Genomic DNA, 125,793 nt, shown 5'->3' with positions numbered 1-125,793 from the left:
AGGAGTGATTCCTAGAGAGTGCACAGTCAGGAATAACCCCTGAGCATTGCCAGGTGTGGCCCAGAAAATAAAATAAAATAAATAATAAATAAATAAAATGAAAGGAGGAAGTATATACGTTCATATACACACACAGAGGCTTTAAGATGGTCACTAAGGGCTGGGGCAGGAGGGCCACAGGGGAAAAGTGAGAAGCATTTTCCCAGAGCTCCGGGACTGCATAGAATGAGGGTTTGGGGGACTGGGGAGAGTGTTAGGGTGTCTCTGGGCTCAAGCTGCCACCATCCTCCTCCTAACCCATCATTTCTCCCTGATCTCCCTGATCTCCCTGGGGGCCTGGGCTATTGGGCATCATGATGGCCACCCAGATGCCATCTCCCTGCCGCCTTCTCCTCTGCTTGTTATTTCTGTTACTGCAGTGATGTCTGCAAGCCACATGCTCATTGTGCCTTCAGGATCATATTTAGTATGTGGGGTGGTGCCAGAGATCAAACACACAGTCTTGAGCCTGCACGGCAGGTGCTCTATCACTGAGTCACACCCCCAGACCCCATATCTTGTTCCTTTTCTTTTTAAGAATTTTTTGCAGGGCTCAGTGGACCACATGGGGTACCAGGGTTCAAACCCTCGTGGGAGATTGGATGAAATGTAATACAGAAGGCAACCTATCTTGGCTGGAACGATAGTACAGCAGATAGGGTGTTGGCCTTACACATGGCTGACCCAGGTTCGATTCCCAGAATCCCATATGATCCCCTGAGCACTGCCAGGAGTAATTCCTGAGTGCAGAGCCAGGAGTAACCCCTGTGCATCGCCAGGTGTGACCCCACTCCAAAGCAGTCCCAGGTGTGACCCAAAAAGCAAGAAAAAAGAGAAGGCAACCAATCTTGATTAACAATATAAACACAGAAGGCTCAACCTGTAATAACATTTTAGTAATCTCCTATACAAGGTCTTAATGGCTTCAAGTTGAGATACAACAATTTTAACTAACTTTCTTCTTCCTTTCTTTTCTTTTTGGTCACAGTGCTCAGGGGTTACTCCACTACTCCTGGCAGGGCTTGGGGGATCATATGGGATGCTAGGGATTGAACCCGGGTCGACCATGTGTGAGGCAAACACCCTCCCCACTGTACTACCGCTCCGACCCACCAACTTTCTTCTAAGGAAACATTTTTTGATCATTCTCTTAGCAAATTATTGATAACAAGCAATACTAAACAAATAATTTAGGGCCCTCTTTAGGGAAGGTTTAAGGGGTGGTTGGGAGAATTGGAGACAAATGTTGGACAGAAGATGTAATCGTGGTGGATTTGGTGTTGGTATATTGAATGTCTATAACAAATTATCATGAACAACTTTGTAAACTGTAGTGTTTATATAAAGTATAAAGGGGAAATTGGAAAAAATAATACAAAACACCAAACACCCCCAAGACAACTCCCTTACCTGCTTACAATCCCTCCAGCACACCCACCTATTTTTTTTAGAGACCCCTGGTTCCCCCATGCAATCTTGACGCTTGGATAAGACAGGAAGGTGCTGACCAGCCTCCTCATCCAGGTCCAAATACGTTCCCGGAAGTCAGAGCTATTGAGTCTGATCCGAGTGGCGCAGGGAGGCCTCCCAGCCAGCTTCTTTATTATTAATATTATTTTTTTTTATTTTATGCTTTTTAATTGAGACACCGTGAGAACAGTTACAGGGCTTTCAGGATCAAGTCTCAGTCATACAATGATCAAACACCTATCCCTTCACCAGTGCACATGATCCACCACCAAGAACCCCAGACACCCTCCCTCTCCCCCTCTGCCTGTGTGGCAGATGATTTTCAATTAACTCTCTCATTGCTATGATAACATTCAATTTTTGACTGAAAACTCACTATCATTATTTGGAGTTTTCCCCCCAACAGTCAGACCTGTCAGAATGGCATCATTAGATCGTATGTTTTCTATTGTTGATAACAATGAGCATATGAGGTTACACGGTCGTGAAATTGGCCGTCCAGTTTTGGGATTCTGGTATTAAGACCAGAAGTATTTCTGCCAGCAGCCACTGCCGAGATATGTTCGTGTGCCTCTGGGATCATGGCTGTTCAGGAGCAGGGGAGCTGTTCCTAGGAGGCCGCTGGGGTCTCATTAGGGCAGGAAGCAGGATCGGTTCTGCCCCCCCCCCGCCCGCCGCCCCATTGTGAGATTCCCCATGCCTCCCATCATTGCAAGCTCCTACCTCTCTGTATGGTTGGGACTAAACAGTGGTGGTCACCACGCTGCCGAGAGGGGAAAAGGATGAGGACAAAAACCCTTTCTCTTCCAGGGCTGCATGGGACCGTAGTTTAGTTCAAAGTCCACGAGTGGACCAGCCAGCTTTTAGGTCACTTCCCAGTCTGGGCCAAAGGGGAGGGAAGCAGTCCCAGGTGGAGGCGAAGAGAGTCCTAGGTCAGTAAGTGCTCTCTGTCACATGGGGCCATCTAGGGCCTGATGGTACTGCCCATTAGGAAACCACATCAGGGTTCAAAGGGCAGAGGACAAGCCCAGCTTGTATGTAGCCCTGAGTGTGTCTGCGGCTCTCCTTGGGCCCTGAGCATCTCCGAGGTGATCCCTTTAAAACAACAAATGGAGGGGCCTGAGAGATAATATAGTGGGTCAGGAAACTGCCTTGCACGCAGTCGATCTGGGTTCAATCCCCAGTATCCCATATGGTCCCCTGTGCCCCACCAGGAATGATCCATGAGTGCAGAGCCAGGAGGAAGCCTGAGCATCACTGGGTGAGGCCCCAAAACCAATAATAAAGAAAAAAAGGCAAGGGGCCAGAGTCATATTATAGTGGGCAGGACACTTGCCTTGTAGCACCTGACCTGGGTTTGATCCAGGCATGTCCTATAGTCCCCCAAGCCCACCAGAAGTGACCCCTGAGTGAAGAGCCAGGAGTCAGCCCTGAGCATCGCCAGGTGTGGCCCAAAAAACAAAGAAAGGGACCAGAGACCAAGGACAGGGACAGGCACTTGCCCTGAATGCTATCAAGCCTGGTTTGATCCCTGTACCTCTCAGGGGTCCCCATAGCACCACCAAGAGTGACCCCTCAGCACAGACCTGGGAGGATCCCCTAAAAACCCCCAAACTAAAAATAAGTAGATGAATAAATAAAAATACAGCCTCAGGATGGGACCATTCTCACCCTAATTTCACAGACCAGAAAACAGAGGCAGGGGCTGGAGTGATAGCACAGCCGGTAGGGCATTTGTCTTGCACGAAGCCGACCTGGGTTTGATTCTTAGCATCCCATATGGTCCCCTGAGCATGCATAAGCCAGGAGTAATTCCTGTGCATGGCCAGTGTGACCCAAAAAGTAGAAAAAAAGAAAAGGAAAAAAGAAAGAAAACAGAGGCACAGAGAAGTTAAGGGTCTGACTCGAGGACACACAGCTAAAAAATGGTGAACCCTGCCGGCCAGGTCTCATACTCCCTACAGAACCACTGTCGGATAAAAAGCAAGATTTTCCCCACTCCTATAATTTGTGGGGGCCATGGCTGCCTCTCTGGGGTCCCACACGGGCAGAGCTTACCTGCTGGGCTGGCCAGTACCCCAAGGAGCAGCAGGGCAAGGAGCAGCCCCATCGTGGTTCACGCGGAGAGCAGGAAGCAGGTCAGAGGCCTCACAGCCTTTTATTCCAGGGCTGTGGTTGGGCTGGAGCCGCAAGAAGCAGAGCAAACAGACCGAGAGATAGGGCCCCACCTGCCCATGGGCCCCAGAGACCTGGCAGAGAGCCAGGAGCAAGGGGGGCCATGGAGGAGGGGAAACTGAGGCCCCGGAGGCTGCTAGAGGCAGCCAGAGGTAGACAGATGAGCAAGATGTTGCTGTTATTATAGGGTTGATGGGGGGTGTTTTTTTTTTCTTTTTTGGTTACACCTGGCAATGCTCAGGGATTACTCCTGGCTTTGCACTCAGGAATTACTCCTGGTGGTGCTCAGGGGATCCTATGGGATGCCGGGGATCGAACCTGGGTCAGCTGTGTGCAAGGCAAGACTATTCCCACTGGACTAGTGCGCCGGCCCAGCTGTTATTATGATTCGATTTGACTATTGTCTTTTTCCATACTAGTGCTGCTCAGGGAATCTGGTGTGGTGGGGGTGTGGGGGTAGAAATGGGGTCAGCCATGCCCAAGGCAAGCGCCTTAAACCCTGAACTATCCCTCTGTCCCCCCCACCACCCCCAGTTTTTGTCCTTTGTCTTGGGGCCACATGCAGCCACTCTGGGGGAACATAGGGCGCCAGAGAATGAACCCAGGGCCAAGTGCACACCTCCGCCCTTTCAAGCCATACCCCAGGCCCTATTGTAAGTCCCATTAGTATCACTGCTCCCATTACTGTGCTATTGTAACCACCATCCTGATTTAGAGTTGTCTGTGTTGAGATATTGGGTCCCCAGATCCTCCTAACACAAGCCATTTTCATCAACCCCCAGTATTCCAACTCAGTCATCAACAGAGGTCATGCAGCAGTGACAGCCTAGTGTGAGATCAGCATGCTGCCCCCTCCCCCCATCCAGTTCTTTCAACTCCTCAGTAGAACATGGGGGACACTGGGAAGACAGATATACCGTGGGGGGCGCACAAACAGTCTCAGGGTAGCAGGTTTTGACCCACCAAATCTGAAAGTATCTCTGTATCTTAACTAAAACTGCTGATCTCAAGGTCCAAATTAAACACACACACACACACACACACACACACACACACACACACACACACACACACACAAAAAGGGCCTGGAAGGTCATAGGTGCTTGCCTTGCATACAGCCGACCTGGGTTTGATCCCCAGAACCACATATGGTTTTCTGGGCCCACCAGGAATGATTCCGGAGTGCAGAGCCAGAAATAAACCCTGAGCACCGCCAGCTGTGCCCCCTGCTCCCTCCCTCAAATAAAAAAAATGCAAAAACTAAACCCAGGGCCTTAAGGTGCAACCGTGTCCACGGGCTGCTGGGAATTGTGGCTCAATTACCAGGGACCAAGAGACCTTGCTTGGAGCAGCACCTCCTCACCATCCCCTATCACTCGGCCTCTCCCGCCTGGACATGGCAGAAATGTCCCCAGTTTGGGAGAGCTCAAGACCCAGGTCACTCACCCAGGGCTCTCAGACTCCCGGGTGCCCAGGGATGCCCAATGCTGATAAAGAATTGGAAGGGCAGGCCCAGGGGACAGGCTAGGACATTTCCCCACCCTTAATTAGAAGCCCACTCTCAAGCTCCATCAGAGGTGTGACCAAATGCAAACCCAAGCAAATAAGGAGAGACACCCCCTTCTGTGTGCTCCAAAGCTAGCCAGCTTGTCTGCCACTTGTCTGGGGACCTAACCAGAGTTTCCTCTTTCCCTTCCCAGCTGCATTCATGATTCGGGACAGACCTTCCCACCAACATTCGTCTTACAGAAGCCTAGTGCTGGCCTTAAGGGTGCTACTCCCAAAGATGGAAACTAGAAACAGCGGGGGGGGGGGGTGTTGGGGGCAGTTTTTCCTGCTGGGAAGCTGCAGCAGTGGGAAATTGGAGGAGCCCCCGCCCCGAGTTCTCAAGGACCCAGGTGCCTGGATACCTGAGAAGAGGAAAGGTGGGAGAGCAGTTCCCTGGCGCCCCAAAGCCTGGAGTTGGAGGAGGGAGTGGTTCTTCTTTGTGACTAGAAAAGCCCAAACCCCAAAGGTTTGCTGATAACAGGCTGGGTAAACAGGCCAGCTGCCTAGCTTTCTAGATAAAGAATTGGAAGGGCAGGCCTAGGGGACAGGGTAGGACATTTCCCCATCTTTAATTAGAAGCCCACAACACTCAAGCTCCATCAGAGGTGTGATTAAATGCAAACCCAAGCAAATAAGGAGAGACACCCCCTTTTTGCATGCTCCGAAGCTAGCCAGCTGGTCTGTCCCTAGACTGCCACTTGTCTCGGGACCTAACCAGAGTTTCCTCTTTCCCTTCTCAGCTGCATTCATGATTCAGGACAGACGTTCCCACCAACATCCGTCTTACAAACAGTGTCGAAAAACAGACCTTCCGGCACATCCATATGGGTGCCATATACCCCGGAAATAAGAAGGTTTGCTGTGTCAAAAGTTTTCTCTGCCTGGGTCATTGCGACAGCACTTGTGAAAGGGCTTACAGCCCACTCGCTTAGTTTGTAGCTGCCAGTGGCTTTATTTGTGCTAATGGAAAGGTGAAAAGAGGATGGGGTGTAGGCACGATACCAAAGGCCCGACACTGAAGATAGTATCGTCCCTTGAGAGTGAGGCCTCTGGGCTGTAGCATGGGACAGCAGAGAAGGCATTTGCCTTGCATGTGGCCAGCCTGGGTTTGATCCCCAGCATCCCGTATGGTCCTCTGAGCACTGCCAGGAATGATTCCTGAGTGCAGAGCCAGGAGTTACCCCTGAGCATCACCGAGTGAGGCCCCAAAACAAAACCAAGCAAACAAAGAATGTAGACTAGAGCAATTAGGACAGAAGGTAGGACATTTGTCTTCCACATGGCCAACCCAGCTTCCATCGCTGTACCACATATGGTCCCCTGAGCTTCCAGAACCAAGAGTAAGCCCAGAACACTGGGAGCATGGCCCAAAACCAAAACAAATAACAACAACAACAACAACAACAAATAGGTGGAGTTTTCTCAAGCCAGAGAAGTAATAGAGGGCATGAGGTGTTTGCCTTGCCTGTGGTCCACCCACGTGCCGTCACGGCTACTGCATGGTCCCACATGGAGCCTCTGAGTTGGGGCAATGCTTGAGAACTGAGCACAGGCTTGACATGTGGGAAGCCCGGGTTCCATACCTGGCACCACACGATCCCCTCCGGGAGTGATGTCTGAGCACTGCCACTTGTTCTCTGCCAAAGAGATACACCATCTGGGGCTGGAGCCATCAGACAGAGGGCAGGGCACTTGCCTTACATGCGGCCAACCTGAGTTCGATCCCCGGCACCCCCTAGGGCTCTTTGCTCCTGCCAGGAGCAATTCCTAAGTGCAGAGCCAAGAGTCACCCCTGAGCATCGCCAGAGTGGCCCTGAAACAAGGATTTTCTTTCCTGCTTCTTCACTCTGAGCAGGACCTGATGTTCTTGGGGTGGGGATGGGGGGCTGAAGGACTCCCTAAGCAGATACTAGACCTGGAGATTCCTTGCTGGGAGGCTCACGGGCCATGCAGTGCCTGCAATGGAACTCGGTACCTCGTGCTCACCAAGCGTATTCTCCAGCCCCAACTTCTGGGAATTTGTCTTTAAAAATATTTATTTCTGGGGGCTGGAGCAATAGCACAGTGGTTAGGGCATTTGTCTTGCATGCAGCTGACCCGGGTTCAATTCCCAGCATCCCATATGGTCCCCTGAGCACCGCCAGGAGTGATTCCTGAGTGCAGAGCCAGGAGTAAGCCTGAGCATCGCTGGGTGTGACCCAAAAAGCAAATATATATATATATATATATATATATATATATATATATATATATTTACAAAGTTGCTCATGACCATTGGTTACAGACATTCAATATGCCAACACCAGCCCCACCGCCATCGCACCTTCCCGCCACAACCATGTTGGGAATTTGAATTGACTGTGAGAATGTCCCTGAGCTGCAGCTGAACTTGGAGCTTCCTGCCCCTCTCTCGCTGCCAAGCTCCCTCTGCCTCCCTGGGACAGAGTCTGTCTCCCGGGAGTGGGAAGGTGGCCCAGGACAGCTGGGCACACAGACACTCCCATCCCAGAACCTGAGAGACTCTCCAAGACCAAGAAGGCCAGACTGTGTGACTTTTATTTGGGGGCCATCCCTGGCAGTGCTCAGGAGCTGCTCCCACTCTAGGAAGCTGCTCACAACAGTGCTCAGGGGACCGTGCTATGCCAGGGATAGAACCCCAAGGGCTCACACACGCAAGGCAGGGCTCTCTCACTGAGCCACAACTGCGTGTTCTCCGGCCGGGAGCTATAACAGCAGGTGAGGCATTTTCCATGCATGAGGCCAACTCTAGTTCCATCCCTGGCACTGCCCGTGGTCCCCTGAGCACTGTCAGGAATGATTGCTGAACAGAGGCCTGTTCCGTAAGCCTAGCCATGCATGACTCCAATTCCCCACCCCTCTTTGGGGCTGGAGCGATAGCACCACGGGTAGGGCATTTACCTTGCACGCGGCTGACCCGGGTTCGATTCCCAGCATCCCATATGGTCCCCTGAGCACCGCCTGAGTGCAGAGCCAGGTATAACCCCTGTGCATCAACAGGTGTGACCAAAAAAAAAAAAATCCCCCACCCCCACTTCCAGCCCCCCGCAAATAAAAAAGAACAAACCAAGTGTATGACTATATGTTCTTTCAAACCGCTGAGTTTCTGGGCTGGTATGGCAGTGGGACCTGCGTGACTGGTGGGCCTGGGAGGTGTCTCAGTGCTGAGGGAGGCCCAGGTTTGACCCCAAAATCAGACACTCAAAAAAAAAAAGTGACAGGGGCTTTCTCTTCTGGCCTTTGTTTATCTTTTTCATGCCCAGTGGCTGTGGCTGTGGGCGGCTGAAAGCAATAGGAATCAACTGTCAACAACCCAAGGGCAGGATTTTCACCCCTGAGGTGCCAGGACAGCGGAGGGCCCCCCCAGCACCCTCCTCTCCCCAGAGTTCCCGGGGACCCGCCGGCTACACAAGACTCTGCCCTGAGCTAGATTCTTAGAAGGACACCACCAGTCACTTCGGCGAACACCCACAGATGTGAAGTCATCTGTCACAGCCCCGTTTCCAAATAAGGCCACATTCGCTTGCTCACTGCGCTTGGCGTCCACGCCTCCCCTTCTCCCATTTCTGGGGACCAGGCAGGGCCGGGCAGGACACACTTCAATGGAATTCTTTTTATTTTTAATTTTTGGATCACACCCAGCTGTGCTCGAGACATACTCTGCCTCTGCACTCGGGGATCACTGTGAGCAGGCTTGGGGGTCTAGATGGGAGCTTGGGATCGAACCCAGGTCTGCACCAGGCCAGCGCCCTCCCCACTGTGCTATCTCTCTGGCCCCAGGACAGGAATTCTTTCATCTATTAGGCAGCCCTTTAGTTCCTAAATTTCATTTCCACTTTTTTTTTTTTTTTTTTTTTTTCTTTTTGGGTCACCCCCGGTGATGCACAGGCGTTACTCCTGTCCTGGCTCATACACTCAGGAATTACTCCTGGCGGTGCTTGGGGGACCATATGGGATGCTGGGAATCGAACCTGGGTCAGTGCATGCGAGGCAAACGCCCTACCCGCTGTGCTATCACTCCAGCCCCTCGTTCCCACTCTTTTTTTGTGTGTGTGCTTTTTGGGTCACACCGAGCGATGCTCAGGGGTTACTCCTGGCTTTGCACTCAGGAATTGCTCCTGGCAGTGCTTGGGGGACCATATGGGATGCCGGGGATCGAACCAGGGTCGGCCGCGTGCAAGGCAAACGCCCTACACGCTGTGCTATTGCTCCAGCCCCCCTCGTTCCCACTCTTACAGTGACAGAGCCCAAGCTGAGGGACAAACTATCTTAGACCCCCATCTCTTCTGCATGAGCTCTAGTTCTCACCTCCCAAGACCCCCACTTCTCCCCATTCTCACCTCCAGCATCCCCCAGTGCTGCCCTTCCCCCACCCACCAAAGCCAGAGACAGAGGCGGCCTGGGGGAGGGGAAGGATGGAAAGGGGCTGGGGGCTTCTAATTCCTAGTCCACCCTCTGCCCCCCACCCTAAAACCAACCCCAAATCCTGACCCCCATCATCACAGGCAGGCCCTCCCTAGCCTCCTTCATTTCTTTTCATTGCTGTAACAAATGACCACACATTTATGGGCTTAAAGCAACAGAAATATGGTTTTGCTTTTTTATTGGGGGGTGGGAGTGGAGGTGGGGGGCCCTGTTGGTGCTGAGGGCTTACTTCTTGCTCAGCACTCAGGGATCACTACTGATGGGACCCAGGGGACCCTAAGGGATGCTGGGGATGAACCTGGGACAGCTGTGTGCCTCGTCTACTGTACTGCCTCTCAGGCCAGGAAATGTATTCTCATACAGCGCGAGAGTTTAGAAATCTGGGGCCGGAGCGATAGTACAGCGGGTAAGACTTTTGCCTTGCACGTGGCCGACCCAGGTTCGATCCCGGCATCCCATATAGCTGCCCCAGCACCGCTAGGAGTAATTCCTGAGTGCAGAGCCAGGAGTAACCCCTGTGCATTGCTGGGTGTGACTCAAAAAGCAAAAAAAAAAAAAAAAAGAATTTAGAAATCTACATGAATCTTGATAGGCCAATTCAAGGTGCTGGCTGGGCAATGCCCCCCACGGAGACTCAAGGGGCACACGGTCCCCTGACAGTAGTTCCTGACTTCTTTGCTCTCTCTCTGCCTTGGAGCTGACAGTGAAGCCGCTTCTCTCCGCTAGGGCCCCCCCCAGATGCTGGGGCTCTGCCCATCCCCACACAGTGTGGGCCTGACTGTACAGGGTATGGGGGACACACCGTAACAAAGGTGAAGCCTCTGGAGTGCCAGTCCTGTGCTCTGCCGCCTGAGCCCCAGCCCTAGCATTTGTTGAGGGACCCCCAAGGCCAAGGAAAAGGCGTTGGCAGAGAGAAGTTTGGCCAGACTGGGAAGGGGCTCTGCCCACTGGGTGTGCAGGAGCTGTGGGGGTGTCCTAGGGGGCCCAGGCTGGGTCTCCCACAATAGGTACACATATATAGTCACTCACGGACACACACACACACACACACACGCACACACGCACATATGTACATGCGTATATCTGCACACATGGATACACACACATGCATATACACATCACACAAGCACACATGCAAGCACACACATGCACACACACATAGGCGCACACACATGTGCACACAAGTACATGCATGCATGGACACACGCACACACGCACAGATGCAAGCATGCACACATGTGTACACACATGCAAATACGTGCATGCACACAGACACACATGCAAACACACACACAGACACATGCACACATATGCACACAAACACGCACACAGATGCCTGAACATGAACAGACACAGGCACTCACACATGCACACACAGACACACATCCCCTCCCCCCCCACACACTTGCTCACCACTGCCTCTGTAACTTCACTTTCCTCTAAGTCAGCTGACTTCCTTTGTCAATCTCTCTGTCTATCTCTCCCCTATCTGTTCCTGAATCTCTGTTGTCTCCCCGCCTCCCATCTCCCTCTTGACCTCTGTGCCACCTCCGTGCCCTTCTGTTTCTCACTGTCCCCCTTTGCTCTTCTCTCTGTCTCTCTCCCAGTCTGCTCTCTCTTCCTGTCAGCCCCCTTCTCTCTCTCTCTCTCCTCCCCACTTCTCTCCCTGACTCTGTCTCTGTGAGAATCTCTCCTCTCCTCAGGAACCCCTGAAACCTGGGGGGCCTCACCCAGGACCCGGCAGGAAGAGTTGTCAGGCTCAGGGCCCAGGTGAGTCATGGCAGGAAGTGGACATTCCTGCCCCCAGGCCCTGTTCCCAGCCTGTCCCTCCCCGCACACGTCACTGAACCTCCCTGAACCTTTCTGGCATGTGTCACAGGAGGAACTGAAAGAACGACTCAGAAAGACACACAGAGAGAAACAGTGATTTGGCACAGCCGAGCCGGCTCTGATCTCTCTCCCTCCTTCTGAAAATAAAGGAAGAAACAGAGGCTGTGCTGGCCAGAAGTCGCAGCTCCTGGGTGACACAGTTGCCCTCAAATCAACCCAGAAGTCCTCCCCTGCCCCAGACCCATTTCACAGCTGAGAATAGGAAGGACAGGGCCATGTCACCAGGGCTAAGCGGATCACAAGCCCAGCAGGGCTCTACACCCCATCTGTTACCCCTCAGGATGCCCCCCTTGGCAGTGCTAGCTGTGGCCTGGCCTCAGTCCTAGCCTGGGACAGACTCCCCCATCCCCCGCTCCCCCAGAGGGAACAGCCACTCAAGGGCAGAACTTTAATCTTATGTTGACCCAGCCAGGCTGGGCAGGCACCATGGGTGTGTCCCCTTAGCTCTCCAACTCCAGTGTGGGGAGAGGCCCTGGTTAGACCCACTGTTCAGCCGAGGGAGGTTAACTCATGAGACCCTAGCCACACAGCCAGTGAGCACTGGGATGTGAGTCCATGAACCCTCCGGTCTGGTGCCAGACCCTCTCCCGCCCCCTTTCTCTTTCTTCCCTTCCTCCTGCCCCTACCTTTGGCTGCTGCTAAGATCAGTAGGGGGTCAGCCAGAGAGACTACAGCAGGTAAATCATGCTTGTTTAATCCCCAACACCACATAGAATCCTCTGAGCACTGCCAGGCATGATCCATGACACAGTCAGCCCTGAGCACAGAGCTAGGAGTCAGCCCTGAGCACTGCCAGGTGTGGCCCCCAAGCAAACAAAGTGCTAATTTTTTTTTTTTTTTTTGCTTTTTGGGTCACACCTGGCGATGCACAGGGGTTATTCCTGGCTCTGCACTCAGGAATTACCCCTGGCGGTGCTCAGGGGACCATATGGGATGCTGGGAATCGAACCTGGGTTGGCCACGTGCAAGGCAAACGCCCTACCCGCTGTGCTATCACGCCAGCCCCCAAAGTGCTAATTTTTTAAAAAGGTTAAGGGGAGGGGCGGAGCCAAAGTCCAGCAGGTGGGGTGTTTGCCTTGAACGTGGCCGACCCAGATTCGATCCCCAGCATCCCATATGATCTCCTGAGTAACGCCAGGAGTAATTCCTGAGTGCAGAGCCTGGAATAACCCCTGAGCATCTCCAGGTGTGACCAAAAAAGAAAAAAAAAAAGTTAAGGGGGTCACACCACATATAGTCGGTTGAGGTGTGTGGCAAGATTGTGGCAGTGGGATGTTTGAGGGGTTCATACAGACAGCAGAGCCACCAGGATCCAACTCATGGTCTCACGCCTGCAATGCTGGGGTGCTTGCCACCAGCCCCGGGCCCGGCCTCCTCAGTCTCGTACGAAGAGCCCAGCTGTGGACCATGCAAAGCTGGGTGTGTGAGGGGGGGCTCCCACACGCAAAGTCTACACTCCAGTCCTGTGAGTCATTCCCAGGCCTCTTTTTTGAAAAGAAGAGCCACACCCAGCAGTGCTGAGGGCATCTCGGGGCCACTTGGAAGTGCTAAGGGCTGACTCCTGGCTCTGACAGTGCTCAGAGATCATCAGGGCCACTGGGCAGGGTTCGGGAGGCCGGGTAATGTTGGGGCTCTGAACCCAGAGTTTCCGCGTAGCATGGAGGTGCTCTCCCACTTGAACCATCTCCTCGAAGCATGCTCTGAAGCGTGAGGCTGTACAGTCAGGGTGTCCCCCCCACCAGGGATTCTGACAGCGGGGTGCCACATACCAGGCCACCTTCCCCTGCCCGCCCCAGCCACAGCCAGACCACCCAGCCCCGGGGCAACTGGCATGCCATCTTGGCAGGTCATCTTGTCCCATGATGCTCGCACGACAGGATCGCCTGAGGACACAGTTCTCAGCTGTGCCCAGTCCTCACGCAGCACAGGGCAGGGCTGCCTTTTCAAAGTGGAATTCTAGAGGCTGGAGTGATAGCACAACGGTTGGGGCGTTTTCCTTGCACACGGTAGACCCGGGTTCGATTCTCAGCATCCCATATGTTGTTCCCCCGAGCACTGCCAAGAGTAATTCCTGAGTGTATGAGTCAGAAGTAACCCCTCCTGTGCATCGCTGGGTGTGACCCCCCCCACAAAAAGTGGAATTTTAGGGCCAGACATGGCTCAGAAGACTGGAGCCCCAATTTCATGCCTGGCACTGCATTCCACCACCCAGCACTGCCAGGAATGGCTCCTGAGCACTGCTAGAAGTGACTTAAAAAGAAAAAAGTAAAAAATAATGTAGAACCAGAGAGACTTTAGAACAGCGGGAGCTGGGTGGGGGGCGGCGCTTGCCTTGTATGTGACTAACCTGGATTCAATCCCTAGCATTTCAAATGATCCCCTAAGCACCACTAGGAGTGATTCTTGAGCACAGAGCCAGGAGTAACCACTGAGCTTCACTGGGTGTAACAAAAAAAAAAAAAAGGTCCAAGAATATAGCACAACCCTGTCCATTGTATAATTGAAGTTCCGGAGTGGATCCTAGTCATCCCCTCACAATATAAAAGGGATTTTTTTTTGAGGGTGGGTGGCCACACACAGCAGTGTTCAGGGGTTACTCCTGGCTCTGCACTCAGGAATCACTCCTGGCTGTGCTCGGGGGACCATATGGGATGCTGGAGGTCGAACCCAAGTTGGCCATTTGCAAGGCAAGTGCCCTACCTGTTGTACCATTAATCTGGACCCCCATAAAAGAAATATTTCTTTGAGTCATTCTTCCTTTTTTTTTTTTTTTGTCCTAGCTCTGCACGCAGTATTGAATCCAGGTTAGCCGAGTGCAAGTAAAGCACCCTAGCTGCTGTGCTATCACTCAGGTCCTCTCTTTGAGACATTTTTTTCCTTCTTTTTTGCCTTTTGGGTCACACCCAGTGATGCTTAGGGGTTACTCCTAGCTCTGCGCTCAGGAATTACTCCTGACGGTGCTTGGGGAACCACATGGGATGCCGGGAATTGAACCCAGGTCAGTTGTGTGAAAGGCAAACACCCTACCTGCTGTACTATCACTCCAGCCCCTGTGGTACTTTTTTTTTCTGTTTTTTTTTAGGTCACACCTAGAGATCAGGAGTTACTCCTGGCTCTGCACTCAGGAATTTCTTCTGGCATTGCTCGGGGATCGAACCCATGTCAGCCGCATGCAAAGCAAACTCCCTACCTGCTGTACTATCACTCTGACCCCTCTTTGGGACTTTCTTATTGCAAAGTTATTCGCTTCAATGACTTATCCCACCTACTGACCCTCCCTCTCCTAACTAAACCATTTGGGGAGAGTGACCAAAGTCTTCCTGTAATTGTACCCATCTAAAACTGAGCACCCCTCCCCTGTCTCCGTTCACATCCTTCAATCAGGTTTCGTTGTCCTCAAGTTTTTTTTTTTAATTTTTAAAATTTTGTTGGAGGGGTTCTTTGGAGCCACACCCAGCAGTACTCAGGGCTTACTCCTGGCTCTGGACTCAGGGATCCCTCCTGACAGGCTCTAGGAACCAGATGGGGTGCCAGGAATTGAACCTGGGTTGGCCGTGTGCTAGGCAAATACCCTATGGCTCAGTTCTGTTATCTTCAATTGAAATATCACTGCCTGACAGCCAGAGATTAGATAACCCCATATCTGAACGACAACTCCCTATTGTCACAGGGTCAGCTGAGGCCCCAGCCCTTGGACCTGTGCTCAGCTCAAAAGGAGGTCCAAGTAGGTCCTTGGTCAGTTGGCAGGTAGACCTACAGCCTCCTCAAGTTCAGTCAGCCACCTGGCCCCTCTACTGATTGGTTCGAAGCCTCAACTGCTCCATATTTTGAATTTTATTTTACGCAAAAAACAAACCTTACAGAACTTTGCAAACACAGGGAGAAGGAGACAGAATGACATATGTTTCCTTGATATAATTAATACAAATATTCTGCTATTTTGCCTTTTCCCTTCAATATGTATATTTGGTTGGGAGGCATACCCAGCAGGGCTAGGAAGCTACTCCTGGCTCAGTGCTCAAGATTTGCTCCCCAGTGATAGGGTCAGGGGGAGCATATGGTACCAGAAAAAGAACATTGAGCATCTTGCATGCACCAGTATGATGGGTTCTCTCCTCACCACCCCCCAGAGTATTTGAAAGTAAATGTCACCATCGAATTTCATATTTCATTGAACATCTACATATTTCATTGAACATCTGTTAAAAAAAATAACCATTTCCCTCACAGAACCACAGAACCACCGCCTTAATAGCAATCTCTACTTTGCTTTGTCGGTTTTTGAGTCACACCCAGCGGTGCTCAGGGGTTGCTTCTAGCTCTGCACTCAGGAATTACTTGAGGACCATATGGAATGTTGGGGATTAGAACCCAGACTGGCCGCCTATAAGGCGAACGACTAACCCGAAGTACTAAGTCTCCAGCCCCTCTGCTCTGGGACCGATGTGTTTTAACATCTTCCCCCCAAAAGTATCTTACTGAGTGTCCTAACCAAGTACGTGAAACTCCTCTGTTACCTAACCTCCTATGGGGTAAATTTTAACCCGAGACAGGGAGGTACCTCTTCCCCCCAGGTCCCAGAGCGAGAAAAAAAAAAAAAAAAAAGGAGGCCGGGCATGAGCACCCGGGAAAACCGCGGACTCACAGCTTTGGCCCCTGAGTCAGACGGCTGCAGAGTCGGCCCCCCTACCCGCGGCTGGCCGCGCCCGGAGAGAGGAAATTTGGAAGTTTGGTGGGGGCGGGGGAGTGACGCGGAGCGGGGGACGGGGCAGCGCCCACGCATCTGCGGCTGACTCGCGAAACTCGGGGAGGGGCCCCCGGGGCCACAAAACCGTCTCGGCCGCGCGGCCCGACGGAGGCGCGGGGGAGCGCGGGGCGCGGACAAGAGCCGCAGCTGGACATGGGCCGCGCGTCGCTGTTGCTGCCGCTGCTGCTGTGGCTTCACACCTGCGTTCCAGGTAGGCGCGGGGTGCGGAGTCTGGCGGGTGGAGGGAGGCGCCGCGCGCGCACCACTGCACGCCCCGCGCCGCCCGGAGTTTCCCCGCGAGGCGCGCGGGAGGCGGGCAGCAAGCGAAAGCGCATTAGCAGCAGCCCCAGTTTTTTCGTGGCGGGGGAGCTCAGCTGTTGCAAGCCCGTGTCCCTGAGCTAGAAACGGAGGCACCGAGAGGTCTCCGCGACAATACCCGGGGTCGCACCCGGTTCCAGACAAGAGGGGGTCTGGTATCTGTCTCAGCGCGGCCGGGAGCCCCCCAGGCTCCAAAGACAGGGGCTCACAGTCCCCTCCTCTGCGCCGCGGAGCCGGGGCCGGGAGCCAGGCGGGTGCCGAGGGGGGGCGCCCGGCCTCTCCCGACTTTCAGCCGACGTGACCCTCCTTCCTGTCCCCGGAAGAATGATCCCCAAATGCACAGCACTGGGAAGAGAGGAGGAAACGGACGTAGAACTGAGTCAGGGAGGGAGCGGGATATTGAGTGGGGGTGGGGGCTCGACAGTAAATAATACGGTAATGAATAATCGGGTAGGAAAGTCTCCGCACCGCGGGAGGCCGAGAATGAGTAATGACCCCTGAATTTGCAGTGGGGTAAAGACCTAGGGGGAGGTGGTGAGTGGGGCCTGCTTTGGGGGGCGGGGCTGATGGGCGGGGCCACGGGACTCGGTGTCCCGGGCGGGGCTTAATTAAAGGGGCGGGGCATCCGATCTCCTCTGGGGCGGGGCTTGGACTAAGAGGGGTATTCAGTGGGTGAGGATGATGTTTGGGGAGGGGGCTAGAGGCGTGGCTAGAGTCTGGGGGAGGAGCTACAGGGTCAGGAGGAAACGCCCCGGAAAGCTATAGTATTTGAAGTTGGGAGTTGGCAGTTGGCAGCCAGGAGAGAACCTTAGGGAGAGTCTAAGGAGAAGAGAAAACCTGATGCCATCAGTCGGGGGAATAGTTAATAGGCGCAGGGGGGCATGGAAAAGGAGGTGCACAGGGGATGAGGGTAAAGAAAAGATGGTCTGAAGTGGGTGAACCAGTTTGCAGTCTCGTTCTTGAAGGCCCCGCGAGAACTTGGATGGGGTCTGCACGATTTGAAGAATTAAGGAGGAAACATGTACGGGCAGGACTTTAAAGAAGGACTGGGTGTGAACATAGAACTAGACGTGGACTTCAACTATGCCGAGCCCAAAGTTGGCACCCAGGGTCATCGGAGCAGAAATGTGGGTGCAGAAACAGGGAGCAGGAACCTAACTGAGCACACAGAGCCTGGAGCCTTGGTTAGGGTACGGGGGACCAGAAGAGAGTTTCTGGTGCCAGATGTTGAGCCCCCTCTCCTCCTGCTCCCAGCCTCCTGGGGCCTGCAGTGCATGCATTGTGAGAAGAGCGGCCGTTGTGAGGTGGAAGAGTGCCCTGGAGCCCAAGATCTCTGCAGAACCACCGTCCTGCAAATATGGAAAGGTAAGCGCCTGCGTGCCCGGCTGCCATGACTCCAGGACACTTATCTTCCTGCTCATCAGTATAATGCAATAAATATGGACTCTCCGGAGGCTGGAGAGGTAGTACAGTGGGTAGGGCGCTAGCCTTGCATGCAGCTGACCCGGCTTTCCAGATTGTACCCTGCACACCTCCAGGAGTGATTCCTGAGCATGGAGCCAGGAGTAAGCCCTTGGCCCCCAAACAAAACAAAACGAAAATGTAGGAGCCCTCCTTCGGGGGGGGGGGGTGAGCTGCCAACTTTTGCTGTTGAGGGGTAATTGGCGCCTCAGCCCACACTGCAATCTGGGGTGTCTAGTTCCAATGGAGAGGAACAGAGGCTGGAGAATCAGCTCTGGCAAATGGGAATAGAGAAGCCCCAAAGATCCCTAGCCACATGTGCCCACAGTCACATGTGTGAGAATATTCTTGGCAGTCATGTTTGGAATCTGCAAAATTGGAATCAACCTAATCAGTCTGCAGTGGAGGGGGAGCAGCATAGAATGTCAGAATGGAATGCTCTGCAGTAGCTTAAAAGAAGGATCCAGAGCTGCCAGCATTCAAGGGGATAGGAAAGAGAGGGGGGGGGAGAGGGAGGGAGGGAGGGAGAGAGAGAGAGAGAGAGAGAGAGAGAGAGAGAAAAGCCTGCTGTGGAAAATACTTTTTGATACTAAGTGTAAAATGTGGGAAAGAATATGATGTTATGCATATAAAGTATCATAATTAACCTACACAGTGGTTGTATGGAGGAATGGGGGCAAGCAGGAGCCTTTAACTATCTTTTGAAAATCATTATTTGGGGGGCTGGAGTGGTGGTACAGTGGGTAGAGCGGCTAGGCCCGTTGCCTTGTACCCAGCTGGAGCACCACCAGGAGTGAGTCCTGAGTGTGGAGCCAGGAGTAACCCCTGAGAACTGCTGGGTGTGGCCCCCAAACCAAAAATAAATAAATGTAATTTATATTGTTTTTTGTTTGGGGACCACATTGGTGCTGCTTAGCACTTACTCCTGGCTCTATGCTCAGAGATCACTCCTGGTAGGACTCTGGGGACCCTTTGAGGTGCTGGGGATCAAATTCTGGGGAGGGGTTCGGAGCAATAGTACAGCAGGTAGGGGGCTCACCTTGCATGCAACTGACCTGGGTTCGATCCCTGGCATCCTATAAGACACAGCCAGGAGTGATTCCTGAGTGCAGAGCCAGGAGTAATCCCTAAGCATTGCTGAAAATGGCACCAAAACAAAAAGTTCTGGTTGGCTAAGAGCAAGGCAGACGCCTTGTCCACTGTACTATTTCTCCAGCTTATTATTATTATTATTATTAATTTGGCTTTTGGGGTCACACCTGGCAATGCTCAAGGGTTACTCCTGGCTCTGCATGCAGGAATTACTGCTGGTGGTAATTCCTGGGACCATATGGGATGCTGGGGACCAAATCCAGGTTGACCGTGTGCAAGGCAAACACCCTCCCCACTGTACTATCACTCCGGCCCACAAATTATTATTTTTGAACTGGGCCCTTCATCAGCGGTACTTGGGACTCATACAAAGCCTGAGATGAGACTCGGGCCTCTTGAGCTATGATACCTAGCTTACTTTCTCTCTCTTTTTTTAATATTTGAAACAAATACAGTAAAATACTAATATTTTGCAAATTGGGGCAATGGAGACATTGTATTTATTAGTATAGTATCAATATAATAATATTGAACCCCACATATGCAAGACAGCTAAGCTATACCTCTGAGCCAATATTTTTTTTTTCAGTTTATTTGTGGTGCCAAGGATCAAACACAGATAACACACATGCAAGAAGGCAGGTGTTCTGTCACTGAGTCACATCCTGGCTTAAATCATTATTTTGGGGGGATTAAGGGGGCTCCTAAATAGTGTTCAGGAGGCCCAGGGGCTACTCCCAGAAATTCTCTTTTTGAGGGGGGAGGGGAGAGGAATCCACCCCGCAGCATTCAGGGCTTACTCCTGATTCTGTACAAGATCACACCTGGTAGGGCTTAGCAGATCCTATGGGGTGCCTGGGATCAAACCCAAGTTGGCTGTTCACCAGGCAAACACCCTCCCCTCTGTACTATCACTCTGGCCCCTCCAGGTCATTCTGGGCCAACTGGTGGGCGCTTCAGTGCTAGGGCCCCAGGATGCAGAGCTGCTCCGGCCTTCATGCTCGGGATGACATGGGCCACCTCAGGGGTGCTTGGTGGCCTCTGGAGCAGCACCTGGTTGTGCTTATGGGCCATGTCATACTTGCAATTGTACCAAGTTCAGCAAGCACGCAAGGCTTGTGTTGCAACCGTGAACTATCTGGCCCAGTGTGTGTTCATGGCACCACCGAGGGACTTGGGTGGGGCTGGATCTAACTCTTGGACAAGAGTGTTGAATCCAATCAAGAGAGGACCTGGCAGGGGCTGGAGTGATAGCACAGCGGGTAGGGCATTTGCCTTGCACGCGGCTGACCCGGGTTCAATTCCCAACATCACATATGGTCCCCCGAGCACTGCCAGGAGTAATTCCTGAGTGCATGGGCCAGGAGTAACCCCTGTGCAATGCAATGCCGGGTGTGACCCAAAAAGCCAAAAAAAAAAAAAAGAGAGAGAGAGAGAGAGAGAGAGAGGACCTGGCAGAAATGAACCCTGGAACTGGGCGACCTTCAGACCCCAAGTGTCAGGAGACCGGAGAGATAGCACAGGGGAAAGGCCATGGCCTTGCCTACAGGTGACCCTGGTTTGATCCCTGACACCACACAGGGTCTCCCAAGCATTGCCCGAGGTCACTCCTGAGCACGGTGCCAGGAAGAGACCCTGAGCACAGCTGGGTACGGCCCCCAAACCCAACCCCCAAAATAAGGTCAGGAGCAAGAGGGACTGGTTGGGCCCAGCAGAGTATCCTGGGTGACGGGGACATGTCACTCACAGGAGGGAAGAATCTGGATACGGTGGAGAGAGGATGCACCCACCCAGAGAAGACCAATAGGACCATGAGCTACCGGACCGGCCTGCAGATTGTCACCCTTTCAGAGACTGTGTGCGGGTCCAACCTCTGTAACCAGCCCATCTTTGGTGAGTAGGGGGGGCACCCTCAGCAGGCCCCAACAAAACCACCCCTGACCTGGCCTCATCCTCATTCCCAGACATATTAATGCTTCAGCCACCGCCAGCTCCTGACTCACCCCAGCCCAGATCCTCCCTGATTCCAAACACTTCTCCACCTCCAATTCAACCTCACCTCTGTTATCCGGTCCCCAGATTTTTGTGAACCTCCATCCCACAACCCCCACCCATACTCTTAACTCAAACCCATCTTCCTTCTAAAATCAGCAAAAAGCCCACCCCAAAGTATGTGGCCAGAGACAAAGACAGATACAGTAATAGGTAGGGCGTTTGCCTTGCACGTGGCCAACCTACGTTCCATCCTTGGCATCCCATATGGTACCCGAGTCCCTTCAGGAGTGATCCCTGAGTACAGAGCAGCAGTGACAGCACAGAGCCCAGTTCCAGGGTTCATTTCTGCCAGGTCCCCCCTGAACACTACCGGGTGTGGTCCCAAAACAAATAAATCAACCCCAGCCCATCCTGCTCCATTCCCAGCTACAAGCTCCTCCCATTAAGCCACAACCGACAAAAGCACGCCCATATCCTCTGGCTGACACAGGGCGAGTCCCGTTATCTTGCCAATTAATTGCCACTTAATTTTCCCCTGGCATGGGAAAAGCATCAGCCACAGATGCTAAAAGACCAAGAACCAAGACTAGATTAGAGAGGTCAGCGACTTCAAGTTCTTGGAATTTTTTTTTGGAGAGGGGCATGGTGGGAGGCGCTCAGTCGGGGGGGGGTCTAGGCTTCAGTGAGAACCCCAAGATGATTGGGCCTGTGATGCCCTGCCACTCCGATGATGCTCGGGGCCTCAAACACTGCATCCTGACCTCAGGCTGTTCCTTGGTCAGTGGCAGGGACAAACACAGACGTTTGGGTTTTTTCTTTGTTTTTTTTTCCTTTTTGGGTCACACCCGATGATGATCAGGGGGTTACTTCTGGGAATTACTCTTCTCGATGCTCGGGGGACCATCTGGGATGCCGGGGATCGAACCTGAGTCAGACACCAGCCTTGTCTCCCATAGCAGCGCTTAAGGGGGAAGCTCTGCTGCAGCCTAACCCGTGCTTCTAATCGGAGAGATTGTGCAGAGTAGTTTGAAAGCCGGGCAAAGGGAAGCCAATCCCCTGCAGGGCCGGGTGCGACCCTGCTGGCCGAAGAACCCAGGAAGAGGGAGGGTGTGGCGGAAGGAGCTGGGGAAGTAGCTGTCAGTCCTGTGGCCTCCTTACGGCTCAGCTGCAATCAGCCCCATTCCCACAGCCACTGTGCCCTGCCCAGAATAGCTGGCTAGACCACATCCTGTTCTTACATGACACTGGGCACAAAGCAGCGGGCAGGACCTAGGGAGCAAGACTGCCCTGGCCGTGCCCCCTCCACCCCCCTGCAAGGGACTCACAGATCCACAGAGGGGCTCAGGGGTACAGCGACAGACCCAGCATCAGGCAGTGACGGCTCAGATGGGTCAGAGCTGGGACTGGGGAAGACAGAAGCTATGGACTAGAGAAAGAGAACAGCAGGCCACTTGCCTTGCACACAACTGTCCTGGGTTTGATCCCCAGCACTGCATAGGGTCCCCCAAGCATGGACAGGGGTGACCCCTGAGCACAGTAAAGAGTAAGACTGGAGGGCTGGAGTGATAGCACAGCGGGTAGGGCATTTGCCTTGCACACAGCCGACTCAGGTTCAATTCCCAGCATCCCATGTGGTCCCCTGAGCATCGCCAGGAGTAATTCCTGAGTGCATGAGCCAGGGGTGACCCCTGTGCATTGCCGGGTGTGACCCAAAAAGAAAAAAAAATTAAAAAGAGTAAGACTGGAGTACTACAAGATTGCCTCCCACCCCCAAAGATAAAAAACAGGCTATTGGTAAAGTTTGGACTGAATGAAGAGAAGGGACCCTGGAGAAGACCCCTGGGTCAGGCTACAGAGACTTCCTGGAAGAAGCAGCAGCTAAGGGAAGGGCATCGAAATCTGTAAAGTAACAATAAAATGAAAAACATCTCTGGTTCCAACCATCAGATTTCTCTTAAACAACTTAGACCTCAGAATGCAAGATAGATCAAAGGGAAGGTAGAGCATGGAGAAGGGGGAGCTTGTCCGGACAGAGGAGAGGAGGCTGGATGAGAGCATCAGCCCTGTAGATGAGGATTTGGGTGGACTAGAGACTGGAGTGATAGCACAGCGGGTAGGGCGTTTGCCTTGCACACGGCCGACCTGGGTTCAATTCCTCTGTCCCTCTCAGAGAGCCTGGCAAGCTACCTAGAGTATCCCGCCCACACGGCAGAGCCTGGCAAGCTACCCATGGCGTATTTGATATGCCAAAAACAGTAACAAGAAGTCTCACAATGGAGACATTACTGGTGCTCACTCTAGCAAATCAATGAACAGCAGTGTTACAGTGCAGAGACCATTTAGCAGTTTCCTAAAGTGGACGATACTGCCCCCTGGAGGACGCTGGAACAATGATGGGTAGCAGTCGCCTTGTGTGCAAGTGAGGGTACTTTCTATTTGCTCACTTAAAGAATGTAGATTTTGGGGGGTCAGAGATGTAGACCAGTGGGTAGGACCCTTGCCTTGCATGTAGTCGACCTGGGTTCAATTCCCAGCATCCCATATGGTCCCCCAGCACTGACTGATTCCTGAGCATAGAGCCAGGAGTAAGCCTTGAGCATTGCTGGCAGTTTCCCCCCACCCCTCCCCCCCAAAAAAATAAGGAAAGAAATTTGGGACCAAAGAAATAGTACAGTGGGTAAGGCACTTGCCTGGCAAGCAACTGACCTGGTCTTGGTCCCTGGCATCCCATGTGGTCCCATGAGCAATGGGAGTGATTTCTAGGTACAGAGCCAGGAGTAAGCCCTGAACACAGCTGGACGTGCTCCCCCCCCCCCAATTTAAAAACTTCCCTACAAATTTAAAAAAATTAAAAAGAAAGACTTGGGTGGGGGAACTCAGTAATTTTTTTTCCTGCAAAGTGGGCGGTAGGTCAGATAAATTTGGGGGCCTGTCATGTAGCAGGTAGATGAGTAAGACTTGGGGATGGATTTGATGAGAGTGCGGAGGGGGATGTTGTAGTTCCCGTCGTGATGGAGTCACTTGCATCAAATGACAGCCCCTGCCAATGACAGCTATCACAAACTATAAGCAAATATTTGAGGTCATTGGAGTGCAGCCACTGAAGAGAGACAGCTGAATGTCCCGATCTTGGGGACACCTGGCCTCTCTCCCGGAGCGTGCCCCCCTCTGGGGAAACAGCCCAGACAGATCATTGCTAGACAGAGAACACAGGCGTTGGAGGCTCTGCTGAGATTGCCAGGGTGTCTGGAAGCGGAGAGGTAAAATCCTGCACTAGAGAGACCCGCAGTACAGGGAGTCCCCAAATCTACAAATTTCCCTCAAGTCGTTGGCAAGCTGTACGTGATCAGGATGAGAGATGCCAAGAAGCTTGGCAGAACATAGTAGCCAGGAGGTTCCAGCACTGGGCAAGGGCTGCAGCAGGCTTGTAAAACGGGGGAGTCTGAGGGTGCCAGGTTGGAAAGGCTGCAGTGACCTCCTTAATCTTTCCCTCGAGATTACATCTAGAAGCCAGTTCCAGCTGAAATCCACCTGCTCTGGAGGTGCTGAATCCCATCCAGAATGGGAAGAAAACATGACCCTGGTTGGAAGAAAATAATGTCATTTAGAGCCTTTGAAAATTGTTATGGATTTGGATGGAACAATAGTACAGCAGGGAGGGCGCTTACCTTGCACACGGCCGACCCAGGTTCAATTCCAGGCATCCCATATGGTTCCCTGAGCACCGCCAGGAGTGATGCCTGAGTGCAGAGCCAGGAGTAATCCCTGAGCATCACTGGGTGTGAATCAACCCACCCCCCCAAAAAAGAAAGAAGTATCCAAACTAATGCCTGATTATTCAGGATCAGAGATTTGCCAGGATTTGTACCCTAGTAGGTCTGGCAAGAAGATGACGAGAAAACCCCACGATCTTCCAGGAGGTGGTGGGTTTTGGGTCTGGAGCTCAGAGAGACACTTGGGCTAGAGAGATCCTTTTTTTTTTTTTTTGGTGGGGGGAGGTGGTCATACCCGGCAATGCTAAGGAGTAACTCCTGCATTCAGAAATTACTCCTGATGGTCTTTGGGGGATCATATGGGATGCTGGGGATCGAACCCAGGTTGGCCACAAGCCAGGCAAACACCCTCTCTGCTGTACTATTGCTCCGGCCCCAGAAAGATTATTGAGTGACCAGCAATTAGGTACAAAGGAAGCCATGTCAGCAGGTGGCATTGCTTGGGAGAGTGTGGCCACGAGACCCCTTTAGAGGGACTGCATCACCATGGGCGTCTGTGAGGGGAGACGGGCAGAGCTGTGTGGCCACAGCGCAGTGTACATCTCCCGTTCCGTGATGGTTCCAGGAAGAGGACAGACATTGTTGGACTTCCAGATCCTTTTTTTTCTTCAGTGGTGTGGGGTGGGGTGAGATTTGGCTTCGGATGCTCATGACTCACTTAATTACAGCAGCAGTCTTGCCAGTTGGGTGCCGGAGCAGAGACAGGTTCTAAGACTTGGCCCCTCTCCACTGGAGCTCTGGGGTCAGGGAGGGGAGCGCATGCCAGGCCTGGGGACCGGCAGGAGCCAAGGATGACCGGTGTTTCCAGGAAAAAGTACCAGATCCAATTGGCAGGGCTGGGAAGGTCTGTGTGAGAGGCAAAGTGACCACAGACCAGTCAGTGAGGCTTTGACCTGTGAAACAATCAGGATGTGTCCCCATGACTTCTCACCCCATTAGAGAGTGCATGCAGACTTTTTTGGAGGGAGTGAGGGGGGCACACATGGAGGTGCTCAGGGGTCACACCTGGCTCTGCACTCAGCAATCACTCCTGGCGGTGCTCCAGGGACAGTATGGGATGGCGAGGATCGAACCCAGGTCAGCCACGTGCAAGGCAAGCACCTTACCTGCTATGCTGTTGCTCCGGTCCCTGCCTGCAGACTTATATTTTTTTATGATGCTTCTCAAGTTCAGGGCCAGAGATAGAACAGGGTCATAATGCGGTTGCTCTGGCTCGATCCGTATCACCACATGGTCCCCCAGGCACCACCTGGAGTGATTCCTGAGCACAGAGCCCCCACCTACTCCCCAATTTTTTCTCAAGGTCAAGACTTAGGAAGTTGGGGACCTGAGTTCAATATCCAGCACCACAAAGGGTTCCCCAGGTCCCCCCAAGAGTGAGACCTGAGCAGTATTGCCAGGTGTGGGCCTCCCCCATTTCCTCCCTCCCAAAAAAATGGGGGTAGTGGCTGGGCTAGATGGTTCTGGATCTTTCTCTTTTGGAGGGATTGAGGTTTCGGTTTTGGGGGGAGCTATACCCTTGCAATTTTCAGGGGACCCTGTGGAATGCTGGGGATCCAACCCCGATTGGCTGCTGTGCAAGGCAAGTGCCCTACACACTGTACTATCACTCAAGCCATCCAGAAGGATTTTTTTTTAATTTTTAAAATTTTATTGAATCACCGTGAGATAGTCACAAGCTTTCATGTTTGGGTTACAATCTCAGAATGATCAAACACCCATCCCTCCACCAGTGCACATTCCCCACCACCAATATCCCTGGTATACCCCCCCTTTCCCACCCTCCCCCTGCCTCTATGGCAGACTATTCCCCATGCTCTCTCTCTACTTTTAGGCTTGTAACACAGACACTGAGAGGTCATCATGTTTGGTCCATTATCTACTTTCGGCATGCATCTCCCATCCCAACTGCTTCCTCCAGCCATCATTTTCTTAGTGATCCCTTCTCTATTCCATCCGCCTTCTCCCCTCTGCTCATGAAGCAGGCTTCCAGCTACAGGGCAATCCCCCTGGCCCTTGTATCTACTGTCCTTGGGTGTCAGCCTCATGTGATGTTATTTTATACTCCACAAATGAGTGCAGTCCTAGAAGGATTTTTTTTAAAGTCATAGCTCATTAATTAGAAAAAATATGGAGAGAGACTATCATTGACAGTCTTTGATGATATGGAAGGAGGTCTGAGCTGAAATCCAGAGGGGTTAGAAAGAAGGATGTGGATTCTAGAAAGATTTGGAACGGAAGGGTTTCTGGCGGGCTAAAGAGTGGGTTAGGAGGAATTAATGCAGAGGCAAGTTCTTAAAGGAAGGAGATCTCGGGACTCTGCCCATAGAGCCTCACCCTTCTCCTCTTTCCAAACAGACCGGCCAGTTTCCTTTCCCCGAAGCCGGTACCTCGAGTGCTCCTCCTGTGCCTCATCAGACCTCAGCTGTGAGAGGGGCCGGGCCCAGGATCTGCAATGCCGAAGCCCTGCAGAGCAGTGCGTGGAGGTGGTGACCCACAGAAACCTGGAAGGTGAGTCCCACTCTGCCAGACTCCCTTGTGTTTGCTCTTCCCAACATTGAACAGGAGTTCGTTCTCTTACATGCAAATAAAAGCCTAGCAATAGGAAGGAGGTTCAGAGTCACTAGGACAGTTCCCACAGTCACCGGGACCCCGATGCCTTCTCATTTCTTTCACAGCACTGCCATTCTTCTCCAAATTGCCTCATGGTACAAACTAGTGGCCAGAGCACCAGACTTCATGTCCAAGTTCCAGGAAGGATGAAGGGAAAAGAATGGACCAAAATTTAAAAAAAAAAAAAAAAGGAGCACCATTCCTTTTTGTAAGGAATCTTCTTTCTAGAAGTCCCAGGTGTTACATTGCTCACCATGTAGCCCCATGACTATGTCTTTTGGATAGATACACTCACTGCCCCCAAATAACATGAGGGTCATACAGTGAAAGAGAACAGCCCCAGGGTGGGTGGATCCAGTCTCAGCCCTCATCCACTCATCTAACCTCTCTCCTCTGGCTTCCCCTGGAGTCTAGGAGGCCCAAGAGATGAAAACCACATCCGTGGCTGTGGCAACCTTCCTGGTTGCCCAGGCCCCACTGGCTTCCATAACAACCACACCTTCCACTTCCTGCGCTGTTGCAACACTGCCAAATGCAACGAGGGCCCAGGTAAGAGGACCCCAGCCAGCAAGACCTCCATTTCCTCCTCTGAAAAAAAAAACCACATTTATCAAACCTTTCTTAGAGTTTTGGGGGTGGGGGAGAGGTGTGTGTCGGGGTAACTCCTGACTCAGTGCTTGTTGGTCCCTCTCGGCAGTGCTGGGGGCACCATCCCATGGGGATTAAACCCCGGGCCCCCTGCAGACAAAGCCTGCATTTAGCCCATTGAACTCACTCTCTGACCCATGTTTGTTGGACTTCAGTCAGACCAGCAAACCGTCACTAAGACGCGCTCCTCTTGCATCTTTCCACCATGCCCGTGTCCACTGCCATCACGCTGGGTTGGGTTACCACATCCTCTCCCCAAGATGCCAGCACTCACATCCTCACGGTCTTCCTCCTGCTGCCAGAGAGTCAGGGTCCAGCCCAGAAACAAAAGTGGTGTATTTTTTGGTGGAGGGCACCCCCTGTTGCTTTTCCATGCTGACCCCTGATTGTGCCCAGGATTAATGTAATTCAATAATTAACTAAGCTCAGTGAGTGCAGGCACTGTTTGGCTTTACAACCACCTGCTCGCACCCAGTCACTGGTTCTCAGGCCGGGGGAAGAGCTGGGGAGTTGGCATCTTGCTCGCCAGTCCCAGAACCCACGAAAAGAAAAATGCAGATCAAAGCTTGACCACCAGGGGGCTCCCTGGCGTCTCCGGGCTGGACGCTGGGCAAAGAGGTCCCTGGGCTCATTTGTCTGTCTCTGTGCCAAGTCGTGGAGCTTCAGGACCTGCCAGTGAATGAATTCCAGTGCTACAGCTGTGAGGGGAACAGCACCGATGGATGCTCCGTGGAAGAGACTGCCCTCATCACCTGTCGGGGTCCCATGAACCAGTGTCTGGAGGCCTCTAGCAGCCACGGTGAGGCCCGTGGGGGCAGGGAGAGCGGAGGGCAGGAGTGGGTTCTAGGCTCAGTTCGGCTAAGGGGGAACCTTCTGTGGAATTCCTTGCAGTATGGGATTAGGACCCATCCGGTTTATTTTGGCCTTATAACCATGCACAGTCTGGGAAATGGGACTTCCCATTGACCCTCAGGGCTTCCACCCTCTGAAATCTGGGGAAGGTTCTTTATTTTATTCTATTTATTTTGGGGCTTTGGGTCACATTCGGTGGTGCTTAGGGCTTACCTCTGGTTCTGCACTCAAGGATCACCCCTGGCAGGTTCATATGGTGGGCCCATATGGAGTGCCAGGAACTGAACCTGGATCGACTGCATGCAAGGCAAACACCCTACCTACTGTACTGTCGCTCCAGCACCCAGGGAAAGGTTATTTAAAGATTCCTCCTAGTTGGGGCCAGAGAAATAGCATGGCAGGTAGGTAGGGCGCTGACCATGCACGAGACCAGGAAGAGTTCTGAACATCACCAGTTATGGCCCCCGAACAAACAAAACAAAACACTGGCCTTGAACGCAGCCTACTCTGGCCTGAAATAAAGGGGCAGATGTGCCCCCAAGTCTCCCCTAAACCCCTCCGCAAAAAAAAAAAAAGATTCTTCTGGCTCTTGCAAATTGTTTGTCACCTGAGAGTCATAGACAATGTAAGATATAGACAACTATACATACCTATGTCTAGGTCAAAAATTAAACCGAGTAATTTGTTGTTGTTATTGTTCTGTTTTGGGGTCACATCTGGCAGTGCTCAGTTCCTCCTGGCTCTGCACTCAGGTATTACTCCTGGCTCAGAGGACCATATCAGATGCTGGGGATTGAACTGGGGTCAGCTGCATGCAAAGCGAATGTCCTACCCTCTGCACTAGTGCTCCAGGCCCAAATGTAACATTTTAATGAAAAGATGCCTGTATTGGGGGGCTAGGGAGATGGCTCGGAGGGCTTGAGCATATGCTTTGTATTCAGAAATACTGGTTTGATCCTGAACATCACATGGTCTCCCCCAGATACCACCAAGAGAATTCCTGGATCACTGCTTGGTGTGGCTCAAACACAAAGGGGGGGGGGGAGGAAGAGAGAGAGGAAGAGAGAGAGAGGAAGAGAGATTTTCTAAAATAAAAAATCAAACAAGACTGTCATTGTTCTACCATTTTGCAAATCTCTTTACTGTTTGGCTTAATAGAAGACAGTCGTTGGTTCTTTGTAACTGCTTCTGGTTTTTTTTTTGCCTATTGAATATCATGTGTCATGGGGGTTCTGGAAAATTCCATGGTAGACTAATGAGGGCAAAAATGCTAAATGAGGAGCTGGAGCAATAGCACAGTGGGTGGGGTGTTTGCCTTGCACATGGCCGATCCTGGTTCAAATCCCAGCATCCCAAGATCCCCTGAGCACTGCCAGGAGTAATTCCTGATTGCAGAGCCAGGAGTAACCCCTGTGGCAATGCTGGGTGTGACCCAAAAAGGAAAAAAAAATGCTGAATGAGGGTTTAGTTTTTTTTTTTTTCCCCTTTTGGGACACACCTGGTGGTGCTCAAAAGGGCTGACTCCTGACTGCTCAGGAATCACTCCTGGGAGGACTCAGGGGACCATAAGGAATGCCAGGGATCAAACCCAGGTTAGCTGCGTGCAAGGCAAGCACACACCTTACCCTCTGTACTATCTCCCTGGGTGTAGCATTCTTCCAGGAATAATGTTGACTTTGCAGATCCCCTGGAAGGGGCTGAGGGACCCCCACTTAGGTCAGCCACTTTATCCTAATGACATGTCTTCTAAGGTCACTTGAGGCTTTTCAGTTCCAGACCCAACTGCAGGAAGATTCACTCTGTCCTCTCTCCCTTCAGAGCTGGGGACCCCAAACTACATGCTCAGAGGCTGTGCCACCCCCTCCTGGTGCCAAGGCCCCCATGTGGCTGAAGTCTTCGAGCTGACTCATCTCAACATCTCCTGCTGTACCGGCAGTGGCTGTAATGGTCCAGCTCGGGATATCCAGACCCGAAGCAGGGCTGACCCCCTGCCTGCCTCCTCTCACCTCAGCTCCACTGTCACCCTGCTTACGGTTGCTGTCCTGTGGGGAGGCACTCTCTTCCGGACCTGAGCCCCTCACCCCCTGCCCTGGCTGGATCCAGAGGACCCCGATGCCGTTCCCTTCCCTCTAGCACCCGCGGTCTTGCTGTGTGACCTCAGGCCAATGTGCTGCTATCTCTGAGCCTCTGTTACCCCCCAGTATCAAAACATCAGTCTGAAGAATTGTGAGAACCAGAGGAGGAAAGCTGGAGGAAGGCTGCGGGCCAGCGGGAAAGCTGTTATTGTTGTTGTCGCCGCTGTTGTTATTAATTAATATTTGTATTATTTAATATTTTATATATAATTAAAGATTTTTGTATCAGGGAACTGGCCTTTCTCCATGGCATCTCTCTTTTTTTTTGTGGCGGGGGATGTTTGTTTTTCAGGCCACAACCAACTATGCTTGGGGCTGACTCCTGACTCTGCACTCGGGGATCACTCCTGGCGGTGCTGGTGTGTGGGGGGGGCAGGGGTGCTGGAGATAGAAACTGGGTTGGCCGCGTGCAAGACACGCCTGCCCACTGCCCACTGTCCTATCTCTCCGGCCCCTCCACATTGATTTCTGAGCTCCAGTTGCAACCTTCCAACTCACCACCCAAACACTGACCTTGCAGTCGCTTCTCCCAGACCCTAGATGTCAAGGCTACTTTGTTGTTCTCAGGACACGAGTGTGCATTTCTTCTAGGGCTCAGGGGGGACAGAAGCTGACATCCCCTCCAGCCAGAAGTCCCATGATACACTGCGGCAACAAATAGGGACAGGACTGCATTTCCCGTGATGCTCCGGGGCAGAGACAAGGGCTGGGCGTGGTTTCCCGGGACACTTTAGTAATAGGCTGAGAGAAAAGACAACTGTCATGTGAACGGCACATGGAACACAATTACGAAGAATTCCTCTTCCCACGGCTGCTGAAGCAACCTGCGAAGACTTAAATTATTCCCTGGGGTAGGAGCGATAGTACAGCGAGGAGGTCGCTTGATTTGCACAGCATTGACCAGGGTTCAATCCCGGGCACCTCATATGGTCCTCTAAGCCACGCCAGGAATGATCCCTGAGCACTACGGGGTGTGACTGTAAACAACAATAACAACAACACTATACATCCCGCCTCTGATGCCCTTTGACAGATGAAGGAAAAGATAATATCTTTAGGGCAGGATACTTCAGGGCAGGCAAGGGATAGATTTTGCATCCACCGTGGTACACTCCACCAGAGCTTGGAGTCTGGAACTACATTTCCCATGATGCCTTGCAGCAGCAATTGGGGTCCAGGAGACCCCACGGCAGAGGTCAGACTCTAGGGCTGACCTCTCCCCAGTCCCCCCCTCAGATAATCCGAGGTGAGGGATAAATTTCTCCTCGTGTTCTGCACCAAGGCTAGCGATCAGCTCCTCATCATTAACTGGCTCTCGAGTTTTGGTTCAGGGATCTTGGTGGCAAGAAATAAAATCTATTTAAGCTGACTTAAGCAAAAAACGACAGCGTCATTGGGAGTTTAGAATCTAAGCAAGAACTAGGACTCGGGGCCTCACCAGGGAGAGGAAACGGAATTGAAAAGCCCCACGAAATAAAGGATGCCTCCCTCTTGCCAAATTTCTGTCTCTCTCTCTGAATGTGAGGTTTCTTTTCCTCAGCGTCTTCCACTTCAGTTTTTGGGTTCTCCACAGACTCCCTCCTGCTTTGCACTTCGTAGCTAAACAAATCCTTGCAATGACGAATGCAGAGGACCCTGCCTCCGGATTCTATCGGCTTAGCCGCCCAGTGCGGATGGATCCAGTCTAGGTCAGGGCTCTGCCTCAGACCCCTTCTTCTGCTTTGGCACATGAAGCTCCCATACAGCCACCACAAAGGGGACTTAGGGCTGTAAAGCACATCTGTGGCTCAAAATGGCTCACACACCCTCCGCCAGTGCTGACACCCCCTCAACCAGAGGCAGGAGCACATCTCTGTGAGAGAAGTCCTCCCACAAGAATGGGGGAGCAAATGAAAAGGAAACACGGCACTTAGAATGTTTTCTTCTGCAAGCGGGGCTGCCTTCTAGAGTCTAAGCAAATCAACGCGGTGGGTGGGGGCCAGGATTCTTATGGGACACCCAACGCCAAATGATGGAGACAAAGAGGACATTGATTATCTCCGAGAAGGAGAGGGTGTGAGTGAGGGCAGTTCCTGGGTGGACGCAGTCACTGTTTCCACCATGGCCTAAAGGATCCATTCACACTTGTCCACCTCATGGCTTCAAGATGGATGCTAGAAGTCCGGACATCACATCCACATTCAGAGGCAATAACAAAGACCCATCTCTTCTTAGACCCATTTTTAAAACAAAGGAAGCTTTTTTTATTTAAAAAAAATGAAATAAACAGTTTTATTAGTAAATATGCAAGGCAAGAGATGAGGAAAATGGGAGAAAGAGAGTTCTGTAAAGAGAAATCATATACCACTAGCCAGGAAGCAGGCAACACCAGAATGGAGCACCCCAAAAGAGAGAAAGCTTAGTCCAAAACTTGAGAGCTGACTTCTCCTCCCATCTTATTCATTTGCTTCTTTCTTCATTCCTTTCACCCCTTCCCTTTGTTGTGGTTGTGTGACAACACTGGTCATCAGGCCTTGAGCATGCACAGGTTGTGGGGATCCCACACTTGCTGTGGTGCTCACACACATGTTCACCAGGGGTCACACTTCCTAGCTGTGGTACCCACCATCTCATGGCTTCAAAAATTCAAAAAATGGGTAGCCCTGTAGTTAAGCTGCCTCCTCTGCCCCACGGAACATGCATAGGATCTCTCTCCCCATTATCCATTTGCAGGGGAAAGGGTTTGGGCCATACCCTGTGGTATTTCAGGGGCTAGTCCCTGCTCTGTGCTCAGGAGTGCCCTCTGGTGGTGTTGGGGGACTATATGTAATGTTGGGAATTGAACCTGTGTCACCCTCAAGCAAGGCAAGGGTTTCATCTCCTGTTTTTTTCTCTCCCCCTGCCTCTCAAAGTTCATTTCTGTTTGAGAATGCTAACCTGGGGTCAGGCGAAGAAGTGGGGAAACCAGGACTCTTATCTAATTCATCAGCATTATCCCAAACTCCAGTCATGGAGGATGGTTCAGAAATCCGCAGCGAATATTATTTGGGTAAGCTGGTTTTCTAGGAGTTCTGGTAGGATATATGCTCCCACTTTCACAAAGTTTAGTTTAATTTAATTTAATTTTTGAAGTAATTTTATTGTTGTTTGGGTCATACCCAGCAATTATCAGGGTTTACTCCTTACTCTTTACTCAGTAATCACACCTGATGGTACTAAAGGGACCTTATGGGATGCTGGGGATTGAACCTAGGTTGGCCATGTGCAAAGCAAACACCCTACTCACTGTACTATCACTTTGGACCCTGAAATAAATGCTTTTTTTGTTGTTTGTTTTTTCTTTTTTGCTTTTTGGGTCACACCCAGCGATGCACAGGGGTTACTCCTGGCTCTACACTCAGGAATTACTTCTGGTGGAGCTCAGGGGACCACATGGGGTGCTGGGGATCGAACCCGGGTTGGCCACATGCAAGGCAAATGCCCTACCTGCTGTGCTATCACTCCAGCCTCTGAAGTGAATGTTTTTATTGAAAGACAGAATAAGAAAAGATGAGGGGTCAGAGCGATAGTACAGTGGTAGGGCATTTGCCTTGCATGAGGCTGACCTAGATTGATCCCCATAGATTTACTTCAGTGGTCCCCCCAAATCTGCTAGAAGTAATTCCTGAGTGCAGAGCCAGGAGTAACCCCTGAGCACTGCCAGTGTGGCCCAAATTTTTAAAAAAAGAAAAGAAAAGATGAAATCATGTGGCTTGCTGCGACTTGAACAGAACTGAAGGGCCTACCATGTTGAGTGAAGTGAGTCAAAGGGAGAAGAACAAATAACCAAATCCCTTATATATGTGGAGCATTACAAACATAGTAAGGACACTGGAGCTATAGTACTGTGGAGAGAGCACTTAACTTTCACATGGCCGACTGGGGTTTGATCCCCAGCACCCCAGCCCCATCAGGAGTGATCCCTGAGTGCAGAAACAGGAGCAAACTGAGCACTACCACAAGGAAAGAAGGAAGGAAGGAAGGAAGGAAGGAAGGAAGGAAGGAAGGAAGGAAGGAAGGAAGGAAGGAAGGAAGAAAGGAAGGAAGGAGGGAGGGAGGGAGGGAGGGAGGGAGGGAAGGAAGGAGAGAAAGAAGGAAGGAAAGAGATAGAAAGGAAGGAAGCAAAGAGGAAGGAAGGAATAAAGGAAAGGAAGTAAAAAAGAAGAAAAAGAAAGGAAGAAAGAAAAAAGATAAAGAGGAAGGAAGAAAGGAAGAAAGAAAGAAAGAAAGAAAGAAAGAAAGAAAGAAAGAAAGAAAGAAAGAAAGAAAGAAAGAAAGAAAGAAAGAAAGAAAGAGAAAGTGTATTCAAGGGACTGGAGAGACAGTACAACAAGATAAGTGGAGGTTGAGAAGGCAAGACAGATTCAGAGCTATGGGACACGGGAGGCGGGGGTGGGGGGTGAGCAGGAAAGATGCTGGGAACTGGGGACTGAGGACTTGTCAGTAACTGGAGCACTTTCAGGCCTCACTGTAGAATACTTCGGGAGTGATGGTGATACAGAGTAAGAGTCTGTGGAGCTGGAGCAATAGCACAGCAGCTAGGGCATTTGCCTTGCATGCGGCCAACCTGGGTTCGATTCCCAGCATCCCATATGGTTCCCTGAGCACTACCAGGGTTAATTCCTGAGTGCAGAGTCAGGAGTAACCCCTGTGCATCACCAGGTGTGACCCCAAAAGAAAAAAAAAACCCAAAACAGAGTAAGAGTCTGGAGAGATAGCTCAAGGGGCTGAGCTATGAGCACTGCGGGAGGTCCAGGTCCAATCCCCAGCATTGCAGAGAGTGGCATCCTCCCCCCCACACACACACACACACATACACAGGCACCCCTGCCTCAAAACACAGAGCTGGGAGTATCTCTGAGAAGCCAGCAGGTGTGCCCCCAAAACCAAAAGAAAAGAGAAAAAGAGGAATGATTGTCATAGATGGGGTATCTCAGTTTACTTGTTTGTGAAACAGGCATGGGAGAGAGGCACAGATCTGCCTTTCCTAGTCTGCAGACCCTCATCCCAGGATCCAGAAGGCACCTGAGTCTGGAGGGATCAGCAGCACCCATGGAGAGGGCACTGAGAGACCTGGACACGAAGACTGGCCAGCTGATAAACTAGGCAGGTGAGAGGGAGGGGGGAAAGAGGAAAGAGGTGGAGGGAGGGAGGGAGAGGGAGAGAGAGAGGAGAGAGAGAGAGGAGAGAGAGAGAGAGAGAAAGAGAGAGAGAGAGAGAGAGAGAGAGAGAGAGAGAGAGAGAGAGAGAGAGAGAGAGAGAGAGAGAGAGAGAGAGACTGGCACAGGAAGTGGGTGGGGGAGAGGGGACGCCAGCCGCACCCTGCCTGGGAATGACATAAATACAGAGAGTTTCGGGTCAGAACAGGAGAAAGGGCGGGGGCTACCTGGCCCAGCCTTGCCCAGCCCTGGAAATGACCTGCCCACACGGCCAGTCCCTTCCCTCCCAGAGGGCTGGGAACTTAGCTCAGGTCGAGAGCCTGCCTCGGAGCACAGCAGGATGGAGACAGTCTGGCCACTCTGTAACACCTTCACTTCCACTCACCTGTCCGCAGGCCATCCGGGGTCACCTTTCCCTGTTCGCCCCCTCCCCCATTCCTGCAACGCTCACGCCTTCAACCACCTTCCCCTGGGGAACACGTGCACCTCTCTTCGTCTCACGGACACCTTCCCCTGCACCCACCTGTCCAGGATCACCTTGCACTCACCTGCGCCTCCGAACTCCCCCCTCCACACCCCTCTCCCATCTCCGTCCGCGCTCACACCCTCCCACGGCACTTTCCCCCTGGCGGTGCCCTTCCCGCACCTCCACTCCGCCAACCACACCCTCCCGCGCTCGCCCTGCAGGTGACACCCTCGCCCTCACCGCCACCCACGCGCCCATCCCCCTTCCCCAGCACCCCTAACTTGGCGCCCCCAACGGGCACCCGCCAACCCTGCCCCGCCGCAGCGCCCCTGCGCCGCGGCCCGGCCCTGCAGCTCCGAGGGGGCGCCCCAGACCCCCGCGGGGGTCTCACGGCCTCTCCCGCGGCCGGCCCCGCCCCCACGACCAGGCCCCGCCCCCGTCCAGGCCCCGCCTACACACGCCCCTGGCCCCGCCCCCGGGTGGGCAGGGGGCGGGGCTCGGGGGCGGGGCGGGCGGCGCGGGCGGTGCAGGTGCCGAGCCCGGAGCGAGCGGTGGCGGCGGCGGCGGCGGTGGCGGCGGCGGCGGCGGCGGCGGCGGCGGCACCATGGGCCGGGCCCGGCGCTTCCAGTGGCCGCTGCTGCTGCTGTGGGCGGCCGCGGCGGGGCCAGGTAGGGTCGGGGGCCGGGGCCGGCCGGCTGGGTCCGGGCGCGGGGCGCGGCGCAGTGACAGCCCCGCGAGTGCAGGGCCGCAGAGGCCGAACAATGCGCGCGGGGCCGGGCCGGGGCCCCCTCCCCGGGACAAAGCGCAGCGCGGGCCGGGCGCCGCGAGCGGGGGAGGGGGCGCGGGCCCCGGCCGCCGTGCCGCAGCACCCCCACCCCGCACAGGCCCCGCTCCCGCGGGGACAAAGGGCCCGAGACACTCCCCCACGGACGCCCCCACACCCCCCCCCAGCCCCAGCCCGCCTTCTCCGGCCCGTCCCTCTGTCCGCTGTCCGCGTCCCTCTGGCTGGCTGTGTCTGTGTCCCTCGCTCTCCCTGCATGTCCCCCTACCCTTGTCCTCTGTCCCTCAGTCTCCAAGTCCTGTCCCCTCCCTCGCTCTATTTCCGTTTCTCCTTGCCTCCCGCTCCCCGTCTCTCTGTCCCGTCTTTGTCCCCCACCTCTGTCCCTTGCTCCCTGTCCCCCTCATCCTTTACCTCGCTGTATTTCTGCCCTCCATCTCTGCCCCTGGCTCGCTGTCACCCGTTTCGCCACCTCCATCTGTCCCATCTCCTTGTCTCTCTGTCCTGTCTTTCTGGCATGCCCGGGTCTCTGCGCTCCCCCTGCTCTCCTGTCCTGTCCCACCGTCTCATCTCCCCGCCTTCCTCCCTGTGCTTACAGCCACCATCCCCGGAACGGGTGCCTCTGGAGGGATGTGTGTGAATGTGGGTGGCGGGAGTGTGGGAGGACCTCGGCCTGTGGGCACACACGTGGATTCAGCACCTGCCCTCCTAGGGCACACACCCAGGCCCTGGCTTCTGGGGGTAGGGGGGCTCTGCAGACCTCTCTCACCCACTGTGCCAAGCTGGAGCCCTCTTGGAGATAGTGACCCTGAGCCTGGGGGACAAGGTCAGGACATGTCACCCACAGTCACTCTGACACTGCCTCCCACCCACCGTTGGTCATGCCCCACCTGGGGGCAAAGGCCATGCACCGGGTGGGTGTGGGGATGGTGGGGTGGGGGCTGCAAGGTCCACCAATCAGAGAGAGGGGTCACCAGCTGGCCCAGGATTGGGTGTCTGGGCTTAAACCCTGGCTCTCGACACGACACCTGCCACGCGCCACCTCTGCCAATTCAGCCTCCCGTGTCCTGTCTGTAGAGGGTGTGAGACTCCCTGGCCCTAGAGGGGCCCAGCTTGGAGCCCAAGGAGGGTTTCTGGCCCCAGAGCTTGAGGCCAAGCTGACCAGTCACTGTGGCCCTTCCCACTGCCCTCCCTGAAGACCTTGGGCTCCCCCCCATCCTTCTCCAACACCGACTCGCTGTCCTTTCCCAGATGGGTCTTTTGCTTGGCTCACTACATTTCCATCCCCTTTCTTCTTCCTTTATTATTATCATCTTTTTCTGGCATTCTCACCTTCCTCCCTCCCCAAACCTCTCATCCTCATGCATGAAGGCCTCAGGGAACGGGTTTTAGGGTGCCCACTGCTCTTAGGCGCCTACACTCCCCAGGCCTTGGCAGCTGGACGCCTGCAGGTTCTAGAACCTCGGTGGCCTTCGCACCGAGCTTCCTGACATTGTGCAAGTGCTGACACATTTGCACTCTAGGACACTCTTGGACACCCTAAATTCTGACCTCTCAGCAGCTTAGAGCCACGGCTATTGGCGATCGGGGTTCTCTGACTCAGAAGCCGCTCAAGGGCCCATCTTCCCGGTTCCAATCTTTCCTCCGGGCGGGAACTCTCCAGACTGGGTTCATGTAAAAGCCTTGCTTCCTGGCACCCCGGTTCCTCCTGTGCACTTTCCCTAAATGGAATGGCCGTGGTGTTCTGCACGCTGGAGAAAGGGCGCTGGGCGCTTCTCCCGTGGGAGCTGGGGGACGGGGGTCTCTGGGTGTTCTGTCCTTGCGCCTCCCACTCCCCTCTGATGGCGGGAACTGCCCCTCCCAACCCCCTTGAGCTCAGATGGCTCTGCGGGCTTTCTGGTCACTGGAGATTTCTGAACGGTCAACAAAACCTCATTCTGCCCGCCCTTCCTCCCTTGGTTTTAGGGGGTATAGAATGATCCCTGCCATTTTCCTCTGAGTCACCCCTCTCTCCTTGCCCAGCCTGCAGGAGCGGGGTTGGGGTGATGGGCTCCCTTTGTGCCCTTTCAAAAATGCGTCCCTGGGTGCACCCTCCTGCAGAACATCCCAGGACAGGGGGCCGAGATTTATGCTCTATGCTGAAGGGGTGTGTGTGTGTGTGTGTGTGTGTGTGTGTGTGTGTGTGTGATAGGGGCCCCAAGATCAGAGACAGAACGGAAACAGGAAGTAACAAATACATTCCTGGAAAGGAGAAGTGGGGTTGTTGAGCGTTAGGAGGCATTGGAAGTGGGATGCTGTATTGGGGGGCCGTGTTAAACACCCAGAGGTTGTTGATCCTGGGGATCAGGGATCTTGTTGGTCTCCCGAACACTCACTTTTCTGGCTAAAGTAAGGTCAGGAGCAGGCGGTGGAGGCCGGGGCATCCCCACCATGAATTACCTAGAGACCGCTCTTGGGAGCAGTCACTGATTCCTGCCCCCCACACACACACCTGAGTGTCCCCTCACGGCTCAAAGCCTGGGAGTGGATTCCAAGGCCTTGCGCACAGCCGGGCCAGTGGTTGGGTGGGTTAATGGCGTGCGAGCCTGGCCTGTCGCCGTCCCTCATCCCTCAGAGAACACAAAGGCAGCTTTCTTTCCGGGGTGCGGTGGGGGGGTGGCTGGACGCAGGCGGAATTGCCAGCGCCCAAAGGCCTATGGCACCAGGACCCCAGCACCCGCACCCACTAGCCCCCCACCCTGTGGGTCCCCTGCATGCACCTCCAGGGACAAGGGCCTCGACCCTCCCAGGGAGGGGCTGACTGGAGCCCATGGGGTGCCGGGAGGACAGTGGGTGCTCAGTGCCCACTTGGCTTGCGTCCTGTCCCAAACAGGAATTCCTCCCCTGACCCCACATCCAGAGGGGACCTCCGGAGGTCCCCACCCCACCACTGGGCCCGAGGCCCAGAATCTGGAGAGTTCTGAATATCTCAGGAATGTGGGGGCCACAGGGGGACTTTGTATGTGAGGCTGCTGACTCACCCTGACGCCCCCATCCCATGCCTGGGGCATTCGATAAGGGGACAGAGGGCTGGGCAGGCAGGGCTTTGGTCAGGGCGGGGGCCAGGGGGCAGTGACTGTGAACTGAGAGTCAAAATTTTCCAGGAGAGAAAGACTGAGAACCTGAGCTCAGGGGGCAGGGGAGGGGGGTCTGAGGGAGGAGGCTGAGAACCTGAGCTCCAGAGTCTGAGGGAGGAGGCTGAGAATCTGAGCTCCAGGGTCTGAGGGAGGAGGCTGAGAATCTGAGCTTCAGAGTCTTGAGGCAAGGTGGGAACCTAGACTTCAGGGTCTGAGGAAAGCGGTAGGAACCAGAACTTCAAGGTCTGAGGGAAGAGGCAAGAACCTGAACTTCAATTGTCTGAGGGAGAAGTTTGGAACCTGGACTTCAGGGTCTGAGGGAGGAAGGGTTGGGGGCTGGGACCTTGGGGTCTGAGGGAGGGGCCTGGGGGGCTGAGCTCCTGGGTCTGAGAGAGGAGGGGCTGGGGTCTTGAGGGAGGGAGGGGTCGTGGTGGAGAGACAGACTTCTGAGTCCTGCAAGGACGGGGCCGGGGGATCCCACTGCAGGTTTCTGAGAGGGGGGAGCTGAGACCCCGATGGCCAGGTCCTGCGAATACAGGCGCCTTCACAAGGCTGAGCTGGGAAGAATTGATGCTTTGTGCAAGGATGTTCGGACTCCGCCACTGGTGGGGGGCTGCAGGGGGGCTCGGTCAGGATGCAGGGACGTACCACCTCCTGAGGGGAGGCAATGGGAGAAGGAGGCCGGCTGCCACCAGCCCCTGGGGAGCGGGCACAGACCTGGTGGCTGTGACCTTCCCGGAACTGTGACCTTGAGCCTCCCTTGGGTACACGCCGATTCAGGACCCAGGAAGCGCTCCCCCACCTCACTTGGTTTCCGTGGAAACATCCACCAGCTGTGTGCGCTGGACCCCAGGCTCCTGGGTCTGTAGGAGGAGGGGCCGGGGCCCAACTCCTGGGTCCGAGGGAGGAGGATGTGGAGAAGCCAGGTGCCTGGTCCTGTCGGCGGGAGGCTTGGGGAGCCAGGGCAGCCCCGGGTCCAGGGAGCCGAGGCCCTGGCGGGTGGCAGTCCTGGTGTGAGGGGGAGAGTCCTAGGTTCTGAGTCTCTCCATATCACCCGCTCAGCCTCAGTCTCCCACACTCTGGCCCGCTTTCCACTCACCATCCCCATGACGACTGCAGGCTGTCAACACAGTTTAAAGGGCCAGCACCCCTGTCCCCAAAGCTCAGCCCCTCTCTGACCAGAAAGTCCCGCCTCACCACCCCCCAGCCCCTGAAACAAAAGCTCATGGGACATTAATATTCCAGGCACAGACACTGTTGGTTACTGACTCCTCAGGAGGGGGAGGGAACAAAACAATGCCCCCCCCTCACCCCATGTGCACCCTCAAGCAGAGAACAGGGATCAGTGGGGTGGGAGGGGGCCAGATCCAGGGGTCCTGGTGGTTCCCGAGAGATGTAGAATTTCTGCCACTAACATGCCCGAGACCTCTGGACCTTATTCTCCACATCTGTAAAATGGGGAGGGGGGTGGGGGCTAGCCCTGATCTCCCCAATTTATGGACAGGCTTCCAGGTGACTCAGGCACACAGGCCAGCATGCAGGTGGGCTCCAGCCTTGGGAAATTGTGCTGACCAGTGCTTTGTGGCTGTCTGGGCTCTGGGCTCTGAGCCGACCCCTAGGAGGCGGGTCTGGCATCTCCCCCACTTTACCGCCAGGCCGGCTGAGGCTCGGAAGATCGCTTAGATGGTGAGTCGTCCAGGCTGGATCAACCCCGGTGTTGGAGATGAAGAGAAGCGGGCTGGAGAGATTCTGCAGGGAGTTAAGGTGCTCACCTGGCCTGTGGCTGCCCCTGGTGCCAGCGCCACATAGGGTCCCCCAGGCTCTGCCATCTCCTGAGCACAGAGGCAGGAATAACCCCTGCTGCGCATGATTACCTCCAAATGCGGTCCCGAACCACCTTTCCCCCACTAAAAAGAATCACGGGAATTAGGATGTTCCCGGGGAGCATGGAAATGAGCCTGAAATGAGATGGAGCATCAGGACACTTGCAGGGGTGCAACAGTCAGCAGAGCCGGGATATCACAGCCCTGCCTTCATGGGGTGGGGGAGACAGGCCTTAAACGAGCGAGCCAATTAGTGAAATGATGTCTGTGACATTTCCACAGTGGAAAGAAAATGCCTCAAGGAAACAGGAAGTACTGGGGAGGTGAGGGGCAGAGCTGAGAGCAGCTCTTGGGGGAGCTGCGAAGATGCTCCCAGAGAAGAATGGGGTCGGGGGCACCCTCAGGACTGATGGGGGAGCAATGTTCATGGGGGTGGAAATAAGCCCAGGGTGCCCCCGGGCCACCACGGTCAGTGAAGCCGGAGAGCAGTACGGAGGTGTTGGTCAGTGCCACACTCAGGCGTTCATGTAACAGGCAGCCTTGATGGAAGTAAGCAGGTGACTTGATCTGAGTTGCTGGATTGTTGGGGTGCTCCCAAACAGTGCTCACTGGTGATTCTTAGCCTATAGGGCCAGTAGGGTCAGTGCAGGAACCCAAGAATGTGACCCTGCACAGGATCTTGGTGCAGGGGATAGTCGGGCCACCCTGATGGTTCTGGGGACCTCCAGGGATGTAGCTGGTGATGCTCAGGGGACTGTGTGGTGCCAGGAATCTAATCTGGTCAGGTGCATGGTAGGCAGGCAGTCTAACTATTGGTTTTTATTTATTTTTTGTTTGGGGGCCACACCTGGTGTTGCTCAGGGGTTACTCTTGGCTCTGTACTCAGGAATCACTCCTAAGAGGTGCTTGGGGGACCATATGAGATAGCAGGGATCCAACCCAGGTCGGCCTCATGCAAGGCAGGCACCTTACCCACGGTACCGTCGCTCCAGCCCCAATCTAACCTCTGTATTGTCTCCTGACCTGTGATTTTACTGTTTTTAAAAACCCATCAGGCTGCTGTGTAGAGGGTGACCTGGGGCGGCTGGGGGTGGCAAGCAAGGAAATGGAGAAACTGTAAAAGGATCCAGGTCATAGGTTATGTCGTTGGACTAGGTGCTGGCAAGAGAGAGCGAATGGATTTGGCATCTGTTGTGGAGGTAGAATGGCTAGATCTTGCTGATGAAATGGAGGTCGGAGATGAGGGAAGGGAGGAGAATTTGGACAATTTCCAGGTTTGGGGCCTGAGCCACTAGGGGGGTGGATGTGACATTTACTGAGATGGAGAAAACACAGAGAGGAAACTATTGGAGGCAGAATTGAACATGTGCGATTTGATATTCCAGGAGGTTTGATATTAGGGGTTGACCTAGCCCCTAAGAGTGGCTTAGATATACAAAATATTCTATGTAGACATAACAAAGTCCAGAAGTAGGTATCTAGGACTTTTATGGCAGCTTCCACAGAGATTCAGGCATCCGCCAACTCTTGGTCCACCATCACTCTGTCCTCATGGTCCAAGATGGCTGCTGGAAGTCAGCCATCAGATCCTAGTTGCAGGAAACACCAAGATGACCTAATAGAAAAGAACTTGGCCCCGTTCTTTAGGAAGTTCTCTTACATTACCACATTATATGTTTACTTATATCAAAATGGACACAACATTAGTATATGGCATCACTAAATTTCAAGGGAATCTGGAAAATGTTGCTTTCTGCTGGATAATTGGGCAGCCCTAAAGTACAGTCAGGGTTCATTTCCTAAGGTAAAAGGCCCAAATGCATGTCAGGATGAGAAAATTGCTGTCTCTGATTCTATTTCCCAGAATTAACCTTTTCCAGTTTTTAGCCCCCACTTCAGCTCACCTGTCTCGCTTGCAGGGAACATAGCGCTTTTGCTATTTGTGTCTCTTCCCATAAATACTGGAGGATTTCAGGCCAGAGAACTCATCTGACTCATCTCTGGGCACGCTGACCCTGAAAACCTATCTGCTATTCAGGAACTACTCAAAGGAATGCATGAGACTAGACTCTAAGGCACACTGGAAGGGAAACAAAAAGAGAGTTTTGCTGTTTTTCAGGGTAAACAGCCAGTTTAGTTCACAGTCCTTTCCTGCTCCAGGACCTCCACTTTTGGATAAACATGAATCCTGGGGCAGGAGTGATAGTACAATGGGGAGGGCATTTGCCTTCCCAGGTTCAATCCCCAGCATCCCATAGGGTGCCCCGAGCAACACCAGGAGTGATTCCTGAGTGCAGAACCAGGAGTAACCCCTGAGCATTGCCAATGTGACCAAAAAGGAAGAAAAAGAAAGTGAATTCAGGGGGCCAGGGAGACACCATATGCTTGTCATAAGGAGCCCTGGATTTGAACTCTGAGCACCCCATGTGTGACCCTTCCAAAGAGCAAATCCTTGTGTTTGACATCTGTGGCCCTTTGACAGCCTAGCATACCTCCTTCCTGTGCGCTGGCAGTTTTTCCCCCAGGGAAGTCCGGAGTGAATGCCAGGGCCAGAAATGGAAGTAGCGGGTGGAATGCACGTTTGGACTTTGCTGCTCTCACACTGTGACCGTGGACAAGTCATTTTCTCTCTTTGGATCAATGCTCTCATTACAGTGGGAATTGGGGGAGGTAGTGGGTGAGAATAGTGCTTACCTCAAGTACTGTGACAGTGAAATAGAAGTCGCCGTGGGTCTGGCACAGCATCTACCTAATACCTGTTTTATTGCACACTTGTCACTGATTTTATGCCAATTTTTTTTTTTTACTGTCTTAAAACAGCAACCTTTTAAGAATAGCTTGTCATTATTTGTGGGTCAGGAAATGGGATCGTATTAAGCTGGGTGATTCTTCTACTCCACATGCCATCAGTGGAGTCACTGGTATACTTAGTTGACTGGTATGGGCCGAAGAATTCCAGAGGGTCTCACCCACCTGCATGTGGCCATGACAAGGGTGACTTTGCGTCATTTTCCTCATCATATCATCCTAGGGCACCTCCACATACTTTCTCTTTTTTTCTTAATTTTTTTTTTATTGATTGAGATTCTGGAATTTACAGTGCTGTTATTGGTGGTTTCCCAAGAACATAATTCCATTGCCAATGTCCTTTTTTTTTCTTCTTTTTTTAAAAAAAAGTGGTGCGTGACCATTATGTGAATTGTTTTGTTTTGTTTTGTTATGGTTTTGGAGCGACACACAGCAGTGCTCAGGGCTTATTCCTGGCTCTGGGCTCAGGGATTACTCTTGGCAGTTTCAGGAGACCTTATGGGATGCCAGGATCAAATCTGAGTTGGCTGTTTGTTTTGGAATTTTTTTTTTTGCTTTTTTTTTGGGGGGGTCACATCCAGAGATATTCAGGGATTACTCCTGGCTCTGCACTCAGGAATCACTCCTGGCAGTGCTCAGGGGAACATATGGAACGCCAGGGATAGAACCCGGGTCGGCCTCATGCAAGGCAAACGCTCTACCCACTGTACCCTGACTACCCTGGTGCCCTGAGTCAGCTGCTTGCAAGGCAAATACTGTACTATCACTCCAGCCTCTGTGAAGTTTTTGAAAAAGTGTTTTTGGGGAAGTCAAAGTGATAGTACAGCAGGTAGGGTGCATGCCCTGCAACCCAAGTTTAATCACCTGAACCTACCAGGATTAATCCTTGGAATGCAGAACCAGGAGTAAGCCCTGAGTACTGATGGTTATGGCCCCAAAACAAAATCAAAAATTACTTTTGTGGGGGAGGAGTTTGAGTCATACCCTTGGTGCTCAGCGACCATGCAGTGCCGGGCCCCCACTTAGGCCTCCCAGGTGCAAAGATGCACTCAGTCCTTTGAACTCTTCCTGGCTCTGTGGAAAGCCCTCTTATTGTTTTAAATTGATTTTTATTATTGGCGAGGAGTGTGTTTGGGCCACACCTTGTTTGCTCCGGACTACTCCTGGGCCCCATTATGACTGTAAATCTAACCCTTACCCTTCCCTCAGGGACTTATTGGGGAAGTTTAGCTGCTGTAAGGAAAAGTCCTACAGGACCAGAGAGCTTGCCTTGCATGTGGCAGACCTGGGTTTGATCCCCAGCCCCCCAGAGAATCCTCCAAGCCCTGCTAGGAGTGATCCTTGAACACTAAGCCAGGAGTAGGCCCTGAGAACCATTGGGTGTGGCCCCAAAACAAAGCAAAACAGGGCTCAGAGTGCATCCCTCATGGGAGGAGAAGCCAAGTCAGCTTATCCACAGCATCTTTGCAAACAAGCTCCCACACGTGCCCAGATGGGATCACCTACCAGTTTCCCCTCCCTACTGAACTCCTGGTTGCTCTTTTTTTTTTCTTTTTGGGTCACACCCAGCAATGCACAGGGGTTACTCTTGGCTCTGTGCTCAGGAATTACTCCCAGAGGTGCTCTGGGGACCATATGGGATGCTGGGGATCGAACCCGGGTCGGCCACGTGCAAGGCAAATGCCCTACCCGCTGTGCTATTGCTCCAGCCCCACTCCTGGTTGCTCTTTAAAACATAAAGTTTGGGGGGCTGGAGAGACAGTACAGGGGTTTGGGTGCTTGCTCAAATCAAACCCCGGTTTGATCCCTGGCACCACATAGGCCCCTGAGCACCGCCAGATACAACCCCTGAGCAAAGAGCCAGGAATAAGCCCTGAGTGCCACTGGGTATGGCCCTGAAACAAAATATAAGTAAAATAAGAGAGAATATACCTAGAGCTTTCTTCCAGAACCTTCTCTGAACACCAGTCTCCCCTGGCAGTCCTGCTTCTCTCCCCCTGGTCTCTTCCTGCTTCTCTTCCCCTGGTCTCTGTGTGTTCACATGCTGGTTTTACTCCCTCCTTGAATTCTAAGTCTCCAGAAATGCTGGGTGTAACAGAGGGCATGAGAACGGGCAGGAGTGGGACTGCAGGCTTGGGGAGAGAAGGAAGAGACTGCACTGCAGCCTTCGGTGAGTCTCTGTCTGCTGGCCCAGGGGCAGGACAGGAAGTACAGACGGAGAATGTGACAGTGGCTGAGGGCGGAGTGGCCGAGATCACCTGCCGTCTGCACCAGTACGATGGGTCCATCGTTGTCATTCAGAACCCAGCCCGGCAGACCCTTTTCTTCAATGGCACCCGAGGTGAGTCCTGAGAGAGGAGAGGATTAGGCCCTGACTTGAGTGTTCCCCATAGGACAGAGAGGAGATGTCCAGGCTCCCAGGCCTGAGTTGGGAGGTGGACTGGGGTGCTGGACTCCTGGTCCTTTGGGCATGAAGGCCTGAATCATTTTGGGTCCCTAAAGGTATTATCTCCCCTTAGTCTCACAGGAGACCCCAAGGTCGGAGGCCAGCCCCCTGGTGATGGCCAGACCAGGACTGATGAGACCAGGGCCTCCTGACTGCTGCCGCTTTTCTCTCACTAGCCCTGAAGGACGAGCGTTTCCAGCTCGAGGAGTTCTCCCCACGTCGGGTTCGGATCCGCCTCTCCGATGCCCGCCTGGAGGACGAGGGGGGCTATTTCTGCCAACTCTATACAGAGGACACCCACCACCAGATTGCCACACTCACAGTCCTGGGTAACAGCACACCCCACTCCAGGGACCCACAACTCTGCTCATCCCTTATCCCGAGGCCTGACTCTATCCTGACAACTATTTCCTGCCCAAGGCCTCCCATTTTGACATCTGTTCTCAAACATTTGTTGGCTCTTGCCACCCGAGACCCTTGTTTCCTCTGGTCCCCGGGATTCTGCAGCCTGGTCACTTGGACCCCACTTCAGCGCCTCTTTTGGTGGCCCACCCTGACCCTTTTCTCTCTACGGCAGTGGCGCCAGAGAATCCCGTGGTGGAGGTCCGGGAGCAGGCGGTGGAGGGCGGCGAGGTAGAGCTTAGCTGTCTGGTCCCGCGGTCTCGCCCTGCGGCCACCCTGCGCTGGTACAGGGACCGCAAGGAGTTGAAAGGTACTTACTTGGGGTGGTAAGGGCAGGGGTGAGATTCGAGAAAGGTCGGGGCTCCAGGAGGCCAGGCTTGGGCAAGGGCGGTGGTTTTACCTGTCAGCAGAGCCTGCAGACTAGAACGAGGTCAGCCTACACCAAGCCCTCAATCAATATGTAGCTACAGAACTGACCGATACTGAGATAATGATGGAGGGAAGTGGATGCTCTGGTGGAGGGTGTGATGTGTCATTAGCAGTATTGTAAATCACCATGCCTCTGATAAAATAAAAAATAAATTAAAAAGAGTGAATTGATAGCTGAGCGGGGAGAAGCTGTGGGAGGGGTTGTGAGCAGAGCTGAGGGGGGTTGGGGCTTTGCGGGTGGGAGGCGGGGCCTCTAGTCAGGGGCGGGGCTTTGCTGATCGCTTCCTTTGGGATTGGCTGCGGTTGTCTCGGTGGGCGGGCGGAGCCTGACTGTAAGGCTGGGCTTGACAGGCGTGAGCAGCGGCCAGGAAAATGGTAAAGTCTGGAGCGTGGCGAGCACCGTGCGGTTTCGCGTGGACCGCAAGGATGACGGCGGCATCGTCATCTGTGAGGCGCAGAACCAGGCGCTGCCCTCCGGACACAGCAAGCAGACGCAATACGTGCTGGATGTGCAGTGTAAGTGCCGCTAGGGCCTGGATGGGGTGGTCCTAAGACCCTAGTGCTATAGGGGCGGGGAGGGGAGAGGGGGAAATCACTCTTCTTCCTCATATCTGCCCCACAGACTCCCCGACAGCTCGCATCCATGCCTCCCAAGCTGTGGCGAGGGAGGGAGACACGTTGGTGCTGACATGTGCTGTAACAGGGAACCCCAGGTGAGCATTGGCTGAATAATTGTCGCTCTGGGGAGGACAGTGGGCAAACAGAGATGGCTGGAGTCTGGACTTCTGATTCTTCTCTTTTGGGAGATGGCACACCCAGTAGTGCTTAGGGGTTATTCCCAGCTCTGCATTCAGGAATCACTCTTGACAGTGCTGGGGGACCATGTGGGTTGCCAGAGATCAAAACTGAGTTGCCCTCATGCAAGGCAAATGCCCTACCTGCTACACTATTGCACCAGCCTGATTTCTTTCTTTCTCCCTCTCTTTCTTTCTTTCTTTCTTTCTTTCTTTCTTTCTTTCTTTCTTTCTTTCTTTCTTTCTTTCTTTCTTTCTTTCTCTTTCTTTCTTTCTTTTCTTTCTTTCTTTCTTTCTTTCTTTCTTTCTTTCTTTCTTTCTTTCTTTTCTTTCTTTCTTTCTCTTTTTCTTTCTTTTTCTTTCTTTCTTTCTCTTTCTTTCTTTCTTTCTTTCTTTCTTTCTTTCTTTCTTTCTTTCTTTCTTTCTTTCTTTCTTTCTTTCTTTCTTTCTTTCTTTCTTTCTTTCTTTCTTTCTTTCTTGTTTTTGAGACACACCGGCAGTGCTCAGGATTTACTCCTGGCTCTCTGCTCAGGGATCACTTCTGGTGGTGTCTAGGGGACCATATGGGATGCTGGGGGTTGAGCCTAGGTCGTCCATGTGCAAAGCAAATGCCCTCCCTGCTATACTATCACTTTGGCCTGACTTTCGAGTTTTGAGGGAGGACTAGACCCAGGGGAAGGAGGTTGTGGGACTCCAGATTTCTGGATTCTGAGGATTGAATGCACTGGGGAGGCTATAATTCCTGAGATCATGATGATGGATGGAAGCTGAGCACAGGACTGTTGGTTTTTCTCGAAAGCAAAGGATTAGTAGGAACTCTCTTATTTGAGATCCCCAGGAGGTAGAAGCTGTAAGTCCCAATTCCTTGAAAAGTCAAAATTAATTGGGTGCTGGACCAATGCCCTTAATTCTCATAATGCTTTACTCCCTCTTAGGCCAAACCAGATCCGCTGGAACCGTGGAAATGAGTCTTTGCCTGAGCGGGCTGAGGCTGTTGGAGAGACGCTAACATTGCCGGGCCTGGTATCTGCAGATAACGGCACCTATACGTGTGAGGCGTCCAACAAACACGGCCACGCGAGGGCGCTCTACGTACTCGTGGTCTATGGTGAGGGCCAGCTGGGCAGGTTTGATTGGGGGGCTGGGCCACGAAGTGGGCCGGTTACCCTGCTTGGTCCTTGGGAAGGGACCATCTAAAGGCCTAGAGTAGCGCTTTAAACTGAGACCAATGCAAAGGATAATTCTGAATGGGGCTCAGTAGCCACTGGGGCGAGACAGGGGTCTCCATTCAGATTCAGCAACATCCTGGCCCACACACATCTGGATGGGATACCAACCACTCACATTTCTCCTCGACAAAATGGAAAGAAGCCATGGTTGTTATGATGGAAATATGAACAAAAGATTAAAAGGTGGTTGGAATGGCCTCTAAGAAAAAAGATGTAATGTGTTTAGCTGTCTGATGCTGGGAGCAAGGATTTAAGAATTGGTAGACCCTGGTGCAGTATTTTTAAAACCTGGAGTGTTTTAGAGGAAACGGAAAAGATTGGACACGAGAAGAAACAGCATCCGATGAAAAGGGATATGTGCAGCTTCAGTTTGGGGGGAGGGGGAAGCTCGAAGCAGGTGTTAGCATGGGGGTTCAGGGCCAGTTAAAAACCCTGGAAAACAAAAATCAACTTCCTGGAGAGGGTGAAGCATCTGGACAGGGTGGAGATCCATAGAGGTACCTGGGGACAGCCATTCAAGGGACGTGGCTTCTAAAGGTGCCTCTGGATTGGACAGCAGGATGCTCTAAGAGGTTGGCAGAGGTGGGACCAAGCTGCACCTTTCTCTGCTACTGACCTGTTTCTGTCTCTCTGCCAGACCCTGGTGCAGTGGTAGAGGCTCAGACATCAGTGCCCTACGCCATTGTGGGTGGCATCCTGGCGCTACTGGTGTTTTTGATCATCTGTGTACTGGTGGGCATGGTCTGGTGCTCCGTCCGGCAGAAGGGTGAGTGGGCTGGGGTCTGAGTTCAGAGAGGGTACGGTTACCTGGGAAGTCTGGAAAGGGCTGAATCCAAAGCCAGACTCCAAAGAAGGAAGCAGAGGTGAGATCATCAGAGGCTGGAGAATATATACAGGCTTTCAAACCCCCTTAAAGGCCAAGATTCTAAGTGAGGGCCTGGAATGTTGCTCAGTTGTAGAGAATGTGGTTTGCATGTGTGAGGCCCTGGGTTCAATCCCTGGCACCACTGCAAAAATGGAGAAGGGAAGGAAAGAGGAGACTTCAGTAATTATTTTTTCAGTCCTAGACTCAGAAGCAGGTGAAACTTTGATGCAAAATAAAGGCCATGGGTTTAAATAAAATAATTTATCTTAGGACCCGAGTGATAGTACAACAGATTAGGGCACTTGCCTGGCATGTTGCTGATCCGGGATTCAATCCCTGGCACCCTATATGGTCCCCCGAGCCTGCTAGGAGTGATCCATGAGCACAGAGCCAGGAGTCAGCCCTGAGCATCGCCAGGTGTGGCCCAAAAACAAAATCACAAGTACAATTTATCTTCCAAATTAATGGGCTAGTTGGGAGTTGAGCAGGGGAATACTATCAGGAAAATGAATACGAGCAAAAAAAAATATTGTTAGCGGCTGGATCGATAGTACAGTGGGTAGGGCATTTGCCTTGCATGGGGCCAACCCGGGTTTGATTCCCAGCATCCCATATGGTCCCCTGAGCACCACCAGGAGTAATTCCTGAGTGCAAAGCTAGGAGGTAACCCCTGTGCATTGCCAGGTGTGACCCCAGAAAAAAAAATGAATACAGGTGAAGGGTTGCTCTTTGCCACTTTGACTGTCAGGATTCCTAATTCTGCATTTACCTCTCTCTGGCCCCATTTTCCTATTCCCTGGCTCTGCTGTGTTCTTCCTCTCTCTCTCCCTCCATTCTGTCTTATCTGCCTGCCCTTGTCATCACTTTTGCCCCTCTCCTGTGTCCCCATTGCCTCCTCCACTGGGACTTGTCCCCCCACTCAGGCTCCTATCTGACCCACGAGGCCAGCGGCTTGGATGAGCAAGGAGAAGCCAGAGAAGCCTTCCTCAATGGCAGTGATGGACACAAGAGGAAAGAAGAATTCTTCATCTGACCCCACCTTCACCCCAGGCCTGGGTCTGGGCAGGGGTCGACCCCACTGCCAGCTGCAAAGACATTGACCAGAGTCTGGGATGGTGGGCATCTCCCCCCACCACTAACACCTCAGACGTTTGGGCAGGGATGGGGATGTCGGAGGCCTGGGTCTCTGACCGAGCCAGAAATGAGGGCCCAGGGGTCTGGGTCCCCCGGGGGGTTCAGGGACCAAAGGTCCAAACCCACCACGTCCAGGGAGGGCAGTAGGGAGTGGGTTGGGGAAGATAACTGGGGGAAAGACAGCACCCCTCGGCTGCAGAACCAGGTCTTGTGGGGAGGGGGTCAGATTCTGGGAAGGGTAGGGTGGGCAGGGAAGGGAAACACAGATTTCTTTGGGGTTCCAGACCCCATGCCAGCCATTGTAGGAGTTCCACAGAGCTCTGGGCACCTCTTTGCAAAGCCATGTTTGCACGGTGGGGGTGAGGGTGGGGGGAGGGTATGGAAACCGGGGTTCTGTGTCTGTGCGTCATAACTTTGAAGGGGGCAGTGAGGGAAATAGCCCCAACCCGCCACTCCAGTCCCCCTCCCCCAGGCTCCTGGGTGTCCTTTTTCTCCATCTCCTCTCCCCTCATCTGTCCCACTCATATTTGTCTCTCTGTCCACCCACTCCTGGGGGGGCCTTCCCCATCTCTCCTCCAGGCCCCCCAGGGAAGGGGAAAGGAGTTTGGGGCAGGGGTGCGTTGGTCTCTATGGTTTTATATATAATATATTAAAAAAAATCAAAAATCTGTATGAAAAATATCAGATTGCACCCCTCCCCCATTCCTGACTTTTGCCCTTTTTCTTGTTTTAGAAAAAAAAAACAAACAAACACCCATTTTGTACGGGGTGGGGAGGGGAAGGGGGAGGGGGTTTTGGCAATCCCACTAACCACCATTAAACTGAGGAGAGAACAAACTTTTGGGGTGGCGTGTGTCTGTCCCCCTGCCCAGAGTTGGCCCAGTTGGAAGGAGGCGGGAGGGAATGTGTGATGGTCGCTGTTGGACAAGCCGGGCCAGGAGAGGAGCTGCTCTCTGAAGACACCCCTCACTTTCCTGAGAAGATGGATCTCCCGTGGCCATTCTCCAGCCAAATGCTCAGTCTTTTCAGTAGCCCCTGAGCTACTAAAAGATTCAGTAGTCCATGAACCTGGACTTCTTCCCACCTGCTCCCAATCCAGACATCTCCAGGGGAGCTTTCAATTATACTCCATCCTGCTCGAAACCTCACCCAATGACCAGAGAGAAAATATGGTGGGTCGGGAGCTTGCCTTGCATGTGGCTGACTGGGGTTCCATCCCTAGCATCCTATATGATCCCTAGGAGTGATCCCTGAATGCAGAGCCATGAGTAAGCCCTGAGCATCGTTGGATGTGACCTAAAAATCCCAAACAGAAAAACAAACAAAAACCCCAAGTTCCCCATCATCTCTTGAACAGGCTAAAACTCAGCCTGGCCTTCCAGCGCTTCTCATTCCTTCCTTCAGATTTTAGGTAAGTCATGCTAACTCTGACTTCTTACTTTGTGTCTGGTGCTCCAAGACTGAAGCGCCAAGTTCTGGCAACAGGTCAACAGGTTAGGTATTCTTCAATTTAGCATTAGTGTGGAATCCAGTCGGAAGTTCCTTTTACCCCAGCTCCTACAACAGTCTACTCCCAGCCCTTCTTAATTAAGCCACACTCCACTCACTTCCCTAAAGCAAATCTGGATGTGCTCTTTGAGAAAAGATTAAGGAAAACCTCTCAGATTTGCATCTAGACTGAGATCTGAAAGGAGTACTTTCCAAGATAAAGTGCTTTCAGTCAGTGGGTTTAGGAAAACAAAAGACCTAGTCAGGAGTTGAGAAATACCCTGCAAGGTTCTGGGGGAAATGGGGCTAGAGAGCTATGGGGGGAGAGAGGTGGGCCAACCCAGTGTTGTAGCCCCAGACTTCAAGATGGAGGGGATCCCGGGAGTCCTTTGTGGAGTGAAAGCTGGAATGTGAGTCACTTTCCCCTGGCAGTTTGTAATGCTTCCGGGGCTTCTAATACTCTGCATAAAGTCTGAGCTCTTAAGGTCACCTGGAGAAGCCGTGCCCTCTGCAGTTTGGTTTCAAGCACACTTAAGCTGCTTTCTGTTCCTTAAGCCATGCACTCTCCCGCCCCTTTAGAAGTGTGGCCCTGTTCTCTGTGCCAAAAATCTCCCATTCCAATTGGCTTCTATTCATCCTTGGCCCATAGCTCAGGTTGGGGCAGGTGGTGTCTCACACACACAGCTTTCTGTGCTCCACTTCGAGGTCTGGCCACTCTGGCTTGTGTGGTTCTGATTACTTGTGCCTCTTCTTTCTCTGACTTTGGGTGTGTGAGGACGAGGACCAGGCAAGCCTTGTTCTCTGCGGAACCTACAGTGCTCACCAGATTGAGCCGGACACCTTGGTGAGCAATAAAATACTTATGTTGGGGGACGAAGAGATAGTACAGCGGAGAAGGCATTTGCTCAACTCGGGTTCGATCCCAGTTGTCCCATATGGTTCCCTCAGTCCCTCGAAGAGTAATTCCTGAGTGCAGAGTCAGAAGTAACCCCTGTGCATCGCTGGGTGTGGCCCAAACACCCCCTGTCCCCAATATTTATGGGGGTGAGGATGGGGTGGTTTGGTAAAGGTCTTGGCTCTTGGGTCCCATTTTGGTTAAATAAAGTGATCAACTCAAGTCCAACCTCTCCTTGCTAGTCCGCAGTCTGTGTGCGCATGCGCTTGGCTCAGGTAGCCGCCGCCCCGCCCCCGCATATGCTAATCACCGCACTGTCGGGTCCTGCCTCTCAGGGAAACATGCAAATCATCCACGCAGCGCCCGAGGCCTCCCCATTGTCCTGCGCCAATATTATGCAAATAAGGCCCCAGTCCCGGGATCGAAGCTGGCGGCCCTGCCCCTCCCCCCCGTAGGGTATCCTAGTTTCTAGAGCCTTGAGGTTCGGCTCACGCACGCGCAAGCCCTGAATTTTCTGGTTCCGGCAGGCTTGCGGACTGTACCAAGTAGACCCTGACGATGAGGGGCAAAGTCCGGACCCCCTTTCGCGGGCGTCGACGTCGGCCCGACTCGGAGAGCCCCTCTCCCGATGATGCCACAGGAACGGTCCATAAACGCTGCGCAAGCGCCCTCGGCTCCGTACGCCCCTCGCGCTCCCTCACGCCCCTCTGGTAGCGCAGGCGCAGGAGCCCGGGCGTGCAGCCGCCGCCGCCGCCGCCGCCGCCGCCGCCGCGTACTAGGAACGGGCACCGCCGCCGTCGCCGGTGAGTGAACGGGACGCGCGGGGCATGTCGGGAAGCGGGCGTTGCGGCACCACGGCACGCTGGGAGTGGCGGCTCCCGGCCCTCCCCGGAGGCCGGCTCCCACCCCACCGGTGGCCTGAGGCCGAGACCCGGTGCCCCTTTCATCACCACGCGCCTCCACGCGGTCCTGGGGCATGCTGGGAAAACGGAGCTTGCCCCAGGGCACTGTGGGAGTCGGTCGTTTGAGGTGCGGGGCATTCTGGGAAGGCTCCTCGCCGAGGGACGCCGGGGCCCTTTTGTCACACCCCTTCAGCCGAGCATGCTGAAAGTTTGCTGTGCCTCGACTCCGAGCCTCGAGGAAGGTGCTCGCTCAGTGCATCTAGGGGAGAATTGCCCCGGGCGTCGTGGGAATTGGCCTCCCCCGGCCCTCGCCTCAGTCACAACCTCTCGTGGTCACGGAGGGTCTCTGAGGTGTTGGTTCCTCTTGACCAAGGAACTCACGGGGCTCAGGTGCTCTTTGCCTTGGGGTTGTAAGTTAGCCTCATTAACACCCCCCCAAGGGCCTGGGAACGAGGCCGTCCCGCTGCCATAGCTTGATATCAGGAAATGCCTCCCCCCAGCCTAACACCCTCCCCCCCCTCCGGGCCCTGGCATCTGGAATGTTCTGGAAGGTCTTGTGTGATGAACTTTTGGGGAAGAGAAAGATGGACCTGCTGACATTGTTTTTGGGTCACCTCATCAGAAGCCCTGACTGAGTATTCCAGGTCTTTAGTTGCGAGTTAAAATATAGAATGCCCAGAAAAATTTGAATTTCAGATAAGCAGTTTATCTTTTAGAAAATGGACTGTTCCCGGGGTCCTGGAGAGATGGTTCAGAGATGGACTACGTGGCACTCCATATAGTCCCACGAGCCTGGCAGGAGTGATTCTTGAGTGCAGAACCAGGGATAAGCCCCTAGCACCGCCTTTGGGTAAGCCCCAAAAAACTGAAAATGTAGTTCCGAATGGTACATTAGCATGCCTTTATTGGTGCTGTTCTTATTTACTAATGCTGACTACTTTGTCCTTGCATAAAGTTGAATTCCCAACTCAAATGGTGACCTACAGACAATAGGATATACTAAGAACTATTCTCTGATGGGCTGGAGTGATAGCACAGTGGGCAGGGCATTTGCCTTGCACCCCAGCAGACCCAGGTTCAATTCCTCTTCCCCTCTCAGAGAGCCGGGCAAGCTACCTAGAGTATCTCGCCCGCTTGGCAGAGCCTGGCAAGCTACCCGTGGTGTATTCGATATGCCAAAAACAGTAACAAGTCTCACAATGGTGACGTTACTGGTGCCTGCTCGAGCAAATCGATAAGCAATGGAATGACAGTGATACAGTGATAAGAACTGTCCTATGATAAGACTCCTGCCCTTTTTTTTTTCCCCAGGGGATGGGGGGGGGTGGCACGGAGTGGGGGCATTTCCTGATGTCAGACCCAGGGCTTTTCAGGGCTTACTCCTGGCTCTGTACTGAGAGATCACCCCTGGTGGAGCTCTGGGAACCATTTGCAGAGTGGGCCTGATATTCATATAGTGTGGTTTAAATAACGTCCTTTCAGACAGGCTGGTATACCCCTATTACACCAAACAGTCCCTACCCCCAAGTGCTATTTAAGTTCTCCGCCAACCCAGCCTTTTTCTGCAGTCCAGTAAACTGGGAGGGTTCCATGCCTGACCGTGACTTTGTGTTTGTTTTGGACCACACCCAGGGATGCTCAGGAGTTGCTCTTGGCTCTGCACTCAGAAATCATTCCTGGCAGGGCCCAGGGAACTGTAAGGGATGCTGGGGATCAAACTCGGGTGGGCCTCATGAAAGGCAAGCACCCTCCCCACTGTATTCTCTCTCCAGCTCCTCATGTGAGGACATGTGGTTGTTGCTGTATTTGAACTGATGCCAGGGTTAGTACTGCTATTGATACTAATGTGGAACCTTACCATATACCACACCATGGATTAGGGACCCAGAAGGCTTTCTTGCCTGGGAAGGGAAGGCCTTAAGAAGGGCAGGACCTGCAGACTAGGCTCTGTAGGCACTCGGGGACAGAGCTCAGGCCCTCTCTGCCTTGCCCCCAGTACTAAGCATACAGCTGCGCCTGGGGAGCCAGGTGCTATATAAAAATTTATTGAGTCACCGCAAGTCTTTTTTTTCCCCGCCCCCCTCCCCCCCCCAGCCTGCGTTAGAAAGTTGTGAGCAAAGTTGTGGCTGTGAAGAGCTGGCCGGGGAGGGACATTGCCCAGCCGCTGCTCTGCTCCTGTCTCCAGTCCCCTCTCCCGGCCATGACAGAGACCCGTGAGCCAGCTGAGACTGGGGGCTACGCCAGCTTGGAAGAAGACGATGAGGACCTCTCTCCAGGTGAGGCAGCCCTCGTGGTAGCATTGCTGGCTTGAATATGCTCTAGCCTTGCAGTTGGCGGTCTACTAAAAATTTTTTTGGAGCGGCTGATGGTCTTGCTAGGGGTTTTATTCCGACTAGGATTCTGTAGCCCGCTAGGGGATCCCTTCCAGCTGAGACTTTTGGAGCTTGTAGATTGACTGGAAGGACTGTCCTTGTTGGAGGTTGTGGATTGGCTGTGATCTCTAGCCTTTCTGGGAATTCCAGGTGAATTGCTTTGCTCTCTTTCCTGTCTACGGGTTCTAGATAGGCTCCGCTTGCTCCTGGTTGGTGTTTTAGATCGACTCCCCCTACTGGGGGTTCTAGATTGTTTCTGAGCCCTCTCTTTGTTGGGACTTGTAGATCTCCAGTGTTCCTTCTTTGTATTGGGGCTTTTAGATCGCTTGTGAACCTTCTCCCTATTGGGACTTGTAGATCTGCATTCCTTCTCCCAACTGGGGCTTCTAGAGTGTCTGTGTTCCTTCTCCCAGCTGGGGCTTCTGGAGCATCTGTGTTCCTTCTCCTGACTGGGGCTTCTGGAGTGTCTGTGTTCCTTCTCCCAGCTGGGGCTTCTGGAGTGTCTGTGTTCCTTCTCCCAGCTGGGGCTTCTGGAGTGCCTGTGTTCCTTCTCCCGACTGGGGCTTCTGGAGTGCCTGTGTTCCTTCTCCCAGCTGGGGCTTCTGGAGTGCCTGTGTTCCTTCTCCCGACTGGGGCTTCTAGAGTGTCTGTGTTCATTCTCCCAGTTGGGGCTTCTGGAGTGCCTGTGTTCCTTCTCCCGACTGGGGCTTCTAGAGTGTCTGTGTTCATTCTCCCAGTTGGGGCTTCTGGAGTGCCTGTGTTCCTTCTCCCGACTGGAGCTTCTAGAGTGTCTGTGTTCCTTTGTCCTACTAGGGCTTCTGGAGCGTCTGTGTTCCTTCTCCTTGTTGGGGCTTCTGGAGCATCTGTGTTCCTTTTCCATAGTGGGGCTTCTAGAGTGTCTGTGTTCCTTCTCTTTATTAGGACTTGTAGATCTCCGGTGTTCCTTCTCCCTACTCGGACTTCTAGAGTGTTTGTCTTCCTTTTCTTTGTTAGGACTTGTAGATCTCCTGTGTTCTTTCTCCTTGTTGGGGCTTCTGGAGCGTCTGTGTTCTTTCTCTTTATTAGGACTTGTAGATCTCCTGTGTTCCTTCTCCCTACTGGGACTTCTGGAGCATTTGTGTTCCTTTTCTTTGTTAGGAGTTGTAGATCTCCTGTGTTCTTTGTCCTTGTTAGGGCTTCTAGAGCATCTGTGTTCTTTCTCCCTACTGGGGCTTCTGGAGCATCTGTGTGCCTTCTCTTTGTTGGGACTTCTTGAGGGTCTGTGTTCTTTCTCCCTACTAGGGCTTCTAGAGCGCCTGTGATCTTTCTCGTTGTTGGGACTTAGAGATTTCCTGTGTTCCTTCTCCCTACTGAGGCTTCTAGGTTGCTTTCTGTCCTTCTTGTTGAGACTTGTAAATTGCCCGTGTTCCATATCCTGTGTGGGACTGTAAGACCTACGTGCTTTTTCCTTGGTGGGGCTTTCTGACTCTCTCTGAGCTCCCTCCTTGCTGGGGCTTCCAGGCTGCCTGTGAGCCCCATCCTTGCTGGGGCTTCTAGACCATTTCTGAGCCCTCTCCTTGTTGGGGCTTCTAGACCTCCTGTGAGCCTTCTCTTTGCTGGAGCTTCCAGGCTGCCTGTGAGCCCCCTCCTTGCTGGAGCTTCTAGACCATCTCTGCGTCCTCTCCTTGCTGGGGCTTCTAGACCTCCTGTGAGTCTTGTCTTTGCTGGAGCTTCTGGGCTGCCTGTGAGCCTCCTCCTTGCTGGGGCTTCTAGACCATCTCTGCGTCCTCTCCTTGCTGGGGCTTCTAGACCTCCTGTGAGCCTTTTCTTTGCTGGAGCTTCTGGGTTGTCTGTGAACCTCCTCTTTGCTGGGGCTTCCAGACCATCTCTGAGCCCTCTCCTTGCTGGGGCTTCTAGACCTCCTGTGAGCCTTTTCTTTGCTGGAGCTTGTGGACTGCTTATGAGGCCCCTCCTTGCTGGAGCTTCCAGACTGCCTGTGAGCCCTCTCCTTGCTGGGGCTTCTAGACCTCCTGTGAGCCTTTTCTTTGCTGGAACTTCTGGACTGCTTATGAGCCCCCTCCTTGCTGGGACTTCCGGACCGCCTCTGAGCCCCCTCTTTGCTGGGGCTTCCAGACCATCTCTGAGCCCACTCCTTGCTGGGGCTTCTAGACTTCCTGTGAGCCCTCTCCTTGCTGGGGCTTCTAGACTGCCGGTGAGCCCTCTCTTTGCTGGGGTTTCGAGGCTGCCTCTGAGTCTTTTCCTTGTTGGGGCTCCTAGATGAGCTGTGACTTCTCATCTGACTAGGAGTTCCATTTTGGGCCTCACTTCTTGCCCTACTATGATTCGTCTTCCAGCTGTGACTTCTCACTCTGTTTTCTACCCTCTTCCTACTGCGACTTCTTGCCCTTCTAGGTTGGCTCTCACTTCGGATACTGCTGGGGCTGCTAGAGTGACTGGGACTTCGGGTCATTCTTGGGCTTCTAGAACGACTGTCACTTTGGGTCCTGCCAAGTACCCTACCCAGGCTGTAATGCGTGAACTTTCTGAGTACTCTGGGTGGGCTGTCACTTCTTTCCCTTCTGGGAATAATCATTTGACTGTCGCTCCTCACCCTCCACAGTGATGATGGAAACTGGGTCTTGGCTTTTTCCTTGTAGGAAATGTCTGTGGGGCTATAACTCTTGGCTCTATTGGCAGTTTTTATCAGCCTAAAACTGTTCTCCAAGCCACCGAATAAGGCTTCCGGTGGACTGTAACTCCTCTCCCTTCTCACATGTCGAGGCTTGCTCTCACTCCTTTCCCTGCGACTGCTTCGAGGCTGGCTATAGCTCTTGCCCTTGCTCTTTCTATGCTGGGAAGTAGGAGTTCTCACTTGGCCGAACATACCTACTTTGGCACCCTGAGATTTTAGCTGGCTGAGCTTGCTGATCCTGCTGGGTGACCTCTTGGAGCTGCGGCTTCCCCTTCTGCCGGGAGTTCTGCCCCGGCTTTGTGTGCCCCTCCGCCGGTGGTGACTTACCCCACTGGCCTTGCTGGTTCTGCTGGTCTTGGTGTTAGTGCTGGTCCTGGTGGTGGTGCTGGCCCTGGTGTCGGTGCTACCCTTGGTGTCGGTGCTGGTCCTGGTGTCGGTGCTCTTGGTGTCGGTGCTGGCCCTGCTGGATGGTCTTATCTTCTTTCGTGCTTGGGACGTATGTCTGGATCGGGTAGAATGGGCTGTCTTTGCGTCTGTCCACTTGGTAGACTTGGAAGTGCTCGGGCTCATGACCGATTTGGGGGCCATTGATGGTTTGGTGGGTACTGAGTTGCTATTGGGCATTGTCGATTTAGTAGTCCTCAAGGAGGCAGGCGTCTTGGGAGACACTGTCGGCTTAGAGGCTCCAGAGGCTGCCAGAGATGTGCTGGGCTTGGAGGATCTCACAGGTGGAGAAGGCATGGTGGGCGCGAAAGGGCTTGTGGTCCTGGAAGTCACAGTGAACAGGAAAGCCCTGCTAGCTCAGGCAACAATCCAGCTGCCTTTCACAGGCCACCTGCGTGAAGTCATAGTGGGCATTGAAGGCCCTGGGAGGGCAGTAGGTGTGGTCAGAGGTAAGAGGAGATGGGCCCCTATCCAAGACCAGAGAAAACTGGAACTAGCCACGTTTTGGGTTCAGCTGCCTTTAAGGGGTCTCCAGTCTCTGAACCCAGATGGTCACTGCCCAGGTGGTCAGGCTGTCTTGGAGGCAGGCAGGGGTAGGAAGACTTGGACGAGAGAGACCTCATAGAGGAAATAACATGGGAGCTGGGCCCGAAAGAGGAGCAGGATCTGCTAGTAGTGAGGGCAGAGGTCACCCAAGGGATACGTAGAGGCAAAGAAGGATAGAGGGAGGTGTTTGGGGGCCACCCTTGCCCATCTGAACCACACATCCCGTGCAAGGTGGTGTGGGGGATCTCACAATGAGTCAGAACTGCCTCAAAAGGATTCTTCATCAGATTTGGGAGATGGTTTCACTTCTTGAACGTGATAGGAGAGGCTGGGCCAGCTGGAGCAAGAGTGGAGGGAACTGGAGAAAGACCTGGGGTATAATGAGGGGTGAGGTCAGAAAGGAGGGAGCCCGGACTAGGTCCTGCATGGTGGCAAGCCGGCCTGTTAGAGCAGATCTGACCAGCTTCAGTTTCTCATGGGTAGCGTGTAAGATGCACATGACTAGCAGATGCTGCAGCTCTTTGTTCATAGCTCCTGTAGGCATGAGTGACAGGAGCCTTAGGTTGGTCACACCTAGAGGGCAAAAGGAACAGTATCTGCCTGGTGTGCCTCACCTCGGAGGAAGGGGCCTAAAGGCTACCGGGGAAAACTAAGCCCTGCACACAGATGTGCATGTGTGAATGGGGCTGTGGGGAAGCACCCCCTCCCCCCTTCCATCATTTCATCGCATCAATGATAGAGCAAAGGGAAGGTGGACAGGCCCAAAATCCAGGGCAAGACATTCCTGCAGAGTGAACAGCATGTGTGAAAGCCCCAGAAAAGTTTTGTCCACTTGAGTGCCAGCACCAGGAAAGTGTTGTAGAGGCCAGGAATGCAGCAGTGAGCTGACAGCCCCTGCCGAGGAAAGAAGGGCGCAATCCACACAGCGTGGCTGAGGCCAGGGCATCTGTGTGCCAGTGTGAACAGGGACAAGGGCCCGTGTGGCCAGCCCAGTGCTAACAAGAATGAGGAAGGGCCTGGGGTGAAGGCAGGCAAGACTGCCGCCCCAGGAGACACTTGGGGCTGCCGCCTCACCCAGAGAGTCTGCCGTCTCCACAGCACCTCTGCAGGAATGTTCTTACCACTCTTTCCTTAGTTGTATGTGCTTGATGTGTCTTTTCCTTTTGTTTTTTTCGTGCAAGGGGTGGAGTGGGAGTGACCCCAAGTGGTGTTCTCAAGGCCCAGGACCCCCTCTCAGCAACTCAGCCAACCAGGTTGGTGGTTCACTGCTAGGATGCAGTGATGTTCAGGCCCTGCAATGCAAGGGACCACCTGCACCACCCCAGAGGTGCTTGGGAGTCTCCAGGGCTGCACCCTCTGATGCTCAGGAACCAGGGGACAGAACCTGCAAGGCAAGCGCTGTCTCTGACCCCTACTGCCTTTCTTTTAATTTATTTTTTTTCTTTCTAAGTTTAGTTTGAGGTACCATTAATCTTAAGTATGCTACAGTATGTCAAGGACAGTGTCCTGCATCCAGCATCCCAACACAATGCCCTCCACCAGAGTGCTGGCTTCCCTCCACCACTTGGTCAGAGACCCCTACTTCTTTTCATTTTTATTTTAATTTTTGAGGGGGGCCACACCAGCTATATTCAGGGGACCTTATGGGGTGCCGGACATAGAACCTGGGTTGGCTGCAACTAAGGCAAGAGCCCTATCAGCAGCACTATTGCTTCAGCCCCTCATTTTTATTTTTGGGATTTTGGGCCACATTTAGTGGCTTACTGGGCTTACTCCTGGCTTTGTGCTCAGGAATCATTACTGGTCGAATTCGGGGACTATAGGGGGTGCCGGGGATCAAACCTGGGTAGACCACATGCTATGCAAATGTCCTATCCGCTGTACTGTGCCCCACCCAACCTCAAGATTTTTTAAATATGTAAAAGAAAGGGACAGAGGGAACCTGCCTGCTTTGATCCTTGCCACCTGATGATTACCCAAGCACTGAAAGGTGGAACCCCTAAGCATAGAGCCAGTAGGGGGCCAAAAAAACAAAATAGAGAAAGGTTGAGTCCTTCTTGTACTCTCTCTGACCCCCTCGGAGCAGTCAGAACAGGCTCCTCTCCAAATAGCGGGCACCGTGGGGATATGAGTTTCATTATTCCTGCCCCTGCGCTGTCTTTCTAAAACCCCCACCTGGCAGCTCTCATGAGACTTTGGCTTGCTTGCAGTCTGGCACCTTAACAGCTTGGTGGGGCTCTGGGGCTCCTCCCTGAGGGTGGGCTGTATATGCCCAAGGCTGGGGAGCAGCTGGTTTTCCCTTATGTGTCCTCTTACAGGCCCTGAGAGGTCCTCAGACTCCGAATATACCCTCTCAGAGCCAGACTCAGAAGAGGAAGAGGAAGAGGAGGAGGAGGAGGAAGAGACCACTGATGACCCCGAATATGACCCTGGCTACAAGGTGAAGCAGCGCCTAGGGGGCGGCCGAGGGGGTCCATCCCGCCGGCCCCCCCGAGCAGCCCAGCCCCCAGGGCCCCCTGCCCAGCCTTGCCAGCTCTGTGGCCGATCACTCCTCGGGGAGGCACCACCGGGCACCCCACCTTGCCGACTCTGCGGCCCTGCTTTGGCCCCCCAGGAAGCACCAGGCCCTGAAGGCCGGGTCCTTGGGGAGGAAGAGGAAGAGCTGCCTCGGGCTGGGGAGGGCCGGCCCACAGGGAGGGAGGATGAGGAGGATGAGGAGGACGAGGAGGGCACGTACCAGTGTACCGAGTGTGAGGATTCCTTCGACAACCTTGGGGAGTTGCATGGCCACTTTATGCTGCATGCCAGGGGGGAGGTATAGGCAGAGCCCCCTGACCCAGGGAGCTTGGCAGAAGGACTGGGAGGTGCCCAGGGGGCTGAGGAAACTGGGCTGTTCTCTGGGGTTGTGGCGGGATGGGGGACCGCTCATCTGTGTTGTGCTAGCAGTAGATGTGTGAAGGCCGGAATAAAAGCCAAATTCTGTGTGTGTCGGTCCAGCATGTTGGGTGTGTATGTGTATGTGTGTGTGTGTGTGCGTGTGTGCGCGACTTATGCCTGGGCGTTTATCCCACTAGTTCCTCTGGGGAACTTGGGATTCTCTGTTGCCAAAAATCATGTGACTCAGCACTTGTGTTCACTGTCCTTTTCCGTGGCGCCAGTACATGAAGGCTCCAGCCACCAGTTCTGTGTTTTGCTCACATCCTAGTCACAGTGGGTATTGCTGGTGAGCAGCAGCCCTTCTCCATAGGGGGACCAGAGATCAGGCTTAAGTCTATCAACCCACAGGGCCTGGTGGTCAGCAGGCCCTGGTCCTGCTGGCAGAAGAGGAAAGGAGCTTCAAAGGAAAGGGTGGGGATGGGGAGGGGTCGTCTCTTCGCACAGTCTCCATGAGCCTCCCCCAGTAGTGCCACTGCTGCCAATCAGTAAAGTGGCCACAACTCACACATAGAGCAAGGGGGCTGGGGAAAGGTGGGCTAGCAAAGCCCCCAGAAAGCAGGCAATGGAGAGAGCAAAGCACAGGAGAAGAGCTTGAGTGCCTAGCTTCAATTATAATCAGAGCCATGCTTCCTGAGTGCCAAGTGCCGGTCCAGGAGCTTTTTATATACATTGCCTCTGAGAAGATGTGCATCGAGGAACCGACCAAAATAGAACCTTAATTATAATTACAGCTGCCATTTCCCCAGCACTCCCGAGTGCTGCAGTTTATTTGCAGAAGCTCATCAGACTCTTGGAAGAACCCAGGGAGGTAGGGTCTGGGACCCAGGTTCTGAGTGCCTGTTGTGTGGGAAGCCCTGGGAATACACCAGGGGGAAAAACAACACCTTTGTCCTCGTGGCACTTATCTGGAATCAGGAAGGGGCCACTGGCAAGGACAGGCAGGAAACCTGAAAGGCAGTGCAGGCATAAGGTACTAGTCTTGTATGTGGCTGACCCCGAGTTTGATCCCTGCAACTCTGTAGGAGCCCTTCGAGGAGTGTTCCCTGAACACAGAGCCAGGGAGTCAGCCCTGAGTACTGCCCCAAACCAAAACAAAAGATGTGACAGCATCATCTAGCTCGACATTCTTCAGTCTTTTTCCTCCTTGGACCAGCACCTGCCCTGCGCACCTCCACAGGCCCATAGCTCTAACCAAGGCAGCAGACCAGCAGTTGAGGATCACTGAGTTAGATGGTGGTAGAGGCGAGGGGAGATCAGTGTGGTAAGAGAGCACCAGACCTCAGAAGACAGGATTCTGCCAGGGATCGGGCACGGAGGGAGGGAGGGAGGGAGGGAGGGATCTGCTGGGGTGAGGTCAGAAGGATGCTACGGGCTTACACACCCCAGGCTCATGAAAACTCGGGTGCTCATTCTGGAGGAGAGTGCTCGGTCCTGCAGTGCTTTGGTGAATGGAAGCCTAATGCGAATGCCAGCTCCTTGGCCCCAGCTCAAGCTGTGGACCAGACCCTGTGCTCAGGCGCTTTACAAAAGTGTGTGAACTCATAGAAACTTGGCAACTCAGAACCTTCACGAACAGGACCAGGAAGACCGTTACTGGCCAGCCATGTCAGTGCTCGCAGCAGACTATGCCTTGTGCTGAGTGCTTTGGAGCTAGACAAGGTCAGGACTGTCACTGGTATATTCAGCAGTGACTTCTCCGCAGTCCCCAGGTGTGACATGGAGAGAATGGTGAGATGTAAGTGTTGTGTCAGGGGAGGGAGAGGGGCTGGAGGGGAGGAGAGGCAGTTTGCGACAGGGCTCTGACGCAGAGGTGGTTACCAGCATTTTTAAATGGGCATATTTCATCTAAAATAAGATTTTTTTTTTTGCTTGAAAAATTGTGGCCCAAAGGGGCTGGAGCGATAGCACAGCGGGTAGGGCGTTTGCCTTGCACGCGGCCAACCCGGGTTCAAATCCCAGCATCCCATATGGTCCCCTGAGCACGGCCAGGGGTAATTCCTGAGTGCAAAGCCAGGAGTAACCCCTGTGCATCGCCAGGTGTGACGCAAAAAAAAAAAAAAAAAATTGTGGCCCAAAGAACTCAGAGGACTGGAATGCAGGCTTGCATGCGGGAGGCCCACATTCCACCCCTTAAGCCTCAGTGCCCCCCAAGCACCTCCAGGAATAGTTTCTCCAGGAATAGCTAGGTGGGACCCCAAAACCAAAGAAGAGGGAAAAATTGTGCTAGTTGAATGGTGGCACCAACAATCCTGTGGGGTGACCTTCCCACCTGCTCAGTTGACATCAGCCACCACTTGTCTTGCATCTGGACCTCTCCTTAATTTGATTTTTTTGTTTTGTTTTCAGGCCACCTGGGAGTGCTGGGGCAGGGGGTGGACAGGGATGCTCCCAGCTCTGCCCTCTGGGGACACTCCGAGTGGTGCTCAGGGACTAGACCAAGGATGGAACTGGGACCCACCTACCACTCGCAGAGCACCTGCTCATCCCCCTGAGCGCTCTCCAGCCTGCTGCTGTGATTATGGCAGCTGGCCCTAAAGACTCTTACTGCGTTTGTGCTGCCTGTTAAAGGGTCTTAGACCAAAACCCACTTTTTGTCCTCAGTCTCTGATCCTGAGGCTGGAGAGAGTATAGGGGTTAAGGTACTTCTGTCCAGCCTACTCTTAGTTCAGTCCCAAGAACCACATGGTCTCCTAGTACTGGTAGTCCTGGTGTCACAAACCGAAACCAGAATTTCTGATCCTGACATTTATCCCCTCTCGGGACTAAGTATCTCCTAGCCACTGCTATAGTTAAAGCTCCTAGAATCTCAGCATTAGCACAGCAGAAATTCACAGCTCTGGGAAACAACTTCTGGGCTGTTTCCTGGGATAGTGTGCCTAAACTCTCTTCTCCAGCGAAACTTTATTCTAAGCCCAGATGGAGAGAATTAATCAACCCTTCGGCAGAAATTTCTAAGGAGGTTGGGGCGGGGTGGGGAGGGGGGCAGCTAGAGAGATCCTACAGCAGGTAAAGCACTTGCCTTGCACATGGCTGACCTAGGTTTGATCCCCTATACCTCTTATGGTCCCCTAGACCCTCCAGGAGTAACTCTTGAGCATTTTTGGGTGTGCCCCCCCCCCTAAAAAATGGATGGGGCTGGAAAGATGGTTGAATGGGTAGGGTGCTTGCCTTGTCTGAAGCCAATCCAGGTTTGATCGCTGGCACTCCATATGTTCTCCCAAGCCCTGTTGGAAGCAATCCTTGAGCACAGAGTTAAGAGTAAGCCCTGAGACTGCCAATGCCACCCCCCAGTCCCCCAAAAGAAAACTGCTTGCAGGCTTTATCACTTAACACAGGAGACTGGCAAACTTTTATTGTAAAGGGCCAGATGGTAACTATTTTAGACTCTTAAGAGCCAGACAGTCGCTATCGCAGCTGCTTGAAATATTTCCTATACAGAATCGGCCACCGACTGTAAAACTATTGAACACGACTTTGTTCCAATAAAATTTTAGTTGCAAAAACCAGGTGGTGGGCTAGTTTTTACCCTTGTGGTAGCTGAAAATGTTGCTGCCAGGGATTGGTGATGACTTGACACAAAACTTAAAGAACAGTCTAGAAACAGCTCAGTTGCTCTTAGGTTGCTCCACAAAACTGACCAGAGCCGGGGTTCTGGCTATCTAGTTGATCCCCATCATCCCTCAGTTACTCTCATGGTCCAGAATAGTTGGATACTTGCCCACATACCATTCAGGAAGGTGGAAGCAAGGCAGAACCTCCCTTTGCTGCTTGAGGGCTCTCCCCAAGAATGTATTCTTGTGACCCCATCTGACTGCAGGAGTTCTGGGAAATGTCTGCGTAGCCACCGTGAATTGGGAGCTGACTCAACACCTGCCACATCCCTTCAACCTGAGACTTTACCAACATTCCTTAGTTCAAATAGAGCCTGATTACTGTCTGCAGAGTCCCAACCAATGTCTCTCTGGGGAGGCAGGCAGGTTAGGTGGGAACAAAATAGATCTGGGGCAGGATTCATCTTCACTCTGAGGGTGATGACAGTGACCCATCCCCCACCCCACCCCGACTTGCCACTTGCAGCTTCTGCCCTGCTTCTGCATGCAGATGATGGGAGTGCAGGGTTGGACCTCCGGAGACCTGGAACTAGCATTTCAGTGGGAAATTTCCAGGTATTAGCCAAGGACAGCAGGAAACAGAAGGCATCACTGTTTGATTCCAAGCCAGGCCTGCCTGCTCTGCCCTCTGTTCCTCCCTCCTCCCTGTGACCTTCTGTTCTGTGGGAATTCCTGCTCAATGGCCAGTTTCTGCTGTTATTTTTAGGCCACACCCGACTGCTCAAGGATCACTCCTGGTTGCCTCAGGGAGCATTTGGGATGCTGGAGAGCAAACCTGGGTCGGCCACATGCAAGACGAGCACCCTGCCCATTGTACTATCTCTCCAGTCCCAATGCTTATTTAAAAACACACTTCGCGCTAGGAGTGATTCCTGAACTCAGAGCCAGGAGTAAGCCCTGAGTACTGCCTATTGTGCCAGCCCCCCACCCACAAAGAAAAAGAGGCACTTTTCTCTGGGCTTTTAAAAATAGGGCTAAAGTGATAGTATAGAGGATAGGGTGCTTGCCTTGCAAACAGCAGACCCAGGTTTGATTCCTGGTACCACGTATGGTTCCCCAAGCTCACCAGGAGTAATCCTGAATGCAGAGCCAGGAGTAAACCCTGAACAGTGTGACCACCCACCCCACCCCACAATATATAATTCATTCTCACACACACATACACACACATCTCAACTTTATTACCATGTTTAGTTCTGATTATAGAAAATACCAAAACATCCACAGTTCTCAGCGTGGTTCAATGTTGTCTTAGTAGCTCACTGACCATTGGCAATTATTTATGTATTTATTCCCCTTCAGCTTTAGATACGATTTTGATTAGCTTATCCATGCCATTTCACCTGCACATAGGAAAAATATCTTGTAATCAAAATGGTACACAAATTCCCACAGTTTCGTTTTGCCCACACCCAGCAGCTTTTGCCCACACCCAGCAGCGTTAAGGGCCCCAGGTGGTGGTGTCACAGAACCAGCAACACCTCACGCTACCTGCCCTGCTGTGAGGGCACCAACTCCAGGCAACTTGTCTCTAACAGCCCCTGGCACCCATCTAGCTGGAATTAAAGGTAAATTTGCAACTACAGTGTGAGTTTGAACAATGTAATGGGGAAAGAGTCAGTTGGCAAATAGTATTTTTAAGTCAAAGATCTTCTCATCTTATCTCCCCATTTCCCTGCAGGCCTATGTGTGCTCCAAAAACACAAAAGCCCTGAAAGCCTCTCTGGTCCTCGAGTCTGCTGTTTCTCAGGAGCCCCATGCAAATCCAAATCCCTCCCACATCCTCATAGGGCAGGCCCCCTCACCCCCCAGGGGCATTCAGAGCTCGCAACCCGGCTTCCTGGGCAAAGTCTTGCCCACACTCAGTGCAGGCAAAGGGACCGGGAGGGGCGCGGGCCTCGTGTGCCTGGCGGTGCCGCCTCAGAGACGCTGCCTGCCCGAAGGTCTTGCCACAATCAGGGCAGGGGAAGGTAGGCTGGGCACTGGGAGGTGCCCCTGCCGAAGGCCTGGTGCCTGGCCCATGCCCGCGCTGGTGGGCGATCAGGGCCTTGGAGGAGGGGAAGGAACGCGCGCAGGTGAAGCAGATGAAGAGGGTCCCCTGCAGCTTCTGGGCCACAAAATCCGCTGGGTGCTCCCGCTTCATGTGGCGCTCCTGGAACTTGGTATCGGCGAAGGTGATGAGGCAGTGGGTGCACTGCAGGGCCCCCAGGTGGCCTGAAGGATGAGGTGGGGGGGCAGGCAGTCAAGAGAGGCCAGCAGGAGCCTCAAGGACTTCTAAGCCCCCAGGATCAGCTCCGTTCCAGGCATTGGGCAGCTTGGTCAGCGCTCAGTGCAGGAGCACACCAGTGCTCACAAGTTGAGCCCCTCAGTGCGTCCCTAGTCACAAGGCTAGGCAGTAAAAAGTGGGTGTGGCTTGGAACCCAGGAAGCCTGTCCCAAAGAGCCATGGGAGTACTGTGAGACACAACTTAGGGTATCTGAAATTGAGCCTCACCCCTGTTCTTTCCTGGCTGGGATGTGTCTCGGCTGCAATATGGGGTGGTAACAGTGTCAGTCTCTACCCCCATGGAATTCATGATGTGGCAGCTAGGAAGCAGTGCCACAATAATGGGGCTGTAGTTTCTGCTACAGACGAAGAAGCAAGTGGCCCAGTGTGGGGTTGCATGTGGGTGGGCCTGCCAGCAGGTCACTCGGGAGGCCTGGGCTCACCTGTTGAAGTTTCCCAGAACATCACCAGACAAAGCCACGTGCCACGAAGGGAATAAACCAAGGGGCAGATGCATATAGCATCGCAGCACAAACACAGGACATGCCCGAGCCACCAGGATGACGGCACATCTGCTATACTGGCTAAATGTGTGTGTGGGGGGGCACCCTGTCTGACTTCCCAGCCTTCCTCGCCCCTTTTTAACTTCATGTAACTGCTCCTGTTTTCCAGCAGCATCAGATCCAGAGCAAAAATGCTCTTCTTAGCCGCACCCCCCCAGACAAACCCTGCCTGATACCCCTGGTGTATGTTCCATCCAATGAGAAGAGCAATACATAGGCATATTCAGCTCCAGCTGTGCGACAGGTGCTCTCTGGGACTGTGCCACTGTGGCTCTTACACACACTGGCCCTCTTGAAAGCACTGTTGGTTCACTTCAGAGGCGCAGCTGAGGTGGTCGAAGGTGAGGCCTGGGCACTGAGACTGCCCAGCCCACAATCAACTTTCAGCGCACTCTGGCTATTCTGTGTCACCATGACCACCTTCGTTACCTTCCAGTCCCCATGTAGCTAAACTCTGCCTGGGGAGGCGATAGTTGTCACCCCTTGTAATCAAAGAAACCAGAGTCTAAATTCCTTTGAAAGAGGCGGAACTAAGCTGGAACCTGAAGTGTACAGTCACTGAGGATCTACCCCAAGGCTCTCTGGACGCCCCACCCTCCCAACTCCCTCTGCCCTTAGGTGGGGGAAGAGTTGAGCTCTGATGGGAGTGGCTGTGACCCTGAGGGCAGCTCCTGGGCCTTCACAGAACGCCCTGGCCTCCAGGGAAAATCTTTGGAAACCCTTTAACAGCCCCATCCACCCTGGGGCTAGGGGTACTCACAAAGGTTGTTGCCAGGACTACGGGGACTCTTCTCCGTGGCTGAATCCAGCTCCTCCACCGGCTCCTCCGGATGTGGGTCCTGCATGGTGACTGGGACCCCCTCTGGTCACGAGAGGAGCTGCCTGATGGCGCAGTTGGAATTTAGTCGCTCCCCTGTGGCCAGCCTGAAATCAGGGCCCGCAAAGCCTGCGACCTTTGCCCGAGCATCTCCTAAGCACCCGCCCACTCCGCCAGATACACGATGATGGGGTGGCTCTGCCTAGGGAAGCTTCAGCATGCCCCCGCAAAAGCTAGGCCTCCCCAGGCCTCTTTGGCCCCCCCACCCCCTAACGCCCCTCCCAGGGAATCCTCTCACCTGGAGGCGACCTAGGCCTCAGGACCGCCCGTATCCAGGGAGCAGGGGACCTTGATCTTTGACACCAGCCTCATCCCGTCTCTCTCCGGGGTCTGGAGGAGGCGGAGAGTGGTACCCAGACTCTAGCCGGCCGCTTCGCGGGAGACATCCTCCTCCGACATGCCGCCACCCCCAGCCCGGGCCTCCGCGGGGTCCCGTAGCCCCCAAGCACTGCGCTCGCGAGGCCGAGACCCCGGCCCCGCGTTCTCGTCGCGCCCGGGGAGGGCGACCGGGCGGTGCGCGCGTCACAGCGCCGCCACCCGGAGGGACGCGGGGTCGGGCCCGCCGAGACGCAAGGTCCCGGGGGCTTCCACGCCCGTTCGCCTGACGGGCCTCCCCAGGCCGCGATTCGGGATTGCCATCCGGCAGTGACATGGTCGCGCCCACCCGGTCCTCCGAGTAACCGGAGGGGTCCTCCGCTGCACCACGGTGCGTGGTGATGACGTCGCAGCCACTCGGGGCCGCAGGGCCCGCGGCTCAGATTGCGCAAAGGGTGGCCCGGCGCGGCCAGCGCGCAGGCGCCGCGGGTCCCACAGTGTCCGAGCTGTCGCGGTGGCCGCGCGCGGGGAAGCCAGGGCTCCGCCGCCGCCGCTCTGCGCAGGCGCTGCGAAAGGACTAGGGGGTGCCCCCCCGCGAAATCACGCTTCCAAGACACACCCCTCGGAGCAGTGACGTCAGGTTAGAGCCCCCGGAACGTGCCGATCGACAGCCCCCCTCCATCCCAGCTCTAGCCTCTTCTGCCTGTTTCCGGGACCCCAGGGTGGGCCTGGCCTCGCTCTGCCCTGCTGTTTCCTTCGGTTGGTGAATTGAAGGGAGCGGGGGAGGCGGGGGAACATCTGTGTCTCCTGGGGGAGGAGCGCGCTGGAGGTCTGATTTCGGAGTTTTTGAGGCAGAAAGGGAATCGCACCTGGAACGGGTGGGTTGGATTCCTTGGTCTCCGGGGCCCGAGACCTGGACACCAGATTTCTAGGTCCTCTGGAGTGACACATGAGAAGAGAAGAAGGGGACAGGGCGAGGACAGAAGTCTGAGACCTGAGTGGCGGTGAGGGGGAAAAAAAAGGCTAGATGCCCCCTGACCCAGATCTCTTGCACCCCTGCCTTGCTTTCCAGCTATGCCTCCGCCGCGGGGTGACGTGACTGCCTTGTTCCTGGGGCCTCCGGGCTCGGGAAAGTCTTCACTGATCGCCGCGCTGTGCGACAAGGGTGTGGAAACCATCGACATCCCCGAGGGACGGCCCGAGTCCAAGATCCCCAGCTTGCGCGCCGCCGGCCCAGGCCTCTTCTTGGGCGAGCTGAGTTGCCCTCCCGCGGCGCCGGGACCCTGGGCTGCTGAGGCCGACGTTTTGGTGCTGGTGCTGCCTGGGCCCGAGGCTCACGCAGAACCTCTAGCCCCGGCGCTGGGGGAAGCAGCGCGGACCGCCCTGGCTCGAGGGACTCCGCTGCTGGCAGTGCGCAATCTCCGTCCTGGAGAAGCGCAGAATGAACTCCAGGTCCGGGAGCAGACAGAGACCCTGCTGGCCAGCGCGGGGCTGGAAGCGGCTGCTTTATTCGTGCTGCCTGCTGACTGCGGTGGCCGTGACGACTGCGAGGAGCTGGAGCGCCTGCGGGCGGCGCTAGAGAGCCGGGCAGAGGCGCTACAGAGGTGAGCACGGAGTTTTGGGCACCTAGAGCCCACAGCCCTAAACATTTTTGTGGGTGGCGGGCTACACCCAGCAGGGCTCAGGGACTACTCCTGGCCCTGCTTGGAGGTCCAAACAGTGGCAGGAGGGATAGATCAGGGTCTCCTGCATCTTGCACTCCTGCAGGTGTTTGCAATCTTCCCAGCCCCCCTGAACTGTTCTTTGAGGTCTGTGAGCTCCTGCAGAAAATCCTCCTTCTCTAAGACTGGGGAGAACTTACCCAGGTCAAGCCCTTGCCCTGTACCTGCTTCAGCCCTTCCCTTTTCTTCTCGAAGCCCTGGTTTCCGTCCACTGTGCCATCAGCTCAGGCCATCCCTTTCCGGTTCCTGTCTCACTCAGGAATTATTCGGAACAGTCTGCCCTTGTCACCCTAGTGCATTTCTGGACCTGGCGCTGTCTCTCGGGGTCTCTCAAGGACTGGTCTCTGGTGTTTGATCCCCGCACTTTCTGTCCCTTGCAGACTCCTGCCACCGGCTCAGGATGGTTTTGAGGTGCTGGGTGCCGCAGAATTGGAGGCTGTTCGAGAAGCCTTCGAGACCGGCGGCCTGGAGGCGGCACTGTCATGGGTTCGTGCTGGCCTGGAGCGACTAGGTAGTGCACGGCTGGACGTGGCTGTGGCCGGCACTTCGGGTGTGAACCTTGTGCTGGACGTGTTATTGGGGCTGGATCCTGATGATCCTGGGGCAGCGCCTGCTTCAGAGCCTTCGGGGCCCACATCATACCCGGCCCCTGAGCGCCCCAATGTGGTGTTCTGGGCTGTGCCACTAGGCCCCACGAGCACTGCCACTGCCTCCCACCCGGCTCACTATGATGCCCTTATCCTGGTCACCCCTGAGGCCCCCGCTGAGAAGGACTGGGCGCCAGTCCGACCCTTGGTGCTACCAGACGCGCCCCTGGCCTGCGTGAGAACAGATGGCAAGGGTGAGAATCCAGAGTCGCTGGAAGAAGGAAAGGTGGAGAAGCCCGCCAGCGAGAGTTTAGAGAACTCGGGTGGAGGGGGACTGGAGAAAGGTGGTGGAGAGGGTGTGGAGGCATGTGTCCCAGGATCACAGAAAGCAGGTGTTGCGAGCGGGCAGCAGGTTGGTATGGCCATGAAGAAATCAGGCAGCGAGGACACCGACTGCCCCGCTGTCGTGAGCCCAGAGGATGAGGCGTGGGAGGTGCTGGAGGAGGCACCACCGCCAGTGTTCCCCCTGAGACCGGGTGGGCTCCCCGAGCTCTGCGAGTGGCTTCAGCGCGTGCTCCCCGCGGCCCAGGCTGGGGCCCTGCTCCTGGCGCTGCCCCCGGCTTCTCCCAGCGCCGCCCAAAAGAAGGCAGCGGCGTTGCGAGCCGGAGCGTGGCGACCGGCGCTTCTGGCCAGCCTGGCAGCGGCGGCTGCCCCAGTCCCCGGGCTCGGCTGGGCGTGCGACGTGGCGCTCCTGCGGGGTCAGCTGGCCGAGTGGCGCCGGGCTCTGGGGCTCGAACCAGCGGCGTTGGCCCGCCGGGAGCGCGCGCTCGGCCTGGCGCCCGGGGCACTGGCGGAGCTCACGCGCTTCCCAGGCCCCGTGACACGCGCCGAGGTGGAGGCGCGGCTGGGCGCCTGGGCAGGCGAGGGCACGGCGGGGGGCGCGGCACTGGGCGCCCTCTCCTTCCTCTGGCCCGCGGGGGGCGCAGCGGCCACAGGCGGCCTGGGCTACCGCGCAGCGCACGGCGTCCTGCTGCAGGCGCTTGAGGAGATGCTGGCTGATGCCGAGGCCGTGCTGGCCCTCCGGGGTCCCCTGCAGTGAGGATGCTGGGCCCTGCGGGCGTCTGAGCACTCCAAGCTCAGAGGGAGGGGAGCTGGGGTCCAGGCCCAGGTCTGGGATGGCGGGGACCTCTGAGCTTACCGCAGGGGGAGCTGCTCTGAACCCCCTATACTAGGAGCTGGTGAGGGCTCTGATGAGCCAGGAGCTCTAGGCCCCTCCATCCCAAGGGGCAGAGTCTGGGCATCGGGACTCCCGATTTCTCTGGAGTGTGACACCCAGGCTCGCTTTCTTAAGGGAGGTGCACTTGGATCCCTCCGAGGGGATTTTTCTTGCTTACTAAGGGGCAGAAATGAAGCAGGGTGGGGAGAGAGGCGGGAACGCTTGGGCTAAAGAGCCACAAAGAAATCTAGTGACCCTGTCTCTTGGGGGAAGAGACTTCTAGATTCCCCAGCTCCCAGAGGGCTTGTTGTCTTCATGGGGTTGGGGAGTTTGCAGGGGGTGCCTCAGACTTTGGGGATCCCCAAACTTGGGGGGGTTGCGTATTTCTAGAGGTGAATATGGACAAGGGGAAAGAGCCAGCAGACCAGCTGGTGGCTTGTGGAGTCAGAGGCTATTGAACCTTGGCTCTCAGGGAGAATGGTGCCCCCAAAGAACAGGGGAGGCGGCCCCAGCTCTAGGCCAGGGTGGAGGGTTTAGAGCTCCTACCTGGGGCTATCTGCCAAACCCTCCCCTCGGGTCCTGATTGAATCTCTCTCCTGTGAGCTCCACCCGAAGGATCTGTGGCTGCCTTAGCTCGGCTGTGTTAGGTGATTCTGGGACTCTCTGGGGAGTCTCTCTCTCCCTCTCCTTCTTCCTCTCTTTTTTTCCCTCTCCTTCCTCTCTCCCCTCCCCCCCTTCTTGAAGACTCCTTGGCTTTGATTTGGTCTCGATTTCTTCAGTCCTTCTACCGCAACCCTCTCCAGCCAGGGCCTGCTGTGGCTTTGTGTGTTTGGAGAATCCAGATGTTTCCAGACTGGCCCCGTCAGGTCTCTGCTGCTTCCTGGTATATGGGATATGTTGCAGTGAGCGCCCACAGAGCGGCAGGACAAGGTGTTCCAGACTGTGGGCATGTAACCCCAGTGCCTGCAGCGTGCCTGGTTGCCAGCGGCTGGGGAACAGGAAGTAGGACCTGAGTAGCTCCTGGTTGGTGTAACTGAGCCGGAGGGGGTAGGAAGACAAAGCCCACCTCAGTCCGTGGGCTTGAGGTCCAGCAGCCCCTCAGCAAGGCCTGGACTTGTCTTGTTCTGGACTCGTCTCATTTCCAGCTTTGCTCCCTTTCTCGATTAGCCTAAGTGATGTTCACGTGGCCGCCCACATGGGGCTGCCTCTGGAACTTGGCACTTGCCCCCTTCCATCCAGAGGGCTCGGCTCCCAGGAGGTCTCCCCCTCACTGGCTCCTCCTTGTCTAATCAGATCTGAACTCAGAGCCTCTCCCTCGCCCCAGACCTGCCCTGACCATCCCACTCACACGCCCCTTCATCCCTCCCCACCAGGTGATGGCCCCTGTGATGGTTATTATTACTGTGGAAGTGAACTTATTTATTTACTTATTTATTTGCCAGTTAAGCTGCTATTAGCCCCTTGCTTGCCTGTTTTCTGCTGGTAATCACGTGCCTAGAATGGTGCTTAGGTATTCGGTACTTCGAGGGGTCCCATCAGGGGCGGAACTAAGGCTGGAGATGCCTTTCATGGCCTTCTGCCAGGGGTCAAGGAGTGGAGTGGGAAGAAAGAAGCCTGTCGTGAGGGAGAACACCACTGTTTGTGGCAGGGACTTACCGGTGCCTTATTTCCTCACCGGTGAGGGGAAAGGGCTAGACAAAAACACCCAAGACTTCTCGGCTTAAAGGCAGGGTGCTTGTCTCCCACACGCTTTGCATGCAGCTGACCCGGTTCAGTCCCCGCCTGGCACCTTATAGGGTCCTCCAGTGTGAGTGCAGAGCCAGGACTGATCCTTGAGCATTACTTGGTATGGCCTCAATGCCCCCCTCCCCCATAAATTGCACATTTAGGAATCTCATTGTTCCAGTTACATGGAATAGTTTTCCAGTGACTGAGTATCAGTTTGGTTTTTCTTTTTTTCTGTCTTGGGGCACCATCAGGGGAACCAACACCTGATGGTTCTTGGGTAACCGTGGGGTACAAGGGATCATGCCCGGGCCTCATATACCAAGCACATACTCCATCAGTTGAGTTCTCTCCCACCCGGAGTATCAGTTTGTTTAGTTTTGTTTTGTTTATGAGTCACACCTGACATGCTCAGGGGTTACTCCTGGCTCTGCACTCAGGAATTACTCCTGGCGGGGCTCAGGGGACCATATGGGATGCCAGGGATCAAACCCAGGTCGGCTGTATGAAAGGCAAATGCCCTACCCGCTGTGCTATTGCTCTGGCCCCCTGAGTATAAGTTTTTAATGAAAGTAAATGTGATCTCAGATGCAGTCTACTGATCACATTCCATTTTCATGAGAAATGTGATTATGTCTTTCTAGGGGCGAGACCTTGTACAAATTATTCAGCCCCTGGCATCTCCGCCACAGGGTTCTTTAGAGTGGTCCAGGTGTGTGACTGCCTGCATTCCCACTTACACACTGTACGGGGAGGCTCCAGCATCCTCTTGGGGCCCTGACGCCACACCCTCAGCCCCGAGCAGCATCACGGTAGTCTGCACACCCCTCTCACCCCCCTGCCTCTGTTCAGTCCTGTTGGCAATCTCTGCTCTGCCCCACAAATGCCACATGAGAATCATGCCAGAGATGGAATAAGAAGCCAGACCCAGACTCAGTCTGGTGGTGAATACTAACGGGGTTTAGCTAAGAGTGGATTTCTGGTCATGGCGTTCCAGAGTGGTCCCCTTTATTTTCCTTAGCCACAGTCTATGGTGCTAGGGATTAATCCTGTCTGGGACTCTGGTGTGCAAAGCCATGTTGTCATTGGTCCCAAGGTAGCCTCTTAAAATCCTGCTGGTGGGGTGGGGGGAACCCAAGAGATAGTTCAGGGGTGCATGCCTTACGTGGGCAAAGACTCAAGTTTGATCCCAGATGCTGCAGGTCCTTGCTGAGCACTGCCCAGAGTGGCCCTGGTGGTCCCCAGTACCACGGAGCTTGAGCAGTACTGCAGTGCTGGGTCCTGGCATCAGACTCACCAGCCTGGTTGGCTGAGTATCACCAGAAGCAGACCCCAGGTCCCCACCACCACTAAAAAAAAAAAATCCATGCCTTTCAGTGTGTGTGTGGGGGGGAGGCAGAAGTTTAGTTTCTGGTGGTGTGGATTGCACGTGACTGTCTCTGCGCTGTCTGGTGGTGGGGATGGGTTCTTGTTACTTGGCAAGGATGCTGGTGGACGTGGAAGGCAAGAAGCCAAGGCACTGCGATGAATCTTGGCATTTCTGTCACTAGATGCAGAACTGGCAGCAAAATGAGCAAGACAACCCCTACAGTCTTAGTTGAGTTTCTTGTATTTCTGCTCAGTTGCTGGAGGGGCATGTGCCCCCCAGGATGGGAAACCACGAAGGATAGATTGGGGTGTGGTTAGCTGTGGTGCTTTCTGGAGGAATGAATAAAAATGTAGAAATCTCATGTGCGTCTGATTCTTGATGGGGGCGGAGGGGTTGACGATTTTTACCTGGATCTTTGGGTCTGAGAGAAGAGAAAGAAGGGAGACTTAGTCTACATAAGGATTGGGGGGAGGTGAGGGGGAGAAGGGAAACAGTCTGCATAAGAAGGGGGGTCTGGAGTGATAGCACAGCGGGCAGGGCGTTTGCCTTGCATTCGACTGACCCAGGTTCCGAGGGGAGGGTGCTTGTCTTGCATGCGGCCAACCCAGGGTGATCCCCAGGATCACACATGTTTCCCCCAGCACTGCCTGGAGTAAATCCTGAATGCAGAATTAGGAGTAATCCCTGAGCATCATCTGGTGTGGTCCCCTTCAAAATTAAAAAAAAGGAAAAACCAAAAAGTTTGCCAAGGACTTAGAGATAGTTCAGGGGTAAGGTACATGCCTTGTGTGCGGCTGAAAGGGTTCAGTCTCTGACATCCCATATAGTCCCCTCAGCCCAGAAGTGATCCCTGAGTATAGAGCCAGGAGTAAGCCCTAAGGACCACCAGGTGTTCCCCCCCCTCAAAAAAAATTGCCACCTGGGGGAAGAATAAGGAAGGCGAGGAGAGTAGTGACTTCAGAATTTGGGTCAGTTTATAAAAGCTGGGCCCATTTATATCCCTTAATCTGTTCCCCTGTGCAGTGGTCCCTTTGGTCTTTTCCCATCCTGATACTAGATCTGGCCTTGTGAAGTATGTGTCCAATGGGACAAATGCAAATGTGGTTCAAGAAAGACTTAGAAAGTGTTGGACTCCTTCAAAAACTAGAAATTGAGCTTCCATAAACCACACCTACAAGCCATTACACGGCCAAGATCCAGAGACTATAAAACAAAACTCCTCTTACAGCCTAGTTCTCCCTGTCAGAGAATCTGGCAAGGTACTGAGAGCATTCTGCCGGCACAGCAGAGCCTGGCAAGCTCTCTGGCATATTCGATATGCCAAATACAGTAACAATGATGGGTCTCATTCCCCTTACCTTGAAAGAGCCTCCAATGCAGCACTGCTGGGAAGAACAAGTAAAGAGAGGCTGCTAACATTTCAGGGCTAGGACGAATGGAGATGTTACTGGCGCCCACTCGAGCAAATCAATGATCAACGGGATGACAGTGATGCAGTGATGACCTCGTAATACCACACCTGGGAATATATCCTGAGGGTGCAAAAAAGTACAGTAGAAATGACATCTGTACCTATATGTTTATTACAGTACTTCACATTAGCCAAAATCTGGAAATAACCCAAGTGCCCAAGAACAGACGACTGGTTAAAGAAACTTTGGTATATCTACACAGTGGAATACTATGTAGCTGTTAGGAGAGATGAAGTCATGAAATTTGCTTATAAGTGGATAGACATGGAGAGTATCATGCTATGTGAAATAATCAGAAAGAGAGGGACAGACATAGAAGGACTGCACTCATTTGTGGAATATAAAATAACATAACACAAGATTGATACCCAAGGACAGTAGATATAAGGGTCAGGAAGATTGCTCCATAGTTGGAAGCCTGCCTCATGAGTGGGCGGGGAGAAGGCAATTGGAATAGAGAAGGGATCACTAAGAAAATGATGGCTGGATGGGAGTTGTGTGCTGAAAGTAGGTAAAGAACCATATATGATAATCTCTCAGCATCTGCATTGCAAACCATAATGCCCAAAAGCGGAGAGTATGGGGAATATTGTCTGCCATGGAGGCAGTGGGGGGGTGGGAAAGGGGAGGTATACTGGGGATATTGGTAGTGGGGAATGTGTATTGGTGGAGGGATGGGTGTTTGATCATTGTGAGATTGTAACTCAAACATGAAAGCTTGTAACTATATCTCATGGTGATTCAATAAAATAAAATTTTTTTTAAAAAGTGTGGGGCTCCAGGCCTGAGTGATAGTACAGTGGGTAGGGCATTTGGCCTTCCACACGGCCAATCTGAGTTCGATCTCAGGCATCCTATATGGTCCCCCCAGCACTGCCAGGAGTAATTCCTGAGTGCAGAGCCAGGAGTAACCTCTGAGCATCGCTGGGTGTGACGCCCCCCCCAAAAAAAAAGTATGGGGCTCAACTCCCAGAACCCAATGAGAAGTGCAAGTACACGGGTTCAATGATGGCAAACTCCAGGCCTCAAGTGATAGGGGATGGGCTGGTCCTTCTCATCTACACACCCCACCTTCCCCATGGGACCCTAGAGGTCATGCCCACAAACTTCCTCAGGCTGCTACTTAAGCTCCTTAACGGCTATGATCCAGAGACACACAAAAGAATCTCCAAAATGAGCAGCTCACTGCAGAGATTTCTCCAGACCCTAATTATCTAAAATCTTAGAATTCCAGGAGCATGCAGCTGCTCTCCCAGCTGCACCACGTCTTATGCTGTTCATAACAAGCAATACAAAAGAGAGCATGGGGGAAATTGCTATAGAGGCAGGAGGAGGCGTGGGATGGTGGGGGGATACTGGGGACCTTGGTGGTGGAAGATGTGCACTGGTGGGGGTTGGGTGATCGATCATTGTTTGACTGAAACTCAAACAGGAAAGCTTTGTAACTATATCTCATGGTGATTCAATTAAAAAAATTAATTTAAAAAAACTGTGGGGCTGGAGCAGTAGTAAAATGGGTAGGGTGTTTACCTTGCATGTGCCCAACCTGTGTTTGATTGGTCCAACATATCATACGGTCCCTTGAGCAACGCCAGGAGTGATGTCTGAGTGTAGAGCCATTTGTAACCCCTGAACATTGCTGGGTGTGGCCCCCAAACAAAACAAAACAGGAAGTGCTTTTTTTAGGGCTTCATGCACACCCCAAGAACCCCTGCCCCCATGGCCACATCAAGATGAAAGTTGCTGAGTGACAAGAGATGTGACCCAGTCAACCTTGACTGCCCAATCCAGCCAGCCCATCCTCTGAGACTACTGCCGGGTTGTCCGGCTGCCAAACCCAACAGCGTCCAGCAGAAGAACCGCCTTGCTGCACCCAGACCAAGTTGTTGTGTAAATGGCCATTGGTTTCCACCACAAAATTCCATGGGTTGTGTTAAGATGGTAACAGATGACCAACACAAGCTGACTCCCTCCCTAACAAGCTCTTTCCCCCTCTGCATGATCCAGTGATGACAAAGTTAAGTGCTGCATATTTTTTAGCTTCTCAGTCCCTATGCCATTGTCTTCCTAATTCTTCTGAAAACAAGAATAAGACTAACAATTTCTAGGCTGGAGAGAGAGTACAGGGCTAAGGCACTTGCCTTGTATGCAGCTGACTCAGATTTGATCACCAGCATCACATATGGCCCCCTTAGCACCAGCCAGGAGTGATCCCTGAGCATGGATTCAGTAGTAAGTGATGCCAGTGTGCACACCTCCCCCCCCCCAAAAAAAAAGGACAGTGCCTGTTACCTGGACTCTGGAAGATAAAATGATAAATAACTTCACAGAGGCCAGGTGAGGCCAGGAGTGCACTTCCCGTCCCTGGAGGGTTTGGTGGGGCCAAGGGACCTGGTTCCACTCAATGAGTGGTGTCAAATCACTTCTGGGTCACAGCGTTTAGTCACTCCTTAACACCCAGCTCTTTCCAGGCACAGAGATAACCATTGGTCACGGTGGTGATTGGTCTCTGATGAGCAGAAGTTCTTGTAGACATAGATAGTGCTCACAGTGGGAAGGAGGCATTGCCCTCTGGCAGTGATCAGGGCCTATTCCTGGTTCTGCACTCAGGGATCACCTTTGCCAGGCTCTTGGGACCCAGGGTGGTGTCAGGGCTCAAACGTGGTCAGCCACAAGCAAGGCAAGCCTCACCCGCTGTACTATGGCCCTAGCCCAGAATCACCCTTTTGTGAATGGGAACTTGCAGCAAATCCCACTCCTCTGTACCATCCCAGCCTCCCCCACCCCCACCCCCACACCACTGGGGATATTATCTCTCTGTGCCACAGCTGTTGACTTTGGCCCTGATTTACTTTACACAGTGGAATTTTAGCAGACCTGACTCCAGCAGGACCCTGAAATGCACTTGACTTTGTGCTACTGTGATGAGAGTATTTGCCAGGAAGGAACCAATCCCAAAAGACTGCGGAGCATTGTCTGAGAACTGAGACAAGACTGAGAACGTCAGTCTTCCAGCAGACTGGAACCAAAACAGCCAATGTACAACCCAAAGCAAATCCTTGGGTGCTGCTTGTCACAAGGCTCAGTTGGGGAGGATTTGTTACACAGCATCACTGCATATTAGCTGACTAATTCAACGCTGTTGATTTTAACCACTGAGGTTAGGAACTTCATTGTAACTGTAGCACAAACGAGTCTGCCTGACTGATGCCAGTGTTTAAGTCCTGTCAACTAATGGTCCTCACTAAGTAGCAGCTATTTCCATGATTACTGTTTACTCAGAGACTATCTCTAGAACAAATACTGTCTTGAAAGTGCCAGGCACGGGGCTAAGTCCCTTTTAATTTTTTCTCTTTTTCATTTTACTCTTATAGTCTTTTTTGTTTGTTTTTATTTTGGGGCGACCCCCAGCAATCCTCAGGAATTACTCCTGGTGGAAGACCATATAGGATGCTGAGGATCAAACTGTAAGGCCAAGCACCCTACCCAGTATACTATCTCTCTGGCCCTGAGTTTTTTAAAATTTTTTGCTTTTTTATAGGTCACACCTGGTAATGCTCAGGGGTTACTTCTAGCTCTGCACTCAGGAATTACTCCTGGCAGTGCTCGGGGGACCATATGGGATGCCGGGGATCAAACTCAGGTCAGCTGTGTGCAAGGCAAACACTCTACCCGCTGTACTATGGCTCTAGCACCAGCCTGACTCTCATAGTTTTCTCAAATTAGAGCTCTTATTAGGCCCATTTTGTAGATGTGCAAACCAAGGTCCTGAAGAGGAAGAAGTTAGTCAGGAGAGGTGATGATGGCCTTTGGGTAAGATGACCCTTTCTATTATTTTACTGTGGTGGCTAATGTCACATTCTGTGCCTCTGTGTGCTCATCTGTAAATGGGGATGAGAACTGAGCTTCAGAGGTTTGATTAGGAATGCAACAGCATTTAGCCCAGGGGCCTGGGCTGCCAGTCACCCCGTCATAAAAAACGAAGGACGCAGGCTTGCTCTGTTAACCCATTTAATTGGCAGGCACTTGGGGAACCTCAGGCTGAGGACACACGAAGACCTCCATCTATAATGCCGGTTCTTCACTCAGCCCTGCTGGGGGACTGGGGTGGCTTTCATGCAGTCTGCACGGCGCAGGAAGTAGAGGTAGGAGGCAGAGGGCACTTGTGCCCCGGGCTTGGAGTTGCAGGCGCTCTCCGTGGCACAGCCCCGCGTGGCAAATTTGGTTCTGATGATACCTGGGAGGGGGGTTTCAGACTTGGATTGACGGTCCCCACCACTTCTTCCTCAGCACTTAAGGGTCTTGATCCATGACCCCATTCTCTGGGCCCCTCCCCTCCCCTTAGACACTGGAAATTCTCTGGACCCCCTACCATTCCCGCCTCCAGAACCCTCGGTAGCCCTCACCAGCCTGCACGTTGCCAGCGAAGTAAACACAGTGATTTTCCTGGCCCACGCAGCTGGCCGCCTGGGTCCCTGGGCAAGTCTCATGGAAGGGCTGGATGCAAGCAGGACACTGGAGACCATTCTGAGTCCGATTATTCTGGGGAGCTGGTGGGGTGAGGGTGGTGTGGAAGGGGTAGAGAACGATTTTGACTCTTTCCTCTGACCTCAGCACCCCACCACACTGGTGTTTGACAGGTGTGTGTGTGGGGGGGGGGGGCAGGCTCAGCATGAATAAGATGCTGGGATCCAAGGGTCCGGAGATAGGACAGTCCAGCCTGGGCCCAAGCCAGTTCCAGCCCCAGCACCACGCGACACCCTAAGCATTGCTGGGTGTGAGCCACACCAGGGGGGCCCGGGTGAGCCCCCGGCACTGCAGGAGCAGCCTCCATACCCTCCATCCTGGAATTGCTGGTGGGGTTCCGGGGCTAAGCTGGTACTCACGGGGCACGGAACCCTGGTTGCAGCCGTCGGCCTGGCAGCACTGCGTGTTGGAGACCATGTAGTCCTTGGGGCCCATGGTGGTGGAGACGAAGCCCGAGTAGCAGTCGCTGTACTTCATGCAGCCCTTGTAGGTGTTCACGGAATGATGGCCCTCTGCGGGGGGACAGAGGCGGGACACGACACAACAGGGCGCAGGCTGCATGGTTGGTGCCACTCTGGCCCTTGCCAGCCCAGAGCTGCCTAGAGTGATCTCTCCTAGCCACGTCCAATGCCCCTCCATCCGCTCGCCCAGCTGCCATAGGTTCAGCCATGGGGGTGTTCAGAGTCTGCCCCTGGCAGAAGTGAGGTCTGCCACCCCACCTCACCCCATCCCAGTCACCCCACTGCTGACCTCTAGGAGTCTGGCCTCAGGGGCCTGTGTGTCCTTCCAGCCCTGCTGAGGTTTGCTTATCCTCTGAATGCTCATCCCCACCTCAGAGTCCATTGCCATAGAGCAGCACCCATTCCTCTCCCCCAGTCCCCCCAAACTCCACAGACCTGTCTCCAGCATTCCCTCCTACACTGCCCCAGACCTCTTGCTGTTGGCGTCTTGCCTGCTTGGTTCCCCAGTCCACAGCCTCCCCCATCCCATATGAGACTCCTCCATCAACCCACTTCTAGGGTCCCCCCACTTCACAACTCCTTGAGGAACGGGGGGCTTTCTCTACCCCCAGATTCCTCCCTACCCCTTGGTCCCTTCAAGCCCTCCTCTAGGGCTGTGATGGTCTGAGGACCCCTCCTGTGGGGTCTTCTCCTCTCCATCCCCTGCCCATCCTTCTTAAGTCTGGAAAAGTTCCTATCACCCTAGCCATGCCGCCCATGTGTCTCCACTTCTGGGAGGTCAGATTTCCTCCCCACTAGCCTTAGCTTCCTTCCAGCCGCACTCTCGCCCCCATCATCGCGGGGGCCTCTACCACAGCGCGGGGGCCTCTACCACAGTTCCTCCCCCCTAAAGTTCTGCATCCCTCCCAGTCTCTTCCTCCTGGAGCCCCTCCTGCCACCGCTATCATTTTTTTCTTCCATAACGAGGCTATTTCTGCTTTTTTTTTTGGGGGGGGAATCACATCCGGCGATGCACAGGGCTTACTCCTAGTTCTGCACTCAGGAATTACCCCTGGCAGTGCTCAGGGGAGGGGGGGAACCATATGGGATGCTGGGAATCGAACCCAGGTCGGCCGCGTACATGGCAAATGCCCTGCCCGCTGTGCTATCGCTCCAGCCCCAGAACGAGGCTACTTCTGAACCCTTGGAGCCGCCAGTCTGTGCAGAAGCCTCGAACCACGCCTCCCTCGGTGTTAGGGGATGTGTCTCCTGGACCCTCCCGCAGCAGCGCCCCGCCCCCACGCCGCGCCCCCTACTCGTGCTCGACTCCCCCACGACGGTCACGCAGGCGTCCTTGCCCTCTTCACACGTCTTCACTTTTCCGCTGCACGTGGGCCCCGAGCCCCGGCACATCTCACAGCTCAGGGGGCATCCTGTCGAGGAAAGGGTGGGGTTGCAGGCCTGGGGGTGGGGGCGGGCAGAGGGAAGGGGAGCCGAGGGAGGAGGTCTGCAGAGCGCAGTGGCGGGATCTTTTGGGAGTCTGTTGGCACCGGGTGGCGATGCCCATGCCCACAAAGCGGCTTCCAGGGGCGGGCGGTGACGCTCGGTGGAGCCTGTTTCGCTAATTACTAGTTGGGGGACTTCAGACGCCAGGGGCCTTTGAGAAGGCTCGCGGAGTTGGTGATGGACTTTGGCCGAGCCTCAGGTCTTGCGGGGTCTGGGACATAAGACCCTCAGTCTTGAGGGGAATGGGGCATGGGTAGATCAGGTTGGGGTACCCGAAGGATGGAATCTGCAGCCCGTGTGAGGAATAGAGTGTGGGGATCCCCAATGGTGAGGGGGGTTAAGGGGCTCCTTAAGTCTCCAGCATTCTTGCCTGTCTCCCATTTTTCTATATATAAAGATGTTGCTTTCGCTAGTCATGTGCTCAACTGACCTAGAATCCAGTTGTCTCTGTTGGAGCCAGAGCCTGAGAACGGAGTGTTCAGAACCCCAATCTCCCCCCACACACACACACATACACTCCCTGGCACAGGGACCCCATGCATGAGCGCTGGAGCGTTTCCTCCCTTCCCTTCCTCCCAGGCCCAGGCTTCTCTCTTATTTTTCTTGGGTTTTGTTTTGCGGCCACACCAGGCAATGCTCAGGGGTGACACCTGGCTCTACACTCAGGGATTATTCCTGGTGGTGCTCAGGGGCTCCTATGCCATGCCAGGAATCAAACCTGGGTCGAGCGTGGCAGGCACCTCATCCGCTGTACTATCGCTGTGGCCCATTCTCTCTTCCTGACTCCCAAGACTGTCCCATTCTTATCTCCATAAAGCCCTTGTTGAGGGGTTCCTCTCAGTTCCCTTTGCTGAGGGTGCCAGCATGGGAGACGGGTCACTCACCCAGACCCAGCAGGGTGCAGAGCAGCGCGAAGACCAGCAGGAAGGAGCCGGGTGTCTTGGAGGACCTCATGGTGTGTGTGAGCCTGCAGTCCCGGGGCTGGCCCTTATAGGAGCCGGAGCAGGGGCGGGTCCGGATCCACCTTCACCCTGGGGTGAGAAATAGCTGAGGTAAGATCTCAGGTCCAGCCCCTGCAGCTCGGGGGTGGGAAGGCGGGACCAGAATCTCAAAGGAACCTGGGCCCTCTTTCACGGAGACCCCCAGGCTTCTGCCTCCCAGGATCTTCTATCAGGACCCAGAGTCCCATTCTCCCGTTTCCTCAAATTCCCATGCCCCCTCCCCTTTACTTTTGGCCTGAAGCCCAGGGTAGGAGTCAGGTCATTCGAGTTCCTGGAGGTGTGAGCGACTGTAAGGGCTAAGTGCTCCATTCCCTTCCCTCGTCCCAAGGAGGCGCCCAGCGTGGGTGGTACCTTACCTGGGAGCGCCCAGCATGTCCAGGCTCGTTCTGCGGGGGCCTGGGTGCCCTATGTCCCTTCCTCTCATTTCCTCCTTGACTCCGACTGCTCCCTACTCTGTGTGCGGGCTGGCTCCAGCTCCGGCTTTGCCTGAGGCTACACCCCTAGGGTTTCACAGGGACCGAACAGAGGGGTGCCTGTCATCAGTCGGGAACAGGTGTGGTAGGAGACAGATGCCCACAGGTCACCTTGGGAAACTGAGGCATGGGTGGAAGCACTCTAGGCTGGGAGTGTGTCTGGTTTGGGCGCATGCTTTGTGTTTTATTTAGGTCCTTGACTTTAGGTATAACCTTGAGATGAGAGCTTTCTTTTTCCTGTCTCTATTGAGGGTCGGGTGGGAGCGGGGATAGCGGGGAAGTGTTGTCGCTTTAGGAATCGGCGGCTGGAACTCTGCAGCCGGACAGTTCCAAACTGTCTGCGAAAATCTATTCGGGTTCTGGGCTTGGGTTGAGGCGGTGACTGCACTTGTCCAATGAGAAGGGCGAATGTCTTCGAAGCCCCAATCACGGTGGCCGCTCGGGTTGTTAGGTAGGGGGAGAGCCTAGGGAGGCGTGTCGCTGGAGGGGCGGAGTCACAGGAGGCGGGACCTGTTGCTAAGGAAACACTTCCAAAGCGCGTCCCGAGGCGGCGCGACTGCGCTTGCGTGGTCTTGACGCTCGCGCTCGCGCGCCGCGGTTTGAAAGGCCCGAGCCTCGCGCGCTTGCGCACTTGCGGCAGCGCGGGGAGAAGCCCCTCGAACAAGCCTTCCCCGCCCCCTGAGCCCCCCCCGAACTCCGATTCTCCTTCATCCTTCGGACTGAGCGTTCTGCCCTCGACGACTTGACATGCCGGAGATCCGCCTCCGCCATGTCGTGTCTTGCAGTAGCCAGGACTCGGTGAGCCACTTGGCGCGGGTGCGGGATGAGGGGACGGGAAGACGCCGGGGCGTCCCGGAGGGGCTCTGGAAGAAGTTTTAGAATGTAGGCGCGAACTTCCTGGAAGTGTGCGGAGGGCGCTGGGGGAATTTCCAGGAGGCTGTGAAGTGAATTCGGGGAGCGATGTGGCATAGAGGAACTTCCGGGCTCGCGGGAACTTCCGGGAGAGAAAGGCGGTGTCGGGGCGTTCGCCCGGCCCGCGGGCCAACTCGGAGGGGAGAGAGTGGGGGGCGCCAGGCAGAGGGGGGGGGCGAGGATGCAGGACACGTGGATCTGGGGGCACTCCAGAGGCCTGGGCGCACCTCAGGGGTGGAGGGTCGAGCCGGGGGCCCCGCGCCTTGTGTCTGACTTCTCCCCTCTCGTCCTTCTCCACAGACCCACTGTGCAGAAAACCTGCTCAAGGCCGACGCCTACCGGAAGTGGCGTGCCGCCCGGGCGGGCGAGAAGACCATCTCGGTGGTGCTCCAGGTGACCGCGCCCCGCCGCTGCCTCCGCGCCCTGCGCACCCCGAAAGCCGAAAGCCGGGGTCGGGGCAGCCCTCGAGCCGCGCCGTGGTGGCGTGAGGCGCTCGCCTTTTCTTCTGGGCCTCAGTGCCCCTACCTGGAAAATGGGCGTGTGCCAGGCCCCGCCGGTTCGCCGTAGGGACTGGGCAAGGGGGCTAGCCAGAAACCGGCCATAGTTTCCTCAGCCGGAGCAGAGTGCCTCCCGCCCGGCCCCATGACCTGCCCTCCAGTGAGTGGGTCTTGGGTGGCCTTGGTCACTGAAGCCGGGGTTGGGGGTTAAAGGCGAGGGTCTGGGGGCCGCTCCTGGGTCTGTATTCAGGGATGATCCCTGCCCCGTATGCCCGCAGGGGATGGAACCAGGGTTCTGTGTGTGCAAGGCAAGCCCTTAAGTTTCGAATTAGGGGTCTTTTTTGCTTCGGGGCCACACCCGGTGGTGCTCAGGACTCGCTCCTGGCCGCTGGGACTCGAACTCTGGTTGGCTGTGTGCATGTTGGCTCCTTACCCACTGTATTCGCTCTCTGGCTCTACTTTGGGTTCCGGGCCTTATTTATATAGGTCACTGTCACTGTCATCCCGTTGCTCATCGCTTTGCTCGAGCAGGCACCAGTAACGTCTCTCATTGTGAGACTTATTGTTACTGTTTTTGGCATATCCAACACGCCATGGGTAGCTTGCCAGGCTCTGCCGTGCGGGCGTGATACTCTTGGTAGCTTGCCGGGCTCTCTGAGAGGGGCGGAGGAATCGAACACGGGTCAGCTGGGTGAAAGGCAAATGCCCTACTGCTGTGCTATCGCTCCAGCTCATTTATATGGGTCAGAGATTCTATTTTATTGCTTTTGTGTAGGGGTGGGGAGAATCACACCTTGAGGTGCTCTGGGGTGTCTCCTGTTAGTGATGGGGGGAGCATAGGGGAGTATATGTGGTGCCAGGGGTGGAAGTGATAGGCTGTGAGTAAGGCAAGCACCCTACCCGCTGTACTGTCTCCTGCCTAAGGCAGCCCTCTTTTCAAGATTGGGAATGGGAAGCTCAGGGCGCAGAGAGGGGTTTAGTCAAAGTTGCCAGCCATGGAATGCTGGCTGGGTTCTCTCTGTGGGCTTTTTGGTACTTGCCTCCACCACGGGCTCCTAGGCCCTGTAAGAAGGGGAGAACAGAGGTTGAGCCTGAGCTGGTGATGGAATTCCAAGTAGGCAGTTCCTGTTGGGAGGAAAATAAAGACCTGATGCTCCTGCCTGCAGAGCTCTAGTCCTTTGAACCATCTCCCTAGCTCAGACTTTAGGAGTTTCAACATCTCCTCAGTCCCTAATATTGTAAGGAAAATGGAAGCCTACCTTTGTTCCTGTAGAATATGTAGGAAAAAAGACCTGCACGTGCCTTGTCCGTCTGTTCTCTGCCAGGTGCTGGAGAGGATACTGTCCCCTTCAGTAAATGGCAGTGCTAAGACTTAAACCCCGACTGGCTCATCCCACTGTTTCATCCCCGCAGTCTGGCCTTTTGGAACAGGCCCTGTTAACTTTATTCTGGATTGAGAGTCTGGGCCAGGAACCCACGTTTGTGTTGGACACAGTATAGTCTCCATTTGTGTCCCTTTTACCTCGTGGTATTGGAAATGTAGTATAGCCTTTTAAGAACTAGAAGCTAAGCATTAGAAAAACACAGAGAGTTCAACATTTTCTCTTTTTTGTTGTTGTTGTTTTTAGGGGGTGTGTTCTTTGAGGCCTCAGATGCATGCGTGCAAAACAAATGCCCCTGTACTATCTCTCCAGCCCAGACTACAAGATTTCCTGGGTTTCTTTTTTCATTCTTTGTGTTTTTCTGGCTCCGTGTTCTGGGGTCATTCCCAAGTGGTGCTTGGGGAACCATGGAGTACTGCGGCTTGACCCACGCCTCCCAAGTGCAAAGCATGTGTTCCCACCCCTTGAGCCATCCTTCTGGCTTTCTTTTTTTCCTTAAGAGTTCATTTATTTTGGTGTTTTGGGTCACACCTACCAATGTTGGGGGCTACTCCTAGGTCAGTGCTGGGGGGAGGGGCTGGGGACTCTCAGTAGTGCATGGACGGTGCAGGAGCTTGAACCCAGAGCTCCCACGTGCATAGCATGTTTTCTAGCCCTTGAGCCACCTTCTTGGCCTCCTTTTTTTTTTTTAAGTGAGTGTATTTTGGGCAGCAGTGGGGTTTGGGGGTGTGCCCAAGTGTGTTCAGGAGGGCCGATGATGATCCTCAGTCAACTGAGTTGGTGGTTCAGTGCAAGGGCTTGAGAATGTGGGTTCAGGGCTTGAGAACCCGGGCCACCCTGAGTGCTGCTCAGGGACTTTAGGACTGTACTTGATATTGCTTCAGGGGACCATGTGCTGGGGATCACACTGGGCTTGACTCCATGCAAAATGTGCACCTTAATCACTCTACTTTGTCACAGTATTTATTTATTTATTTATAATTTTATTGAATCACCGTGAGATAGTTACAAACTTTCATGTTTGGGTTACAATCTCATAATAATCAAACACCCATCCCTCCACCAGTGCACATTCCCCATCACCAATATCCCGAGTATACCCCCCCTTTCCCACCCTCCCACTGCCTCTATGGCAGACAATATTCCCCATACTCTCTACTTTTGGGCATTGTGGCTTGCAACACAGACACCGAGAGGTCATCATGTTTGGTCCATTATCTGCTTTAGGCATGCATCTCCCATCTCAACTGGTTCCTCCAGCCATCATTTTCTTAGTGATCCCTTCTCTGTTCCATCTGCTTTCTCCCCTCCATTCATGAAGCAGTCTTCCAGCTATGGGACAATCCTCCTGGCCCTTGTATCTACTGTCCTTGGGTGTCAGCCTCATGTCTCACAGTATTTATGTGGTGTTTTGTTTTTTGGTTTGGGAGCTATACCCGGCGGTACTCAGGGCTTACTCCTAGCTCTGTGCTTGGGGGTCACTCCGGACTAGCATTGCTCAGGAGATCACGTGAGGTGCTGGTGATAGAATCAGAATCAGCTGTGTGTAAGGCCAATGCCCTGCGCCCGACCTATCTCCTTTTTTTGTTACTTTGGGCCTCACCTGGCACCAGTAGGTTCTTAGAGATTCCTTCTAGTGTGCTAGTGGACCATGTGGTGGTTTGAACCTGGTGCTCCTGCCAGCAGAGCATATGCTCTAGTCCATTGAACCATCTCCCTAGCTCAGACTTTAGGAGTCTGAACATCTCCTCAGTCCCTAATATAGTAAGGATAATGAAAGCTAACCCTTATTCATTGGGACAACTAGGCACTGTTCTGAACGCTTCATGGATTAGCTCATTGAATCCTCATAAAAACCCCATGACCTAAAGTCTATTATTACCCCCATTTTATAGATGAGGAAACTGAGGCCTAGCAAAGTTATGCAACTTGCCTAGAGACAATGCTGTAAACTTGAGGGAGATACAGTCACTGACTATTTAGTCTTGGGACCTAAATTCAAGTCCCCAGCTCTCCCTCTTACTCACTCTGTCACCTTAGGCAAATCGTTACATTTCCCTGAAGTTCTTTTCTCATTTGTTCATTGGGGATCATCTCAGCCTTGAGTTATTATGAAAACTTTGTGACATAATGTCTACAGAGGTGTTCTGTCAACATGTGGTTGTTTGTGTAAAGGGAGGGATCCTGGTGTTTATTGCTGGGTGATAATCCTGTGGGACTCCCTTATGATTAGGTGACTGCAGGAAAAATGGCATTTTGGTCTATAGTTAGTGGCATTGGCAGCAAAAAGGAGGCAAAAGAGATAGAACTCGGAGGGTGAGGAAACCAGAGGGGCCAGCACCAGGCACTGGGTCCCCTGGCTGGGGCAGCTGAGGGGGAGAGGCAGCTGTTGTCAAGGTAGGAAAGCGCCCCCTTTCCCCCCGAGAAGTTTATGTATTAATTTGAGGTGTCCAGGTTTGATGTGTTTTTGGGACTTTGTTACGGCAGTATCTAGAGACAGCAGAGAAGTATGGAAATTGTCTGCCCAAGGTCTGGACGTGGAGGCTTAGTGGTACCAGAATTCATTCATTCATTCAGTGAAGGTGTTGATCAAGCACCTTGTATAGGCCATGCACTGTTTTATGTACTTGAACTGTGTGTCAGGGGATAGCACCAGACCAGCTATGTCAGGCCAGTGGCATTTCACCTGTAGGGAAGGAGCTACTAATCCTCAAGTGAAACAGTTGTCAGATGATGTGGCCATGAGAGAAAATGAAATGAAGGAAAGCTAATACCCCAGCAAGGGGAGGAGGCTGTGGTGAGAGGTTTTCATTTAAATGTGAGTCTCAGGGGGCTGCCCCCAGAAAGGGAGTTTGTGCAAAGGGAATCCTTGGAGTGTCTGGAGAAGGATGCAGACTCCCAGGTGGGATTGTGGGTGGGTGGAGTTGGCCAGAGGGATACGAGGAAACAATGACTTAATGGGCTGGCAGAGGATGACTCTCAGCATGCAGACTCTGATGGAGGTTCTGGTTTCCATGTGGCAAATTCCAGTGGTTTCCAGCAGGTAGGACATGGCATTTCATATAAATGTAGGAGCAAGTAGCCTTGCAGCCATTGTTTTTTTTTTAATTTTAATTATTTATTTATCAAATCATCATGAGATATAGTTACAAAGCTTTCACAATTGAGTTTTAGTCATACAATGATCGAACACCCATCTCCCCACCAGTGTACATTTTCCACCACCATTGTCCGAAGAATCCCTTAAGCCCACCCCACCCCCTGCCTCAATGGCAGATAATTTCCTTTTTTCTCTCTCTACTTTGGGGCATTATGGTTTGCAATACAGTTACTGAGAGGCCATCATGTTTGGTCCTTCATCTACTTTAAGCACACATCTCCCGTCACGAGCCATCCCTTCTCTATCTCAGCTGCCTTTGCAGCCATTGTTTATCCCCATCATCTGCCAGCTTTGGTGTCACTCCAGATTCACTGAATGCTCACTTTAGTCCTTGGGGGTTTATGGGGTTGGAGGGTAGAGGTGAGGGGTCACTCCTGGCTATACCCATGAGCTATTCCTGACTCAGCTCAGGGGATCATATGTGAGTCTGAGGATGGAACTGCATGCAAGGCAAGCTTCTTACCTTCTGTACTGTTTCTCTGCTTCATCATTTTAGTGTTTTGGAAGTGAGTGACAAGACAGAAGTTTCTTGTGTTTTTTTTTTTTTTTATTTTTTAATTACTCTTTATTTTCTCATTCAAAGCATATTGTGCAACCTCTGATTATTACCACACCAGACTCAACCCTTGGCACATGACAGCCTCACACCATTTCTGTTTGTGGTGACCACAGGAGGCTCTGTCCCCTGCTCTTTGCTGGCCACTCCAGAGCTGAAGAGGATGGCTGGGAGCCAGCACTGCTCTGGAGCTGTTTCATCAGGACAAACGCCCAGCAGTACACAGGCACGTGACTCCCTATTCATTTGCCTGTGGGTTTCTGATCACTCACTTTGCCAGTGTGGCGTTTGAAATTTGTTTTCATCTTCTAATGTGGGTGCAGTTCAGTGTGTCCCCGGAAAGGGTGTCCTTTAATGTGCCCATTCCCACCCAGATTTCACCTGATGCTCCTTTGACTACTACACCTGCACCCTCCCCCCCACACCCCCCCCCCCCCGCCTGCCCGCCCCAGGGAACGGGCACCTGACTTTTATTTGGGGGCAAGGGGAGTTGTTTGGGGCCGCATCCCTGGGTGCTCAGGAGCTGTGCCTGACTCTGCTCAGGAGTGACCTCTGGTAGGTGGAACTGAGGGTTTGGCCACACGCAAGACCAGCCTCGCCTTCTGTGCCGTCTCTCCTGCCCTGCTCCAGAATTTTAACATCACACGTTAGTTTGGCCTGGTTTGGAATCTTTTTTTTCTTCTTTTTTATTTTCCCCATTTTTGGGAGCCACACCTGATGGTGCTAAGGGCTTACACCTGGCTCTGAACTCAGGGATCATTCCTGGCAGACTTGTAGGGTACCAGGGATTGAATTGCTGTCAGCTGAGAGCAAGGCAAGTAAGTACCCTACCCGATGTGTTATGTAGCCCTGGTGTGGAATCTTCGAAGTGGACTCACCCAGTGCATGCTTTTGTGTCTGGCCACTGTCACTCCACCTGGTTTGTGTGAGTTTCAGCCATAACCTGGGGTGGGGCGATAGCGGGGCATTTTTGTTTCTATGTGGGTAGGCCCTGTGTCAAGAGAACTAATGTGATTTTGTTTAAATTTATTTTTCAAATGTATATTATGCATATACTGCAAAATTCAGCAGACAAAAGAAGCCCTTGGATTCCACTTTTTGATACCAAGTTCCCCCTCCTGAGATAACCCTGTCAGCACTTTTTTTTTTTTAATTTTTTATTGAGTCACCATGTGGACTCAATGGTGACTTTGAGGTTTAAGTCTCAGTTATACAATGCTCGAACACCCATCCCTTCACCAGTGCACATATTCCACCACCAAGAATCATAGTATAGCTCCACCCCGTCCCACCACACCCCTTGCCCTCCCCCCACATCAGCACTTTTTTAATGTATGGGAGGTGGTTGGTTGCTTAGGAGCTACTCCTGACTCGCTCAGGAATCACACCTAGCAGTGCTTGGGGGACCTATGCAGTATTGGAGATCAAATTGGATCTGTCACATGCAAAGCAAGTGTCTTACAAGCTGTGCTATCTCTCCAGTCCTGTCAGCGTTTCTGCGCCTCTTAGCCCTCACAGGCCGTTCTGTGTACTTAAAAGTATGAACACCTCCCTCCCCCCACCCCACTTCTGAAAGGCATCCAGGCTCCCCATCATCCTCCCATCGGTTCTTTGCAAATAACACTAGCTCTAAGTGAGCTACTGTCATTGCATAATGTTTGACCTTATTCTCCCAAGCCACGTGTGACGTTGACTGTCATGTAGAACCTCATCTTACCAACTGTCTCAAACGCTGGGCTGGTTTCCATGTCTCCTTTGTCTCACTCTCAGGGATTGTGTGCCTGCCTTTCAGGGATTGTGTACACACCAAGTCTGCCTTGTGGAACAGGCACGGGGCACTCGATCCCTTCTATCAGCCAAAACTTACATGCTTTACTTTTTTTTTCAAAGCTAAACAAATTTTTGATTGAATCACCGTTTGTTCAAAATTATAAAGTTATGCATGATTGGTTTTCAGGTGTACCATGTTCCAACACCAGTCGCTAAGCACTGCTGGATTGGACATATCCCCCCTCGATTTACTTAACATTAGATTCATCACTGTAATTATGGAGAGTGTCCAATTCCATGGTTTTTACTCGATTGACAGTGATATGTGTCATCATCACTGTCTCAGACAGAATATATTCATCACCTCAGCAACCACTGAACTACCCTTCCTCTGTAGAATCTAGATCATAGAATCTAGATCATTACAGTGTGTGTGTGACTTTTGAGCCTGGCTCAAAAGGGGGCCCTATGCTGGGTCTTCAGCCTGCATTGGCCACTTGCAAGGCACATACCTTATCCCCTCCCGGTACCAGCTCTCATCCCAAGTCTGGCTTCTTTCACGCAACACATCTTTAAGGTTCGTCCCTGTAGTTGGAGCGATGATTAGCACTTCACTCCTTTTACAGCTGAGTACTATTCCATGTGTGGGTGTACTGACCAATAAAGATCCATTCATAAACTGATGAGCATTTGGTTTGTTTCATTGTATAAACATTTTTATGAGGAAAAAAATGTAAGGACCTGAGCGATCTCACAAGGGGTTAAGTCACTTACTTGCCTTCCATGTAACTGACCCTGTTTGATTCCTCACACCACATATTGTTCCCCAAGCACCACCAAGAATGATGACACATGAGTACAGAGTCAGGAGTAAGCCTTGAGCACCACCATGTGTGTCCCCAAATAGGAAAAATTTTTTTTTTCTTTTTGGGTCACACCCGGCAATGCACAGAGGTCATTCCTGGCTCATGCACTCAGGAATTACCTCTGGCGGTGCTCAGGGGACCATATAGGATGCTGGGATTCGAACCCGGGTCGGCCGCGTGCAAGGGTGTGCTATCACTCCAGCCCCAGAAAATGTTTTTAATGTATCAAAAAACATATATTAGGGAGTATTTGTGTGTATTTTGTGGGGTGGAGAGATGATTGCAGCAAACCTACCTATCTTTTTTTGTTTCAGACTTTTGGGCCATATTGAGTGACGCAGAGGACCATATGGGAAACCAGGGATTGAACCCTGGTTGACCACATGCAAAGCAAGCGCCTTACCTACTCTGCTATCTCTCCAGGCCTTAGATCTCCCTGTCTTGCAAATATGAGGCCAGTAAAACCACAAATTCAGTCCTAGGTATGCTCAAGAGCAATCCCAGTGGCTCTACTATTTGGGATGCGATAGGCCACAACAGTGTCTCTGATCTTTGGTGTACTGCCACCAGGTGTGTGTGACCTCTGCAGTGACCCTGCAATCCTGGCTGAGCCCTAAACCCAATGTATGAGCACCATCAGCAAGGGTGTGGGTCAACCTCTAGGGAAACAGAAGTGGTTGAGTATGCAGCAAGAATTGTTCTTTTAAAGTACAAATAGATGTCGCCTCTGGCTGTAGGGTCTGTGTATGTGTTTTGGTGTGGAGGTTGGACTATACTCAGCAATTTTTCAGGGATCATTCCTGGTGGAGCTTGTGGGCCGTATGTGGTGCTTGGGTTTAAACCATGTTGGCTGAATGCAAGGCCAGCACCCTACCTGATGTACTATTTCTCTGCCTCCAAGATGTTTTGTTTTCATCCACTTAAGCCCATGGCAGGTGATCTGTTCCAGTAGTGGCAGGAAGTGGATGTGGCAAGCACAGAATCTGAATTGTAATGATGAAATGTAATGATCTCTTGTAACAAGTGGGGACAGAGGCAAGCCACTCAGAACCATAGTTATAGCTTGGGGCATTTGTTCCTTGGGCCAATGGTTTTCTCTGTCACTTGAGCCAAAGCCTATCCCTATATTTCTTTTTTGGGGGAGGTTGTAGGGGGAGGTGGATTTTGGGTCATCAGCCATGTTTAGGGCTTACTCCTGGGTCTGTGCTCAGAGGTCACTCCTGGAGGTGTTTGGGGACTTTAGTAGTACCAGGGATCAAAGCTGGGCCAGCGTATGCAAGGCAAGCTCCTGACCTGTAGCACTGTCTCTCTTGCGCTGTATTCCTCTATGTCTTCATAGTAGCACTATGAAGTGGAAGTTGTTACTGTCCCATCTAACAGATCAGGAAATTCAGGCCCCGGGGATGGGCGTCCAGGATCACACAGCCCTAAGTGCACAGAGCTGAGATAAGCCAGACCCTGTACTGAGTAGGGGGACATGACTGGGTATGACTCAGATATTGTCTTTGTCCATAAGGACTCGAAGTGTTTGGTTGGGCAGACAGGCGCAAGCCACAGAAAGAGGAGCTCCTATGAGGAGATGGGAAGTCTCCTCAGGTGGAGTAGGGAGTGTGGGGGCCCTTGGGTGTAGACAACTGGCTGGCACAAAGGTCCTGGGGGAGGAGCTGGCTGTTCCTGGGACTGGAGGCTGACTGGGGCTAGAGAGCAAGCAAGGTGTTGCAGAGGGCCTTGGGGACCGCCTTGGAGCCAGTGCAGTACCACACACCATGCTGGCCTGTGTCCAGGGCAGCCTCAGAGAGCAGCTGAGGGGCAGGAGGCCAGTTCTCAGTACCAAGGAAGCCTCTGCACCCCCTCTGGCTGCAGCACACCTACTGTGTGGAGGGTGAGCACCTCAGGCTCCCCGCTGTTCGAGTTTGGGGGAGTTACATAACAGCCTGCTATCTCTGAACAAACTGGTGTGAAGCAGAGCTAATAACAACCCAGCCGGTGGCTTGGGGTGAAGCGAGGACATGAGCATCGTGACTGGCGCACCATGCGCCCTGAGATGCTAGCTGCCTTGTGGTAGGTACCATTCTGTGTCCCCTTCCCTTGTTCAGGAGGAGGGTCCTTGGAACCATCTTCCCCTTCTGTGCGGGAGGAAGAGAGGCTCCTGTCTGTCCCCTGGGATTGCTTTGCGGGCAGGGCTGGGCAGAGCCTGGGTGAGTGAGCTCGGGCCAGGGGAGGAGGGTGGCCTCTGCTTTTCAGGATTGCAGTGACTTGTCATTCGAGGATCCAAACTGGAAGGCAGGATTGGTCCTATGTGCCTTTTACCCCAGGGTGCGCGCTGTGCCTATAACTAATGGGATGGCAGATCTCAGAGCTTACTCCTGGCTCTGTGCTCAGGGTTCACTCCGGGCAGTGGACCATATGTGATGATGGGAATTGAAGCTGGGCGGGCTGCATGTAAAGGCACCCACGCTCCAGCCCCAGGCCTTAGAGTAGCACTTTCCTTCTGCTGACAAATAATCATTATTATTGTTTTTCCATTTTTATTAAGGTTTTGTAATTTATAATGCTGTTAATAATAGTTTCATGCATATATGATTCCAACACCACACCTCACTACCAGATATTTTTCTTATAGGGCCTCCCACATGCAAAGCATGCGCTCAGTGTGCGGAGCCCACACTCCGGCCCCTGACAAACAGTCCTTGCAGAGGGCCAGAGCATGCCTCCCAACTGACAGCAGTAGGAAACCTACCATATGCTGTGCCAGTATGATTTCATCCTCATTTCACATTATTGTTTTGGGAGACACACCCAGAGAGGTGTTCAGGAGCTACTTTGATGTATTGTTTGGGGTCATACCCAGCAGTGCTTTGGAGACCCCACAATAGCAGGGGTAGTTCTCAAGGCTCCTGCCTGTGTTGTACATGCCCCAACATCTGTCACCTTTCACAGATGAGGAAACTAAGGCTCTGGGAGATTAGGTTACAAGACCATAAAGCTTGTGTGGCAGACCTGGGATCCAGACCAAGAATCTTGGTGAGGGAAAAAAAAAATCAAAGAAGCCCCTCTCAGGGGCTTGGAGTCCTGTGTCCTTAGGGTGGGAGTGACAAATCTGCATTAGGCAGCAGGATTGTCTGAATAAAATGATAGCTGTAGTAACTCTGCAGGCACTGCCCAGGAGACACCCTCCTGCCCCTTCCTGCCCCCTCCTGTACCCTTGTGGCCATGGTGTGATCGGCTCATCTGGCAGAGGCACCTGGACATTGTTTGGTGGGGGAGATTCGGTATTATCCAGGTGTCTTACTGGGGAGGTCACATATGTGTTTGGTACTGTCAGGGATAGGGTGTTATACACATTCACCCAATGAATGTTTTCCCAGCTTTTGATTCCTGGTAATGCCCCATGCATTGGACTCAGTGACAGCCCTTGACCCCTGGCCCTCATTGCCACAGATATTGACATTACTCCGAAACAGAGAAGCCTGGGTGGGGTTGTCACTGAGGGCCTGCCGAGAGCACAGACACAGAGTAGACACTGACTGTGGTCTTCTGTCCCCGTAGCTGGAGAAGGAAGAGCAAATACACAGCCTGGACATTGGCAACGATGGCTCGGCCTTCGTGGAGGTGCTGGTGGGCAGCTCGGCTGGGGGCTCCGGGGAGCAAGATTACGAGGTAAGCTGGGGTTTGATATGGGCTCTATGCTGATCCCGATCCAGGGTGCCCTCCTGGCTGTTCCCCCAGTGCCTCCTGGTACCAGCCCTGTGGAGTAGAGTCACGTGGCCCAGCACCCTCTGGGGGAGCTCCATGAATATAGGAGATTAGCTGGGGGAGACACGGATTGTACAAACACGTACTCTCGACTGGTTCAGACTCAGTTCTTGCTTGAGAGCAGGACTGCTCTTCCCTAACCTGGTTGCCCTCCTGGCCGCTCCCTCAGCTGTCCCAATAAACTGCGGTTCACCACTGTCGAGGAGGCCGCTCTCATCCATTAGTGCCAAGCATTTTGCAGGAATGCCTTTTGCTCTACAGTGTTTGTTTAAAGTGGGCACAGTTCTTTTACTGCTTGAATCCATGAGAGCTGCATTGGTGAGATCATAGTTAGCCAACCGGTTAATCTACCACATGTGTTTGGGTAAAAAAAAATGTATAACCAAGAGAGTTCCAGTTTACTATAAGGTAGGTTCTTGTAGCCAAAGATTGCTTTTAACTGGGCTGCATTTTGCATATGATAAAAATGCACTGGTCTCACTGAAGAGGTAAGTATTTTGTTTTGTTTTGTTTTTTTTGCTTTTTGGGTCACACCCAGCAATGCACAGGGGTTACTCCTGGCTTTGCATTCAGGAATTACTCCGGCAGTGCTCAGCAGACCATATGGGATGCTGGGAGTCGAACCCGGGTCGGCCGCGTGCAAGGCAAACGCCCTACCCACTGTGCTATTGCTCCAGCCCCAGAGGTCAGTATTTTGGGGGCCATAGGAGTTCACACCCGATGGTGCTCAGGGGCTACTTCTGGCCCTGTGCCCTGGAATGATCCTGGGGTACTTAGGGGGAGCCATATTCAGTGCCCTGGATCTGCCGCATGCAATGGCTTAAAACAACCAGTTCCTTATATTACAATTTTGGAGATCAGACTTTAACATCAGTCTGTTAGTGCTAGAATCAAGGTCTTGGCTTGGTGGCATTCCCCCTAAAGGCTCCAGGAGCCAATCCATCTTTTCATCTGTTCAGCTTTAGAGCCACCTGTGTTTCTTGGCTTTGTCCCACCTTCAGAGTCACCAATCACAGGGCTTCCACCTTCACCTACCAGGCAGACTCTTTGGCTTTCCTTTTCCAATAAAGACCCATGATTGTTTTAGGTCCCCCTGGATAAATAACCCAGGGTGATCTCCCTACCTCCTTTATGCAAAATTTGCCTTAGTCACAGGTTCCAGGCATTAGAAGGTGGGCACTTGTCAGGAGTGGGGGAGAATTATTCTGCTTATCATCATCTCTAATATTTTCTTCTAGAGCTTTATATTTTTATTTGTTCATTATTGTGCCAGGGATAAAATCCAGGGCCTCATATGAGGCATGTGCTATATCACTGAGCCACATTCCTAGCCCTGTTATTATTTTATTATTATTTTTGTTCTTAATTTTATAGGGGTCATACACGGCCAGCACATGCCTCTGGTGTTCAGGCCCAAAGTGCTTGGAGGGCATCTGGACTGCTCCTGGTAGTTCTTGGGTCACCAAGCTACATACAGAGGTGCTCAGGGGGCTTTGCAATGCTGGTGATCAAACCTAGGCCCTTGCCACATGCAAGGCATGTACTCCACCGCTTGAACTGTACCCCTGGCCCTGATAAGGATTTCTTGATGCTAATAACACAGTTGTAATAGTGAATATTAAAATCAGATTATGTTGGGCTTGCAACTTTAGTCTTCAAGATTCTTTTGGCTATTTTAGAACCTTTGCATTTATTTCCGTATAATTATAAAGCTATCATATCACTAACTTTATTTCAGAACCACAGGAGAGTTGCTAAAGTAGGATTCTTCACTTTTTTCCTCTTCACTTCTTTTTCCCAAATGTTAACACATATGTACTTATTTTTTCACTGAGCTGGAAATAGCTTATATTCATGATGCCCCTTTATCCCTACAGATTCCGTTATAAAAACAGACATTTTCTCACATAGTCTCAGTACCATCGTCAAACTGAAGAAATTCGCTTTGGAATAGTGTCTTTGGATCTCAGACCTCATTCTGATTTCCTTCATTTTCCCTAAATGGCCTTTTTTCGGGGGTGTGGGGGTATTTGAGTTATACTTGTCAGTGCCCGAGGATCACTCCTGGCAGTGCTTGGGGAACTGTATGCAGTGCCGGGGATTGAACCAAGGTCAGCTGTGTTTAAGACAAGTGCCTTCATCCCTGTACTGTCTTTCCAGCCCAAGACCTTTGTTGTTTTTCATTTGGGAGCCATTCTGATGGGGTTCAGAGACTATACCTGACTGAGTACTCAGAGGCCTCTATGGTGCCAATGGTTAAATCCAGGGCCCAGTGCATGTGTTCAACTCATTGAGTCATGTCCCTGGCCCTGGATTTTCTTTCTGTAATTTCTTTTGGTTTTGGGGCCATACTCAGCAAACTTAGGGCCTACTCCTAACTCTGTGCTCAGGGATCACTCCTGGCAGACTCAGGAAACCATATCGAACCTGGGTTGGCTGCACGTAAGGCAAATACTTACCCCCTGTATTATCTCTCTGGTCTCCCTGGATTTTTCTTTTTTTCTTTTTGGGTCACACCTGGCGATGCTCTTCGGTTACTCTTGGTTCTGCACTCAGGAATTACTCCAGGCAGTGCTTTGGGGACCATATGGGATGCCGGGGATTGAACCCGGGTTGGCTGTATGAAAGGCAAATGCCCTCCCACCATACTATTGCTCCAGCCCTGTGTGTGTTTTTTCTTTTTATGTTTTTGGGTCACACCTGCTGATGTTCAGGGGTTACTCCCAGCTCTGTGCTCAGAAATCAGTCCTGGTGAGATTGGATGACCATATGGGATGCGGGGATCAAACCTGGTTGACTGTGTGCGAGGCAAACCTCCTATCTATACTATTGCTCTAGTCCCTGCATTTTTTATAGCAGAAAATCCAGTATCCCATTCATCATGTCTTCTTGGTTCCCTCGTCCAGGAACTAGTTCTTTCCATTTCAGTGCCATTACCATTTTGTAGGAAGTCAGTCATTACTTTTTGGTGAAGCTTCTGCTGCATTCTCAGGTTTCTGTTTAAACCGAACTCAGACTAACACTTGGGATGGGCTGGAGTGATAGGACAGCGGGAAGGGCACTTGCCTTGCACACAACTGACCTGGGTTCAATCCTTCGGCATTCTATATGGGCCCCTAAGCCAGGAGTGACCCCTGAGCTCAGAGTCAGGAGTTAGTCCTGGGCACCACTGTGTGTGACCCAAAAACAACAATAACAGCAACAACAAAAAGACTAATACTTGGGAGCTTATAATTTTTGGCTTTATCCAGAGAACAGATGGGGCCAAAAGAACCAAGAGGCAAAGGACAAAGGGTAAGACTGGTGTATTTTGTGTCATTGTTACCTGCGAATCAAGTATAAGGCACATACTGTAATAACTAACTTTGCTGGTTTTTTTTAAATTTATATTTTGGCTTTTTCAATCACATCTGGCAATGCTCAGGAGTTATTACTGGGGCTGCACTCAGGAATTACTCCTGGTGGTGCTCTGGGGACCATATGGGATGCTGGGGATCGAACTCTGGTCGACCACGTGCACGGTGAACACCCTACCCACTGTACTATTGCTCTGACCCCCTAATGTAATGTCTTCTACAAAGCAGCTTGTCCTTTTGTCCCACATTTTATAAGATACATCTGCGAAAGGATTAATTCAGTATAGTCAAGATTTTTTTTGTGTTTTGTTTTGGGGTCACACCCGGTGTTACTTGGTAATCCTCTCAGCTGGTGCCTCCTGTCAAGGGTGCTATCTACCTCTGTACTGTCACTCCAGCTCCTGAAGGTTTAGTTCTTGAACTTTAAAGACAGCATTGGATAATCAAAAGTTTGATATCCATTGTGACTCTCTTTACATTGACTCGGAGGGTAATATATTTAGAGGAAAATCTACCTCCTAACGTGGGCCACAGTTGCTAGGTTAAAGAAACTAATGCAGGGAGGAGCTCTCATAGCCCTCACAGCTCTCACAACTCTACTTGCCTTTCACGCAGCCCACCTGGGTTTGATCCCCTGCATTCCATATGGTCCCCTGAGTCCCGTCAGGAGTAATTCCTGAGCACAGAGCCAGGAGTAATTCCTGAGCATCGCTGAGTGTGCCCCCCAAAATAAACAAACAAAAACTGGAGGGGTGCTGCCAGAGAAGGAGCCCTCTCTTCCCTCCTTTGGCTTCCAGCCCTTTCCCGTTTCCTTTTCTCCAGCGCCCTCTGTTGGCAGAGTCTTAAATAGCAGTTCTTTTTTTTTTGGCATTTTGGGTCACACCCAGCAATGCTCAGGGGTTACTCCTGGCTCATGCACTCAGGAATTAACTCCTGGCAGTGCTCAGGGGACCATATGGGATGCTGGGAATCGAACCAGGGTTGGTCGTGTGCAAGGCAAATGCCCTACCCGCTGTGCTATCGTTCCAGCCCCTTAAATAGCAGTTACTGACATGTGCTCCCCTTTGGTCTGTGAGCTGGGGGTGTCCCTTAGCATGGGCTTGGTCTGAGACACAGCCACTGAATATCAGGTGCAACTTTGGACCCCCTTGAACTCGTTCTTGTTTCTGCACTCTGATCCCCTCCCCTGCTCCTGACTAGGGGCCTGAAGACGGTGCAGGCTTTGTGAACATCCTGTTGCCAGGGTTCCTTGGGCACATGACCCGTTATAGGGCTGAGTGGGGAGAAGAGCTTTTTAAAAGTAATTTTATCTGCTTACAGAGGCATATCACATAGTGCAGAGGGTGGGGTGGGGTGGTGCCAGAGATTAGACCCTGTCTAATCTCTAGCATGTGCTAATACCTAGCACGTGCTTCCCTGATTGAGTTGTCTGCCCCATTGTGGAAAAATTTAGAGAATTGTTCAGATCTGGAGGTATAAGAATCCCTGTGGCTGGAGAGATAATAGAGTGGGGAGGGCACTTTGTACAGAGTTGGCCTGGGTTTGATACCCGGTATCCCATATGGTCCCCAAGTACTACCAGGAGTGATTCCTGAGGGCAGGGCCAGGAGTAACCCCTGAGCATCCCCCGGTATGGCCCCAAAACAAAAAGCAAAAGCAAAAAGAATCCCCATGGGGCCAGAGGAGGCTCAGAAACAACAGTCTAGAAATGTTGAAGTACAGTGCTGTGTGAGTGAGCTTCTCAGGCCCCTCTCTTCTCCCCTGCCCCTGGTAGGTGTCATTCTTTTTTTTTTTTTTTTCAATTCTTTCTTGGCATTTTGAGACAGGTTTGAGTTGGGAGGCATGCACAGATGCCAGCTTCTCATCCTTCCCTGTGCTTTCTTCCAGGTCCTTCTGGTCACATCATCTTTCATGTCCCCTTCTGAGAGTCGCAGTGGCTCGAACCTCAACCGAGTTCGCATTTTTGGACCCGACAAGTTGGTGCGGGCTGCAGCTGAGAAGCGGTGGGACCGTGTCAAAATTGTTTGCAGCCAGCCATACAGCAAGGTGGGCAGCTGGGAGAGGGCCATGCTCCTGGAGAGAGGGGCTTGGGAGGGCTGCATGGTTGATCCCTGCAGGAGGTGAGGCTGAGGCAAGAGGTGCTGGAAGTGGTTTTGCAGTCTTCCCCATATGACACTTTGTTCTGGTTTGTTTCCGGGAGGGCATCTGAGGAGGGGGAGGATGAGTTTGTAGAAAAGGCTTTGTACTGACTGTACTGAGACAGACCACTGGATTCAAAATCACCGTGACACTACTTCCAGTCATGAGACCTGGAGCCAGTGGCTTCACCTCCTTGGTCTGTTTTTATTTATTTATTTTTTTTCTGACTTTCTGGGTCATACCCAGCGATACTCAGGGGTTACTCCTGGCTCTGCACTCAGGAATTACTCCTGGCGGTGCTTGGGGGACCAGATGGGATGCCAGGAAATTGAACCCAGGTTGGACACGTCAAAGGCAAACGCCCTCCCTGTTCTATTATGGCTCCAGCCCTGATCTCCGTTCAATTTCCTGATCCTGATGGGGTTACTGTGAGTTAGGGTGCTGAGTTATGGTGACAATGAGCCTCCAGTATGTCATGATGGGTGGGATATACTTCCCACCCAGGAGTAGTCTCAGGTTTTCTGCTCACACAGGGCCTGTATCCTTCGTTCTTTGGGTTCTGTAGCCATTGGCAGGGAAGAACGAGCATGGTGTTCCAGAAGGAGCACTTGGCACCTGCTCCCTAGGCAGGATCTTGGGTGTGTGGAAGTGGATTCATTTGGACCCCCCAGCAGCCTCTGACAGCTGCTTAGGCCAGTGGAACTGGTGCAACAAAGGATTTGGAGTCTGGTCTGACCAGGTGGGAGGCTCAGGGTCAGTTTGATGTGATTGTCATCGGCATCTCTCCCTGGGTATATGTCCCAGAAGAGAGAACCAGGAAGGGGTTTCTTTCCATGAGGGGCTGGGGACCAGCCGTGAATCCTTGGCTGGACTCCCTGACTCCCTACCCTCCCTTCCCAGGACTCCCCCTATGGCCTGAGTTTTGTGCGGTTTCACAGCCCCCCAGACAAAGATGAGCCAGAGGCCTCCCCCCAGGTAAGCACCACCCACCCTCCTGCAGAACTTTCTTCCTGCCTCCTCTCCCGCACCTGCCAACAGCCCTCCCCCTGCTCACCTCTTGCTGGACCCTAGAAGGTGACCAAGCTCGGCCAGTTCCGTGTGAAGGAAGAGGATGAGGGTGCCAACTCCCTGCGACCCGGAGCACTCTTCTTCAGCCGCATCAACAAGACAGCCCCAAGTGAGCACCATGGACGCGGGGCGCCTGGGGCAGAGGGAGAAGGAGCTGGAACTACAATCTGTCCCATGAACCTAGCTGAAGGGCCTGAGGGCCCCACCCTCCTACCCTAAGCCCCCGTTCCCCTCTGTAGCTGCAGCCACAGCCACGGACCCCGCAGGCCCCAGCTACGCAGCTGCCACACTCCAGGCCTCAAGCCCCTCTTCCTCAGCCTCTCTGGCCTCCACGGCAGTTGGCAGCACCTCCAAGGTGAGATCCGGGCTGCAGGTGGGGTGGAGAAGGGGGAGAGAAGCCCAGCGCCTCAGCTTATCCCTCCCCTCCAGCCTCAGGAGTCTCCCAAAAAAAAGAGGAAACTGGATTTGAACCAGGAAGAAAGGAAGCCCACCAGCAAGCCATCAGCTGCACCTCCTGCACCCTCCGCACTTGCACCCAAGAAACCCAAATGTGAGCTCAGCAGCTCCCTTGTTCCCAGAGCTCTGGTCCTGGGGCAGGAGGGGCGGGGCTTGGCATAGTCCTGTAGCACTGACTCAGTCTACTCTTTGGCTTCCTCAGTGTCCCCTTCCCCCCGTACCCCAGCCACCACCCCAGTCTCTGCCCCAGCAAGGGGGACTGTGCCAGTGAAGCCTCGAGGAGAAGGCACCGAGCCCAAGGCACCCCGAGTGGGCCCACAGGAGCTGGGGAAGATCCTTCAGGGGGTTGTGGTGGTGTTGAGTGGCTTCCAGAACCCCTTCCGCTCAGAGCTCCGTGACAAGGCCTTGGAACTGGGGGCTAAGTACCGGCCGGACTGGACGCCAGACAGCACCCACCTCATGTAGGCCTTTGCCGCTCTCCCAGCTCCCTGCTCTTCTCCAGCACCCTTCAACACTGGCCCCTGCATGGCACAGTCTCCTCGCCCTGCCTGCCTGGCTCTCTCCTGCCTTCTCGAGGCCATTTCTTTCTCTGGGTTGTCTCATTGCTGCCTCTATCCCCTGTTTCTCTCTGCTCCTCCATAGACATCCCTTCCTCTTCCTCATCCATTTCTTTTCTCTCTTCTCGCTCTTTCTCTTCACCCATGAGACCACACTTGACTGATAGCCTCCCTTGTGTCCCTCTTGCCACCCCCCGCAGCTGTGCCTTTGCCAACACGCCCAAGTACAGCCAGGTCCTGGGCCTTGGAGGCCGCATTGTGCGCAAAGAATGGGTGCTGGACTGTCACCGCATGAGGCGGCGGCTCCCCTCCCGGAGGTGAGATCCCCACTGTGCATGTGTGCTCTACACATCACACATGAAGACATGCACTCACAGGGACACACACACAGTTCACATGTACACGGACTGGCACAGAGACATATAGACACACACACATCCACCCTCCCCCTCAGAGTGGCGGTATCAGGATCTGAGGGAACTCAGGCTGAGTCTGCGCAGTGGGGGACTAGGGAGGAGAGTGAGGTAGGGGAGGGGGCTAGGGGGCCTTGTATGGTCTGTTCAGCTGAGAAGGAAGCAGACATCACGGGGTGGAGAATTGGGTGGACATCGGAGTGTCTGGGCCTGTTTTCTTTCTCTCAAAGCAAGGGCCCATTGTGGTTCAGGCTGGGATGCACCCCACCAAGCAGTCAACATGTTGTCCTTGTGGACCTCTAGCTCTGAAGGAGGATTGAGTCCTAGAGAAGAGAGTGGGGGAGGACCCACAGGGAGGATTCCAGGAGGGGAGGGTTTGTCAGGCTGAGCAGAGACCAGGCACACTGTGCCAGGAACCTCAGTAGGGCTCAGCCAGGGAGGCCCACGTCTGGACAGGAATGGGCTGCAGGGGACAGGAGACAGCAGGAAGGTGAGGCTGGCGGGGGGGGGCAGTCGGAGTTCAGCCTCTGGGATGGGGAAGAGCAGGGTCAGATCTGAAACCTGGGGATTATTAGAAGTGATGGGTTGTGAGGTTGCATGGTGGGGGGCAGGTGAGCTCAGAAAGAGCCTCCAGTACCCAGCTGTGTATGTGTGTGTGTCTGTGTGTAGTGCTGGGGATTAAATTAGGGCCTCATGCATGCAAGGCAAGTACTCTCCCTCTGAGCTGCCTCCCTGACATCGACTGTTGATCATCCTGTGCTCGTGTGAAGCCATTTCTGATCTTTCCAGAAATCCACTGACACACTTTAAAGCCTCTAAATTTCCTGTGAGCATGTGTGGTGCCATGAGGGACTCACTTTCCCCAGCTCAGGTATGAGCTGAGTGCACAGGTGGGGCTCCCAGGGCAAACTGGGAAAGGCAGGCCTGCTCCTTCACTTCTCCTGCCGACTCTACCCTGCCATAGGGGCTCCATCAGTTCATTGCTCTATGCCTCAGTCTCCTCATCTGTCAAATGGGGCTACACACGGGTTCCACTGGCTTAGTGACCCCAGGCTTGGGATGCGCTGGCATGTGGGAATTCCCCTGAAGGCCCCTTATCATTGGAACCAGGATTCTTGCCTGCAGTGGCCACTATTTAAGGAGAAAGATAGAGTTTAATGAGAAAGGTACTTACCGGAGGGCATCCTTCCAGCTGGCCTCTCATGGAGCCATTCTTCACCTGAGGGTGCTTTTTCCTTTCTGAAATACTGGACATTTGTCCCTGAGGTGGGGTGGGAGCCAGGGAGTGGTGCTTATCTCTGGTGTGTGAGTCGGGGGCTGTGGTTCTCTGGCCAGGAGGAGGAACAGCCGTGGGGGGAACAGCCTCTGAGTTGTTACTAAGTCAATGCCAGTGGCTCCCGCCTGCCTGCCCTGAGGAGGACATTGTGTGCCTGATTGCTTCCCTAGGTACCTCATGGCCGGGCCTGGTTCAAGCAGCGAGGATGAAGGGGATTCTCACAGTGGGGATGAAGCCTCCAAGCCGCCCCGGAAGGTCTGGTGCCCCCTGCCTGGGTTGGGGTGGGTGTTGAGAGGAGAGCATGTTGAGAGGAGGTACCCCAAATGCCACTCCAGCCTCCTGTAGCCCCACCTTGCCCCCTTTGTTCTGCACTGAACCTCTCTTCCTTCCCAGCGCACGCAGACCAAAACCAAGCCCCCTCAGGCAGCAGGACCCCCAGCTCCAGAGGAGACCAGACCAGCCACCCCAGCACCCCAGGATGATCCTGACTCCGAGGGGGAGCAGTCAGGTCTGCCTGAGGGAGGCTGGTGTGGGGGGGGGGGCGGGGGGAGAGCTGGGTCTACAGGAGGAGGGGCTGGGCCGAGGAATGAAGGGGCTGGGGACACTGAGAAGGAAAGCTGGGAACGGGGAGAGCTGGTCTGAGTTTGTGCTCAGGCAAGAGCCTGGGAGGAATGTTCCTGGTCTTTCCAGAAGACAGTGAGGGTCCTCACATTGACAAAGCTCCCATTTTCAGGAGAGCGGGACAATGGGGCAGAAGATTCCGAGGACACTGAGGACGAGCTGAGAAGGTAGGGGTGCGGCAGAGGGTGTGGGGGGGCGGCGCATGTGATCTGCTGCTTCTCACACCTCTTGGCCTCTCAGGGTGGCTGAGCAGAGGGAGCAGAGGCAGCTGCCTGACCAGGGGGAGAACGGCGAAGACCCGTATGCAGGCTCCACGGACGAGAACACTGACAGCGAGGCTCCACCGGAGTCCCCCAGCTTGCCGGTTCCTGAGCTCCCCAGTAGGGACCTCTCCTGAATCTTTCTCACTTCTCACCTGAGATTTCCCCCAGGCAGCCCCAGGATCTCTCAGGCCTGTTCCTTACCCTTTGGTGACCCCTTGGTGGCTTCCTCCCTTGCGGCTTCCATCTGTCACAGCTGCGCTAGGAGTGACCTCTTCTATTTGTTTCCTTGGTTTGGGGGTCATACCTGATAGTGTTCAGGGCTTCCTACTGGCTCTATGCTCAGGCATCACTCCTGGCAGGCTCAGGGATCATATGGGGTGCTGGAGATTAAACGTGGGTTATCCATAGGTGAGTGTCCTCCCTGCTGTGCTATCATCCAGCCCCAGGAGTAACCTCAGGCTTTAAGGAGGGCGGGCATCCTCCTCTCTCACCTGCACTGTACCAGTTTGGGCTTTCCGCACCGCTCGGAACTTTTAATCTGTGGTGTCAGCCCCGACCCAGGTTTAGCTCTGTCAGGAAAGGGCGGGACTGGGCTCCACAGATGGCATGGGCACAGGGCCCCCGTGTCCTTGGAGGTGGTGTGGCCTTGTTTGTGTGACCACAGCCAGTGAGCCCTGCAGAAGTGGGGTCAAGGTAGAGACTGGGCAAGGAAACAGCCAGATGTTCAGAGGACTCCACTCACTTTGTGGCCCGTGAGCAAGAGAGTACTTTGAGCACCCAAAGCCCCCCAAAGGTGGCACCTCCAGATGGACAGCCAGGACAGTTCTGAGAATGTGACAGAGGGCCCCAGCCTGGGGAGTAAGCCGCAGCAGCACTGAGTGGGACAGAGTCAACTGAGCTGAGGGGCGACAGGGGTCAGGCTCTAGATTCCTGCCTACACCACGCTGTCTATGCAGACCCGCATCATACCTCTCAATGCTCAGGGATTCTCAGTGCCAGGAATTGAACCTGGATGGGTCATGGGCAAGCCAAACCCTGACTATATACTCTGTCTGGCTTAGTAACTGGATCTCTAAAACTACCACCCCATGGGCCACTTGCCTTGCATGAAGTTGACCTGGTTCGATTCCTAGTACTACACAGCATTCCCTGAGCAACTCCAAGGGGTGACCCCTGAGCATAGAGCCAAAAGTAAGCCTTAAGCAGTGTTAGGTGACCCTCGTACCCCCCACCTTCCCTAACCCCCGCAAAAGACCCAATTTCTATACAGCAGGCATGTTTCTTACATGAGGTCAGTCACAGATGCCTGGAGTATCCCCTGAGTACCAGGGCGTATCACTAAAACCCCAAAATAGCAAGTAAAAAAATTAAAAACAAAACCATCACCCTACTCAGCATTCTAGAAGGTTCTCATGGGCTCCTGGGTCAGGACCCTCTACCTGGAAGTGGTGTTTTGTTCCTCTCCAGCCACTGCACTCTCCTTCCTATCTTGCCTCCGGCTTCTGGCTGGAGCTGGGGACCAGGACTTTATCTGGGTTCTTCTATGTCTCCCACAGATTTCTTCCAGGGCAAGTACTTCTTCCTGTACGGAGAGTTCCCAGGCAATGAGCGGAGGATGCTCCGGCGATATGTTACCGCCTTCAATGGGTCAGTGTTTTGGGGGTGCTGCAGGGTATATGGAGTGTGGAGTGGGGGCCTCCAGTTGCCAGGTCTGCTGGCTCAGCAAGGCCAAGTCGGTTTTGCTCGACTTCCTCTTTGCCCATGAGGTGCCCCAGCCTTTCGGAAAGGGGCTTCTTTGTGTGTCTGCGGCCAGATTGCCTCACAGGAGAATGAGGGAGCCACCAGCAGCGCCCTGATGTACCTTCCACCTTTTCTCTGCCAGGGAGCTTGAGGACTACATGAGTGAGCGTGTCCAGTTTGTGATTACAGCCCAGGAGTGGGACCCCAGCTTCGAAGAGGTGAGTCTTGGCAGAGAGAGCCCCACCCACCTCTTTATGCCCTCCCTCCTCTCCCTGCTGACCTGCCCTCATGGGCACCCCCATCCACAGGCCCTGATGGACAACCCCTCCCTGGTGTTTGTGAGGCCCCGCTGGATCTATAGCTGCAATGAGAAACAGAAGCTGCTTCCCCACCAGCTCTACGGGGTGGTGCCCCAGGCCTGATGTCTGCACTCCAGGTGGCTGCCTTAATAAAGGTGACTTGGTTTGGAGCCCCTGGCCCTTCTCTCACTGCCTCTCAGAACCTCAGGGAGTCCCTGGCTTTCTGTCTTCCTTTGGAATTTGCTTCCTGTCAAGTGCCAGCCTCTGAGAGGCCTTGAGGCTCTTTCAAGGGATCCTGGAGAGAAGGAGGGGCTCTGTTCCTGGGCTCTGGGGTGGAAAGATCCTCAACCCCTGGGTGGCAGGAGACTCTGTCCACCAGCTGCTGTCACCTATAAACCCCTTTGCTGTGTGCCAGGAACCCCAGATCCTGGGCTGGAGGCCCGGATGCTTGGGGCAGCGTCCTCTCCAGGACTCACTTCCTGGGGCCAAGAGCCCGCCACCACTTCCCCAGCAGCCAGTTTGCCTCGGTGCAGCACAGCTCCCTACCCTGGTTTGGGAGGCAGCTGAGGGGAAGTGCTCCTGGTTTTTCTCCTTCCTTTTGGGGTGATTGTTGCAGTCATTGGCACACACTTGGTTGTGGTGTCTGGACATGGGCTCGATGGGGGTTCCACACTGCCATGGGACTTGGCAGAGTCGCATACTTGGTTATGGCCCTCCAGAGAGGGCACACTTGGGGACCCTGGGGTCACAGATACCCCTCATGGCATGAGACCAAATTCATGGTCTCATGCTGGCAAGGCAGGTGCTTCTACCACTGAGCTATCCGTGGGCCCTCAGAAGGCATTTTCATCAACCCACCCAAATCTTGAACACCTTTTGGGGCTCCACCAGGTTTAAGGAGGAAATAAGCTGGTGGTGTTTGAGCATCTTAGTCCTTTTCCTACCATGGACCCCAGCCTTGTGCTGTCACCTCCGTTGACAGTTTTCACTTGGGGACACACAGGAGGACATCTCTCCAGCACTGATAGAAGATCTGAGTGGGTCGAGGCTCAGCATTCTCTTGTCTCTTCTCACACCTGTGTAGTGGTCACTCACCTGCCAGAGCCTGACTGCTCCAGCGAGTACGCACCTGCTGGCTGCCTTAAAGCAACTGCAGATTCTTCTCTCAGGCTGTGTCTGGCTGACAAACCAAAGTGGAGGCAGGCTGTGTTCCTTCCAAAAGCTCTAGAGGAAACTCTACTTTTTTGGTTATTTGTTTTTGGTTTTTGTGCCATACCCAGCTGTGCTCAGGGCTTACTCCTGGCTCTCTGCTTCAGGGATCACTCCTGATGGGTTGGGGGGACCCTATGGGATGCCAGGGATTGAATCTGAATCAGCTGTTTGAAAGGCAAAGGTCCTGCCTACTGCACTGTTACTCTGGCCCCAACTCATCTTTTTTTCTTGCCACAATTCCTCATTCCAGTCTCCCTTCCCAAATCACAGTCCATGCCTACCCTTCCATCTTTTATTCCGGGTTTTAGGCTATACCCAGCAGTGCTCAGCGAGTGGACACAGGTTATCCAAGGCCTGTAATCAGTGGGGCAGGGCTGATGCTGTGGGGATGTGATAAGGCAGGCAACGGGCTGCCGGTTTGCAGGGAAATGAGAAAATCTGGCACAGTCAGGTGGGTATCTGCACGACACATGTTGGTGAGCTGTCAGCTTGGCGGGGGAGGTGCGGCGGGTGGCAGAACTCGACTTTGGTCACGAGTAGGGGCAGGCCTGCCAGTGGTGTTCTGGAGGTGGGCAACCAGCTTGCAGTACTGCCTTTGGGCAATGTGGGCAGGTGCCACTGTATGTGAGGTGGGGAAAGAGAAGGCCACGTGGCAGGCAGGCCATTTGGTGACAGGAGTGCCCTCCGGTGTGAACAGTGTGGAGGGGTCCAAGAAGCCTTCTCCTGGTGGGGCCACCTGGTATGTCAGACTCTGTAGCTGACTGGCTGGGCCTCTGTACAGGGTCTGGTGGGGAGTAGGGGTCAGGAGGGCTGGTGGGTTCCAGGAAACACCCCCCCCCCCCAATCTGGGTCCTGCTCATGTCTTGAAATTCAAGTATAGTGAGATACCTTAAATGTCAAACTGAGATTCTCCAAATGGCAAGCCCTCCCCAGCCCACCCCCATCATCACCCCAAGAAGCCCCAAGGGCTACCTTTCTGGAAGGACAAAACTAGAACTTCCCTAGAGATACTTATGTGTCTATTATGTGTCTGTTTCTGGTGCCTGTCCCCCGACAGGTGAACACCAAAAATCAGACATCTGTTCTGGTCCTCCTTTAATATCCTGAACGCTGTATGTGATCACTGAGGGCCCTCCCAAAACCAACCAAGACTATTACCCAAAATACATTTTGGGGAAGCCCCAAATGGTAATCACCCTAGATTCTGAAACTTTCACCCTGAGATTTCCCCCCAGAATGGTGAGACCGTGGATACCCCGCCTTGCTCCGGCATCTCCCAGGTGCTAGAGCCCAGAAAGCTGTGACCCAGGAGGAGCAAGACTGGGGGATCGAGTCCTCTAGGATAGCACCCAAATCCTGGGAGCGCTGTCAGGGGTGGGTACGTTAGTCTGGGTGTTGCTGGAAGGCGGGGCCTGCGCGCTGTGCGGGCCAGCCAGTGTCGGGTCCTCACTGGGTTGCTGGCCCTGGGCGCCTTAGAGCTCGCAGCCCGAGCGGCCTGGATCCAAAGTGGAAGGAACCACCTCTCCTGACCTAGAACCGTGAGGGCGGAACCTAAGACGGGGTTCAAAACAAGGGGACGGGTGGATCAAAACAAGAAGGAGCCAAAGGCTGGTGCCCCCCGGGTACAGAGTCATCCTGGGGGCCTGGCCCTAGGACGGGAGAGGGGGGAGCGAGGGGGTCCAGGGAGAGACCTTGCGGGCGCAGCGCCCCAGGGGGCAGAGTTCTTTTTTGCCGTGGCCCCGCAGCTGCTCGGCCTTGAAGTGCTGCAGAGTTGGCGTGGAAGTTGCTCCACCCAGCTCACTTTCCTTCCACGCGGATCCAGTGCTGGCTTCAATACGCACGTGCAATGGGCGGGCAGGGGCTGCCGAGGTGGCGGGCGACCTACCGGAAAGACGGTCGGTACTCTAGGTAGGCCGAAGAGCCGGCGGGGAGTGCGGCGGCTCCCCCGGGGCGAGCTACAGTCACTCACCCACCACGCAGGAGCCGCAGCTAACGCGGAGAAGCTGAGCATCTCTTAGCCCGCGGCCTACACGTTCCTCCTGTCCTCGACCCCTTTCTCCGAGAGTTCCATCGGGGACCCACGTGCTGTTTCCACAGGCAGATTCTCGAGCACGCAGTTCCTTCCAACCTTCTAGGAAACGCTCAGAAAGTCGGACGGTTCCTTCGACCGGCTGGGGCGGGGCTCCGTGCTCGCGCCCAGTAAGAGGCACGTTATTTGCCAAGCGCCCCGGGATTCCTCTGCCATTGGCTGATTGGAGATTCTCAGCCTCCCCACCCGGTGCTGTGGTCCAGGGTGGGAGGGCCGTGGAGCCAGATGCTGAGGCGGTTTTTCTCCCCAAACGCAGCCCCTGGTACTTAGCAACCTTCCCCTTCCAGTGACTGCCCTTTTCCGTCCCACAGAGAAATAGCCATGAAGTGCCCATAAACTTTCCCCATTGAGTGGGTCTTCCGACATGAAATGCCCCAAGATCTCGTCAGCTCAGGGAGCAGGGGGCCTTGTAAGGGCTGATATTTTTGGACCTTGGGACTTGATTGCCTGGATAAACAAACTTGGAATCTTGGCGCTGCCACTCTCAGCTGGGTTACCTGGGGCGAGTTAATTTACTACTGAGCCGTGTTTGACTCATCTGTTAAACAGAGGGTTGTTAGGGGCTGGAGCAATAGCACAGCGGGTAGGACATTTGCCTTGCATGTGGCCGACCCGGGTTTGATTCCCAGCATCCCATATGGTCCCCTGAGCACCGCCAGGAGTAACCCCTGTGCATCACCGGGTGTGACCCAAAAAGCAAAAAAAAAAAAAAAACACAGGGTTGTTAGGATAAGTCAGAACCACTGGGAAATGTTTAGAACAGGACCTCGCGTCTTCACAGGTATCATCAATATAGAGAGAGCTCAACCAGCGGAGTTCATGCAAGCCTGCAAATCCTGGGTTCAAACCTCAAAACAGCACGGTACCCCAGGCATTGCCAGTAACAGTCAAGGGAGACCTAGAAAACAAAACGTTATTTTTAGGTTTTTGGGCCACACCTCGTTGTGCTCACTGTTTGCTCCTGGGTCAGCCCTCAAGGGTCACTCCTGATGGTTCTTAGGGAAACATAATGCGGTTCTGGATTTGAGCTTGAGTTCAAATCAGTGCTCAGAGCTTGAGCACTGAGCTGCCAACGTATGCACAGTGCCTTACCCACTGTACTTTTTTTTTTCTTTTTGGGTCACACCCGGTGATGCTCAGGGGTTACTCCTGGCTCTGCACTCAGGAATTACTCCTGGCGGTGCTCAGGGAACCATATGGGATGCTGGGAATCGAACCCGGGTCGGCCGCGTGCAAGGCAAATGCCCTACCCGCTGTGCTATCGCTCCAGCCCCACCCACTGTACTCTTTTGGACCCAGGAGTAAAATTTAAAAAAGTATGATTTTTGGGCCACACCTGGCAGTGCACTCCTGGCAGTCGTGGAGGACCATGTGGGGGCCAGGGACCTAATGTGGGTCAGCCATATGGAAGGCAAACACTCTACCACTGTACTCTTTGGCCTCCCTGGGGTAACAATTTTTTTTTTTTTTTTTTTGCTTTTTGGGTCACACCCGGCGATGCACAGGGGTTACTCCTGGCTCTGCACTCAGGAATTACCCCTGGCCGTGCTCAGGGGACCATATGGGATGCTGGGATTTGAACCCGGGTCGGCCGCGTGCAAGGCAAACGCCCTACCCGCTGTGCTATCTCTCCAGCCCCATCTGGGGTAACAATTTTAAAGAATTTTATTATTGTGTTTAAACACTAGGGCTGGAGCGATAGTGCAGCGGGTAGGGCGTTCGCCTTGCATGCGGCCGACCTGGGTTCGATTGCCCCACCCCTCTCAGAGAGTATCTCGCCTGCATGGCAGAGCCTGGCAAGCTACCCATGGCATATTCAATATGCCAAAAACAGTAACAAGTCTCACAATGGAGATGTTACTGTTGCCTGCTCAAGCAAATCGATGAGCAATGGGATGACAGTGACAGTGACAGTTTGAACCCTGGCATGCATTCTAGCCCTTTGAGCCATCTCTCCAGCAACACCCTCCCCCTTGAGTTATTTTATTGTGTTTGTTTCTTTTGTTTTGGGCCACACTTGGTGGTGCACAGCGATTACTTCTGGCTCTATGCTTAGGGATCACTCCTGACAGGGCTTGGGGGACCATATGTGGTGGCAGGGATTGAATCCAGGTCAGCTCTGTGCAAGGCAAGCACCCTACCCATTGTACTATCTCTTCAGCCCTACCTTGCAGTTATTTTGAGGAAAATTCCAGACATTTCACTCCTAAATGCTTCAGATTATGTCTACAAGACTTATTTTTTTCCCATTGGGTTTTGGACCATACCTGCTTAGGACTGACTCCTAGCTCTGTGCTCAGGGGTCACTCCTGGTGGAGCCCTGGGGATCATGTCTGACCGGCTGCACTATCACTCAGGCCTCAAGAAACTTTTTTTTTTTTTTTTGCTTTTTGGATCACCCCCGGTGATGCACAGGGGTCACTCTTGGCTCTGCACTCAGGAATTACCCCTGGCGGTGCTCAGGGGACCATATGGGATGCTGGGAATCAAACCCGGTCGGCCACGTGCAAGGCAAACGCCCTACCCGCTCTGCTATCACTCCAGCCCCCTCAAGAAACTCTTAAACAACTACACTATCATCATCGAAGCTTTCAGAAGGTACAGTTCTTTTTTTTTAAATTGAATCACCAGGAGATACACAGTTACAGAGTTGTGATTTGGTTTCCCTCATACAATGTTCCAAAACCCATCCCTTCACCACCAGTAATGTCTTTCCTTCCCACCATCCCACCCCCCAGCCTGCCTCTATAAGCTGGCACTTTTCTTCTCTCTCTCTCTCTCTCTCTCTCTCTCTCTCTCTTCTCTCTCTCTCTCTCTCTCTCTCTCTCTCTCTCTCTCTCTCTCTCTCACTCCTCCTCCCCTCCCCCACCCACCCCCACCTTTTGGGCGATATGATTTGCAATACAGGTACTGACAGGTTATCAGGTTTGTCCCTTCCTTTACCTCCTTTCAGCACTCAGTTCTTGTCCAGAGTGATTATTTCCTACTATCACTGTCACCGTGGTCCGTGGTCCCTTCTCTATCCTAACTCCTCTCCCCTCCCACCACTTGTGGCAAGCTTTATAGTTTCTTTTTCATGTTGCCCCCTACTACATCAGTGTTCAGGCTTCCTCTAAGTAGCCCTGTTTTCTTTTTCCCTCCACCCAATCTCAGTGTTTGACTGCACGTGCATAGGAAAATCGAGAGAATAATCGACTATTCTTTGCATCAGTGATACAGTAGCTGGCACCAGGTCCAGTCACTGCCAGTGTTTCAGTCCCCACCCACCACTCACAGAGAATTTTGCTTTTCTATTTTTCAAAAGTGAAGCAAGATAGTCTTTGTTGAACAAAATTTACTTAGAAAGACATGAGGGAAAGAAAATACATGTTCAAGCGAGAGTATAGGCTTTTCCAGATGGAAAAAAAAAAGCAGAGATAAATGTTAAAGAGAGAACTCAGGCTTGAGAGCAAGTCTGATTCTCTTTCTTAAAAGCAGGTTGGGGGGCCTGGGGACTGGGAATGGAGTGATAGTATAGTGGGTAGGGCATTTGCCTTGTACATGGCTGACCCATGTTCCATCTCTGGCACCCCAAATGGTCCCCCAAGTTCTGCCAGGAATGGTCCCTGAGTGCAGAGTAAGGAGTAAGCCCTGAGCACTTCTTGGTGTGGTCCCCCCACCCCCAAATTGGGGGCATTTAGGCCATACCCAATGGTATTCAGGGGCTAGCCCTGGCTCTATGTTCAGGGAACTATACATGGTGCTACTGATCGATGGTAGGGAGGGTGGTCAGCCACATGCAAAGCAAACAAACATTTCAATCCCTTTTTATTCTACTTAGTTTATTTGAATCAGGCACAAACAAAGGCTACCTGTTGTATTTGTTTGCTGAGACTGTTCCCTCCCCCCTTTTATTGATTTCTTTTTTTTTTAAAGTCTCCTGGTTGCTGGGCTGTAGAGATAGCAAGGCAGGTAGGGAGCTTGGCTTGCACGCAGCAACCCATATGGTCCCCTGAGCATCGCTGGGTGTGACCCAAAAGCAAACAATAAATAAATAAAAGCTCCTGGTTGCTGCAAAGCATATGGATTGAGGATGGGGGTCACTTACTGGTATGAGCCCATGACTTGCACATAGGAGGTCCTGGGTTCCAGCCCCTGTTGTGTCCCCCAGTTTGATCCCTGACATGGGTACAAGCCTAAACTGGTGGCAGCAGCAACACAAATTCTCAAAGGAAGGAAAAATGGCACTGTTGAAAGTTGTTTTGTTTTGAGTGTATGAGAAGCACTGTTTCAGGACTAGGGAGAGAGTTTAGTAGTCAGGGGTACATATTATGCATGTGTCAGGCCTGAGTCAAACCCCAGTACTTGGCCCCCAAATGTAGCCTGCACCTGAGCCAGCAGCACATTGCCAGGCCCAACACTAGGTCACAGGGTCTGAATATCACTGTGAATGCCCCCAGGTCCTCTGAGCACTGCCTGGGAGGATTCCCCCATCAAATTTAATAAGGAGCATTGTTTCTGCTGTAGGGTTACTTGAATGCCCCTTCAAGGAAGTTTGCTTACTCCAATTCATTAAATCTTGTATCCCCATATCCAGGGACACACAGGCCACGTGATTTGGGCCGTGTTTCTGGATCCAGTGGTGCTGGTTTGAATAGACTTGGCAAGAGTCAGAACTGAGAACCCTAGCCAAGTTTTCTCCGGTTTCTCAAATGGCTCTAGAGAGCTGCTGGGGACTCATTTCCTTTCTAGTATGCAAGGAGGCAAAAGGTTGGCATCAGCTGCGGGTGGAGGCAGCTCCCAAGCTGTGGGCCCAGGAGCCACCCCCAGGACACTCAACCAGCCAGGCTACATTGTCCACTGCTTAGTCCCAACAGTGCTGGGGGCCACTGGGCCAGCCTAGTGGTGCTTGGATGGGGTGGATAGAGGGTATACAGTGCTGGGAGTTTGACATGTACCTGGAGTATGCAAGGCATGTACTTCAGAATATGAGACATCTCCCTGTGGCCTGACAGTACATGGTTAAAAAGAAGTACTTATCCCCCCACCTTTTGTTTGGGGGGGTTGTATTTGTGGCCATTGGGCCACATCTGGTGATGCTTAGGACTTACGCCTCGCTCTGCATCCAGAAACTACTTCTGATGGGGCTCAGGAAACCAAATAGGGTGCCAGAGATTGAACTCAGGTTGGCTGCATGCAAGACAAGAACCCTAACTGCTGTACTATCTTGTTGGATATTAACCCTAAGTGTTTTAGGCTTCATTCGTGAAATGCCCCTTTTCCTTCCCCCAGAGAAGCTTACAGTGCTCTTACGAGCACCCCTAATCCCCCAAATTTATCTTTAACCTTTCCTTTGTGTTATTCATAATTTCCTAAGTCAGGGCTAGTTCAAGTCAAACTTCTGGTGATTCTGGACTTTTTATTTGAAATATATTACTTGCTTTTCTATTTCCTCCATAGCTTTTTCATATTTTACTATAGAGTAGTGTTCTTTGCTTAAACACAGAAAGTTAATACTGTGCTCCTAATATTTGGGAGTTGATTGACTCTGAAATATATTTACTCCTGGGCATCCATCATAATCACTTGACTTTGGCTATCGTTGCTGTAGTTCCTAACACAACCCACAAAGGGAGGTCCCACTGGGACTGGGATGGACCCGGGGCGAGGAACAAAGCTACCCCGACATTGAAACGAGGCAGTCTAGAAAGCATAAGAGCAGGGTCTTGATGCAAGACATTATGATTTAAGAGACAGGACCTCCATGGGGAAGGACAAGCTGAACTGGACTGAAGGCTTAGTCTGGGATTTACAGTAAAAGCCTTGCTTACCTTTAGAGCCTAGAGAACTAAGTTTTGGGATCTTTATCTCTTACTGTGTTTATCCAAATAACTGCAAGTATAATAAGAAGTAAACTTAATTGTTTAATATGTACAACTATAGGGAAAGAGAAAAATAATATAGATGTCCTTGGGAGACAGAGTCTTTTCTAGAGTTAATCCACCAAGAGAATTGCCTCCACCAAAAGATTTTACCTGTGTAAATGATCAATCACACCTATGTGCCATCCTGTAACTCAAAAACCCTCAGATGTGCTATAAAGTATGCTAACTTATATTAAATGGGCCATTTGACCATCAGTCCGTGGTCTCCCATCTCTTTGTTCCTATGCTGGGGAGACTGGGAGATGGCTTTTGGTCACTGCACCCCCACATTTTTTGAACTCACACTATCTCTCTGGCCCCTGAAGTGCTTACTCTTTTCTTTGCTATACAGAAGTGGACAGTGAGGAAGAGAGGGAAGGTCACTTACCCAGGGCCATACAGCTAGGATGTGGCAGAACTGGGAGTGACATCTACAAGACTGACATTTATGCTTTTCTGTCTCTCAGGCTCAGAGAGGCCTGGTGAAGATGGGAAAGTGCCCCAGACTAGAGAGGTTCTCAGGGCTCCGTGCTGAATTGCGAGACTATGGCAAGAGGAGGAGGGCACCAACGATGTTAATGGGAGGATTGGCTGCTCCCTGCTCTGAGCCAGGTGCTCCTCATGGGGCGAGGAAATGGGGTCACAATCAGGAAGGAATTCTAGTTTCTCCCACCCCATCTGAAAGTAGGACATTCCAGTTGGTGGCTAATTTTCTTTGGGGGGGTCAAGGGGAGGGTCTTAAGACTCCCTTAGTATTCATTTATATGTAAAAATTGAGTATTCTAAATCCCACCAACCCACCAAACAGGATGGTCTGCTTTCATGCAGTGGGGGAAACCTGTGATTTCAACCAGCCAAAACCACAAGAAAAAATCTGAACTGGAAAGGGCCACTGGGCAGGGAAAGGGGATTCCCAGGTTTCTGAGTCAGGTCTTCTCACCCACACTCCCCATAGCCCCCAGAGCAGGTGTGCATGGCTTCAAGGAAGGAAATTGACCTCAAAGTCCTGCAGAATCTATGGGAATTGGGGTGCAGCTCAGCAGTACAGTACTCGCCTTGCATGCATGCTTGATAGCTCCTATGGCAATGAAAAAGAGAGGAAGAGGGAGAAAGGGAGAAGGGGGGGAGAGAGAGAGAGAGAGAGAGAGAGAGAGAGAGAGAGAGAGAGAGAGAGAGAGAGAGAGAGAGAGAGAGAGAGAGCTAGGAAAGGGATCTCGGAATGCGGAGTTCTTAGAGAGAGAGACAGAGACAGAGATGTCTTTAGGAAAAAGACCTCGGGATACGGAGTTCTTATATGGGGGATCTTGCCATACAGAGTGTATCAGGAAGGACTAGAGAAATGCCATACAAGGTTCAGGCAAAAACTGGCCTAGCTTCAAGTGATTAAGAAAGAGCCAGGCCTGAGAATGACCCCCCAAGGTTTGTCAAGCAAAGTCCAAAGTTAAGGTGGACTGAAGTTGCCAGGAAACCAAGCCTCCCTTCTCCCTGTCTGCACCTGCCTAGGACATCACAGGCTTGTTTTGTTTTGTTTTGGGGGCGCACTGGGTGGTGCTCAGGCCTAACTCCTGACTGTGCATGCTGGGGACCACATGTTGTGCTGGAATGAACTTCAATCAGCCATGTGCAGGGCAAGCAACCTCCCCGCTGCGTGATCCTGTACTATTGCTCTGACTCCAGGATCTTACTGTTCCTTTGTGAGAGTGACTTAGATCCTCAAAACAAGAGGTGTGTCCTATTTTCACTATTGAGGTGATTTCCTTCAGCAGATTTTGACAGTTTACCACCAGATACCAATGTCTCAAGTCTAAGTCTTTGGTGTAAATGAACAGGAACCATTTGGGGGAGGCTCACATTCCTAAAGAAGCCAAATGATCCCCCCAGCCCCATCTTGAAAGATAGAATGCAAACCTTTTATTGTTATTAAATCATCTCTGGAGATCTGAGAGATAGTATAGGAATTAAGACTTGTTTTGATTTCAGTCTGTCTTGGTTCAATCCAGGCACCCACTTATATTCCCAGGATAAGAACCACAAGTGACTCCTCAACACAGAACTGAATGTAAGCTCTGAGCACCAAAAGATGTGGCCCCCAAACCCAACCTTCACCCCCTTGCCCAAATTACCTTTGAGACCGGAGAGATAACACAGTGGGTAAAGCTTTTGCCTTGCTTGTGGCCACCCCAAGTTTGATTCCTGGCACCCAATATGTTTCCTTGAGCCGTGTCAGGAGTGATCCCTGAGTGCAGAGCCAGGAATAAGCCCCGAACAAAGCTGGGTGTGACCCAAAAGCCTAAATCAACTTTGACGGCTCAAAGATAGTACAGCAGTCGGGATGTAACCTGGGTTCAGATTCACAATGCCATATGGCCTCCTGATGATGGCTGGGTGGCAATGGCACAGTGGTCTTCACCACAGGGTCCTCGAAACACCACATCCTTATGCCCTTGTGTTGAAGCTTGAGCTTCATTAGCTGGTATCTGTAGATACTGGTATTCCTGGGCTGGTATCCCTGGGCTCAGGGCACTCTGAGCACCACTTGGGAGCACCCCCCAACAAAATAAAAATAAAAGATAAACTTGATTTTTGTTTGTTTATTTGTTGTTTTAAGGCTACGTCTGTCGTTGCTCATGGCTCTGAGCTCGGGATCACTCTTGGAAGGATTAGGGGACTGTATTGGGTGTAGGGGATCCAATCCAGGTCAACCACGTGCAAGGCAAGCTTTACCCGCTGTACTATCTTTCTACCCACTTCCCCATCCCCCAACAAAGAAAGGCCGATAAACATGAAGAAGATCTGATGTCCTGAGAATCTTATCTCAGGCACCAAAACAGCCCCAGTAAGCCTGTGGGGACACTAGCAGTACGGAGTGTTTGAGGGTTCCCAGGCGCTCATGACCTTGAACCAAACACCACG

General features: G+C 53.1%; 7 protein-coding genes across 13 annotated transcripts; 5 read left to right on the top strand and 2 right to left on the bottom strand.

The window, feature by feature from the left end:
• Positions 1-16,381: 16,381 nt before the first annotated feature.
• Positions 16,382-31,437, top strand: PLAUR (plasminogen activator, urokinase receptor). 2 transcript variants are annotated; one of them, XM_055145189.1, is made up of 7 exons: positions 16,382-16,523; positions 17,885-17,995; positions 20,933-21,076; positions 27,310-27,462; positions 27,979-28,113; positions 28,865-29,011; positions 30,883-31,437. In XM_055145189.1, the coding sequence occupies exons 1-7, from the start codon at positions 16,466-16,468 to the stop codon at positions 31,134-31,136; spliced, it is 1,002 nt and encodes a 333-aa protein (XP_055001164.1). In that variant the 5' UTR covers positions 16,382-16,465; the 3' UTR covers positions 31,137-31,437. The 2 variants fall into 2 exon arrangements, with proteins under 2 accessions (XP_055001164.1, XP_055001163.1); XM_055145188.1 differs by lacking the exon at positions 16,382-16,523 and having other exon boundaries at positions 17,528-17,995.
• A 5,922-nt stretch (positions 31,438-37,359) lies between these two features.
• Positions 37,360-52,811, top strand: CADM4 (cell adhesion molecule 4). Its single transcript, XM_055145190.1, has 9 exons — positions 37,360-37,510; positions 47,562-47,708; positions 47,990-48,142; positions 48,391-48,525; positions 48,996-49,160; positions 49,267-49,357; positions 50,374-50,546; positions 51,305-51,433; positions 52,456-52,811. Exons 1-9 carry the CDS (start codon positions 37,447-37,449, stop codon positions 52,563-52,565), a joined length of 1,167 nt encoding a protein of 388 aa, XP_055001165.1. The 5' UTR covers positions 37,360-37,446; the 3' UTR covers positions 52,566-52,811.
• A 235-nt stretch (positions 52,812-53,046) lies between these two features.
• Positions 53,047-64,970, top strand: ZNF428 (zinc finger protein 428). Of its 3 annotated transcripts, XM_055145191.1 has the most exons (4): positions 53,047-55,852; positions 56,668-56,801; positions 58,046-58,227; positions 64,303-64,970. In XM_055145191.1, exons 3-4 carry the CDS (start codon positions 58,152-58,154, stop codon positions 64,803-64,805), a joined length of 579 nt encoding a protein of 192 aa, XP_055001166.1. In that variant the 5' UTR covers positions 53,047-55,852; positions 56,668-56,801; positions 58,046-58,151; the 3' UTR covers positions 64,806-64,970. The 3 variants fall into 3 exon arrangements, with proteins under 3 accessions (XP_055001166.1, XP_004621494.2, XP_055001167.1); XM_004621437.2 differs by lacking the exon at positions 56,668-56,801; XM_055145192.1 differs by lacking the exons at positions 53,047-55,852; positions 56,668-56,801 and adding an exon at positions 56,069-56,193.
• A 5,363-nt stretch (positions 64,971-70,333) lies between these two features.
• ZNF576 (zinc finger protein 576) lies at positions 70,334-72,854 on the bottom strand. The gene is made up of 3 exons (XM_004621436.2): positions 72,476-72,854; positions 72,121-72,222; positions 70,334-70,746 (listed from the first exon to the last, which is right to left on the bottom strand). The coding sequence occupies exons 2-3, from the start codon at positions 72,203-72,205 to the stop codon at positions 70,334-70,336; spliced, it is 498 nt and encodes a 165-aa protein (XP_004621493.2). The 5' UTR covers positions 72,206-72,222; positions 72,476-72,854.
• Positions 72,855-73,042: 188 nt separating this feature from the next.
• On the top strand, positions 73,043-79,531 carry IRGQ (immunity related GTPase Q). 2 transcript variants are annotated; one of them, XM_055145186.1, is made up of 3 exons: positions 73,043-73,192; positions 73,625-74,156; positions 74,654-79,531. In XM_055145186.1, exons 2-3 carry the CDS (start codon positions 73,627-73,629, stop codon positions 75,957-75,959), a joined length of 1,836 nt encoding a protein of 611 aa, XP_055001161.1. In that variant the 5' UTR covers positions 73,043-73,192; positions 73,625-73,626; the 3' UTR covers positions 75,960-79,531. The 2 variants fall into 2 exon arrangements, with proteins under 2 accessions (XP_055001161.1, XP_055001160.1); XM_055145185.1 differs by having other exon boundaries at positions 73,181-73,311.
• Positions 79,532-84,702: 5,171 nt separating this feature from the next.
• PINLYP (phospholipase A2 inhibitor and LY6/PLAUR domain containing) lies at positions 84,703-88,069 on the bottom strand. The gene is made up of 5 exons (XM_004621412.3): positions 88,000-88,069; positions 86,926-87,042; positions 85,529-85,681; positions 85,049-85,192; positions 84,703-84,879 (listed from the first exon to the last, which is right to left on the bottom strand). The coding sequence occupies exons 1-5, from the start codon at positions 88,067-88,069 to the stop codon at positions 84,728-84,730; spliced, it is 636 nt and encodes a 211-aa protein (XP_004621469.3). The 3' UTR covers positions 84,703-84,727.
• Positions 88,070-89,147: 1,078 nt separating this feature from the next.
• XRCC1 (X-ray repair cross complementing 1) lies at positions 89,148-124,955 on the top strand. 3 transcript variants are annotated; one of them, XM_055146358.1, is made up of 18 exons: positions 89,148-89,387; positions 89,802-89,894; positions 101,282-101,392; positions 106,732-106,890; positions 107,884-107,958; positions 108,055-108,160; positions 108,291-108,406; positions 108,481-108,601; positions 108,710-108,968; positions 109,265-109,381; positions 110,924-111,008; positions 111,147-111,261; positions 111,487-111,541; positions 111,615-111,754; positions 113,194-113,284; positions 113,520-113,595; positions 113,686-113,831; positions 124,881-124,955. In XM_055146358.1, the coding sequence occupies exons 1-17, from the start codon at positions 89,337-89,339 to the stop codon at positions 113,797-113,799; spliced, it is 1,884 nt and encodes a 627-aa protein (XP_055002333.1). In that variant the 5' UTR covers positions 89,148-89,336; the 3' UTR covers positions 113,800-113,831; positions 124,881-124,955. The 3 variants fall into 3 exon arrangements, with proteins under 3 accessions (XP_055002333.1, XP_055002332.1, XP_055002334.1); XM_055146357.1 differs by lacking the exon at positions 124,881-124,955 and having other exon boundaries at positions 113,686-113,846; XM_055146359.1 differs by lacking the exons at positions 89,148-89,387; positions 89,802-89,894; positions 124,881-124,955 and adding an exon at positions 89,932-90,158 and having other exon boundaries at positions 113,686-113,846.
• The last annotated feature ends 838 nt before the right edge of the window (positions 124,956-125,793 follow it).

Source organism: Sorex araneus, chromosome 8 (genome assembly GCF_027595985.1).
Source record: "Sorex araneus isolate mSorAra2 chromosome 8, mSorAra2.pri, whole genome shotgun sequence".
Classification (NCBI taxonomy): domain Eukaryota; kingdom Metazoa; phylum Chordata; class Mammalia; order Eulipotyphla; family Soricidae; genus Sorex; species Sorex araneus.
This window is presented reverse-complemented; position numbering and strand designations above follow the sequence as displayed.

Bases quoted from the DNA above. Each gene is read 5' to 3' on its own strand.
- IRGQ (XM_055145186.1), top strand. From the start codon at position 73,627: ATGCCTCCGCCGCGGGGTGACGTGACTGCCTTGTTCCTGGGGCCTCCG. The intron at 74,157-74,653 runs GTGAGCACGGAG...TGTCCCTTGCAG, and splicing joins CGGGCAGAGGCGCTACAGAG to ACTCCTGCCACCGGCTCAGG.
- CADM4 (XM_055145190.1), top strand. From the start codon at position 37,447: ATGGGCCGGGCCCGGCGCTTCCAGTGGCCGCTGCTGCTGCTGTGGGCG. The intron at 50,547-51,304 runs GTGAGGGCCAGC...TCTCTCTGCCAG, and splicing joins CTACGTACTCGTGGTCTATG to ACCCTGGTGCAGTGGTAGAG. The intron at 51,434-52,455 runs GTGAGTGGGCTG...CCCCCCACTCAG, and splicing joins GTGCTCCGTCCGGCAGAAGG to GCTCCTATCTGACCCACGAG.
- XRCC1 (XM_055146358.1), top strand. From the start codon at position 89,337: ATGCCGGAGATCCGCCTCCGCCATGTCGTGTCTTGCAGTAGCCAGGAC. The intron at 89,895-101,281 runs GTGACCGCGCCC...CTGTCCCCGTAG, and splicing joins CCATCTCGGTGGTGCTCCAG to CTGGAGAAGGAAGAGCAAAT. The intron at 111,262-111,486 runs GTCTGCCTGAGG...TCCCATTTTCAG, and splicing joins CTCCGAGGGGGAGCAGTCAG to GAGAGCGGGACAATGGGGCA.
- ZNF576 (XM_004621436.2), bottom strand. From the start codon at position 72,205: ATGCAGGACCCACATCCGGAGGAGCCGGTGGAGGAGCTGGATTCAGCC. The intron at 70,747-72,120 runs GTGAGTACCCCT...CTCATCCTTCAG, and splicing joins TAGTCCTGGCAACAACCTTT to GCCACCTGGGGGCCCTGCAG.
- ZNF428 (XM_004621437.2), top strand. From the start codon at position 58,152: ATGACAGAGACCCGTGAGCCAGCTGAGACTGGGGGCTACGCCAGCTTG. The intron at 58,228-64,302 runs GTGAGGCAGCCC...GTCCTCTTACAG, and splicing joins CGATGAGGACCTCTCTCCAG to GCCCTGAGAGGTCCTCAGAC.
- PLAUR (XM_055145188.1), top strand. From the start codon at position 17,650: ATGTACGGGCAGGACTTTAAAGAAGGACTGGGTGTGAACATAGAACTA. The intron at 17,996-20,932 runs GTAAGCGCCTGC...TGTCACTCACAG, and splicing joins CGTCCTGCAAATATGGAAAG to GAGGGAAGAATCTGGATACG. The intron at 27,463-27,978 runs GTGAGTCCCACT...CCTGGAGTCTAG, and splicing joins GACCCACAGAAACCTGGAAG to GAGGCCCAAGAGATGAAAAC.
- PINLYP (XM_004621412.3), bottom strand. From the start codon at position 88,069: ATGAGGTCCTCCAAGACACCCGGCTCCTTCCTGCTGGTCTTCGCGCTG. The intron at 87,043-87,999 runs GTGAGTGACCCG...TTTCCTCGACAG, and splicing joins CTGCACCCTGCTGGGTCTGG to GATGCCCCCTGAGCTGTGAG. The intron at 85,682-86,925 runs GTAGGGGGCGCG...GTCCCCCCGCAG, and splicing joins CGTGGGGGAGTCGAGCACGA to AGGGCCATCATTCCGTGAAC.